We start from the raw sequence: 144,179 nt of genomic DNA, 5'->3' as shown, positions 1-144,179 counted from the left end.
TAATACGAAGGATGAAAAGCTGGATTCCTTCATCTCTGGGGGCCTCGCGTGGCGGCGACCGTTGCGGGAAGCAAGAGTTAGAGACTTGCAAAGTGGGCATAAGATTTAGAGTGGACAGGGCCATGGGTCACTTTATAAAACTTTTCATCTGAAAATAATTTTGAACGTACAGGCACGTTGCATGAATAGTTAAGAGCAACCTACCCAGATTCATCTCATCTTAACATGTTGTTCCATCTGTCTTCTCTCTGTATACACACATCACTACTCTTTTTCTTAAATGTTGGAAAGTAAATTGCGTGCATTATTGCCCTTTATCCCTAAATACTTCAGAGTAATTCCTGAGAAGGGGGATATTTTCTTCTATACCCACAGGGCAGTTCTCAGCTTTGGAACATTAATTCAGAACTTTTTATCTCATCTGCTGGCCGGATTTCTTGTCAATTTGCCCAACAGTGTCTTCCGTTGAATCGGTGTGTCCTCCGATCCAGGACCCAGTCTGGGATCACATATTATATTTAGCTGTCATGTTGGGAGTATTGGCAAAACTTCCCCGGCCTTTCTTCTACTTTTGTGACATTACTGTTTTTGAATAGTACATTGTTTGGGCCTTCCTGGGAAAAATAAGGGCATTTCCTCTAGGAGACGTGGTGAACAGAGGGGTAACAGGCCACCCTGCCCAGGACAAGAGATCAACATAGACCCTGTCACCTGAGTTTCTACCTCAGGAGAGACAGGCATCTCGAAAAAGTAAACACCTACACTTTTGTTAATGTAGGTTTGTCCAGGGAGGAAAGGAAAAAGTGAGCAAGTAGCCATAAAACCAAGTAGGTCATGGCCAGCCTCCCAGCAACTGGGTCTGAGGCATCCCTTCCATCCCTCCCAGCAAGCCTTTGTCTCCCAGAAGGACCCACCAGCCGGTGCCAAGGCTGTCAGGTCCCTTGAGTGGCCATCACCCACTGCCATCTGCTCTGTATTGTGGCATATGCTACCCCACGGAGCCCCAAGGTCTCCCTCCACCCACATAGAACCCCCTATAAAGAGGATGATCTGTACCCCATGAACCCCAATGTTCTTTTAAAAATGGTTTGTTCAAATAAGGGAGGAGCGTACTCTGTGTCTGCTGCATTTGGGGTTGAAGTTAGGGTATCCCAGTAGCTCTGCTTACATCATGGGCTAACACCAGCTCCCAGCAGTGTCTGCTTCTAAAAGAAGACCCTGTTCATGGAGGGAACATCATCCGATGTTCCTTCATGTCCATCTACTCCAATGGTCTGTCTTTAAAACGTTTTTTCTAAATTTTATCACTTAAAAATTGACCCCCAAAATTAGTAGAAAAATCCCTAGGAACCTGTGGAAGTAAGGAAATTCATTTGCATCTCCAGGCCAGGTCCTGCCTTCTCCCTCACTCTCCTCAGCTCTGCGTGGCTCTGCGGAACGTGGAGCTACACAGGCCTGATGGGCCCAGAAGTTCCCCGCGAAGCGTGAAAGACAAGTTGCCTCATGTCTGCGGAGGCTGGGCTCTGAGTTCAGAAGGGTGGAAGGATCTCTGTCCTTCATTGTCTTGGGGGGAAGAGCTGACACCTTCACCCAAGACCTCTTCCCCTTCCTGGTGAAGACGAGAGAGGTGGGCCTGCTGCCGCCTCTTAGCTTAGTGAAATGGAAGGCAGTTGGAGACTGCTTTCTGCCTTGCCCAGAACTCCCAAGGGTGTGAGTGTGAGTGTGTGGGAGTGTGCGCCCACGTGTGTGTGTGCGTGTTGGGGGGTGGGGGGAGAGGAGCTGTTGAGCAGGCTGCTGTGGGACTGTTCCCCTCTCTGCCACAAGCAAAAATGTTATTATTTACAGAACCTCCCTTCCTACCTCAAGGTCAGAGAAGGTGTATATAGCCGGGTGGGTGGGTGGAACATAACTTTGCACCCCTGCAGCGACCTTGGCTGTGAACTTTGGACACAATGGACCTGGGGGGTTCAGGTGAGAGAGGTGCATAAAGCAATTTCCTCTCTGTGTTTCTTTTTTCCTCCAAAGGAGGGAATACCGAAGGGAAGGTGGTGTAGGGCCCAGAGGGAAGTTCCTAGCAAAATGGAAGAAGCAGCAGGACATGGTATGCACAAACTTGGACAAGACATCTCTTTGCATAGTCAAGTACCTCTCAGTTCTGTCTCCAGCCATGGAATGGGAGCTGGATTCAAAAGTAGGAAGATAAGAATTGACCCCAGGTTTGGGTCTGGTCTCCCCACTTTCTCCACATGACATGCTGTTAAGTGGTTCAGAGATGGAAACATTTTCCTGAAAGTTCTGGCATTTGCAGTATAGAAATGCACAGAGACAGCACTGTGTGGGCTTTGTGCATGGGAGAGTGTGTGTTTTGGGGGTGTCGGTGTGATGGAGCCTGGGATGGCTGGGATAAAGCTGAGGATCTGAGTAGTTGTTAAGGATTTAATATCTGGGGTGCTGATCTGTCTGGAAACAAACTTTGAACTTGACAACAATGTTACCCTACTCGATGGGCTCCTTCTGGAAAGAAGACCCACCCAATGGAATCTCTGCCCAGTGCTTGGCTGGATGTCTTCTTTGCAGGCAAAAGAATCACCCAGCCATCAATGGTGGGATGTTCACAGTCCCCAGGGAAAAGTGACAGGGTGGAGAAGAATGTGGGTACAGTGAGTGGGAAATGAGGAAACTGAATGACAAAGGAAAGGATAGACCCTCTGGAAGGAGTGTAATGTCCCCAATCCCCTCAATCAAGACTTCTGCCTTGTGATCTTCATGACCTTGGTGGAGCCATGACATATTTCCTGCAGTGACACTCTCATGCACCACAAAGGGTCCTGCATGCTTCCCAGAAGGTACAGCATTCTGGGACTCAACTTGGACTCCAAGTCCACCCACTGAAATCAGCGTGGGCAGGGGTAGCAGATGGCCTTCATGTTCCTCCATGTACACTGGGTGCAGGCATCAAACGGTTTAGTGTAATGACAGCTGGTGAAGAAGTTTTCAAATAGGTGGGAGATACCTTAAAAGGGGGCAGAAGCGTTGGGGGACACCCCCATGAACAGTGTGGTAGCAAAAGCCCCAGGAGCCGCCCTGACATATCACTGCCAGTCTCCATAACTTGGCTAGTGGGCATGGCAGGGGCCACAGGGCTCATCCTGCCCCCACCCCAGACCTTCACCTGCCCTCCGTGTTGAATCGGGGGCCTGGAAAGAAAGGGTTCTAATATCTAAGCTTTTCTTATTTCTTATTCCCCAAATTCCCTCGCAGCGGAGTGTAAGAAACTGAGAGGCTTTGTCTCCCGAGTTCGAGAACTTCTGCTGCTCCTCTGTCTTGCGTTCCAGATCTTCCTGCCTATCTTGCCTGTTAGACAGTGAGCTCCACGGGGGCAAGGGTCTCACCTCTCTTACTCTCTGTTGTGTCACCAACACTATGAACAGGTAGGGAGTAAATGCACAGAGCTCAGGACCTTTGTCTGAGCTGGTCTGCTTCTTCCCGCCCTCCCAGCTGAGGGTGATAGGAGGACATCTGGGTCTGCAGACCTGACTGGCAGGCCAGCCTGTTTCAGTGACAATGCAAGTACTGGAGGAGAGCTTCCACGTTTCAGGTGCCTTTTTATTATATAAACATTGCTGCTCCTTGGGGAGCCAGGCGCTTGCGTCCTGAAGCAACACACGGATCTCTCTGGATTTAAATTTCATGACTGCATTGCAGAGAGTTCGTGCGTAGGAACAGTATCCCCAAGTTTGAGGAGTTAGGATGCGTCGCTTCTCCAGCTTTCTGAGGCTGAACATCCCCTGGCTCCCCCATCTCCCCCCAGAGCTGTAACCTCATTATGCAGCATTGACTGTCACTCCCGGGGAAGGATGAGGGCTCAGAACTCCCTCTCATTACACACATGGCCACTCAGAAGGATTCTTATTTGTGGCTTTCACTTTTCATTTGGCTTCTTCTGCTGCAAAGAGATTAAAATTAAGGACCCAAGAGAGGAATCCAAATATTAACAGCTTTTTGTTGGTTTTGCTTTTTCCCCCTGACCTCTTCTGATGACAGTTGAAGGTCACAGGAAAAAAAGTTGAGGCAGTGGGACCTTGTTTGTCACAACACCCTGGTTTGTCATCATGCTTTGTATCACATTTGGCAAGTTAATGTGTTGCAGCCACTATTTCTTCAGCCATAAAGTGGAACCATCCGCACACGTGGTTGGGTTATTTAACAGAGAGGGAAACCCCGGTATCGGCCGTCTTCTTGTCCTGGGGGTCCCTTGCCTCAGTGGGCTGTCTGCATGAGCACTCAGCACCCGCTCACATGCACAGCTCAGCACCCGCTCACACGCGCGCCTTCATGGGCAGTGTCTACTTTATTAAGGCTTTTGTAAGACTGAGGAGGAAGTTCCTATTACACATATATGACTTTTTTGGTAACATTTTTTTACTTGTTTTTAATCTCCTAAAGACCTTCAGATGAGCTGCCCTGGGTGTAAAGGGGGCAGGGGTGTCTTCCTCCATGGAGGGACCAGTCTTCCTGGCCCCTCATTCCCTTCCTGGAGACCTTGAGTTCCTTACCTTGCAATTATTATGCAGAATAGTTTTCCACCCTCTAACCCTTGGGACAGAGACCCTGAGGCTCTAAAACTCTCAGGGACTTATGGCAGCAAATTTTGAAAAAGAGGCAAGTATCTTTAATGAGAAAGTAGTGTTATTACTGTAAAGAAAAATAACTTTTTATAAAGAACATTTTTAAATCTCCCTGGGATCAGACTGCTCAGCTTGTATTCTGGTTCTGCAATTTATTTACTAGCTGGTGACATTGGGCAAGTAGTTGTGTTCCCTTATTAAACTTCAGTTTCCCTATTTGTAAAATAGAAATAAGAGAATTTACATTAAAATGTTATGATTAAACCCTCCAAAAGTGCTTAGCATAGGACCAGGCTTATAAACCCAACAGGTATTAAGAAACTGTCATATAAAATGTCTAGGACCCAGTGGGCTTTCAGCAAGGAGCAGTTGTTGGTATTTTGTAGGGTTTTATATGAGTCAGATGGTGTCAGGTTGTTATATACATTAAAAGAGAGGTTTGAGGCATCATTGGGAAAATACAAGTATTTTGAAAATACGTGGTCCAATGGGGAGCATTTCTGTACTCATCCAATTGGAACTGTCTATGAAAAAAAATAGATGGGTTTTGGAAATGTAAGTTTTCCTCTGTGTCCAACAACCTTTTAAATTTGCAGGGATGCATGATCTGCCCCATGTCACCCCCAGACCAAGGTGCCCTCCCTATGTTTTATTTGTTAGGTAGACTCTGGGTTCATAGGACGGTCTTTCAGCTTAACCAGAGGTCTGACCAATGGGGTTCAGTCCCACAGATATTTGTGAAACTTTAATTTCATGAGGCTTGTTGACATAAGAAACGTTTAAACCTATAGAGAATTTTTAGGAGTCTGTTTTAGCCAAACTGATGACAGTTGCCGGAAACCAAAATCTTGATGGATTGAGAAAATGCTCCAGAGAATGGCAGTTTTGCGGTTTATTTTATACGTTAGAACCAAAGGAAGAGGCGTGAGGAGGCTTATCTGAAATCCATTGGTGGTAGACTAGGGAGGCAGGAGAAAAGACTCATCGCCCCAGCTCTCAGCAGGCAGCTACAGCTGCCAGCCTCTCTAGGCATCGCTCCAGGGGCAGAAAGCCACCCAAGGGTGCATCCTTCTGTTCAAGGCAGGAGCTGGACACATAAACACCCTGCCATTTTGGTGCTTTGTGCAACAACTCTGTGGGGTTGCCTGAGGTTTTGTTGGATGCCTTCATCTGCCCAGTCCTTCTCCCAAATTCTTCCCACGTGTGTTGATCCCTAACAAATAGCCTGCAAGCCAAGTTTCATCTCAGTGTCTGCTTCTGGAGAACCCAGCACATGACATACTATCGCGGGACCCATATTCTTAACTCCTTAAGGAATGCCTGGGACCATGCTATACACTGTGCGGCACGTTCTTGTCTTCAAGGAGCTCCAAAGACAGTACCCCTAAAATAGCTAAATAACAAATAACAATGCACCATTATTTATGTGACAACATGTGACTTTGTATGATTATGTGATAAAATGAGAGGTAGAGAGAATGTTCAAAGAAACTTACAATCGTCCAGATTAGTATAGGGTGTTTTCAGAGAGGAGATAGACTTGTGTGGGCTCTGAAGTTCGGAAGAAATTGGGACAAGCACTCTAAGGTACAATTTTTAAAAGTTCTCCTTTTAGCCCTGATTGGGTGGCTCAGCTGGTTGAAGCATTGTTCCATGCACCAAAAAGATTGCAGGTTCGATCCCCGGTCAGGACACATACCTAGGTTACACGTTTGACCCCCAGTCAGGGTGCGTACAGGAGGCAACCAGTCAATGTTTCTCTCTCACATTGATGTTTCTCTCTCTTTCTCTTTCACTTCCTCTCTCTCTAAAATTAATGAACATATCCTCAGGTTAGGACTTTAAAAAATAAATGATTTCCCTTTTTGGCGGAAATAACCAGACTGGCCTTCTTAATTCATGATAAACAGATTATATTCAGCTACTGATCCCAAGAGTCCTTGCAGTTCTCAGGAAAATTGCAAAACCAGGGTTGAGAACTCACTGGGACTGCAGCAGGACCAGGGGCTGTGCTCATTTTAATCCAGCTGATCTGGCAGCTTAAGGGGTCATCACGATGTGTTGAATGTAGAATGTGTTGGGCAGCCTTAAGGAGATTCTGGAAGGTTACAGATAAGAAGGCTTGGCAAAGACCAAGTCTGAGCTCAGCGACCGTGCTCCAAAAGTGCCTCCCAGACAGCTGCCTGCTCAGTTGTAAGTGTCAGATGGCAGAGGCCATGTCAGATCAAACCCTGCTTCCCCTTCCCACGCACACGAGGCAGTGGAATGAGCAGGCGAATGAGCTGACCACAGGCAGAAGAGAACACTTTTCCACACTGCCTTGCTCATGCATTCATTCAAGGGTTCATTCAATATCATGTATTGCAAGTTGCTCTGCCAGAAACTACCCTAAGCACTGCCCTCTGAACTTAACAAGGTCTAGTGGGTGCTGGAGACCATAAAGAATGATGTCAATACACAGGGCAAAAGAGGGGACAGGCTGTTCAACCACAGGGTGGTGGGGAGGGCTTTTCAAACAAAGGGACACGTAAATGCAAACCTTAGAACCAGAAGCCGACCAGGTTGAAAGGCAGCAGGTGGGACTGGGGGGCAGGGGGATGGTCATTTTAAGCAGGGAGAAGCGTGCCTGGAAGGATACTGGGACAGGACCACAGCTCACTTGAAGAACTGGAAAGGGGCCAGGTGGCTGGGGCGGATAGAGGCAGGGAACAGGGAACCAAGGTGAAGGTGAAAAAGAGGCGAGGCCAGATCACACAGCAACATAGTCAGGAAATTTGGATTTTGACCCAAGAGCAAAAGGAAGTACTTAAATTTTAATAATGATCTAATTACATTTAAAAGCACGTTTCTTCTGTGTGGGGGACAGAGTGGGGGGAAGCTGATCCCAGTTGGCTTCACCAAAGCCCTTGGAAGGCCAGTGATGATGGAGATTTTCTTTGTCTCTTTGCCTGCCCTTCCTTTGTCTTTGTGGTGGCCTTCAGGACAGAGCTATGCTGTGGAGCTTGCCATAGTGTGTGTGCATGCTGGTGAAACCAATGAGTCTCAAAACTATGTTTCGGGGGATGTGTTTCAGAGGCAACGAGGTACATCAAGAAGGAACATGGGTGTTGGCGCCAGAGATGTGACAGTTGAATTTTTACCTTCCTGGGCCTCAATTTTGTTCATTTTTAAGACAATTAAGCTGCATCCTCCCTACTTTTCTTCCGTAAGAGGGGTGAGGAGGCATGAGATAACAGATGACTTAGAGGCATAGTATTTTTTAAACGATAGAGTCATTTTCTTTGTAAAGTATCAAATAAGCAGGAAGATAGGTTGACTGCATTGGTGGGAAATCAGAAAGGAGAGACACAATTTTTCCATAGCAAATAGAGAAAAATGTATTCTCGACAGTATGCTACAGAATTTCTCTTAAGGAGCAAACCGTAGTTCTTTGACGAATGCCATGAGAAGCTCTCTTGGGGCGGTTGAGAGGCTGTGGGAAAGGCATGTCAGCTTACCCGGAGCTGGTGACAGAAAGGGAAGTTAGTTCCTAAGAGGAAAAGCAAGAAAAGAGAGAGGTGAGGAGCACGGAGATGGCAGAAAACTTAGGAGGACACAATGACACCTCTCCTAATGACCTTTCAAATGTTCAGCAAGGTGATCTAACTCACAAAGCGGGAGTAGTGGCTTTCTTCTCCTGGAAATAAGAGAATGTGATAATGCCCCCGTGGCTGCAAGAGCTAGGGACAGAAGTCATCGGAGGAAGCAAGCCCCAGGGACCTCCTAAAAATCTGGGTGCCACTTCAGCCTTCCCAGAGCCATGAAACCAGTTTTTCAAATGAAGGCTGTTTGTTCTCCAAAAGGCAAGGAGGCCTCTACTCTCTCTCCCCTTGGTTATAGGGGACAGCAAATAGAGGTCATTACAGAGCATATTTCTATGGACAGTCTTCTTGGAAATGAGCTCATTTGGGGAAGCTAGCAACTTACTCCAGGCCAGTTTTCTTATGCAGACTACACTTAAGGTCATCTTATCAACATCATTATTTTCCCTGGCAAATTTTTTCTCCCCCGAGCATGGAAGGTTGCCTTCAGCCCAGTTTTGTCTCCAAATCATGTAATTCCATCATATGTGACATTAGAAATGTCTAAGAGCCCTGAGAATATGAGGCAGCATAGCCATATCTAGGGAGTGGCCAGCGTAGACTCACTGGGGGGGGGGGGGGGTTGGGGGAGTGGGAGGAATGGGGACTTCATGCTCCTCACCAGGCAAGAGGGGCATTCAAGGGAGGAAGGTGTATCTGACATCACATTTGCAGACTTGATTTTCAACGTGGCATTTTCTTGATATTGTAAAATGTTTAAGGACCTCGGCTCTAGAAACTAGCTTCATGGGTTCAAAATTTTATTCTCCCACTTGCTATAATGTGGTTTTTGGAAAGTCTCTGAGCCTCAGCTTGCTCATCCATAACGTGGTCACGCCTACCTCATAGAGCTATTGTGTAGGTGGAATGTATGTGAGTCCTCAGCACAGTGCCTGACACCCATGAACACTTCGTGAATGCTATCTATTTTTGTAACTGTCATTATCTTTAATAATTGGGCCCTTTGTCACTGCTACCCAGAGCTGGAATTAGATGGAAAAAAACTCTTAATAATATGATTTCTCATTCAACCAGCCTAAAAGTTATGTATTTGACAGTTTTCATTCTGACCCTTACTTTTATTGGCTCTTCCTGGTTGAAAGAGTGTCATCAGAACTCACCCGGCCTACTGTCACATTGCTCCACTCAGGCAATGGGAATGATCCCATTCAACTGAATTTGTTAATGGCTGATAATACCATACGTGCAGAATGACTTAGATGTAATCTTCATTCTTAATTCAAAGATATAGGCTAAAGTGGACAGATGACTTGATTGTAGGTAATTGCCCTGGCTGGGCATTGAGTAAATTCACCTCTTATCTCTAATTCTGCTTGAACATAGTCGTATGACCTTGAGGAGGTCACTCAGCCTCAGAGTTTTATGTGCTCATTAGCAAATTAACAATAAGCAACATCATCTAGATCCATTTTTTTTAATGTGTTTAATTTATGTTACATTTGGGAAAAAAGGTCTAGATTTGGGTCTGCAATTAAGATGGCTGGGAAATAAGAACAGACTCAAAGCCAGGAGATACCAGGTTCTGAGTCCAGTTCTGCCCCTACATTTTGTGACTAAATTCCTGGCTTTCTTCTTGACTAAACTCTGTTTCTCCATATCTGTAAAATAAAATAGTTAAATTAGAACTCTATCCCCCAAAGCATTCCATGAGTTTGCAAAAGAACAGATTACAGAAATCAGTTTCCTTACTGTAGAAATTCCTACCAAGTTAAAATGCAAACATGCACTGTGACTATTTGAGGGGAGTTTTCTTTGCAGCCTTTCTAAAATTCCGTTGATGAAAGAATCATTTCTTTTTCTCTCAGTGGCTCTATTCCTTGCAACAACCTTTGAAAAGCAGGGAGCCAGGCAACCAGAACAGTCCTTTCTGACTTCAGCAGCCCTAGGTTTTGTGAATTTGGGTTAAGAAGAGCAATGGGGGTGAAGAAGACATAGATTTCTTTCTTTTTTTCATTTGTGAAAGGTCATCTGTGCTTTATTGTATAGCAAAGACCCCTCCTGGAGCCTGGGTCTTAGCATTCCTAGGGAGTCTGGGGACCAGCCCCCGCCCCAACCCCAAGATGGAGAGCAGACCTCAGACCACAGACCCACTGTAGCCACCTTCAGTGTCTGCAGCAGAGCAGAGGTGTTCTCCAGGAGTTAAAACAGCCTTCCCCGGATTCATAGGCACAGAGGGGCTTGTGCTCTGAAGGCACCGTTCCTCCTGCTTTATTAAGCCTTCGAGATAGATGGGGAAAAGCGCCGTGGCATTGTAAAGTATCAGAAGCCTCTGTTCAGTGGAATCTTGTAGTTCAGGTAAAAGCAATCTGGGAAATGGAAACGTCAGAGAGGTTTCTTTTGCAGAACCGGAGGAGAGAGTTGAGTGCTCTTCACCCGTCTGCTGCTGATAATTAATTACCCGTGAAGACCTCTCTTGCTCTTCCAGATGAGTTTCTCTGGGTTTCAGAGAAACTCATTCCCCAGCCACTTGAAAGGGTAAAAATGAGGTTGTCAGCCACTGAAGTTGTTTGGCGTGAAATTCAAGATTCTGAACTCGGTATGAGGAAGACTGCTTCTAACAGGTCCTTCTCAATAATAAAAATTAGAATAGTCTAAAATCACAATAATGTTTCACATAAAGTATTTTATAAACAAACCAAATTGTGTTGCATTTGTTAAAAGTTGTCTTTATTACAAATGCAGTGATGAGGATATTAGAAATCTCAAAATTTAAATACATCAATGAATAAATAGAATAATGAGTATTGGAAGTCAAAAGACTTTAGAAGACTGTTTCTTTTGATTTCCTTTCTAATTTCAAAGAAGAAATTGGGCTAAACAGGGAAAGTGACTTGTACAAGGTCACATAATAAATTAGTATCAGAGCCCAAGTTATAAATCTTGCCTCAAATCTCCATTCTCTTCTTAGGTTAAGCTAGATTTGGCAGGCATCGATCTGGATATTTTATCTTTAAAAATATGGCAGGCTTTCCTTTTAGAATCCCCACGATAATCATCTGTGGAAGTATGAACATTTAAATGATCAGAAAGTTTCCCACTATCCCTTTAAGAATAATAGCCTGAGCAATTACCTCTAATGAGCTCAATAGCAATGCTCCTTTAATAAAATGCCACCTAGTGGAGCTTTGGAAGCTGAACACACTTCTTCCATGTAGTCCTCTCCAAGAGAATACCTTTCTTAGGCTCACATTTTAATCAAGATCATTATCTCCCCCGAGTGTTACATGATTAAAAATAACACCGAAAATTGTCCTACTTTCAGAGAATAGCAGGGAAAATGAAACTGCACAAAAATAAGTTAGTTCACAAGAAATAAGGTATATGGGGTCAAATTGAAAACCATGGCACTAAGGCCCCTTAAATCTTCACCTGCATTTGACTGTAATGAACAACAAGGGAAGAATTAGAAGACAGTCTGTTCCACTGCCAACGATCCATGCTCGGGGGCATTCACGTCTGTGTGGAAGTAGAGTTTGGAAAGGGGTAGCCATGTGCCATGAAGTCTGCCAGGGAGTGTCAAGACAAGGAAGCACTGAAAATGCTGTCTGTTCCAGCTCTCTGGCTGTGCTGAGCTCCTCGGGAATCCCGCTGAAAGACTCTACCCTAACAGTAATGTGTTCAGCCATCACGGAAGAATGAACGCATCAGTCTAGAAAACTCCAACGGAAAACTCCGAACTCTGGATGAATACCAGGCAGAACCATCTCCACTCAGTAGGAGGACGATCTCTCAAAATCGGGAGAATCCCGAATTAAAAGACTGTCCCTTGGGAGGCTGAAGAAGCTTAAGTCAGGACCATTCCACTGGTTGTTGATTTGAAAGAGGCTAAATATTCACCACTTGGGAGGCCTAATATTCAAAAGGAATTGGAGTGAGCTGGGCGTAATGGTGGAAGGTTTGGGAATCGGTCTTTGTCTTAGGTTGTTTCCCCTGAGAAACAGACTCAGGGAGATTTGGGCACAGGATGCTGATTCAAAAGTGGCCTTGGGGGAGTGAAGGACGCAGGACAGGTCCGAGGTGGGGACTGACCAGTAATGCACAGGCAAGGAAGGCCTCGGGTTCCAGGCAGGTCTGGGATTGGATGGCCTTTCAGAGCTGCCCTGCCCTGCGGCAAAGGCTTTTATAAACAGTCCTACCTCAGTACCTTTCAACTTCAGAACTTGTCAAACCTTGTACTCGTCGTGTTTTGACCAGAAAAAAAATGTTTCCACACTCGACACTTGCTCAGGACTCGTCACCCTTGCTAGAACGTATGTGAGTCACGATCCCGCCCCGGAAGAGACAATGCTTCATCGTGTGGTGCTCGTCAGTTTCAGCACTCGTCACAAGTTCCAGAACAAATTAACTACGAGTACCCAGTCCCGAGGTACCACTGTACCTCCTAGGAAGGAGCCCAGGGGAATGGTGTGACCTCTGATTAGCAGTTCTCTTTGAGATCAATTTCCAGAGAAGGACTCACTGCGAGCAGAGGTCCATGCATGGCACAATAGCACCCACTGCAGCCTGTTTCCCGGTCTCTCTAGAACCTGACCGGGGAGTTACTCTGTCATCCTCAAGGTCAACTAATCCTTAACCTTGTAACAGTTTGCATTAGAAACCTAATTGGTTTTCTGTCATAGAAATGGTGCCCCGCTTTGAGTTTTAACCTCTCTGTGCCTCATTTTTTAATCTGTAAAATGGGTATAATAGTATCTCTTCTCATGAGTTATTATGGGAGTTAAAGGAAATAATAACTGTGAACTAGCATAGTATCTCATTCACAGTAAACACAAGGAGCTGTCATTATTACTGAGAGAGAAACAGATTTATGTTTGTTACACAAACACAAAACACGCACATCCATCTCTAGTGTCCTTGCCTAGACTGTAGTTCTCAAAGATCCCCAAGACCCTTTCTGGAGGTCCATGAGGTTAAAATTATTTTTATAATAATTTACTAAGCCATCGATTGCCTTTTTCACTTTCCTTCTTTCTTTAGTTAAAAATGGAGTTTTCTAGAAGCTACAAGACGTGTATTGGTGTTGTTGCTCTGATGTTAAGAGCTTATTAATACTATTTTTAAACAAACTGACAAAAATTTAACTTTTTCTAGTATCTAATGGAGTAGCTATTGATTGATATAGTCACCGTGAAACAAATTCTTGTTAGGGTCCTCAGTAAATTTTACCACTGCAAAGGAGTCCAGGGACTACAATGTTTGAGAACCCCTGACCTAGACAAACTCTGTCTTCTTCTGAGTCTCTGTTCACCCCCACGCCTACCTCAAAGCCTGCCTCATGGCCTCCGCTGACTTCTATTTCAAAGCTGTTCTCTCTGTTTTTAATCCTAAAATCTACTCAGGATACAATCTTGGTGATGAGGACATAGGATGGGGTCAGTGTGCTTTGTCCCTGGAGAAAGTCAGAGGGAAGGTTCTAGAATATCAAATGAGGTACCAGCAAAGCAAACCAGATGCTGCAGTACAAACTTGCACGGAAGATGCTGATTGGCACCAAATGCATCACAGAGCGGCGGATGTCCTGGTACTCGGTTGCTGATTGTATTTTGGGAGGACAGCCACGTGCAGAGCAGTGTGGACGCCATCATTAAATAAATGGTCATGTGGGGCTTTCTCTAATAACACTGTAGAGATGACTCACTCAAGTCAGCTTGACAGTGGAGCAGAAAATTGCAGCAATGCAGTTTGGAACTGTCAGAATTTAGGGAACAAATAAGATGGAACTCTCACAAAGCCTGTACAGACCTTAGTTTTTGTCCTCCCTCCAGCCCTTGATTATGGTGAGCTGTCAATATGAGGAGACTGAGAACAGAAGGAACAAGGACTCCGTGTACCCAAAGCGAGAATTTTACATGAAAGGGAAACAAAAAGCGAACAGAAATATCATCATCAATTCTCTGTAACTCTGCCCTGCAGCAGCTCAGGGGCTTCTCCAAGTTTCCCTCCCAAAAGCCCTGTGAGGTGGGGGTGGCCACCCACATGTGACAGACAAGGAGCCTGAGGTTGCGAGAGATCTAAAGGCCACAGCTCAGTTAGGTGATAGAACCACATTACTCACCCATGGCTCCCTACTGCAAAACGTAACACTTTGCCTTTTGTGTGCCTGATAGATCCAAGCTTAATAATGTTTATTAATCACTAACGAGGCACTGAGTTAGAATCAGTGGGATGTTTAAAGATATAAAGCTGGATCCACGCGGGCCCTGTCCTCGAAGGAGCCACAGGACAGGCTGAGAGTGAAGGCGAGGAGGAATGGCAGGGTCCCGTGGACACCCAGAGGGCGACAGACAGGAGAAACAGTTCTGCAGCATGACCGCTGCTGGTCACATGGCATTTCACAAGCAGCCTCTCATTTTATCCCACAGCTCTTCAGAGCAGGTATCATTATTGTCCCTGTTTATAGATAAGGAAACAGGCCCAAACTGATGAAACAACTGACCAAAGTGCACGACTTGTGTGTTCTAGTGCTTGGATACAAACCCAAGTCTGTGTGATGGGCAATGCCCAAGGGTGCTCTCTGCCCCCTGCCTCCAGAGGGAACATGGCTAACCACCAGGAATCTGTAAAGACCTAGGATGATGCGCTTATACACCAGACTAGGACGTCTCTATCTATGGGTTAGAATTACCCCTTTTTGCTAGGCGGTGTGTGGCCATTGGACCGGATGTGGATTATGTGACTCAGACAAGAGACTCCCAAAACTAGTATTAACTGTGTGCTTGCACAGGGGCCCTCTGGATGGGGTACTTGGGGTGTGGAAGAGTATTATCATTTCCATGCTAGCACTGTTGTACTTTTGTTATTATACCATACCCAAGTGTCACTTCAGTGAAAAGAAAGGCCACTTACAAAGGGAGGGAATAAATGAAGGAAGGAAGGACAGGAGGGAGAAAGGGGCTTTTGAGATGGAATCAAAGGTCAAAGGATGCGTAGCATTTTGAAAGATAGAAAATAGGAAAAAGGACATTCTAGGAGACAAAAATTTGAGCAAATTCTGTGAGGTGATGTTACAGGCTGAATTGGATCCTCCATTCCCCTAAATTCCTATCCCGAAGCCCTACATCCCCGTACCTGAGAATATGACTGTATTTGGGCCTTTAAAGAGGTGGTGAATTTAAAATGAGGCCATTGGGGTGGCGACCTAATCCGATATGGGTGGTGTCCTTGTAAAAAGAGGGAGAAATACTGGGGATTTACATGCACAGAGAAAAGGCCATGTGAGAACACAGCAAGAAGCCAGAGATCTGCAAGCCGAGGAGAGAGACCTCAAGAGAAATCAAACTTCCATCACCTTCATCTTGGACTTCCAGCCTCCAAAACTGGGAAGCAAAAAAATAAAATGTCTATTATTGAAGCCACCCAGTCTTTGGTATTTTGTTATGGCAGCCTGAACTGACTAATACAGATAGTGACAGCCGAAGCCTTTGTGCGGAAGAGTCTGAAGTGGCCCCGTAATGAAAGCTCAGGAAGGATTTCAGAGAGATAATGTAGAAAAGACAGATGGGAAGATCGTGGAGGTACTTTGTTGTTATTAAAGAAGATCAGATTTTCAGATGAGCTATGAAGAGTAAGGAAGAAGGAAAAAAAGAGATTTCTCATCTATAGTCTTCAGATTTCAGAAATACTTGTAGAAAAGAGAGTCTGCCAAGAATTTCTAACAATACTTTTCTTCCCCTGGTCCCTTGTAAAGTCATTTCACCTCATCAAATTTATGATTTTCCATGCTCTAATTGTTGTGTTTTTCCCTCTATTTGTTTCTGTCTTAATGCCAACCTCAGTGTTATTTTTGTATCCTAATTTTATTCTAAACTTTAATTTTCTGAGGATTATGCAACAGCAAAAACATACTGACCCGTGACTCTACTGAATAGAATATCAGCGTGAGAAGAATTTCTGAGTATCTCATCTAGTTGCCTTTGATCATTAAAAAAAAAAAAAAAAAAGGATAAACTCTCACAAGGTCACACAGACACACTTAGTCCAGTGTCCTTCTCGCCAGTTCACTGTGCCTGGTCCGTCGCCTCTTTGCCTGCACAACTCATTCTATTAGCCCAGTTTTTGCTGATGTCAGAGCATATCCCAAACCAGGTCATCTTTTCTCTGCATACCAAGAATATCAGTCCCCTGCATGCAAGTGGCAGGAGAGGGTGCACACGGAGGTTAGCAGCTGAGCTGAGGTCACCCACCCAACCCTGGTCAGAACTGATACCTCACCTCTCCACACCCCCCTGACACCTCCATTCACGCCACAAGGCGAATGAAATTTCAGCATGAAATTCTCCGTGGGAAAACAATGACTGTCCCATTCCCATACCCATTTCTAAACTCAAACTGGCCAACTTTCATCAAGAGGCCATCTATGACAAAATAGGAAGGGTCCCTCTCTTCTACCCCCAGAAACTCTCTCTGACAGCCAACTAGAGCTATGCTCTGATGGGAGTTGGAACAGACTTCAGAACTAATCTATACTTTAGTCTCCAGCTACTCATCGTTAAGGTTCTGCTTAAATTTCAAATGATAAGCTCAAAGCTCTTTATCAGGCAGTTTTTCCCATTTTTCTATCAACTGTTTGAAAGTTGTATTTTTTTTAATGTGACCATTATAACCTAGGGACCCAGGTGGTTCAGTCTAAGAGGGACTTTATGTTGGAAAAGGATAGTCAATATCCAAAAATAATGAGAAAGGAATTCCATTCCCCACTCAACAGCGCTAATAGGTACCCGGAGCAACACACCCTAAAATCCTCTCCTTCTATCCTTCTCTCCGAGAGTGAGCTGTCCCGCCACTCTTCCCTTTTAAAAACCCCTCCTTTGCCCTGATTCAGGCAGTTTTCCTTTCCTTTCCCTTTCTTCCCCCCAGTGCTTTATTATCCAGGTCGACTTAGAATCTCTCCACAAGAAAGAATCATTCCTTTTACAAGAGGGAGAAATTGATCTGGTGACTTGGGGGTTCACTTTTGCAGTTGTGTGAGTCTGTCCGTGCCTCCTCATTCCTACCTCCTGGTCCTGTTGAAGTGACCTGACCCCAGAGCCCCTCTTCCACATGACAGTGCTTTAAACATTTGACAAAAGGTTCTTAAGGCTCTGTCCACTGTCTCTTCTGTTCTCCATGCCAGCCATGCCTGCTGTGAAGTCATTTCTTCCCTGGCACTCCTATGTGACATATGTGGAAGTACTATGTAAGAGGGGTTAACAAACAGACTTTGGCATTATTGTTAACAAATATTAATTAAACACTCAAATATTAATTAAGCCAGTCATTAGTTTAGGTGCTGGGAATAAAGTGCCAAATAACACCCTACCCACCCCAGGAGAATACCTTCTGGTTGAGAGAGACCAAAAATTAATTAGTAAGCAAATAAATATGTAAGATATTATGTAGTGATATAACTGAACAAATTAAAGTGAAACATGAGATAGAATGGGCGGACTTGTTTTAGCTACAGTGCTCAGGAATGGCCTGTGGAGGACACGAGACACTGGAGATGAGACAGAAATAATCTGAAAGGTGGCTGTGGTGACCAAATGGGCAACCAGTGCAGAGACCTTCAGATGGGAACAGCTTGGCATGTTGAAAAGGAAGTCACAGCATCTCGTGCGGTTGGGTGCAGAGAATGAGGGAGAGACTGATGGCGTGCCACATCATGGTGCAGAGGGTAAGGAGAGAACATTTTACTTAGTGAGGTGAAAGGCTGTGTGAAGATTCCAGCCAAGGAATGACAACTTAGCTTTGTCTTTAAAGGCTTGTTTGGCTGCCATGTGGAAAGCCAACTGGTAGGCAAGAGAAAAGGCCACAACAGCGTGCAGCAGCGGTCCAGGCAGGAAATGAGGGAGTGGAAGTAATGAGCATGCTTCGGTTCTGTGATATGTTTTAAGCCAATAGGATCTGGGTTTTCCAGGTGAGCTTGGCCTACAGTGGCCACCACACCCACACGACCTTCCTGAAGTGTCCTTTTGTACCCTCTGACATCCATGGGCCACTGTTCAGATAAAAATGTACTCATCACCCTGGAACAAGCTACCGATGTTAGTCACATTTCAATCTAAACGCAGACTTAGCAAGTTAAAGTCGTACCCCAAAGAAATGTAGCCTGAAAATATATTTCACTGCCTACCACACAGAAAATGTTTTAAATGTTTTAAGGAGCAGTTTAGCTCCTTACGTCTCCAGTATTTCCAACCTTGACCTCCTATTTGGTCTGACTAACTGCTCCCTTGCCAATGGCCAGGTTTAGAACCCCAGGGTTCCAAGACTGTTTGGCTGACCCTGGAGCTCGAGCAGTATGGGCCTTTATGGATGACTTCGCCATCTCGGTTCTCCTCCAGGTGATTGGTCTCAGCCAGGCCAGGTGATTCCACATCCCTTGCTCATGATTAACTCTGAAATGGGCCATGTGACTCATCTGGCTAATAAAATTCTAGAAGACAGTCTGCTGGGGATTTCTACTACAGGATTTATTATCCCTAGGAAAGCAATGTAGACAGGGACAGCCTGCCTTCTTCCTCTGGGTGTTATCGGGTCTGGAGGGGAAGCCTGCAAATCCTGCAGCCATCTTTGAATGGGACCACTCACAACGTGAAGCCAGTGCCAGTGGTGACAGCCTAAAAAAATGGAAAGAATTTGAGTCTTGGGAGATATCATTAAGGCACTGATCAAAAATGCCTAGAACCTGTCATAGTGCCAGACTTCCCAGTGCTGTGAGATAACAGACTTCCTTTTCGCTTAAGCCAGCTTGCATTGTGGTTTTCAATTGCATTCAGCCAAGTTTATTCTGTCATATATGTTGAGGTTTATTTTGTTTTTAATGCAATAGCTATTTATTGAGCATCCACTCTGTGCCATCTGCCATCCACTGTTCCAGGTGCTGGAATAAGGGGTGAACAAAACAACATGGCCTATACTTGTGACACATAATTTTCTGGTGTGGGGGACAGGAAGAATGCAGAAACCAGTGGGTTAGCTTAGATCCCACCAAATGCTATGAAGAAAATGAAGTAGGGTAAGGTGCTAAAAAATTACTAAGAACATGGAGGAAAAGAACAAAGTCTTTTAAAATTATTAGATGAATAAGGAAGTGCGCAAAGTACGGGGATGCACATACCTCAATATTGGTAATAAGAAAACTAATGACAATTACTAGAAATAACCCAGGTATCCACCTATATACCCTAATGAAATAAATTTTGGTACACGTATGTAATGAAATAGTATATTGATGTTAAAAAGCCTCAACCCCAGGAACAGGACAACCCTGGAACACACACGGGATTTTTATTGGGAATTTCAGTAAATTTGAGAGTCGTGTTATAGTTGATAGCTTTAAAGCCTAATTTGCGCATTCTGGTAAGGAGACACCTAAGGAAGTGGGACATGTATTCACATGACACCGTCTCTATCAGCGACGTCGTGGAAGGGATTGAGACTAAAGGGGCGAGGCTGATAGGAGGCAGGGAGAGACCAGGGGAAGGGCAGGTACGGATGGGCCCATGGGATTGGCTATGTGAAGGAGAAGTTCTGGAGTCTTGGAGGGCTGCAGACTGTGAGGAGTCAGGTGACTGGGGCCCTAAAAGGGGGTGGAGGGAGGAGAAACTGCACGCCTCAGCCCTCACTCCATGGCCTGGCCACGACGCGGACGGGGAGATCTGGCACTGGGGGCCGCAGAGGCAGGAGTGCAGGACCAGATGGAGAAGGAGCGGGAATGAAAGTGTTCAAATGTAAGAAGCAAGGAAAATGGTGGCTCGGTAGAAAATAATTAGCAGTAAAGGGCAAATGAATTAGAGGGTTTTGTTTTGTTTTGTTTTGTTTTTTGTTTTCTTTGAGCCAGAGTTAACAATAGTAGCATTAGAAAAGGGGCATTCCGTGGCTCAGCACAAACGCCTCTGAGAACTAAGGATATCCGAAATCTGAGGGGAGGACGCTCATTACTAAACCCTGGGAAATGGGAAAATGCAGCCAGGTAGGCCAGCAAACAAGACAGGGAAACTCCAAAGAACAGCTGGAGATAGACCTATAACTAGATTACCCTTAATTAATTTAGTTAATTGTGTTATATTATAACCCGGGAGTATTGAGCGTGGAAAAATGGAGAAGGAGAAGGAGGGAGAGGGAGGATGTGAGGGGGTGGTTTTACTTACCCGCGTTAGGGTAAGAACAGCCAGCTTCTTCTTCCGGTAAGCCTCTGGTTTTTGGATGCAGGTCTGTGAATAAACAGCTGCTTCGGTTACTGCTAAAATCCTGGGTCCTGGTGTTTCACTGGGAATGATTGTTTTATGCCAGGAAGAAGGAGAAGGAGTTAGAGGGGGTGCAGACGGTCGAGAGGAAGGTGGCTTTTTCTGGACAAGGAGAATCTGGTGGCTAGTGAGCTGTTTGCAGAGAGCATGTTTGGTCCGAAGAGTCCAGAAAGCCTGAGCACAGGGAAGTTGTGACCACTTGCCCGACTGCCGGAGAAAGTTATGGAGGTCTGTGAGAACTCTGAAGTTAAGTGTGCCGTGTTCTGGCTACCGACTTTGGCTACTTAGAGGATATTGGGACACGTGCCAGTGGACAGAAAGACAAGTCGACGGGCCTTGACTTCTCCTTTGAGTTGGAGAGATTTGAGATTATGGACTAAATACCTAAGACGGGTATTTTTGGGTGGGAGGGATTGTCCGATTCCCTTGGCGATGGTTAGGGTTAAATGTGAGCCCAAGAAGGAAAAGGAGGGCGAATCCAAGCCAACTTTCCGACTCCACACGCTGTCGAGATGAGTGTCCCCGATTCCGCTGGAGAATGGAGAGGCCAAGGGCCGAGAGGAGAGGCACTGATTTATCTCAGGCATCCCTGGGAGTTGTCAGGCCCCAGAGAGAAGGTCTGGATTGACCCCGAGAGTGGTTCTGACTGAGCGCTCAGATTTAGGGCCAGACTGCCCGGAATGGTCTCGGATAGACCAGGAAACAGAACCATCAGAGGAAATGAAGGCGGGAGACTCACCTATGAATCTGAGGGCCGGTGTTGATTAGGAATAAATGGCAGTCGGGGGAGGGGTTGGAGGAAAAAGGAGGCGGACGGAGTCAGCGAGCCAGAGGGGCTCATTGAAGTCTGAGCGACTCCGGGTCCAAGGACTGGGGCCAGCTCGGGCTCAAGTCCAACTCAGGAGTCCCGATTGAGCTGGTGTCCCAATCCCGGGTTTCGGCACCATATTGTAAGAATGGAGTCGCTCAGAAAACCATCAAGACGCAGTGAGCAGAAAAAGAAGTTTATTGAGAGAATTAGCAAGCAGGCAGGGAGCTGTGCCGTGAGAGAATGGCTCCGACTCCGGACTCCTGGGGAAGGAGGCAGCTGTTTTATAGGGGGGAGAAAAAGGCACTGTTCAGTTTATCTCGCAGCTATAAATCTGACGGGCTGATCGAGGCCAAACGGGGCTCGGCTTGATGCAACCTGCTATCACGGGAAACTCCCAGACAGCTGCAGGCGCGGGGGGTGGAGGGGCATGGGAACCGAGGCTGTCATCCCACATAGACATTTCTCTCCCTCTCTCTCTCAAAATAAATCAACAAAATCTGTTTCTTTTAAAGAAATTGTCCTCTTTTGTTGGTACTGTCTCCTAAGTAACCATTAATACCAGTTTTATAAATGGATATAATCAACTCGCAGACTGGCAGCTTTCTTTGAACTCCTTTATTCTCCTTTCTGAGCTTATTCTAATCTCTGTCACTTGTAAACATCTGTCTATAATTGATGAAATGATCGTCCTTGGAGTCCCAGTCAGCTCAGCAACAGAGATTGTCATGCTTAGGAACCAAGGAGCACAGATATAAAGTAACAAACTGAAGTGCTGGGGAGGGAAGAGCTCACAGGCAGATCCCTCCTAAGAGTCCCTTTACCACAAAGCTGAGACTTTTGCAGGGAAGTGTTGAAGGAAGATAAGTCCTAGAATAACTTATACATCTGATTAAAACACTCCATATACTGAAAGTAGGGAAATTCCTTCAGGATTATTCTGAATATAATGTGCCAGAGGCTCCCCTAAGTGTCCTCAAGCCTGCCTGCTCCCTCTGTGCCACCATAAAAGGGTAGAATTGGACCCAACATGCCACCTCACCCTCTGTCCCTCTGCAGAAGTCATTCCACCCAGAGGTTTCCAAGTGTGTTTACAAATGCAAATTAACCAGCCTCATCAGAGTTGGTTCCTTTAAGTAACACAGAAATTTACCTCAATGGCCTACTCAGAGCCACCTGAGATGTCCTTTGTGTAATCTGGAAATGGATGTTCAGCGTGTAAAGTGACATTGCAGCCTCACTGCAGATCCAAACCCCTCGCACCCCTGGCAAGTACCACAGGAGGGAGGGATGGATCATCTTCCTGAGTCTTTACAGCAAGGCTCCTTCCAGTTGGTCTTTCCTCAGGCTCCCCAAGCTCCCACATACCTGGAAACCCAGATTTCAGCTCTCCTCTTTGCTCTTATCTGTTCCAAAAGCTGAGTGAAGACAGAACATGAATTTTTAAAAGATTTTTTTAATGAATCACTTTGATTAAATAAGTAGTTGGCCGCATAGTCTTTGTTATCCCAAACTCTTCTGTTTATTAAACATTTATCTTGTTGCCACTCACCATGCTAGACACAGGGAAGACTATAGTCATGCTCCTGCCTTCACGGGAAGGGCGGACAGAGAACAAGAAACAGGTGGCCGTGGTCAGTGCCCAGTGCCGGGAAGATAAGAAACATGGTGGCCTGGGCGAGGGGGGTATGAGCAGGTGGGTCAGGGAAGTTCTTCTCTAAACAGGTGACATTTGAACTGTGACCTGGAGGATAAGACTAAGTAAAACCTTTTATTTCTTTTCTTTTTGCCACTTACAGATTTTTATTTCTAATAAAGTAAATATCAATCTTTACTATCCCACATAAACAAAAATCTCATTGGGTGGGAGGGGGTCCTTTTTCTTATTCCAGAGCAAAAGGGTAGTGAGACCAAAGTGTGAGAAAAGCCCTGTAGTTTATCCCCAGCCACACCTGGTCCACGCCCTGCTCTGACCTCATAGGCGCCAGTGTGACCCAACTGCAAGCCCATCCTGTATATACGGCCCTGGCGGGGCTGAGATTCAGTCCGTTAGAGCCCAGGAAGCTGACTGCAGTGACCTGTAGCACTCGGACTTGCAAGCTTCATTGTTACCCTTAAACACCATCGGGTGATCTTTTTCGTGGTTTTCTTTTTTTGTTCTGATTTGAAACCACCATGGCCGATGACACCACAGCCACTGCCGACAGCGAGGAGCGCGTAGTCGGAGATTACGAGCTCCTCCGTGTCATCGGCACTGGGTCTTTCGCCCAGGTGTGGTTGGCACTGCACTTGCCGATGGGCACTGAGGTGGTCGTCAAAGCCATCAGCAAGTGCAGGGCATCTAGGTATTTTCAAGAGGTCCTGTACCACAAGGCTTTACACCACCCAAATATCACGCAGATATTTGAGGTCATTTACACCGAGGACACGTGCTACATCTTTATGGAGCACATGCCTGGAAGCAGCCTGCGAGAACACCTGCAGAACTGCGGCCCCAGCACCGAGGAGGCAGCCAGGCCAATGTTTCAACAGCTAGTCTCGGCAGTGCAGTGCTGCCACCGGAAGAACATCATCCATGGGGACTCGAAGCCAGGCAACATCTTGCTCCATGGGGAGAGGAACATCAAACTAGCTCATTTTGGCTGCAGCAGGGAGTGTACCCACCACAAAATGAGGACCATTTATGGCACCGTACCATACATGGCCCCCGAGTACTTCAGGGGTACGATGTACAATAATCTGAATGTGGACATCTGGAGCCTGGGGGTAATTTTGTACCAGATGCTGGTGGGCCGTTTGGCATTTAGGGGGGGGCATCACTGGGCAAATGAAAGATAAGATCATACGTGGGCAGTTCATCATACCAGAGTTCCTCTCCAACGGGAGTAAAAATCTTATAAAAAAGCTACTAACGCTCAACCCCCAGGAAAGGCCGACCATCGATAACATCCTGCAGGACCCATGGGTCACCAAGGGCCGCGGGGAGGACTTGAGACCGTACAATGAGCCTCCCTGGGGGGACCTGGACCCCCAGGTGACAGACAGAATGAAGAAAATGGGGTTTACAGAGAGCAGAATTAAGGACTCTTTGGAACACCAGATGTACGATAGGGTCATGGGAACGGACCTCATACTGAAAACCTCAACATCGAAGGTGAAGGTACTTACCATCAGGGTCAGGCCCTGCCCCTCCCCTGTCCCCACCATCCGGGAGAGGACAAAAGACCCTGCCCTGCCCTCAAGCCACCTGGGGTTGAAGGCCACCCTTCCCCCACCGGAAGCCAGCCTGGCGCCCAGGACCAGCACGCCCCTACCCGGCCCCAGGTCAGGACCATCACCCCCAGCCCCGCCCTCCAGTGTGACCCTGGTGGCGCCCCCACCGGCCCCCGCCACGGCAGAACCCGCAGCCCTGCAGGAGCCCCGCAAGGACCCCCCGACGACGGCCGGGTCCGGGCTGCACGGCCGGACGCTGGGACCCCCGCTCTCCCTCTGCCCGTGGTCAGCGCTGGCGGCGCGCGGGTCGCAGAGCCTTCGGGGCCCTCCTGACGTGTGTGTGCTGCGGGCCGGCCGCCCACGGGCAGCATCGCCAGAGCTCGAGGGTCACACCCAAGTAGTTTTTGAAGTGGCGACGGCCCCCAGCAGGCGGAGGAGGGCACCGACAGCTGCCGGCGAGAGCGGGGCCAGAAGTACACCCTGCGTGGAGGCGGCAGGACGCGGCCGGTGCACGACGAGGGAGTGGGAGCTGCCGCAGCGCTGCCCACACGGGGTTCACCCCGGGGGGCGACCCCGCGTCTCCTCCGGACTGTTTGATCCTGGGCCCTTGTCCCCTCCCTGCTCTCCTTAATAAAACACTTAGCTTTCACGGATGTTCGATAAATGTGATGATTTGAGCCACAGAAATGTTCTGGATGCGTTATTGGTCCCTCTCTGCCCAGAACTGCGGCTGAGCACGTGTCTGAGCAGCGGGCAGTGATGGAGGCGTGCGTGGGCGCTACTGCGGATAGCGACGCGGGTTTCCGGGGAGAGGCCGGCGCCCCATGCCTGCGGGTTCCAGGCCCCGGGGCGCAGCAGGCGTGGAGCAGGCGGGGGTCTCTGCTGGCAGGCGGCTGACAGCCCGGGGGCTCTGTGACCTCGGGGGGGGGGGGGGACCACCTCCCCTGCCCTGTAGGCTCTGCCTGCTTCCCTCTGGGCTGGTGTCAGTGTCAGGGGGGCTGTCCCTTTATACAGTCAGAGTGTGAAGCGCGGGGATGGAAGAGCGCCCCAGGCTGAGGCCCCAGCCGAGCTCCAGGCGCCCGGGCTCGGTGAGCTGCAGTGGGAGCAGCGGGAGACGTGGCCGCAGGCGCAGGGCAGCCTCCGAGGGCCACGGGAAAGGGCGGGCTTTACTCTGAGAACAGCGACCAGCCGTGAAGGGCATTAAGCCAGGGAGTAATGTGATCCAATTCATGTTTTCAAGCTAGTAAATTGTTCCCCCTGCAAACATTTTTATCTATTTCTACATATTATGAGATTATTTCTACATATAATATGATTCACCAGGCAGGGCAGGTGTTCTTATAACCACAAAGAACTGTGAGTTGGAAGCTCTATGTGTCTTTCTCACTTTAATCCTTACCACCCCAGTGCCCTGAACACGTGGGAACGCAAAGTAATCGAATGTTTTCAGAGGGAAAGCCCTCCTGCCTCTGCAGAGCTAATTCATTCACTGTTCTTCCATCACTGATCAGCTGACCTTCTTGCCCTGGCACTGAGGAACCTGCCTCGGCCCTCTGATTCATCTGTGCCCCTTCCCTGAGGACCCAGCAGCATATGGCTGAGACCTGTGTGCGACTCTCGTCACTTTGTGTCGTCATTACGTGGTTCCCTTGCCCGCCTTGCCCTGATCTTCCATTCCTGAGGTCTTGGCTGGTAAGTATGTTGCTCACTTTTGTATTTCCCGTCATTATCAGAAAGCCAGGTCCAGAGAAGGTGCTGGGAGAATGATGGGCAGGTCCACCATGAACCCTGTGACCATACAGGGGACTGTCCCCAGTCAGGACACACTGGAGTGTAGAAGGGACTGTGGCGAACGATTGTGCTGCAATAACAGTGTAAAGCTGGGCTTGGCTTGACCTGGGATGTACGCACCTCGGTGAACCTTGGGAGGCATTATGAACAAAATGGTGACGTTTCTAATTCTGGGAACTTTTAGGAGGCCTCATACTCACTGCATTTGCTGGAGCCGGTTTGGCCCGATGGTCCTCACATCACGGGAGACGTCACAATATACACAATGTTCTAAGTAGCAAGGGCATCAAGGTGAGGTCATCCAGACTCACACTTTCACAGTGTGATTTCGTCTTCAACTCGACTTCAGTATTTTTAATTATTACAGATAGAAGCTCTCAGTTTGGTGCTAGATTAACTTTAACCTCCTCAAGTCCCCTCTAATGTTTATTTTTAAATGAAAAGTAAACAAACTTCAGGATAAGGACTTTTGAATAAGAAATTGTATTTTACTGGAATTTAACATTACTATGTTATATTTATTTTATGCTTTCCTTTTTTCATGGCAAATTATTATCATTTTTCAGGTAGCATTGGGATATGGAAATTCATTTTCAATTAATCTCTTCAGGTAAAAGAGAGAAGATTTGAAATATATATAATAAAATTCATACACATAATTTGGCAAGAAAAGCATGAAGTTGATGAACAAATGACTCAAGTTTGGGAAACTCAATGAGATGATTCCCATACTTATTTAGGAAAATAAGGATGTGATGTGTATACATTTTATTTATTTTTATAATTTTTTTCTCATGATAAAGATTTTGCATGCTTATTGTTGGAATATGATTCTGGAAAATTCATAGCAGCAAAAATATATTTAAAAAGTAAAAACATAACAGGATAGAATTACACAGTTCAGGGAAAAATTTAATGTTTTTCAGTTTACTTTTTTCAAAAATATGATAATTTTATTTTAAATATTAATACATGTGTAAACTTGAATTTACATAAAATAAATAAAAGGGATATGGTTTGGTTTATTAACAATTGACAATAAAATGACTTTAGGGGACTTCCGGCCAAGATGGAGGCTTAGACAGACACGCTCGGTCTCCCTCTACAACTAGAGAGGAATACAACTACTTCAAAACAAAAGATAACTAGAAATTCCAGAAAATAAAGCTACACGGAAGCCCAACGTATGAAGTTATAAACCAGCGGTGCCCTTTGGGCAGGTAGGACGAGAGAAAGGGGGCGGAGCTGTTTGCGGTCGCACCAGGGACAGCGGCAGGGAGGACAATCCCGGCTGCAGTCGAACTCTGGCGGCTCGCGGCCCCAACGCTGGGAAAAGCAGCCACCGCATCACTTTGAACGGTGAGGCCCAAAGGGCGGGAGGACGGATCCCGGTCTCCTAGCGGAATAACTGTGTGAATCCATCTTGGACCCCCGCCCCCAAAGAAAGCGCCACAGGGCTGCGGAATAGGTTGCAGACAGGCGCCTGTCGCTGGGTTGTGACGACAAAGCACCACGGCGCAGCGAGAAAGGTTGCGGATTGCCGCCGGTCGCTGGGTCGTGACGAGTACACAGGCACTGCCCCCGACAGCCGGCCCAAAAAAACAAAACACATCTGTCAAAATGAGGCAGACAACTATAGAAATCCCGGTGGCGCAGCTCACCAGGCAACAGATGAAGAACCTGACAGATGAACAAATAAGAAACCTGTCAGAGGCTCAGTTCAGGGCCATTGTTATCAGGTGCTTACAGAATTCACAAAAGATCTGGAAAAAGATGAGAAAGAAGCGAAAAACACTCATAACGAAAGGAACAAAACCACATACAAGACAGATTTTGAGGAAAAAAAATCCAGAGTTCATCTCAACAAACCAGAATATAGAGAAGGAACGGGAAGCAAAGATGAGAGGATCAGAAACCTCTGGGACAGCTATAAAAGGCCCAACATAAGAATCATTGGCTTGCCAGAGAGCGAAGAAGACGAACTAGAACTTGAAAAATTGAGTGAAAATATAATAAAGGAGAACTTCCCAAACTTGGGGAAGGAAATAGACTTACAGGTCCAGGAAGCACAGAGAGTTCCAAAAAAACTGGACCCAGGGAGAACCACTCCAAGACACATTATAATCAAAATGTCAAAAATTAAAGATAAAGAGAGAATCTTAAAAGCAGCAAGAGAGAAGAAAAGAATCATGTACAAAGGGGTCCCAATTAGACTATCAGCTGACTTCTCAAGGGAGACCCTGCAGGCAAGAAGGGACTGGCAAGAAATATTCAAAGTAATGAAAATCCAAAACCTACAACCACGAATACTCTATCCAGCGAAATTGTCATTCAGAATAGAGGGGCAGAGAAAGTGTTTCCAGGACAAAATAAAACTGAAAGAGTTCATTAGATCCAAACCACTGTTATATGAGATGTTAAAGGGACTGGTTTAGAAAAAGGAGGATCAAAACTATGAAATCTAAAATGAAAACTGCATCACAAGAAACAACAGAAGCTAGGGAATTGAAACAAAGGCGAACTAAACAGGCAACGAGAGTGGAAAAAGAACTATAGGTACGGGAAACATATTGGGGGGAGGTCAACAGGGAGGGGGAACGGGGAGAGGGAGGGAGATGATATAGGAATTAAGGATCATGGTAGGAGGGAATGGAATAGACAGAGGTTGAGAAGAACTATATGCACAACTAATGGACATGGTCTAAAAGGGGGGGACAACTGGAGGGAGGGGGACCACAAGGTGGAGGGGAGCAGAGGGAAGGGAAATTGGGACAAATGTAATATTATAAGCAATAAAACACATTTAAAAAAATGACTTTAAGTATCAGACCTTCCCTTGTGTACTGAAAACTCTAACTGACTAATGATTTATGTACATGTAATATTGAGTTCCATTCTTATCCGGTGATTTAAGACTCATCTTTACTGAATAAAATTTCATACAGTTTCAATCCGTTATAATGTAATGAATGAAGCTTCCTTTTGGAAGCTTTTATTTGCCAGAGACACACACTTTCCAGCTCTTTGCACACTTACCTTTCTACCGTGGAAGAATAAAAACATAGCAGATTGAGCTGTGTTTTAATTTTCAGTGAGAGGAAATGACTTTGACACTATTGCCCTACCAAGCCAACAGGTGTAGGGAGATAATTATCTACTTATAAAAATGGTCCAGGTGTTAAACATCTATTTACATGTTTTTCTGAAGCAGAACATCAGCACGTCATAGCATTATTATGTTAATCACAAACAGGCAAGAGGATTAGAAAACAAAAACAGCAACAATAAGACCCACTGGGCACCGAGAAAATAACCTGCTGCTCTGCTGACAGCTCTGAGTTCCTCTCCCAACCTAAGGGCTTCTCCAGTCAGGAGACTGACTATACCTTCACTTAGGGTTTTTTGTTTGTTTGTTTGTTTTGTTTTGTTTTTGTTTTGTGTGTTCTTTTGTAATTCGTCTTTTTCTTTTCTTTTTTTTTTTTTTCATTTTGTTGTTGTTGTTCTGTTACAGTTAAAGGAGAGACCTTTATCTTTTACTGCATCCTTTTCTGTACATTTTTAGAATTTATTTTGCATGTGCTCTTTTCTCTTATAAAATAGATACATCAACATTTTTTAATATCTAACTTTTCTTCCAAGGCAAATCTGAGTCCAGGAATAATTAATGGAAGTAAATATTATTGCTTAGAAAGAGTGGCTTTTGACATGCATGACATCAGAGGATAAGAATCTGACTAATTAGGAACGAGGCAAAAAACAAGGCCATCTGTTCTGTGTGGTGTCACCTGGCATACACTCTCCCCACCATCAGGGGTCAGAGCTGCAGGAAAAGATTCTACCACCGGAAGCTCTGCAACCCCCGTGAGCAGTCTTGTACGGGACCAGCTGCCAGGGTTATCCACAAGATAATTTCAGGGCAGACAGTTGATGGGAGAGGATGATTAAAAACAAATACTTGAGGCTCCCCAACATATTATGGGGCACCTGAGGAAGTGTCCCCTTGATGAGAGACCTCTGAGGACCTGGAGGTTGAGGCAGAGGTGCATTTACATGACCTTCCAGGGGATTTTACTCCCCAGGTACTTTGATCTGAGGCCAAGAACCTGTGTTGATTTCACTTAAGCTGTGACCCCCCTCTTCACTGAACATGTGTTTTGAAAAATCCTCATCTGCTATATGTCATCCCCATATTTGTAACACAATCAGCAAGTCTCCAAAGGAAGCTGACTCCAAGCCAACTTCAAGGGCAGAATGGATTGGACAAGCCACAACAAGAAGGAGGAAGATTAGTGGCCGGGTGTTTTGCTGGATGCCTGATTTTCTTTTCTTTTCAGTTTTATCTTCTTGTCTTATCTATAACCATCACTTCTTTGGTGACTAGCAAGCCAATCTTCTGATAAATAACCTATGTGGTAAGAAATGATGGATTGGGATGAGGAAAATAGGTTTTTGTTCATCCATGGAAGCTTCCACATACTCTATGTCCTCTTCCCTAAGTGGCGGTCTTTCAACGTATCACACGTGGTCGCTTAATGAGAACCACAGTTGCTGTAAACATTGAGACTTTTTGCTGTTCCACACATTAACTGTGTGGGTTCATCCAGATCCTTTCACCTCTTCCTGCCTTGGTTTCTTTGTGCCTAACATAGGACTTTGCGCAAGGGCAGCAATCCATGGAAGAGGGAGGGATGCACAGCGGTTGCCATTAAAGCTGGTTTTGCAAGCGCTGAGCTTTAAAATGGTTTCTCTAACACAAAGCAAGCAAGGTTGTGACAGGTGTGGCTTTCCTGTGCCCGTGGCCAGTGTCACTAACACAGCACAGCGGTGCCTTCTCCAAATGCTTCTACATGATGTCATAGCGGTACTTTCTCCAAATGCTTCAAGCAATGACTGTACTTGAGAGCTGACAGGTGATCTCAGCTGTCTGCTATTCCTACAGTTGCTCTGGCCAGGCTTTTTCTTGGGTCCTTCCCGTGGTTTGGGTCCCAAAGGTGCCAATCGCCCTTATATTTGTGCAGTATGGTGCATGTGAGTAGTGTGGCGTTCATGCCATTGCTCATGGATGACTGCTAAGGAGCTTTTAATTTGCAGAGAACACATTCTTATGCTGAATAGGAAGCTAAACTTGCTCATCTATTATCATCTGCCATTGAGAGAATGTCTGGAAATCTATGGGTTCCTCATTAAATTATTTCCTTGAGACTTTCTGAAGAGTTTTAAAATAACCCAATATAGCGGAAAGGAATTTTAACTGCCTTTTCTATCCACTCCTTCCGAGGGAAACGGAGAGAATGACCAACATAATTAGTCAGAGATCAAGAATTAATTGTGCCATGAATATTAGTGGGTGAGGCCCCTGCATGAAAGGGCCTTACCCCATGTTCTGCTCCTTTCTCATTGCCTTTCTACCACTACGAACAGCTTAGTTCGTAAGTCAAATCAGGTCTTGTCCTTGGCAGGGCTTGTCGGCTGCCTCTCATCTTCTTAAACTTCAGGAAGCCCTCACTCAGCTGAGTCAGGGTTCTCCCTGGAGTCCTTCCACTGCTCTCTGTGTGCATGCTAGGTCAGGCTTCACATTGACCTAAGTTAGCACCATGTCATTCACTTCAATTCTTTCCAGGTAACAATAATTTTTCCAGCACCTGCTGTGTGCAAGCATCATGGTAGGTAGTGGGCGAATAGCAGTGTACAAAGCAAAGAAAACTAGATCTTACATTCTAGTCAATGAGTAAAACCTAGATTTCGCCAGATGGTAATAAGTACTTTGGAAAAATAAGGCGGGAAAGTGGGAAGGGGCAAAGAAGATGTGCTTTCATTTCAAGTGGAATGGTCACTGAGAAGGTGACCATGGAGCAACACCCAAGGAAGTGAAGATCAAGTTATGAGACTGTTTTGGGAGAAAAGTCCTCTAGGTATGGAAAGGTCAAAGGTTAAGTGCAGGGAGCTTTTCTGAGGAGCAGCAAGGAGGCCAAGGGACTGGAACAGAGTGAGCAAAGGCAAGAGTGACAGGAGGTAAGAGTTATAAGGTGGATGGAGGGGAGCAGGTTGTGTGAGGCCTTGAAGGTCATTGTGATGACCTTGGATTTTACTCGGAATGAGAGGGAATAAAAAGGAGCTGTCTCATTTTCTTGGTGCTGCTGTTAAAAAATGACCACAAACTTAACAGCTTAAAACAACACAAATTTATTCTCTTACAGTTCTGGAAGTCAGAGGTCCAAGATCAGTCTCACTGGGCTGAGGTCAAGGTGTTGCCAGGGATGGTTCCTTTTGGAAGCTGTGAGGAAAGAATCTATTCCCTTATCTTCTTCAGGATCTGGTGGCCGCCTATGTTCCTTGGCCTGTGACCCCCTTCTCCCATCTTCAAACAAAGCACATGGCTTCAATCCCTGCTTCCATGAGCACAGCACTTCCTCCTCTGGCTCTGACTCTCCCAGCATCCTCTTAGAAAGATCATTGTCATTCCATCGGACCCACCAGGTGATCTCCCCTGGTCCTTAACCTAACCATACCTGCAGCATCTCTTTTGCCATATAAAGTAACATGCATAGGCTCTGAGGATGAGAGGCTGCATGTATTTAGGAGGCCACTCTTCAGCCTGTCATGGAAACCCTGCTTTGATTCAGGTTTCTAAAGGCGTCCCTGGCTGCTGTATGGAGAAAAGACTTCTGGAAGCGCGAAGGCAGAAACCAGGAAACCTGTTGGATGGCTCTTACAATACCTCAGGCAAAAGGTGATGGGGATTCAGTTCAGGGTGGTGGTAGCAGAGTTGTTGAGAAGTCACACCTTGGAACATTTTGAAGATAAAACCAACATGAACAAAAAAAGCAACATGATTTGCTTACATGGATCATGAGAAAAAGAGAAGAGAAACTGATCCCTCTGAGTCTGTAGTCTGAGCAGTCAGAGGGATGGATATGCTTTTTCCCAAAATGGGGAAAGTCATTGAAAAAGCAGCTTTAGAGGGAAAATGATGAGTTTGGCTTTGTGCCTATTAAATTTGAAATGTGTATGGAAGATTTGAAGGAAGATATCAACATTTGAATTCAATGTTAAGGCTTGAACCTAAACAGGGGAATCAAAATAGCCTTTACCAGAATTGTGCACTGAGAGTTATTACCCACTGTACTTAAAATACCTTTCAGCTATTATGCTTTGGGTATAATTTACATAGGAACACTGAGAGTGGGAGAACAGGGAAGATGGGCAGTAGCAGGGCAGGACTCGCGTACTACCAAAACTCGGACTGTATTACCATCAAAATAGCACGGAAAAGACCCTAAATTCCATTTAACCCTGAACACTGTATTTTTGCAAGTATAGTTTCAATTTCCAAGACTAACACTGAGATCTACTACCATCCTCATATTTTGGTTTATGGCCTGTTCCAGTGGTCTTAAACTCCGGTTTGCATCAGAAACAGTAGAGTGTGTTTAAGTGCGACTTTCTGAACTCCATCGGAAGAGTCTGACTCAGAAGGTCTAGACGGTAGTGGGAGGGGTGGGTCAGCAACCCAGATAACCATGGGAAAGGGATGAGGAGGACAGATGGGCGTGGTGGTAAGTATATGTGGTGGGGGCTTGTTCTGGTTTCGTTTGTTGTCAAGAATTCACTGAGTACTTACTATGGGCAGGTGTGACATTACTTTATTCTCATAACGTGCTAAGAATTGGGAGGAAAGTACCATTATTCGTCTCATTTCGCAGGTGAGAAAACCAAAGCCCTAAGACATCAGATGACTCCCAGACCATATAATCCGTCAAGGCAGAGCTGAGATCTTTAAGGTGGGTTGTTTGTGTGACTCCCATATCCATGCTGGACCCCGATGTTCTGTGTTGGGGCAGGAACATGGGTTGATTGATGAGAGCTTAGATGTATGAAAGGAGACGAGGTTCTGTTGAAAATGTCTGGATTATGTCGATTGAGTTCTGGAAGCCAGGTTGCCTGGGTTCAAATATGGATTCTGTCACTTGCTAGTGACATGCCCCTCACTGTGCTACTTCATCTCTCTCAAGTCCCACTGCTCTCCTCTACAAATGGGGACCAAATAGCATTTACACCAAAGGGTGACTATGTTGGTTAAAGAAGACAATGTGTTGATGTCTTCTCCACCATGGCCCACAACATCTCTGCAGGGTCCTCCACCTGCTTCCCTCTCTGACCTCCTGTCTCTACCACTCTCTCCCACTGTGAACCCTGCTCCAGAGATGCTGGTTTCTTTTTGCTCCCCAGATAAGTCTGGTTCATTTCGGACATTTACCTTGGAATGCTTGTCTGCTTAGGAAACCTCCCCCGTGGACGGTTAAGGGGCAGGTTCTTTTTCTACTCGTTGAAAAAATGCCAGTTTCAGCGTCACTCCCATAGAGAAGTTTTCCCTGTCTGTGTAAAGGGAAGTAGTTCATTATCTCTGAGTCATCATCATATCCCTGTTTTACTTATCTTTTCATAGTGAGTATTACTATCTGCAGTTGTATTATGTATTTGTTTACTTAGTTATTAGTAATCATTTCATTCCTTCAAATGGAATTTAAGGTGCATAAGGCCCCTTGTTCACTACTATAGCCTGAACTCTTAGAAGAGTACCTGATATGTACAAGGAATTCAATGAATATGTGTGGGAAGAAAGTAATTAAAAAAGGGAGGGAAGGGAGAGAGAGAAAGGAAAGAAATAAAAGTGCTTAGCATGTCCCCTGTCACATAGAAATACTAAAAACATTCGACTATTATTATTAAACTAATAGTTATTAAATACCTACTCTAAGCCAGGCATTGTGCTGAACTAGATTTATCTGCCTTATAGCAGAGCGTATCTCCATATTGCTCTAACCTCCTGTTGTGTATGAACTAAAAATGTTGCAGAGGAGGTGGTAGGGTAGGGGGCAAAATGGGAATCTCAACCTCCTGGGCTCATTGAATTCAAGACTCACAACCACATTGTCAATATATTTAGGAAATTCAAACTTAACAGGAACCTGTCCCAAGCCCACAACTCTTTCTCCAAGTCCACACCAGACAGCATGACTGAACAGATGGACTCTGCATTGCACCTGGGAGTGCAGCCAACTCTGGCAGGGCTGGCCACATTGGGGAATCTCACAGGAAAAGGGGAGAATTTGCAAATTTCCAAAGAGGGGTAAGATCCTAAGTCCTGCTTCCAATTTTGAATCGCGCAGGTTGTGGGTTTTAAATGGACCTTTTCATTTAGCTTCTCTTGATGTTTGCTCCTTTTACATTTGGGATGATGAGACATCATTGGGCCCCTCTGCCAACCTCAGCATCATAATTATTTGCCTGGCAGAGGATGGATAGTTTGGGGGACAGACACAGCTTCTCTAGGGAGTCGAACATGACCATCCCTCTTATGCAGGCTTGTGGGCATTGGTGAGGGAGCAGCAGGAAAGGTTCTGTGTATCCAGAGAACTTTTAGGATTTCTTATTCCTTCGCCAGTTTGAATCAGCACCTGAGCAGAAATGTCCTTCAGCAGAGAATGTAACAGAGGAATTCCCAAGTGGAACCACGGTGTGTCTTAGGAAGAATTTCTGAGTCCTCTATGGAGCATCTGCAATGAGATTTTCAAGAAAGCAGTACCAGTAACTTGCTCTTTCTTAAAAAACACCCATTCTAAACAGATTTGGAGCCTGCCAATCTATAAGTCAGGCCCCTTATTGTCCTCCCGGTTTTGGCAAAATAAGTTTCCGAATTCAGTTCACCTGGCAAAGGCTTACAGAATGTTTACTGTGCTCCAGGGCTCATGTATTGATGTTACCATGGTAAACAAGTCCCTTCTCTCATGGAGCTCAGAGTCCAGTGGAAAATAAAATCAAGGACATAATTTATTAAAATCAACATGATGAGAGCTAGGCTTCAGTGAATATGGACTTAGGGAGAAAAAGGAAGAGGTATCTTCATCTGAATCCTGAATAATAAAATGTATTTGAAAGAATCATGGACCAAAAGTCAATGGATCTGGGATTCGGGTCCCACTCTTTGAGTTATTAGCCTTGTAAACACTGGCAAGTTATTTAAAGCCAAAGAACATTAGTTTCTTAATCTCGGAAATGAGGACAATAATCTCTCTCACAGAATCAGGTAGCAAAACACGCGTGCTAGTGATTGGTAAATTCTAGCACATGCTACCAAGTGTAAGGCAAGGTATCACACGAGGCCCCGTTGCTGTCAGTTCTCCAGGATCCCAGCCTGTGTGCGCCTGGATGGGGCCAGAAAGTTGGCTTCACCTTTTCCCAGCGTCATTCATCATTGGAAGGTGCTTGAGTCCTTCTGCACCCAAACTCCACAAATGGAAACCCACCCTCACCCACAGCTGCTGATATTCAATCTTATCTTTCAACGCACCCCAAGCTCTGACCCCACAAGGTTTTCTCCTACTTTCACACTTCCCTAGGAAGCCAAAGAGTATGAACCATGACTATTTACCAGCGTGATTGGTGATTTGTAAGTAGATTTGAGGATAAAATGCTAACCTTTCAAGCATCAGGTTGACTACCTTTCAAACTAAAAAAGAACTCTAGTCCAAAGCAAATATGAGGTCGGAGTCCTCCCGTGGCATTACAGCAAGACTTCTCTTTACATCTTATCTTTTGAAAGGCATGACAGCATTCTCAGCTCACAGGGCAGCCCCTTCCCCTGCCATCATCGTTGGAGGCACCAGAGTTAAAGGTATCTCTGCCTAAACTGAAATACATTTCTCCGGTCGTGCACATAACAGTGACCAATGTGTTCACCTTGGTCGCTGGAATATCTGGAATCACATTTGAGACAGAAAACCAAACTTTAGAAATCCTAGGCCCAATGCCCAGAAAACCAATGGCGAATTCCCAGATATATTCAGACAAAAGAAAACCCTCTCATCTACGGTTTTGCTTTCCACGGCTGCACTTATTCGTAGTTAACTGTGGTCCAAAAGTATTAAATGGACAATGCTAGCAATAATTCATATATTTTAAATTGTCCGCCCTCCTGAGGAGTGCAATAAAAGCTTGCACCATCCTGCTCTGTCCCTTCCGGGACAGGAATCATCCCTTTGCCCAGGTGTTAGCCCCCGTCTAGGTAATTAGATCAACTGTTGTGCTACCTCAGAGTTGTGTTCATGTAATCCTTATTCTCCTCCATGATGTCACGTTCACATCATTTCTCTTACAGTATATTGTTACAATGGTTTCAGTGGTGTTGTGACTCTCTTCCCGTGCCTGATGTATAAATCAAACTTTATCATAGGTATGTTCGTACAGAAAACAGCAGTTTATGGAGGACTCAGCACTATCGGCAGTTTCAGGCATCTGCCTGAGGTCTTTGAACGAGTCCCCTGCAGATAACGGGGGGCAGCTATACTTTCAGATTTTTAAGGTAAAATCTGTTTTTCTGGTAAACTAACCCATGATTCAGTAGCTGATGACTCCTAGTACCCTAGGGGTCCTAGTTCTAACTGTGTTTTTTAGGAGGTTCCTAGAGACAAATGCTTTCATGTAAAGAACTGCATGTCTGACTCTAGATTAATAGGCCAATGAAATATAATCTGGAGTGGAGAAGCATTCTAGTCTTCAAATCCCTCGGCTTGCAGCACAGGTGTAGTTAGGAATAAGCATTCCAAGGATGAATATGAAAAGTTGAGATGAAAGAGAGCATAAATCACTCTGTTTCCGAACACTCGAGTCGTGGTGGCCAGGGCCAGAAGCCTCACAAGTGAGCAGCTGCGTGAGATGAGCACTGGACTTTTATGTATTTAAACGCATTCATCTTAGAAAAATTAACAAGAAGTCAGGGATGCCGGCTGTTTTCTTATCTTTAGAAGGCCAGATCTTCAGAGTGCCCTCCCCCACTTTTTTTTTCCTGCACCTGGTATTAGGCTGCTAGGACACCAGGACGTAAGTGATCATTACAAGTGAAATAGGCCATTTGGGCTAAAAAGAAAATGCAAAAGGAAGATGACAGTGGTTATATACGATAGGCTGTCAATGAAAAGAGGCGGCTGTGAAGGGCACAGTTCTGGGGGGAAGGGGGAGAATTGAAGAAAGAGAGCTTAATGTTTTAGCCCATCTTCAGTTTTAAGAGGAAGATGAACACTTAGCTTGACCCAGATGGAGAAGAAAGAATTGCAGGAAAGTAGCAGTTCATGGTGGGAAAAGCACCAGGGAGGAAAGACACCTGCTCTGCCACTATTTACGATGTTTTAATGGGAAAAAGACACTTTACTTTTGGGACGCAAGTTGACCCAAACAAGAATGGACGATGTTGGACGACATGATCCCCCAAATGCCTTCAGAGAAAGCTCCGAGGCTCAAGGAGTTCAGAAAACTGCTTGGGTGGTGCTTTGAACCTCTCAGATCCATGATTAAAATCCTCTTGGGCAATCTCAGGACACTTAGCAGTTGATTAGGTAGATGGGTCCATTCCCAGGCCTTTGGATCTGAAAAATGAGGTGTCACTTTCTCATCTTTGATTCCAATGACATATTTGGGCTTATGATGTATAAAAGATTGTGAAAAGTAAACTCTCCAAGCCACGCTACAGAACCTTAAGCAATGCATCTCGTCTGCAGGTTATGTTTCTTAAAGGGTTTGTCTTACAGACACACCATGGAAACCAACCATAACGATGTGATGTGCTTTGAACATTTCAACAGGGCCATATTTCTAGCTGAGAGGGAGTACAGCTAGGCTCTGGACTTTGGAAATGGTGGGGATAATGCAGAGCCTGGAAGAGCCCTGTGGTTGGCATGGGATTGCCTCTATCTCAGACATGCATCTAGTCAACAAATATCTGTGGAGCGCCTTTTGTGTGCCAGGCACTGTGCTGGGCACTGGGGAAGGAGCAGTAAGTCAAACTTGGTCCTTACCCCCAGCAAAACTTGGTCCAGAGGATGCTGCTAGTTTCATGGGAGATAACCTGGAGTTGGATGTCAGAGAAGCCTTCCCTCAGTGGTAGCAATTGAGAATTGCAGATAGCTCTCCTGCCTTTCCTAAGCCTTTCCAGTTGTTTTAGATATACCTCAGATGAAAAATTTCCCACTTCCTACCTCTGAACATACTATAGTTTATGAGGGTCTCCTTTAAGTGGAGCCATCAGAAATTAGGGCAGTAGGTTGCTACCCTTAAGAGGCAAACAGCTTTTCTAAAATGATTCTTATGCATGAGGCTTGCCTGCAGTTCTCGTTAAAATAAAAACGGATGGACCTGAGCGCCAAGTTTCTGATCCAGGAGGTAGAGAGTGGCCAGGACCAGCACTGGGCCCTGGGGACATGGAATGAACTCACTGGTCCCTGTCTTCACAGACCTAACAATTTAATGGACGAGGCCGCCATTAAACAATGTTCTGACATGTGAGCTTTAAGAAGACACTACCACATTCATCCGCCTCCCCGGAATATGGTTAAACCCTATGCTGGTTCTCCATCTTTGGTGTACAGAGAAATTATCTGGGGTGGTGGGTGTTAAGTTGCAAATCCCAGGCTCCACCCTCAGAGAGGTCAGTAGGTCCTAGGTGGAGCCAAGAACCTGAATTTTCCAGCCATGCCCCAAGGCTCCCTCATGCAGGGGGTCTTGATCCCACACTCTGGAAACCCTGCTTTATTAAAGCGCAGCCTTCTCTGCTGATGGGTTTTTAATGCAATCTCTTAAATCAGGGTAGGCCAGATTGTATTCCCGCCCATTTTCATAAAGGAGTTACTCAAAATTACATTTCTGTACTTCAGTCTCCTCTGCTATTTCAACAGCCTTCAGGGAGCTGTTTTAATTAAGTAATTCACAGAGAGAGAGCACCTGTTCAGGTGGGCCTTGGTTTTATTTGATTAAAAACCAAAATCTCACTACTTCTGGTACAAGACAAGCATCTATTTGTCTGAAGGCAGAGATAATATTTGTAAAATGGGAGAGAGCAGTGAGAACGCATGTTAGACTATATTCTAGATTTCAAGCACCTTCTAACAATATGGATGCGTGTAGGCAGGGCAAATAGGTCTCATCTCATGTAAGCATCCTAGTCGCTGAAGCGGGGGCCGGGGACCCACGTGGGAGAGCATTCCTAAATTACTTCTGGGTGCAGCAGCACAAAGGCTTCACAGGCTTTAGTCTCAGCACCCTCAAGACCCTGGTGCACGTGAACAAGAGGCCACAGCAAAAGCAGAGTGGTTTTAGAAGGATGCCACAAACAGCCGTGACTGATCCGAAACCCAACTGGCCTGAGGCCTCTGAGAGACTTTGGAGCACTAACGCACAAGCCCAGGAAGCAAGACCATGTCGAGGAGGGCTGTTCCGTTCCCCGCATGCCCTGCTGACACCGCAGAATGCTCTATTAATGGTCTTTTCATGTTGTGAGGCTCTGGGCCCTCCCAGGAGCGTGAGAAGGGAGCGGGAGGAGACCATTTACACTGTCAGACGAGCATGACAAGACATCAGCACAACCTGTAACAGGAGGAAAAGAACCTTCAGATTTTTAATAAAAATTAACTGGAAAACCACACCACATATCAAACGGGGAGACATTCTTTGACTCTGGCCAGGAGGAAAAAATATATATATCAGAGGGAGATAAAGTAATTGGGCTTCTGTCAAATCACAGTGCCCTGTGTTGCTAACCTATATTATGAAAGTAGAGAAATTGGTGTTAGATTACAATCCCAGAGGAGATCCCGAGTGGCATTCACAATGAATTGTAGCCCAGAGCCTTATATTAATATAGTCATGTGCAAGTCCCCACAACTGGGTCATTCTTCAAGTCAAAAATTACCCACCCGACTGTGCCATTACGCCTTTTCTTAGCACTCATAAATATCCAGGGACCGTAACACAGGCAGAGCACGGAGTGAGACACCGTGGGAGCGCAAAACGTTCATTCATAGGAAGGCACCCTCTCCATGTGGAGAGACAAGGTTCACGTGAACTGCATGGTCCCACCGTATCATAGAATCATCTCCCTGGCAGCTCCCACAGGAAGGCGATGATCAGGATGGGGGGCAATCAGAAAAGACTTCTTGTTGGAAGCAGAACCAACTCTTGTAATGAGTTATAAGGAACAAGGTAATTACAATTTGCTGTGGAGGAAACAAGACAGGCCAGACTTTTAATCAGCTAAGTCTTTCCCTGGTGAAAGCACCCTTTCATATAGAAATACTTACCAAATAATTGCTAAATAAAAAAAAATAAGGCAATATTTTTCACTGATGAAATTGGCCATATAAAATAATTATCAACAGAGTTGGAAAATTCTTCTCTGGGGTTGTGTGTTATTTTCTTCAACTTTTCTTGAGGGAAAACTGTCACTGCCCTTTAAATTTGTCATACCCTTTAGGATAAAAATGCCACGTCAGTGAAATGATATCACATTGCTAAATATAAGAAACTTCACTGCAGAATTTTTATAAAATGGAAAAATTACAAAAACCTATATGTTTAATTGTTTGGAACTAGGGAAACTATGGTGCATCCATATGATTCTGACAATGGGGGGAATATTTAGTAAATCAGAAAGTTTTCATGACAACTGAAAATGAATATGATCCAATTTTGGTTTTAAAAATACTTTATATACATTTAAAAGCATCTAAAATTCTAGAAATATATTCACAAAAATGTCAATCGGGGATGATTGTCTCTGAGTGGTAAGAGGTGAATTTAATTGTATTTTTTCTTTTTATGTCATTTTCACATTTTCGTTAATAGCCATGTGTTGCTTCAGAAACCAGAAAAACATAAAAATGATCCTGTAATAACTAAGGAAACAGGATGAATGAATGGGTGAAGGTCAGTCTCTTCCCATTGCTCACAGTATTAAGGTCAGATTCCCATACACGGCATGGCCCTTCCACAGCTCTAGTCCCGTCTCTCAGTATGTTCCCACCAACTCTGGCAGCAATAGCCGCACAGGCCTCCAGGCCTTTTGCCATCTGCCTTTTATACTGAGCCTTAACATAACAGATTATATTCTCTTTGCAATTATTCATCCCCACTCCCTTCCCTGTAAAAGGATTAAGTTACTGCCATGTACCTTATTACATCCCAAGTGTTGAGGACCAGACACCCCTGTCCCATCGGCTTTCGGTTTTGGCCTTGGCCTCTACTTCTCAGGCCTCAGTAGCCCTTCTTTTAGACTTGGAGACTGTTAAGAGCTTGATGTCATCAAAAGGAATGTCAGCAGACACAAGGCTACATCCAAGCAGACTTTCAGAGTCATGGCAAGTTTCCGCCAATGCTCTTGACCTTTCTTTCTGCCACCAGAATAGCATGTCCCACATAGGGACTCAGGGTGAGTCCCTGAATGAGAAGCACAGTCATAGCCCAAGCAGAGCCGTGATCAACCTACGTCCTACCTGTGGCATAAGTGATTAATGAGCCTTTATGCTGTAAGCCACTGAGATTCGGAGGTCGTTCGTTACTGCAACAAAACTGACCGACACACGTGGTGTTTCTTTATCGGGAATATTCTGACCGGCCACAGAGTTAACTGTGTCTCCTCATTCACAACCCACCTCTTCACCATCCCAGGTCAAGGCCCTCTCCACACACTTTCTCAGCACCAGGCACTGCCTCTTCTTAACACTTATCATGACTTCACAGCTTTTGCATGATTCTGTCAATCACTGCTTGGTATTCCGTGGACTGTAGATTCCTTCAGAGCACAGATAGTTGCTGTTCGTTCACTCACGCTTCCCAACACCTAGCACAGCTGTTGGCACATAGGAAACCCTAAGAAAAAATAGTTAAATGAATACCTGAAGGAAAGCATGGATAAAGTAATAAGGACCCTTGAACATAGAGTTGAGAAGCATCCAACAAATGGAGCAAATATTTGGAAGAGATTTTTGATCATCAGGTGAGAAAACATTGTGAGTCTTTTATAGTGCAAATAAATACAGGGTAACATGTTCAGGATCTATCACTGTTTAAAGCACTTTACAGATAATAGTGCTGGCATCACATCGGCTTGGTAACAGCCCTGGGGGGTAAATAAGTATTGGGTTGGTCAGAAAAGTCCATTACGTTTTTTCTGTAAGATAAAGGACACATTTTTTATTTTCACCAATAACTTTGGTGATCTGGGTATTTTGAGTATGTCGGCTATCTTCCGCTATTGGCTTCTAGTAGGTAGAGGCCAGAGGTGCTGCTAAGCATCTTCCAAAGCATAAGACAGCCCCACATCAATGAATTATTTCGCCAAAACATCAATAGTACCAAGAAACTTCACAAGCCACTTTTGACACATCTGATCAGTCACAGCACCTCCTCCACACACTGCACAAATCTCTTTTGCATTTCAGTTGTGTTTTTACCCTTCTTGAAATAATAAAACATAATATGCCAAAAATGTTGTGTATCTTCTTCTGTCTTCAGTATTAAAATGGCTGCACAAAAACTCACCAATTTTGACAAGTTATTTTTAAATGCTACAGCTGTCTCGTCTACCTCCATACTATTCCCAGTGCTCACCAGACTTCTGTGAGAGGAGGCCAGCGGTAACTGGGTGAGCAGCCATGAATGTTGATGTTTGTAGTATATAGAGGGAGTTATGGTGGGGTCACTATTCTAGTAGTAGAGCCCTGGCTGGTTTAGCTCAGTGGATTGAGCGTCGGCCTGCGAGCTAAGTGTCGCTGGTTCGATCTTCCAGTCAGGGCACATCAGAGAAGGAAAACTCTGATTCCAAAAAACCTCCACTGCCTTGCGGCATACCTCTTCAGGGGAAAGGCTAAGGGAGTAAACCCCGACAGAAAATCCGGAGCCGGAGTCCCTAAGGCGGTTCGACGTTGTAGTCAACACCGGCAACTCCTGCGGCGCACCTGAACCCAAGCTGTATTGACTCCGTCTTTCCCTTGGATCCTTCAGCTGCGAAGAGAGGGGGGGTCTGCTGCATGGGCAACAGCTGGCCCTCCATATCACCCTGCCCAGGCTCTGTAGCTTCAGCGTCATCGCAAGATGTCGATTCAACACGGGAGGAGACAGATACCATGTCACTCCCGAGTCGGACTGCACACCATTCTCGGCGGTGCAGATAGACTCTTGAGAAGCTACACCATCGTCTCTCGAGACGGACGGCTGCCGACGATTTTTAAATGCACGCTGATATGAGAGCTGTCACAAAATTGTTTTCAATGAAGTTAAAGACAACTAAGCGCTACTAGAGCCATTGTATGGAAAAACTAGATGAACTTTTTGGCCAACCCAAAAAGGGAAGGTCAGCCCTTTGCCCCAAACCACATGGCTGTGAGCTGATGGAGACAGCACTTACATCCAAAGAGTTGGTGCCAAAGTCTGTGTCGCAACCACTGGACTGTGCTGCCGTTCATTTGATCTGAACGTTAGGAGTACTGGGAAAGTTGTGGAACTGCATTGGCAAGACAAGAATACATTTATGTTTAGTTTCCCTATCAGATCACATGGGTTCACGTGAGGTACTGATAAGGGTGTGGGTGGGCAGCTCCAGGAGAGCGTTTCCCTTTGGGCAAACCAAGCACCGATTGTCCCTCATCACTCTCATCATTGGATGATTCCTATTCAGTGCCCTCTGTCTAATTCACTGGGTAGAACAATGCCAATAACATCCCCATCAATACATTTTGGTCCTCTTCACACTCTTGCTGTGCCTGTCACAAGACCCTGCATCTATTTGGTGCTTAGTGAACATGTTTTAAATCAAATGGGTCCTGTAGTTCTTGCCTTATGATTAAGTCATTGACATGAACAGTTATGAAATCTAGTTGACTTTATAATAACTCCATTTGGGGGAGCAGGCGGGACCTGAGAATCTCCTTCTAAACTAAACCTGACTCAGGAAATAAGGACCCTGAACTCAGGTTGCCTCAGCCATGGGGCAGGGAGAGGAGCTAATGGTGGGGCCATGTTCCTGGGTTTGCCTCCGGTCACAGCTGTGTGAAGAGAGTAAGCCTGGGGAGGGGCTGGCCTAGGGAGGGTGCACTTCAGACAGAGAGTAGGGGTGACAGCAGTGTGAGGTCTGGGCCTCGGGTGGGAGGAAGGTGGGACTCTAGAGCTCACTGTCTTTGCTGATGGAATAGGAAAGGGTTCAGTGACATCACTTCAAGGCCCCTTAGAGCTGGACTATCTGTGAGGCTAACACTCTGTCCTCTTACAAAGCTCATCTGGGGGTTAAAGGGAAGAGGGAAGTACTGGAGTCAGCTGGAAAATTCCTGACGCCTGTTAGAAGAGTCAGCTGGGAACAATGGAGAAGAGAACAATGGTCTTCAGCTGAGTTTTTAAGGCACCAAGAAATGATAGCTGAGAATAGAGACTATGGTTCTCTTCTAGGGCCATATTCCTTAAAGCGGGGGTCCCAACCTCAGGGCCGCAGACTGGGACGGGTCAGGTCCAGTTAGGAACTGGGCCTCACAGCAGGAGGTGAACTTGAATGTAATGCACTTGAATCACCCCAGAACCATCCGCCCACCCTGGTCTGTGGAAAAATTGTCTTCCACGAAACCAGTCCCTGGTCCCAAAAAGGCTGGGGACTGCCGCCTTAAAGCACAGGTGCCAGGCCACCCACGTCAGAACCACCGGGGAGATCTTAAAATACAGATTCCCGAGCCCTTCTGGAATCTGAGAGTTTCATGCAGAAATCTACATTTTTAATACTCCACATAATTCCTTAAAATCCTGAAATCTGGACATCTCTGAGCTGGGGAAGGATAATGCTAACTTGCTAGGGTAGGGAAATAAAATCCCAGTGCTTTGATTTGGGACCTAAGCCATTGTCCTTTTTCAAGGATAACTGAGCTCCTTAAACCCACTAGTGGGTTCAGTGGCACAGCCATTAGCTGGGATGACACAGTGCCTTGTAATAACAGAAGGGGGTGCGTGGCTGAACTTCCCTTACCGATCTCCCAACACCTTCCAGAGGAAGAAATGGACGCCCCTTTTAGCCTGGTCGGCAGATTGCAACCTGTCTCTCCAGTTTTCTCCCTCACCTTCCTCCTGAGAATGAAGGTGGCTGCTCCATCTGTTGTAAGAAGAGCCAGCGCCCCTGCAGGAAGGGGGCAATATAGCCAAGTCTCGGGCAGAGATGTAGCTCCTTGGCCTGGACTGAGGTCACCCTGTGAAGCAGCTCGGTGGCATCCCCATCTCCTGACACTCGGCCTTCAAAATCCGACAGTTTTCAAGTAAATCACCATTTCCCCACAGCTGGGCGAAAGTCCCAAGTTCTGGCTCTAATTAACCCCAGGGCTCTCGCTCTGAAAATAAATTGGGGCGGGGAGGGCAGGCAGAGGCGGGCTGGTGGAGACCAGGCCAACCACCCACCAGCTAACAGCGCAGCAGCCTCCCTCGGCAGAGCTGGGGCTCCAGAGCCCCAGAGCCGGTTAGGCAGCCCTGCCACGGAGCCTCAGGAGGAAGAGGAGGAGGAGCCCAAAGTCTTGGGCGGGGCAGGGCTAAGCAGGCCAGGAGAGGAGGAAATGGGGCGGAGGCGTTTTGAGCAGGTGTGTCCCATTGAAGGCTGGGCTCTAGAAGCGTCTGGGGCTGGTGGCTCAGGCCACGGAGGAGAGGGAAACTCTGGCACTGGCTGTCCCTCCCCTTTGATGGGGTAACTGGAGGTGGTGGCAGCCCAGCCTCCCTCCCTAGTGTCCCCACCAGAATGAAGACGCCCAAGGAGTGTTGACTCCTCCGGCAGATCTTCGGAGTCTGCACCAAGGAGGAGGTAAGCGTCCTGCTTGATGCTGAGGCTAGAGGGTGGTCTTTTTTTCCTGAGCTCTTGTCATTGCTTGCTGGCCAGGAGCCGGGGTGCAACTTCGATGGGAGCCTCTGGCGCTGCCCCTGGTCTCGTCCTCAGGATCCTGGGTCCACCACCAGCCACCAGCAGCAACAGGCTTCCGGGGAACCTCATTCCTCTGTTTATTTGGGGAGCTCTCGCCTCACGCTGGGGGGCCCTGTGTGCAGTTGACTGAGTTACAAGGGCAGCTGTGCGTGGCGATGGTGATCCCTCTACGTGGCCTTGGCGTCTTCCCGTCACTAAGGAGCGGGCAGCCTCGGCCTCCGCTGCCTATTGCGTGGAATGAATTACCTGCGTGCAGAGCCCGTAATATCCAAGCATTTCATCACCTGTGCTATTTCGGGGCCTGTTTCCAAAAGCTCACAAAACTTTATGCGGGATATTGAAAGAAGCGGTGTGTGTGAGGAAGAGAGAGGGTGAATGCAGAGTTGGGCTTTTGACGATGTTGGCTCGTGAAAATCGTAATGGTGAGAGGTTATTGAAAGCTTATGATTTGCAAAGCGTGAGGGTGAAAGACTGTATATCTTGTGAGCGCATGAGGCAGGTGCTGGTCATGTGTGTGTAATTACGGATGAGGATGCCCAGGCTCCGGGAGGTCAGCTTAGCCAATGGCTCCTGTTGCCATGTTCAGGCACCGATTTAGACCTTGGTGTCTACTTCTCAGGCTTCCGTGACTCCTTCTTGTGGATTTGGAGGCTGTCGAAAGCCCGCTGTCAGCAATATGTTATCCGCGTGGTCTGTGCCATTAAGAATACACACCGTCATGGGAGGGGAAAGGGAATGTTGTTTGAGAGCCAGATTCTGGGCCAGGGCACTGTGGCCATGGTGAATTAAACCGAACCCCCAAAATGGCCTCCCAGGCCTCTCCCCAACCTCGCCTCAGGCCTCTCCCCAACCTCGCCTCAGTTCAGGCTGAGCCAGCAGCACGGCTGCCTCTGTTCTTTTCGTCCTTGGGACCTGTGTGCCTGGTCTTCCCTCTGCTTGGAACACCGTCCCCTGGGCTCTTCCTGTATTTAGCTACCTGACTTCAGTCAGGTTGCAGCTCAAATGTTGCTTGTTCAAGAGGGGTTCCAAACCACAGAATCTAACGTGGACCCCACCACCACCACTACCACCCCCATTACATTCCCTCACAGCGTTATTTTCATAATGCTGTTGACAATCGGTTGTTCTGTCTTCTTGTTGATAAGTTCCATGAGGGTAGGGACCTTCCATGTCCTCTGCCTGCTGGACACCCCTGGGTCCCCAGGTTTTAGCAGATTTCCCAGTAATAGCTGGGGCTCAGTTAGTGTTTGGTGAGTGATAAAAGGGATCAGGAGAGATCATGACCACCAGTTTTCCTCCTCTCATCCAACACCACCACTCAATCTCCCTTAGGAAGGCAAACATCTTGTTCTAGAAACTGAAGAGCACCTGGGTTTTCAGGTGCTCAAAGGGCAAGTGACTTCATTCTTGGAGTAATGCAGGGAAAAGGGCTAAATGGCATCAGATGGACTTAGTTTCCTAGGAAGTAGCAGGGTGTGTGAGCTAAGGCTGTCTCTGCTGCCTGGGACTCACCCTGGCCTGTTCTTCAGGGCAGCAAACCTGGTCTGGATCTTAGCTGTGCCTGGGGTACTTGCCATGCCAATACGACCTCAGGAAGCTCAGAGTGCGCCCTTTCAGCCCTACTTTAGCAAGCCTCCGTTCAAATTCCCAGCAGGCTTTGCTCACATCTTTTGTTGCTGGTTTGGGTGTCATTCATTTTAGAATAAGAGTCCAAAATGTTTCTGTGGGCTCTCCCATACTTTCCCACTAGAGTCAGGTCCCTTTGTTCTCCCACAGCTCACCTTTATTCTCAGTCAAATGGATTGGCAACAGCTGCCCTCTAAAGCCTTCGAGGCAGCGAGGCACGTGAGATACCGGCCCTTTGCGGAACACAGGCATACGTCGTTTTATTGCGCTTCACAGATGTTGTGTTTTTTACCAAGTGAAGGCAAGACCCTCCACCAACAAAAAGATTATAACTCACTTGATTGTGATACTTGCTTTATTGTGTTGGTCTGGACCTGAATCCACAGTAGCTTTGAGGCATGTCTGTACTCGGTGTGACAGTGACGTGGAAACCAGAGCAATTTATCTCTGGCTCCCAAGCAGCAGGACCTGCAAGCTATGGGGAGCAGAGAATACACAGAGAGGTGTGTTTGTTTTGAGAATTTCCCTTGGAGAAAACCCACCAATTCAAAAGAAATCTATGAGAAGAAGAGACTTCTCTGCAGGAGTCCTTTTCCCAGGGAGCTGCCTACCTCAAGTATCAACTTAAGACACTTTAATCAACTCTCAGCTCATTCGCTTTGCAGCAAGGAGCGTTGAAATCCAGCCTGGCGATGGTTCTTCCCCGGCCAGCACGCAGCATTTGGCAGTATTTTACAAGCTGGTGGTTTTATGGGTCCCTTCTTGCACGTCTGTGTTCTTTACTGTAATGTGTGTGGAGCCCTCCTGGCATCAGCCTGGCCCTGTTTGATTTAAGAGACATCTGATTTTTATATCTTATCCTCAGGTTATTCTGTGATTCTTTTTTTTTTTTTTTTTTTCCCTTTAAGGCACTCCTTATCTGTTCCAGTCCCCTGTGCTAGTCTAGATATTTTTTTTTAATGGCGCTTTTGAAAGAAATATATTTTGAATCAGGAGCCAAGCCACAGAGTCCTGAGGATGTTCTGGGGGAGGAGGGGACTCATAGACGAAGTTGTATTATGGAAATAGAATTACATTAAGTAATTGTGGGCTTGAATTCTGGCCGTGCTTCTCAGAAACCCTCTTGAAAATTCCTTGGGCCATGCCAAGGATAATGTCTATCAATATTGACCGTGGACTTTTATTGAGAACTTACTAAGTGCTAAGAGGACTTCTTGGATAATCTTGTTTAATGTTCATGCTATCTCTGCTTTTGGAAATAAGGAAGGTCCAAGGTGTTCAGGCAGTGAGGGAGGAAACCCAGTTGTAATGCATGCTGATTGACTTCTTTTCTCCAAGTGCTTTTTGAAGAAAATGACAAATATATTCATAAAGCAAGCAAAATTGTGCATCTGGCCAAAAAGGAATATGAATAGCCCAGAGCATACATTGGATACTTGCCTGAACCTGAAGTGTTTTAAAGTCTTAAAATGTGTAGATCTTGCAGATACTATATGCTATGCTAAGAACTAATGGTATAACAATGGTAGTCAACACTTACTAACTACTTCTTCACACTCAGCACTGGTAGAAGCATTTTCCTCGTTATCTCACCTGCAAGAGGCAGTTCATCACAATGGTGAAGGGCATGGGCTCATGGTTCAGAAGACCTGGCTCTGTCAGTTGCTAGCTGTGTGACCTTGGACAAGTTTCTTAACCACTCTGTTTAATATTCCCATCTGTAAATAGGACTATCTTAAACTTTTCTCCTCGTGCTGTTGTGAGCATTATGTGAGTGACTATATAAAGTGCTGACACAGTGCTTGGTGTGTTACGTTCTCTCAAGTGTTTGCTGCCCCTGCTCCAGTTCCCTCAGCCCTTCTGTGAGTGAGGGCTTCTCGCTGCCATCCTATCAATGCAGAAATGAAAGAAAAGTCAGATCACACAGTTAGACTCGAGATTTGAACTTGAACTTCCAGTTTTGTTCATCCAGAGCCTTCTTTCTTCTATGTCTTACATCCTCAATAACTTCTCAAGTAAACACAAACTGATGGGAGCTGATACTCCAAGACCCAAGTTACTTTCTCTCCATGCATGTTCCCAAATGTCCTTAGTGGCCTCCTGACATCTTTAGGCTGCAGAGTAAAGTGTCTTGTTGACAATGATTTGTATCTCTAGGATAGCACCAAATCAGCCAGAACTTTCTCCTCTATTCAGGATTCTGTCTGTGGACAGGCAAGCACACTGCCCCGAAGGTGTGAAGTTTGCTGATTAAAAGTAATCAATGGTGCTACTGTTCCCCCAGCCAGAGCCCTGCCCTGACTGGTCCTGGGACTTCCACCAGCTCTGTGATAGCATTGTCCTATGCTGGCTTTGATCTGCTGATAATAAAGTCTGAAGTGAGCATCAATGTTGGGATAAAAGACCAGAAGGAATTGTCCAGAGGTCTGTCCTGAGCTGCTCAAAGTCAGAGCCCAGCTCTTGCAGTCTTGAGACTGTAGTACCTAGTGGGATATTGGAGTTATTTTTCTGGGCTCATTCCCCCCACCCAAGTGGGCACTTGATTCTGCCAAGATTCCAGCCCGTGATGAAAGACCATCATGTCCCTGAAAAGCAGTCATCCCACTGCCACCTGCTCTGAGTCTGCACGACTCTGATATGCCTGTCAAATAATGACAGTAATTAATAATTAACAACTTCCTTTTATTGAGTACTGGCTACGTGCGAGTTTATTTAATGAGTTCATGTAATCCTAATATAACAACACACGCCAGGAAGTTCCAGGATTGTCCTTCCTGTTTTCGGGACGAGGAAAATGGCATTTGGGAGGCCGCAGACTTGGCCTGGTCACGCCGCTGAAAAGTGGCACAGCGTGGTCTTCACCTCTGTGGGCAACTGCCCCAGACTCCTCCTGCCTGAATCACACTGTTTGAGATGGTTTGATAACACATTACTGATTAGCTGTGGAAAAACCCGTCCAGCTGGGCCAGCCCACCAGGGGTTGTGGACAAACCTGCCTCACCCAGTTTCCCTGCCGTGGGCGGGGGAGCCTGTTTGTTTTCCGTCCACCCCATTTTATCCAGACACGGTTGAGTTCCTTAACTCCTCAGCTTGGCTTCCCCCCACCCCCACCCCTTGTAGCCCTTCAGTTTCACAGTAACACGGTAGGTAAGCAAGAGGATGGAGTTTTGTCTCTCCAAGGCGTCCTCAGTCCAATCTTTACCCTTTGCAACAGGAAACCTTTTGCGATTTTCCAATTTTCCTTTCCTTCCTTGTTCTCTTTCCAGCCTGGTCTCAGAGCAGGCCGATTTGATCACAGATCATAAAGCACATTTTCAGCACTGTGAGATAATTCAGTAATTGACATATTAGCCTGAGGGCTGGCCTGTGAGTTCTGTCACTAACAAAAGCAGACAAAATCTCGGTCTGCATGGTGGCTGTGTATCAAGAAAGGTCCGTCCCTCACAGGGGGCATGTATGTAGTGTGTTCCCAGCAAGGAAGGCAGAAAAGTCAGAAATCTAGTTAAATTGTGAATGCCACACCCTTTAATGCCTGTGATCTTGCACAAATAATTTCTTTTTCACAGTAGCATTCATTTTGTTAAGCTCTGCTTGTATTTATTGATAACACTTCTGCATTGACCCTTATGTGCAGCATTTTACTTAATTCTCCCACCAATCTGATGACATAGGGACTCTGATCATCACTTGACAGATTGAGACTAAGGTCAGTAAGGTTAAGCACCCATTAAGTAGGTTATGGGATTGGGATTTGAATCCAGTTCTTTCCACATCAAAAGTCCCTTCCCTGCAACAGCACAGTGAACTGGCCAATGGCTTGATGTTAAATCCTTCCTTTGCTACAGCAAGATCACGCATTCTGTCTCTTGTGCATAGTCTGCTTTCGCAGCTCGTGGGGAGGGCATTTCTCCAGGCCCCGTCTGACTGCCCTGCTCCGCGTGTGCCAGCCTTCCAATCGATGGCCAGAGCAGCTCCGGCCAATGCCTCTGCCATTGCCCAGCATTCCCTTCTGCTCGCTCTGCTCTCCCCATCACAGGAGGACACCGATAAGTGTAAATCTTGTTTGTTGCATAACAATTCAGACATCTTCCAAACAAATACCAGTGTTTACCTGTGAGAATAAAACCACCTACTTCCTCTTCCTCTGCATGGCAGAAGAATCGCCAGGTGCTCTGCCTTGCCTAGACACTCAGAGAAAATCAGGGGTTGTATGTGGGCAAGTTGAGTGGGCCATGGAGTCAGGGGCTTGGAGGGGACCTTGAGGATGTGTGCCCGTGAGTGCAAGTGTCTTCTCTCTCTTGGTGTCACTGTTCCCCAGTACGTAGGAGAGGCTCAGATGGCATTCACTGGGTCAGTGTTAGCTTCTAAGAGAAGTATGTCTATTGCAGATTCACTTTCTGGATAATTTCGTTTGCTTTTTTTTTTCCTTAAGAACAAACGAGAAAGCAGAGGGGTAAGTGTCATTGGGTCATTGGAATTCTTACATTTGGGGACATATTTTCTTTCATCAGCTTCTCAGTAGAGCATTTCTCTGCCTAGCTATGATTTGAGTTCGTCTGGACTCTGTTTCAAAGCAGAGCATGTCATTTCCCTTCCATCTAATAATGCCGTTTCTCCTGTCCTGGCTCACACTGGAAGGCCTGTCACACACTCTTTAAGTCACAGGTGGAAGCTTGCTGGGCAGTGGCCATCTGAGTGTCCCTGGACCCCACTTTTTGCTCACGTCCATCTCCTCTCTCATTCTCGGTCCGTGAAGAGTCCAGGACTATGATTTCCATGTATGGAGCACTAACAATAGGCCAGGCACAGCGCTGAGTACCTCCCCATACTACTCCGTTCAGTCTTCGCCAGATGGTGACCTCCGCATTTTCGCAGATGACAAAATCCCTGATCCTTGGAAAGGTGAATGACGTGCTACAGGGCACAGAGCCGGTTGGTGGTGAGCCCAGGGTCTGTGGGCTCCCAGTCCCAAGCTCTCTGCATCCTGGGCTGCACAGCACATGCACCCCGTGCTTTCAGCCAAGGTCCGTTCTGCATCCTCTCCTATGAGAGGAATGCTGGTCCTTCTGACTGTTCTCAAGCCAGACCCCCACCACATGGAAGGTACATTTTCTTGAAGGATGATCTCTAATATCATCCCCTAGAAAGTGCCTGGGGTTGGGTTCCCTGTCTCTATCAGGGACACAAAATCCCATGAGGGACTGGGGCCTTCATTCTTGGTTGTCATTGTGCTCGTGATGACAGCGGTGGGGACGCTGCGTGGTCTGACTTAGAGAAAAGGCTGCCTTTGGTTACAAGTCATGAAGCCCCAAGGAAAGGCCATTTTCACCACCCAGGGTGTAGCAATGAAGGTCAGCTGGGCTCAGAAAGGGGACAGGCAGAGTGTCCTACCTTTAGTCCTTTATGGTATGTAACTTTCAGATCTTGTGGCGCAGCCAGAAACAGTCTTCACTAATACCTACCTTGCATCGGTGTTTCAGTAGAAATTGGATTTGTTTAAAAAGGAAACTACTTTTAAGTGGGAAATGAGTATGTATCATAAAGAATAACTGAAATTAAATACAGTGATCACAGAGCACCAGGTGTAAACTCTAGCCAGACCTCCTGCTGTCTGCCGGCAGCTGGGGTCCTTGCTTTGTCTGTAAGGAGACTCGGTGTTAACTGCTCCATTTCGTGGGTGGGCAGTCTCTCAGCTTGGGACGTTCTGGAGCTGAACGGCAGCCACGGATGTGCGACGTGACTGTGCCTAACAATGCCACTGAACTCTACACTTAATGATTAAAGTAGTAAATGTTATATATACTCTACTATAATTTAAAAATGAGGCAATGGTGTGAACAGTTATGAAACAATCCCCAGGATATGTTAGGTGAAAAAAGCAAAGTTCTGTGTGGTGTGATTAGAATGCTATCATTTGTGGGTTTTTTAAGGATCTGCACATCTGTACGTCCATGCCTGTTTGTGAATGGCCCCCTCTGAGAGGCTGATAGTATTTGATTCTATAGATGAGAAGGGCTCTGGCATTTGGGAATTAAAAAGGAAGGCGGGTCATGGTTTGCTGTTTGATTTGTGTTGCGTGTGCAGATATGACTCATTCTAATTGATCATTTTTTCAGTCCTACAAACAGATTAGTAAACACCAAACTGAAACTGTCTCCCTAAAGCAGTGGTTTCCAACCTTGGCTGCACCCTCCACTGCAGGGGCTCAAAGTGAGGTCCCCCAGCTGGCAGCGTAGCATCACCTGATGAATCACAGGACACCAAACCCCACCCAGACCTGTGAAATTGGAATCTGCACTTGACCAAGGTCACCCAGTCCTTTGCAGGAAGCAATGGAATGAGGTTGATTCAATCTAAATTGGAGTCTCTGAGGCGGGGCTTTAGCCTGGTAGTTTCTTAAAGCTCCTCAGACGATCCCATGGGGCAGTTCATTCTGAGAACCATCGACAATGTAATTGGGAGAATTAAAGAGGTTGGAGTAGGACCAACTTTATTAATAATGATTCTATTTTATTCAGTGTGGGTTCCGTGTGCCTCTTAAAAATCATTGCGTGTCCCAAACTTGGGATGACTGGCCAGTGACTGTCTCAGATTTCACGAATGTCATACAGAAATCTACAATAGTGAGATTCACCTGAGTTTGGTAGGAAAGATATTTTTCCCTACTAGCTGTGAACCTATTTCCCCCTTATATAAAATAGACATCACAATCCTACACCAAAATACATACCGATTCAGGACTTTTTATCCAGGGATGGAGGAAAATGTCAGGTCGTCATAAACTCAGACTTCAGAGTTAGAAAGATACAGAGTAGAGGTCATCTCTCTGAGCCCAGTGACAAATGAGGTTAATGCCTGCCTCATAGAACTATCATATTAAGTGAGATGGTGCAGATAATGCTTGATCCATTAAGTGCTTCATCCCTATTAGATGATAATTATGATGTTTATGTCCACGACAAGCCCCAACAGCTTGTCCTGGACTCCTCTCACTGCTCCTTTCACATTTGCTTATTCTGCCTGAGCATGTCACACATAGATGTCATGTGTCACATCACAGCTGAAGCCATGAAACTTGAGTTCCACCTACCCCATCTCCTGACAAACAGGAAAAAAAAAAAAACTCTGCCGTCTCTTACCAGACTATCTGATACATTTCTAAAATACAACAGAGACTTCATTACATGGATGAACAGCTTCCCATCAGCTCGTTTCTAGCTCAGATATTAATATAATTGTCGCCGGGACATCGCAGTTGGCCTCAGACGCAGTCAGAGGAGTCGGTTGTGGCTGGCCACCTGGGGCGTCCCAAGTGCAAAGTGAGCAAGTACAAGCTGCTAGGATTTCCACGTGCATAGAGGACGCTGTAGAGTGGGCTTCACGGTTCCCTTCCATTGCCGCGACAGGTCACAGCTGCAGAGGGATAGGGTGTCCGCGTCAGAGAACAGATGGCCTCCCCTCGCAGCACCAGAATCATCTCTTCAGAATGCACATCTGAGCACGTGGGAACCCTGCTTAAAACCCTGGAGAGCTTCTCACCACTTTGAGAATGAAGACCAGCAGTTCTAACGCCTTCCAGCTGCTCGTCCCGGGCAGCTTCCCGCCTCCCTTTTGTCTGATTATTGGGTTGGCTTCCTCACTTGACTGAGTCCTTGCTTTGTGTGAATTTTTAACTTCCAGGCATAGACCAGGTCTGATTTTGTGCGGTATCCTAGCCCCAGGGCCTGGTTTATAGCTAATGCCCGGTAAGTAAGTGTTCATGGAAAAAACGAAGGTGTGGAAGGATGTCACACACGGGGTTCTGGCCTAATCTGCCACCCTCTGCTCTGCGTGTCTCCCGGTATCACCAAAATGCTGGTAGCTGCCTGTGTAGGTAACTAGGCTATTTCCCACATCTCAGCTTTTGCTTAAGCTTTACCCTCTGCCTAATCATCTTGTTCTTCACTTTCTTTGTCTAGAAAATCTTACTCCTAGACAAGGGTTACCTCCTCCAATAAAGTTCCCTGACTCGCCCTCCTTCTAGGCTATTCCAGCTGTGTCCACATTGTGCTCCATCTCTTCTCGCTTAACTCTGTTCCATCTTTGGCTATACTTCTCCATCTTTGGCTATACTTCTCCATCTTTGGCTATACTTCTCCATCTTTGGGTCTACTTCTCCAACACTTTGAGAAAGAGAAATGAGAACATGGGTGCTATGCGTGGTATGGTAGGTGATCAGTAAATAGGATGTTGCGTGTGTGTGAATGTACCATTGACATTGTGTGGCAAATAAAGAAGTGTGCCTTGGAGCCTCAGTGCCTTTGCATTTGCTATTCCCTCCATCTGGATGCTGTCCCCTCCTCTTCTCCTGCCATTTTGCCTGTTCCTTGGACCTCAGCTCAGTTTTATCACTGCCACACAGAAGTTTCCCTTGCCCCAATCCCCAGGCTCCATCAAACTCCCAGCAATATGTTTTGACCTCTTATGTTTTCTTTGTGAAGCTTATTACCAATTCTAATTATAAACTGTTTTTTTCTTGGACTTGAGTTTGTTTCCTCCTTGACACTGGCAGCTTCGTGAAAATTTGCTTTCCATTTCCCCTGGCACCTCGCGTAGTGCCTGGCACCCTATGGGTGCTCCCGGAATGAGTAGTTGACTCTCTGCAGCCCTTATGAGAGCCCTGAGTGTGAAGAGAGACAGTAGGCAGATGGAGATGCCCAGCTTCCCTACTCACTGTGGTCGTAGGAGCGTCTTTCTCAGTCACTGTGCTTAGAAACTGCGCCGTCATTCCAGCATCCAGGGGACTTGCCAGGAAGCTTTGTGGCTACTGGTCCCCACCCTGCCCCGCAGTGCTCCTCTCCCTGCTTAAATCAGGCCACGGCCCCGCTGAGCCCTTGTTCCTTGGGGCACTCAGCCAGGTCCAGCTGCCAGCTGCTGAGGCAGCAAAGGGGCATGATGGCAAACCCCGAAGGGAAGGCAGGTGTCAGAGAGGGCGGCAAAGCTGTGTCTGTTAAGTAGGTCTGACATCCCAGACACACTGTGTCCAGAAGAATGAGCCTCACCATCTTCTTTTCTCCCATCTTCTTTGTCTGCCCCGCTCGCAGCAGACAAATGGTGTGGTTTGACCTGAGGAGCACGAGGATGTTCTAGATGACTCCCCCCACCCCGATTACATCACTTCTAGCCGAACGTTCCTCTGTCATTGACATCCTGACATCGCCAAACTACCCCAAAACTTTTCTTCCATTGGTTCTGCCCTGAAAAGCCTTGTAATGACTGTCCCCAGCCAGCAAAAAGGTTAGAAGCACTCAAACATCCAGGCAGCCCAGGAAGAGGCTTAGAAGACATGCGTGTCAGTGCGTCTGACTGGTAGCAGCCCCAGGGCCATGGGAAGCAAGACCATGGTTACAGCAAGGAGATGAGGCAGAAAGAGAGAAATGCACTGGTATCAGGAGCCTGGGGCCCACACCCAGCTACCTGTTCTCTGTGCCTCATTTTACCCCCATAAAGCAAAAGACAGGACAGTCTGGGTGACTTCCACATTGCAATCTCCAGAGCTGCAAGGTTCGAAAGGGCTGGGGGGGAGCCGCTGCAGATGGCACCCATCCCCCTCATTCACCCCTGTGCCTCACACGCATGCACACCCACGCGCATACACGTACACTCCTCGCCATGGCAGATGCTCTGCCCTTTTCTCAGAGAAGCGCCCATCTGTTTTACGTACCGGCGTACTGTAAAGGACACGTGGCACTGTAGGTGATAAGGAAATAGGGTCCAGTGGAGAAGGCAAAGGCTTGGCAGCCACTGCACCAGAGGACCTCTGAACTGCAGCAGCCCCTTGAACCTTCAGGTGTAATGTTGGGAACCACAGTCCCCTTTCAGATGTCTGTTAGAAAGTAACAAGAGAGCTGAAGAAAATGGGCGCTGGAGCCAGACTGCCTGGGTTTGAATCGGGCTTCTGCCGATTACTGTTTGTCCTTGGGAAAGCTACTTAACCTTTCTGTGATTTCATTTCCTCATCTCTAAAATGGATATAAAGAAGCACCTGCCTTACATAGTCACTGTGAGGATTAAATAAGTTATTAGGTAAAATACTTAGAGGAATGCTGCACCTGAGGTAAATATAAGTATTGGCAGTTATGATTTTATTGCTTAGCATCATTAAATTAGTGGTTCTTAACATTTTCTGGGGATCGTGAATCCCTCTGTAAATCTGGGAAAGCTATGGACCCTCTCCTTGGGAAACAAGATACCGAAACATCTTGCACACTCAATTCAGAGAGCAGAGGGTGCATGTCTTCATTGGAAAACTGAGGTCCCCAAACAGAAGAGTTTTGCCAGGATCATGTAATACAGTAGCAAAGAAGCAGGGACGAGCACACAAGGTTCCCATCTGGCAGCCTGGTGTTCTTTTCAGCGCATGCACACCACTCCTCGCCAGGTGCAGGTGGGTAAGACGGCCACAAAGACTTGGATCCCACCGCTGCTCTCCCGCCTGCTAGCTGTATGACTTTGGCACGTTTCTAAATATCGGAGCCTCAGTTTGCTTACTGGTAGAAGAGAGACATACTGTCCCTCAAGGGTGTAATCATATCCCCTCTCAGTAGGAGCACAGAGGAGGTGAGCTACCCAGCTAACCCCTGTTTCTATGGTAACAGAAGGGATGCTCTGAAAAGTGAAAACTTGCCTCCCCAGATGGGAGGCTAAGGGAATGAGGAGGGTCTCTTCTCCCAAATGCGGGATGGAACTGGAAAGTAAGTTGGTGCACTTCAGGGCTGGGCCCGGGCCAAAGCAGGGGAGGATAAATGTCTCGTTCTGTCCTTTTGTGATGTCCCCTTGCCTACGTACCCAGGGCAATGGCTCTCTCTAGAGCACAACCTCCAAACAAGCTTCCCTCCCCCTTTCAAATGCTATTTCATCGTATTTTTAAAAACTACCAAAGGTCTAACTGAATGTGGCTCATTCAAGGGGAAACTTCCTTGTGAGGCTGGTATGAGCACCCTGGCCTCTTGGTTCTGAATTCAGGACCCTTCCTTTCTTATTGCATATGCACCGTGGTCTTTACAGACGGGCGCCTCTGGGCCCTTCAGTTGGTTGCCAGCTTGTGCAGGGGCACCAGCCTCAGCAGGCTCCCCATCTTTATGGACAGCCCTCACTAGACTGGCCGGGATCATAGCCATCACACTGCTTCTCAAGAGAGGCAGGCTGTTTCCTAGGTCTAAACCCTGGAAGGAATCTCCCCCATTGTCCTTTAAAAGGGGGCATTGGGCAACTTCCAGCATTTTATAAAAATCGCAGAAAGTCTGCCTCCTTCGTTCCCCGTTGGTGACTTCTTCCCTCGAACAGCTGTATGATTAGTGCCTGGGCTGTATGCCATCATGGCTACATAGACCCCTGTATTTCCCCTCTAGTTTATGTCTTCACGCCCCAGTTTGATTTGTAAAGAGTCTGGAGAGCAGGGTGGTGTTTTATCACCTCTTTGCCATTGGGTCTCGCTCAGTTTTGAATGTACAAGAAAGCATAGTTCAACAATTGGTTTTAACCTAACCAAGCAAAACACAAAGCTGCTTAATTTTCTTTCATAAATAAATGTCTGCATAGGTAAATAAACCTGCACACATGGACATACATCTGTATTTAAGTGGCTCGTAGCTGGCATATCTTTGGAGAGGTATTATGATGATTCAAACTAATCTGTCAAATAATGAACATTAACGGGTTCTGATAAATGATGGCTAATTAAATTTTATGAAAAATAGAGCCAAGCCCATCTACATTTATATTAGAAAGCCCCTAGTATATTTCTTGAATGGCCACAAATCTCTCATACAAGATATACATTTATTTAAGCACCTTCCAGAGGGACCTTGTTTCAAAGATTGCAATTTACTAAGAGATTGCAATTTACTGAGAGATTGGACTGGGTATTTTCATGGCAAATAATTCCATTTACCGTACACCCAGGCCCCGAAATACTGCATGCCCCGAATAACTCATTACTAGTAGAGCCACCTGGCCCCATGAGAGGTGCAAGAGCATAAAAAATACATAGAAGAGGCAGAGCATACGGGTCTTCCCATTTCTTCAGCTTCTTCGCCAGCCCTCTCTTCTTCGGGGCCTTCCGCAAGGGAGATACCAAGGAAGTGTGTTCCATTACCAAGTGAGGATGAGAGACTTGGCCCACGTGTATTGAGGGGAAGGAGATAATGGATGAACTGGGATCATGAGCTCAGAGAGACCGGCTTGCGAATACTGAAACAAGGTATGTGCAGCTCTCGTTTTCCCAAAGCTAGGCCGACCCTTCCTCCATGGTCCAATAAAGTTCTCAGGGGCGGGGGGGAGAAGGACATAAAAGGAGCCAAAAGGGAATCCACATGCGTCCCATTGTCCCCATCAATCTTAGGGCACCAGAAGCAGCAGCGCCATTGAGTTTTGTGGGGTGGTTAAGAGACCTGCTCCAGGTTCAAGGAGCACAGTCCTGGGGCTGGAACTCAGATCTCCGAGTTCTCATTCTGGTGCCAGTTCCACAGAAAGATGAGGAGGAGACTTCGTACCTGTTTGTCTACCTGGAGACGCAGTCACAGTTCTTGTTGTCTTGTTTAATGGAGCTAAACATTTCAATCACGTGGAAAAATTTGTCACTATCTGCGGATCAGCTGTTGTAGGAAGGGGATCGGGATGCCTTGGAATTGAGGCATGGGTCATCTTGACAACTTGTCCTCTTGTCCCCGATGAGCCAGTGGCCTGAACAGCCATTCTCCCTCTCCGGAAGTCCTGCCCTTTTTTAAGGACCCGTTTCTCAAAGATATAGGGGATATACCTCTTCTGAATTGTGCAAACCCTGCTCTTTAGGGTCACATGTGGCATGCCACGTTACATGGCCCCACCAAACCATCCTGGTAGCCTCAGGATCTAACAAGACAGTGGAAGCACAATTATTTAATATCATCTAGAAACGAAAAAAAAAATTACCAAGGCTTGTTCTTACCCTGCAAAACCTCATATTTCTTTGGGTAACTTATTCTTTATTTTATCTCAATCCTTAAATCTATTTTTTATCCAGGTCTACCTTGTAAGAACCCTCATGTGATTGTTAGGCCAAGGACCGAGGCTCTGTCTAACTTGTTGCCATCTCTGACCATTGCTCACATAATCCTTTGCATCACCTGCTGGGGTGCAAGCTCATTGGCAGTGGTTACTTTTTCTTTGTCTTTCTTGTGGATCTTTATGCATAATGTAATGTCTGTTTAAATATTTGTTAACAAGATAGATTTATAACCGTAATGCCAACTAAAACATTTTCACACTTACTCTCTGCCAGACGCTGAGCTGAAATTTTTATGCACACGCCCCAAAATTATTGGATAGATTGTCTTACCATAGGAAAAAAAGTTATCTTGGTATCAAAATACGTTAATTCTTGTTGAATTTACAAGATCGTGAAGCCTGAATAAGACTAAACTTGGTAGAGTATTTTGAAAACTATAGAGACGCATACAAGCACTGGTCATTGTCATTGCTGTCATTGTTTTATTCAGTTGGCTACTCGGTATTTAGTGAGCATGTACTATGTGGCAGACTTTGTTCTCAGGATAGGGGCTGGAGCATGGAAGAAAAAAACTGACCAAGTCCCTGCTCTCATGGAGCCTGCCTTCTGTTGGGAAGAGATTCAGAATGTGTATACAGACAAAGGAGATTTTAGAAAGTGATAACTACTGTGAATAAAACAGGAAAAGCCTGTCTGAGCTGAAACCTGAATGTCAAAAAGGAACCAGTCTTATCTTGAAGGGAAGAGGGTGGGAAAGCATTTCAGACAGAAGAGCAAACACAAAAACCATGGTATGAGCCTATCAAGCAAGGGTCAAAGGAGGAGTGTGGCCGGGGCCCAGTGGATAAGAACACAGGAGGGGCACAGAGAGAAATGGCAAAGGCCATGTCATATAGGGCCTCCTAGGCTATAATGAGTTTGGATTTTAATGTACCCAGTCCCTGCTTTTAACAAATTTAGGAACTAAAGCCCAAAGGAGAAGTGACTTGTTCAGGATCCCTGAAACACTCTATGGTTTGGAAATGAGATCTCTTCGCTTCCTGACCACTGTTCTGCTTAACTGGGCAGACAGCAGCTTCTGCTGGTCCGCAGAGGCTTCTGACAAGGAACCTGACACTCCTCTGTGATGGTTTTTTCCCAGTTTTTTTCTGCTATATTATTTTCCTCCTAATTAGAGACGAATACATTCGCACCACTCAGCTGTTTTATAAACAAAGCAAAAGAGAAGTGATTGTAAGCCATGTAAGTTAACATCAGGTACCAAAATATTGAAACAGTCAGTAAACCTGATGGGTGGCTCTGCGGAGCAGCCCGCGTGCGCTGTGTCATTGTCATTCCATCAGAAACAGTGCAGTCACACTCCGATTCTAACAGGATCCTGCTTCTGGACACAGGACCCGGACTAGCTCAAGAGAAGGGTCTGAGAAGCCACTCACAGCCCCCCAATAGGCCCCCTGTAGAACACTGACCTGGGACTGGGGCCCCCGGGAACCACCCCTTCACATGTCCAGTGGAGAAGCCAGTGCAGGACGTGATGAGACCAAGGCTCCGGTATCCCAGTAGAATTTGAATCATTCTTCCATGTCATGTTATGTTTCTTCATCTATTAAATCAAGATCATAGTGGATAACTCAGTGGGTAGTTATCATATTTAACCAGGAGAACGTATGCAAAAAAGTATTTTGCATGCAAAAATAGACAAAGTACCTACCGAAGTATCTGGCACCAGAATGGCCATTTCCTTCCCACGTCTGTTCGAATCAAGGGCAATTTGTGTCCCAGATCAGTCCGCCTCTTTTTGCTCTATACATAATATACTGGTCCAAAAACTAGTTGACAAGCACCAATTGAATGCCTTGAACATATACCCAACCAGTTAATATTTAGGGAATGTCTCCTAAGTGACCCTCATTGTACCAAGCATTATGAAGTTTACAGATAGTTTCTGCCCTCAAGAGCTTAACACTCATGGGGACAATTTTCAATTAGAATGTTCTTTAGGATTTTATATTTTGCAAATGCCAGCATGTATGTCTGTAGGAGGAAGAGAGACAGAAAGAGAGGAGAGAAGGATGCAAACTGGAGCAACCAGAAGGCGTCACGGAAGAGGGTGGGGGAGAGGAGAGGCTAGAACTGGGCAGGATCAGGGTAAACCTAGAAGGGACGTGGTGGTGACCTCCAGGCTAAGGGACTAACAGCAGTGTAGGCACAGGCTGGGCATAGGGCAGGTGTAGAAGGGGAGAGGTTGGTGAGGAGGTAGTGACCCCTGACTCTACCTGGATTAGATGCCCTGTGAGAAAAGGGCATTTTGAGGAGCTGGTGGTAGAGAAGATTTGGTGGACAGCTGGGTACCAGCTCTGCATTGTCCCCATGATGAGACTGTGGTCTCGTTGCTACCAGTGTGAAGAGCCGGAAAGACTGAAACTTTAGTCTCATAGTTCCTAGTTCTTCCAGAAGGTTGATAAAAACGCCAGACATAAAGGGCAGGGCTGTGGCAGAATCCTCTCTCGCCACACCATCTCTGCACAGGAGCCCCAGCAGGAATTCAAAAAGAACAACCAATACGTGTTGCATTCTGTCCTACTCACCTCTCCAAGCAATTGGGTTTTTTGAGTTCTTTGCCAGATAAATTGGCTCTTTAGAATGCTGAGAAAGGCTTCCTACTGGTCTGGCCCCAGTGCCTCTGCTGTGGTCTCCAGAGCTCCCTCCTCCTCCCCCACCAGACTGTATTGCGACTGCCAGTCTGTGTCTGACCCCCATGAGACCATGGGCCATTTGAGGTGAGCAGGTATCATACTTGTTTTGTGTCCACCATTCCATCCCCAGAGCCTTGCATAGTACCAGGCCCATAGCAGATATTCAACGAGTATTTAACAGAGTACATTGAGACCAGCTTTCCTGAAGCAAAGGGTGGTGGGTGGGCTAGAATGAAGCTGCGGTCAGCACTTGGGGCCCATCAGGCCTGACCGAGGGTTGAATGTGATGAGAGTTCATGGCCAGACGAATAAGGGAATAAATAATAAGCATCAGCCTGCCCTGCTCTCAGCAGAGCCTTTGATGGGGATGAATGGGATAAAATGAGGCAAATCATTAGCATGATGATAACAAGAGTCCCCTCACGCAGGGAGCTGGGAGGTAAGCAGGGTATTCTCTGTTCCCAGCCTCCATGCCTTTCAGATCCCTGCTGCTTTGCTGCTGAGACAGAGTAAGTGATGCTCAAACCAGGCTGGCCCGCGGCTCTGCTCTGTGATGAGGGAGGGAGGGAAAACATACGCTTGGTCAGCTGACTCCAGTCCTCTGGAGGCCTGTGAGCTGCCTCACTCTGGGGTCCCTGAGATGTGGAGCCTGAGTGTGGGCTTTCAAATCAAATTCTCCATGCTTTGAATCCATGATCTTCCACTGACTGTTGCAGTTGCCAGAGCAAGTGAACATTCAATAAAGGGTAGAGGTAGTCATCCCCTTCTATGGTGGCCGTCATTACTGCAGTAGAGGGAATCGCTTTGTCAAGAAAACAGAAGGTGGTGTCTTCCAGAGGGACCCAGGCTAGGTCCGGAGAGCTCAGAAAGGGTCATTTGTTAGCAGGTATCCTTTTGATCTCCTCTTTTAGTTCTGTTTTGTTTTGTTAAAAGGTAAAACCTGGAGAAGTGAACCAGAAATGATTTTAATTCACTCTATCAATGCTTTGGGCAGGATAATTAACTGTAAGTGCACAACAGACAAGCCTTGAATTTTCAGTGGCTTAACGGCTAATAATTTACTTCTCCCTCATCACAGTCCAGTGTGGGCTGACAGGCTTGACAAGGTATCACATTCGCTAAAATATATATTGCAGCTACTGTGAATGATACACACACACACATGCATATCGTCGGCAGCTGTCCGTCTCGAGAGACGATGGTGTAGCTTCTTAAGAGTCTATCTGCACCGCCAAGAATGGTTGTGCAGTCCGACTCGGGAGTGACACGGTATCTGTCTCCTCCCGTGTTGAATCGACATCTTGCGATGACGCTGGAGTGTCCTCTCCAGTGAAGCTGAAGCTACAGAGCCTGGGCACGGTGATATGGAGGGTCTGCTGTTGCCCATGCAGCAGACCCCCCCTCTCTTCGCAGCTGAAGGGTCCAAGGGAAAGACGGAGTCGATACAGCTTGGGTTCAGGTGCGCCGCAGGAGTTGCCGGTGTTGACTACAACGTCAAACCGCCTTAGGGACTCCGGCTCCGGATTTTCTGTCGGGGTTTACTCCCTTAGCCTTTCCCCTGAAGAGGTATGCCGCAAGGCAGCGGAGGTTTTTTGGAGTCAGAGTTTTCCTTCTCTGATGTGCCCTGACTGGAAGATCGAACCAGCGACACTTAGCTCGCAGGCCGACGCTCAATCCACTGAGCCAAACCAGCCAGGGCTACACATGCATATACATACAAGCAAATGTACACATGTACATACAGGGTGGGGCAAAGGTAGGTTTACAATTGTCCATATGGAATACAATAATTAAATGCAAAGCTGGGGTATCCCACAAGGCTTTTTCGCAATGGCTGAGCCGGTCTACTGCATTAATTCTCTATCCATAACTTCATTCGCAACACTTACGTCCAGTGTAGTGTTGTAGTCAAGAACACACACTTGGGCAGTTGTCTTGTCCTCTCGAAGCCTCGCCTTACTTATCTGTAAAACGGAACTAATAGTCGTTCCTAATTTATAGTTTGTTATAAGCACTTGGTATAATACCCCGTCCCAAGTTCAATAACTGCTAGTGTTGTTTTCCTTCTAGCTTGTTGGAATTTCATCCATTTATCAACACTTTGTATGGCTTTGTATAGCCTTAAGGAATCTCCTCCTCTCTCTAGGCCTCAGTTTCCCCACTGGAGAAAGAGAAGGATGTTGTCTCAAAATCCTCTGAGTCCCCTTCTAGTGGTCATTCTGCACCTCCCACGTTTCACCGTCAGGGGCTACGTGAACCGCCGCTGTCTTGCGTGGCACCTAAGGGAAGCATAAGGTCTCCACGAAAATAAACACATGGTTAATGTTGGCAACAGAAGTGCCAACAGCCCCCATGTTCTTAAGATGATAATAGCTATCATTTGCAAGCGCTTGCTACGTGCCAACCGCTCCTCAGAACATTGTAGACACATTATCGTATGCAATTCAAGAATCTGCTCATCCCTTTCCCTCTCTCTTGCTGATGTTGGCAAAGTATATATTGCAATTTGGGCTGACAGGCTTGACGAGGTATCCCATTGGCTACAATATATATTGCAGCTACCGTGAGTGATACACACACACACACACATCTGTGTGCATATATATATACAAGCAAATGTATACATGTACATACAGGGTGGGGCGAAAGGTCTACAATTGTCCATATGGAATACAAAAATTAATAAATAATAATACAGATACAAACTCTGTGTTTTGCACACTCACCACTTTAAACCTACATTTGCCCCGCCCTCTGTGTGTGTATATGTGTGTGTGTGTGTGTGTGTGTGTGTGTGTGTGTGTAGAGAGAGAGATTCAGACGGAGAGAAGCTGCTGTGATTACCTTTCTGGGCTGTCTACCCACCCTTCTTTCATGTCTAGATTGTGAGGACCCAGGGAAGGAAAAGCCATGTGTATGGGAGAACAGCTAGGTGCCAGGAGTTGCTATAAGCGTTCCCCATAGGCTGCTCGTCTCCTCCTCAACAGTAGCCCAACGGTGTGAATAGTACTAACACATTTATCTGTAGAGAAATATGAGGCTCAAAGAGCTTGAACAGCTTGCTCCGCTAGGAAGCTGGAACCCCGCCTCGCACTCCAGCCCCAGAGCCTTTATACCTATTAAGTTTCTGAACTTAAGCCCCCTTTAAAAAGCAGGCAACCATGTCTAGTGTCCTGAATAGTAAACAAACAAACAAACAAAAAAATTGGGATCTTTCCTGGTCCCCAGGAAAAAACGCAATAGTGTCTGAGGCCCTCGGTCCTCACGCCTTGGGTGATGAGAGTAGCCAAGTGAGGCCACTCCGTGGCTATCGACTTCCATGGGTCACCACGTAGGCACGAAGCATGTCACTAGTCAGGATGTCCTCGTGGTCTGCAGAGACGGACCCCCCAGTACATGAGCCCTCACTGCCCTGGGACACCCATAGCGCTATGGCTCCCAACACCCCCACACTCCCCCCCCAAACAAGGAAAATGGCAGGCTGGGCGGACAGGTGGAGCCGCGATCTACTCTTATTCTTCCGTTGCTGGGAATAGAATTCCTGCAGAGAGCAACCAGGCAGCAACCTTGTCCCCATGTGACAAGACTCCTTAATGGTGCCTGGGGTTGGCCTCCACTGAGCTGAGTGGGAGAACCAAAGGGGTATTAAAATTTCATCTCGGCTTCTGTGATAGTTCATATGCAGCGGACCGTCCAATGGTTGGGTGCTTAGCATTTTTGTGCAACAGGAAAGAGCAGACTCGTGTTATTACAAGTTTTCTGCTTACCAAGAAGAGGCTGTATCGTTCTGGTCCCTTGATGGCTCTTGCGGAGCCCATTCGCAGTGCAGACAAAAAAAAAAAAAAGATGTTTAAGTTGGAGCCTGTGGGAACCAGTACAGCAAGGCTCACTGCAAGGAGGTCTCTCCATGTGCTCGGGATGGTGAGCTGAGGACCCGTGTGAGACGCCATCAAGGCCCGGCGCCTGCCGCCACCTCGGTCTCAACACATTAAGAACAGGGACAGGCTTCTCTGAGACCCAGTCTAGTCGCTTAGAAACTTGGAGTCAGCAGACCAGGTTCTGGACTTGGGTGGATAGAAACAAGCCACACAGCCCTGAGCAAGTCGGTGAGCCTTGGCCTTCCCATCCAGGAGATAACGGATACAGTGTTTAGACTTGACCTCTTGAGACACCTTCCTCTTTAGAACGTCACATGGCGAATTAAGGCCTCTCAGCCATTTGCTGCTGCTGTTAATATAGTTTCTCATATTAGTTTTGGAGGGGCAAAGCAGTTGATCTCATAGGTTCTCAGCTCCAAGAGGGCAGATTTGTTTTGTTTGAGATCCTCTCTCCTGTGTCCCACAGGGCAGAGTGGGTGCTTAATGGATGCCTGATGGATGGTGGTGGGATGGGTCCAGTTTCTCTTCTGAACTAAATATTGCCTCCGATGGACAATCACAGCCTGTACGCACATGCACCCATCACAGGTAGACTGGCGCTCGGTGTACAACCTGCACATGAAGGGTGTCCGGGCTAAGTGCTAGTGACAAACTCCTGAAGCTTACACAGAGGGTCTCTTTAATCATCCAGGTCTGTGTGCTTTTATTTACTTATTTATTTGTTTATTTATTTTTAGAGAGAGGGGAAAGGAGAAAGAGAGGGAGAGAAACATCACTGTGTGGTTGCCTCTCACTCACGCCCTCAACTGGGGACCTGATGTGCAACCTAGTCATGGGCTCTGACTGGGAATCGAACCAGCGATACTTGGCTCGCAGGCTAACGCTCAATCCACTGAGCCACAGCAGTCAGGGCTCTGTGTGCTACTTTAATCCAACACTTATCATTCGCCGTGTCCTTGCAGTAACAATGTCCTTTCCCATCTCTCACAATGTTCCAAACCATTCACCAGTCAGTTATCTAGTTGCCTAATATATGCTAGGGGCCTCTGACAGGCCCTACAGGGACAAGACAAATCAGGGGAAAACCTGGGCAATGACACGAACAAGTCTATGGCCATGTGGGAAAAGCAAAGACACCCCCATTTTTCTCTCCGTCACCTTCAGTTTTTGCCCTGGTACTCTTCTCTTTTTCTTCATCATGAGCTCCATTCCTTCCCCCAGGGCAGACTTCAGCACTGTGTCCCCCCCTGTCGTTCTTCATCTCTATAAATGCTCAGTGTCTCCATTTTCAGGGACCTTGGACCCCAAGGTTCTCACCCACACATTTGTCACAGTTCCCCTCGTTAGGAGTGTTCGATGGTGAGGACATCGTTAGGGTGCCTGAGGTCAGGCACGGTGCGTTTGTTTCTCTAAGGTCACGTAGCACATCAGTCACAAGGCCAGCCTAGGAAATAATGTGCCAGGCTCACTCAGTCATCGCTCTTGAACTCTGCTGACCACAGGAACATTTTCCGACTTCGTCACCTGTATCTGAGGTATTACTGAAGCAATATACCTCTTTTTTTTTCTTATAAAAATTCTTTCTTTTTCTTTGTAGAATTTCACCTCACACATAAAAGAGAAAAAATTGATTTCTATAGAACATTAGATTATGACTCAAGCAGTAATATGCTTATTTTCAGTTCTCTCATTAAACCATTTTGTACACAATCTCATACCTTCACTCCTTCAAGAATTAGTGGAAGCAAGTGCATTTTGGAGCTTGTCCAACATATGTAGGCATTAGTCTTGGTTCTTGACCTTGGGCAAGTTCACCGAACCTTTGGTTCATTAGCAGAATGTGGGCCTTTTATTTAAAGGACTATGGCATGTGGTTGTTGGGAAGACTGAGTGAGGTGGAGTCTATAAAATTCTCCTTTGCAGATGACAGGAGCTCAGTAACTTACTGTCTGAATCAAGTTCAACAATACACTGGTCTCCCTCAATGCACAAGACCCATTGAGGGATGCAGACAAGCCTGAGCCAGCTGACTCATTTCCCAAAGCAAATATCTGATACACATGCTTCCTACCCAGTCCCCATACTTCTAAGTCTCAGCTCAGATATCGTTTCTATGGCAAGGCCTTACCTTCTACCATATCTAAAATCAGCCCTTAATTATTCATCATAGCATCACCCTGTGTATTTCCTTCATGGTATAACAGGGTTTTGTTGAATGCTTATTGGCTGCTTCTTCAATAAGCCAGAAGAAGCAAGACTTTGTCTGCCTTTTCATGAGTAAATCCCCCAGCACGCAGCCTGGGGATTAGAACCAAATAGACACTATTTTTAATCAAATGAATGAATTATGATGTGGATGCCCTGAGAAACAAAACAGTCGTGCCTTGATCTGATTCACAGCTAAGTGAGAAGCCTAAGGACCTCTTAATTAAACTATGAAAACCGCTGTCCTCCTCTGGAGACTATCCGTTTTCTACCTCAAGCAAACAAGAACAGATTTTAGGTAGCAGGTACACATGAAGGTGCCAGGCCCAGAAGAGGGAGGGAGGATGCAGCTGGGGGGAGGGACACATAGGGAAGCTTGAGCAGAAGGTGGCACATTTAAGTCCATAACATTTGCAAGGCATTTCTGGCATGGAGCGCCCCTCAGTTTAGCTGTGGCCCCGCGGAGAAAGCCCTGTTCTGAGCCCTTGGGTTGTGCTGGACGCTGTGATTTTCCATGTAATTTTATTATTGCTTTTAACAGCTTTGTGGAGGTGTCAATTGCCAGACAATAAGCTGTACATATTTAAAATCCGCAGTTCGGGCGGTGCTGTACACACCTGTGAAGCCCTCACGGCCCACCTGACAATCATGCGCCTTCGTAGCCCCGTCCCCGCCGCCCTGCCCCCAAAGCGTTCTGCATGGCTGCATTCTCATTCCCTTTCCCACCTTCTTATTTCCGATCATTAGACACGCCGATGTCACATCCCTGGGGGACCTTGCTTCTGGGAGTGGGTGCTCACGGTATTTTTCCCCGTAGCCCACTTCTGAAGACGCAGCTGCAGCCCTTGATATTCCTTATTGTAAATGCAAATGCTTCCTTGTCAGCTCGCACTTGGAGTTTTCTGTGAAGTTGGAAATAAGGCCCTTGGAGATGATTTTGGCAAGTGACGGAAGAGAGATCCAGCCACTGGAGGTTCTGGGCGTGTGGCTTTGTGCGCAGGGGAGGGCTGAGCAGACCAGGTTCCGAGCCTCGCGAAGCTCACAGTTTAGAGAGGGGGACTGACTATATCCAGGTTTAAAATACTTATGAAGGAAGACAACAGCATGCAGTGAAAAAATCCTGTTTTTGTTTTCCCTGTGACTGTAAAGCACACAGAATGACCTTGAATGGAAGCAGACAACTAAGTTGATAGCAGGTTCTTTCCCAGCCCCCAGCCTGGGGAAGCCTGGGGAACAAGGTTCTAGGCTGGATCCTCTGCCGATGCCAGAGGAAGGAAAGAAACTGGGGCCTCAGGAGCCAGCAGGCCTGCGTGGCTGGAACAGGGGAGACTTGGGAAGAAGCCTGAGGATGCAGCTGGAGGGCTGGGCAGGGGCCAGATCACAGCACAGGCAGCACTTGGAAGGCCTTTGAGTTTTATTCTAAATGCAATGAGAAGCCTTAGGAAGGTCTGACTCAGAGAAGTGGCCCAATTTGATTCGTTAGAGATCACGGCTTCTCATTCATGGACACATAAATTAATTTTTTTTCTGATTGAAATAAACAATTATGAATAGTTATAAAAATAATTATTATAATAAAATGCCCTCTATATTATGGTACCTTAGCTAGAGAAAAAAATGCCTGACTATTTTATATTGAAGCACATTATCAGGCACAGCTCCAAGCATCTTTCCCATATGTCTCACCTGCCTCTACAAAACATGTATTATTCCTGTTTTACAGTTCCGATCATTTCCCCGAGTTTACAAATCTGTGAGACCAGCTTACCGAAGCAAATCAGTAGGACTAAGGGAAACATCTCTTTCTGTCCAAACTCATCTGCAACTTCTAGCCTCAAGGGCACATTTGAACCTGTGTCCCAGCCTCCTCCCTAGAAGCTAATGGCTTTTACAGAGGACACAGGCCGCACACAGGAAGGAAGAAGCGGTGGAGGAATTCACTGGGGTGAAGAAAATGTGCTGGTGGGACTCCGGGGCCAGGGACGGAGAGCCCACAAGGGTCACCCGCAGTGTGTGGAGGTTACACTCCTCCTGGCAAAGGAGCATGCAGGGCAAGTCCTGGACCCAGATAGTTTGGGCAACATGGAACTTTTGGCAAAACGCATCTCAGCACCGCACAAACATGGGTGTCTGTTCTTCTTACATGAAAGGCCTCGAAAAGTGAAAGAAACTTAAAAAGAATGGTCACAGCAGCACTTCTCAAAAGATTATAAAAACTGAATGCCCCTCAAATGATGGCGGGATAGATATAACGTGGCAAATTTATGCAAGGGACTGTTATTTTGTCATAAAATGAAACGAGTTTCTGATGTAAGCTACATTGCAAATGGATCTCAACATTTAAGTGAAAGAAGCCAGACACAAAAGGTCACACAGTGCGTGATTCTATTATATTAAATATCCAGTGTAATCCTCAGAGACAGGAAACAGATTTGTGATTGCCAGGGGCTGGGAGGGAGGCGAGAAGCAGAGGGACTGCTTAGTAGAGATGGGGTTTCCCTTTCAAGTGAGGAAAATGCTGGAAATAAAGGTGTCATTGCACAGCCTTATGAATGTATTAGATGTCACTGTACACTATAAAATGGTCACATTGATGTTATCTAAATCTTACCTCTGTCTAAAAAAATTCAGTAGTCATAATGAGCCACTTTTAATAGGATTCATATTTCATTCTTCCCAGGAACACCTACATCGCAAAAATAGTATAGATGTGTGCACAAACTCTGATATTTAATCTAGAGATAATGTTTAATCTAGAGATAATGTTTAGTGCTCTCGGAATTGCAGACCCCTGACACCCATTCCATGGCCACATGAATGAGGAACCACTGAAATGAAAAATATAAAGATAATTCTAGAAGCAAAGGAAAACACAGCCAATTGTAAAAGGGACGGGAAATGGCTCTCTAACCCGCATGGGCATCAGGCTGCTGACTTTTGCCTCTTCCCCTCCGCTTCCTGAGTCCAGACAGGAGACGGTACCTAACGCCCCACCCCGCTGAGAGAAAAGTCCTTCCAGATTCCAGAAGCTGGTTGCTTTATCCCTGGCCAGATGAAACATGCTTTCACCAGCGTGCAGACCCTCGGCTTGTTTCTAGAATGTCTCATACAATGAGGACAGTTCAAACAAGCTGCGTGACATGGAAAGAATTCTGTTTGCTGCTTAATGAAATTTCCCAGAAGCAAAACTTCTGGATCTTCGAAGCAGAGACTCAAGTCTGACAGCTGGTGTGGCCTCTCTCTTGGCCTCTGCTGTTTGTTTTTCTAACAGAGTCCTTCATCAGAGGTACTGATTTTCTTTTCCCCAATCTCATTAATTTCTCAGCGTTAATACATTTCCGTTATCTGCCAGTTAGGCTCAGGCTTCTTGTAGCAAACGCCCTTCGGCCACGTTTGCCCCTTGACATTCAGGCCGCACCACACCTGTGATATGCCCTGGGCGATGCATAGACAGAGGGAGCCACTTATCAAGGGTGAGTCACACAAGACTCCTCTCCCTTAGCCTTTTAGTCAACGTAGTAAACAAATATTTGAGTAATGACTGCATTCCAGGTGCTATTCTAGATGCCAGAGATTTTTGCAGAGAACAAGACAAATATCTGCTTGGTGAGGATGAAAAAGCAAAGAGTCGGGGAGGAGAGGCAGGCAAAGTAGTGGGGTATGTTTGTGTTGAGAAGTTGACTCTTAACAGGGACTTGTATCAGGAAAGATTTCCCATGCAGCTATCTGGGGAAGAACAATACAGACCTTGGGGACAATGAGTAAAAGACCCTAAGGAGGATACATGACCAGTTTGTCCAAAGAACAGTAACGAGGTTGGTGTGGCTGAAGTTAGAGGGGTGCAGAGGTCAAGGCGAGGTTGAGACTAGAGTAGTAATGGAGCATCTGGCGTGAGAATTTGGAGACCTCATTAAGGACTGGGGCTCTTATCAGTAGAGCGGCGGCCAGTGCTGAGTTTTGAGCAGAGGAGCAATGAGATCTCCCTTGTGTTTTATTCATTATTTGTTTATATTTCTATTCACCTAAAAGTTCTAACACCAATTGGAAACTCCTGCCTGAATCAATTGCATTGGGGCTTGCACAGGGCTTTTTCTAATCCTGTCGCTCATTCCACCCTTATTGGCCAACATTCCTCAGTGACATGGAACTCCCTCTTGTCAACTCTGGGATTTGCTTGTCCAGGAAAACATTTCCTGCTGAGAGGTAAAAAATAAATGCTTAGGTCATGCTCTTGAATGGCAGACTTTCAAGGACAGCTTTTTAAAAATAAATAAATAAATAGCCACCTGAAATAGAGGCAAATGTGCCTTGTGCTTTAGAAGGACTTTCCCTTTTACAATGTTATTTCTTTTTACCGGGGATGACATCTCAGCTGGGAACCACTCCTTCAGTGAGCGGTCATCCTCTGGAGCCCCCGTCTGGGTGGTGCACCCATGATACCTGGAAGAAAAAGGAAGACCCTTTTGTCAGTCAGATTAGCTGATTGTTGCATCCAGATCCTAAAAAGAAGCTTAGATGGGGCCCTGTCTCTTAACAACTTTATTATTCTTTTAGGTTCAAATAGCTTCTCGCCAGTTTTTAAGGCTCTATGAAATCTGTGTGCAGATGCACTTTAACTCCTTGATTCTTTTCCAGTCTACACACACACACACCCCCACCTACCTGCATTCTGGAAATTATTGTAGCCCCTCTACGCTACCCAGTACCCCAAAACACACTCTTTTCTGTCCCATCTCCAGATTTCATCTCTGGTATAGTTTTCCCCTGGGGTATCTTTCCCCAGAGTTATCTGTTCTTGTTGAATATCATCCTTCAGAGCCCCCATCATACACTGCTTTCCTGGTCCCCATCTCAGTGACCCCTGAAGCTGAAATCCATTTCCTCTTATCTGTGCACCCACTCATTTTCGTGTTCTCAGTTATATGAAGGTTACTTGTGTTTATGGTGTCTCAGCCATGGGTTTACAAATGTCTTCAGAAGTAAGGCTAATACATACGGTTTTTTTTTTGTTTTTTTTTTTAATTTCTGCAGCAGCTAAAAGTAGTGTCTGGTTCATAGCACGTACTCACGCATTCATGGAAAGAATTTATGCAGCAGCTGTAGCAATCTTCAAATGTCTGCTTTCATCCGTGCATTTAACCAATGCATACTGAATGCCTGTTGTCCCTCAAATAATGAGCGCCGTGGACAATACAAAAGTGAAGCAGGAAATAGGTCCTTCCTTCTGGGAGGCTCCAATTTAGGAGAGAGAGGACATGTAAGTCGTCGTCGGCAGCCGTCCGTCTCGAGAGACGATGGTGTAGCTTCTTAAGAGTCTATCTGCACCGCCGAGAATGGCTGTGCAGTCCGACTCGGGAGTGACACGGTATCTGTCTCCTCCCGTGTTGAATCGACATCTTGCGAAGACGCTGGAGTGTCCTCTCCAGTGAAGCTGAAGCTACAGAGCCTGGGCAGGGTGATATGGAGGGTCTGCTGTTGCCCGTGCAGCAGACCCCCCCTCTCTTCGCAGCTGAAGGGTCCAAGGGAAAGACGGAGTCGATACAGCTTGGCTTCAGGTGCGCCGCAGGAGTTGCCGGTGTTGACTACAACGTCAAACCGCCTTAGGGACTCCGGCTCCGGATTTTCTGTCGGGGTTTACTCCCTTAGCCTTTCCCCTGAAGAGGTATGCCACAAGGCAGCGGAGGTTTTTTGGAGTCAGAGTTTTCCTTCTCTGATGTGCCCTGACTGGAAGATCGAACCAGCGACACTTAGCTCGCAGGCTGACGCTCAATCCACTGAGCCAAACCAGCCAGGGTAAGGACATGTAAGTACATTGCTGATTACAAACTAAGAAGTGCTAACAGCCAGAGAGTCCAGAGCAATGGTCAAATTCACTGGGGTGTTTCTCTTTGCTACTGATATTTTCTCCAACGGCCTCTGACTCATCCCATCAACTAGGATGAAAACAACTTTCAGTGGGCCACTGGGGATTTTCTCCTGTCCCTAGAGGAGCTGCAGTGTCAATGGGATGTCCTCCCTGAGCCGAGAACAAAGACGTCCTGTTTTTTCTCCCTCATTAATTCAGGTTGGGTTGCCACTCAAAAATGCAATTTTATCACTTTCTGCCAGCAACCAAGACTTATTTTCCATGATTCCTATAAGTTAGGAAATAATACAGTTAATCCCAAGGTTTAGCCAAGGTGACCATAAACTCAGGCTTCCTGTAACTGGCCTGAACGTTTTCTGGGTCCATTGTTTATGCAGGTTTATCAGCCAGCCCTGCAAACACATCAGGGGAGAAGACAGACACTCACCAAACAACTGCTTTTCCTCTCATTTCCTGCTGGTTCAGACTTGCCGGTCCCCATCTGGGCCACGCAGGGTGCCACCTTCCTTGTTAGAATCGCTTATTAAACAGGAGCGTTGAGAACAATCAGAGCTTTGCAATTCTCAGTTCATCTCTTTTCTCTGTTTACTTATGCATTCACTTACATATTCATTTATTCAATAAATACTGATTAATCACCTCCCTTTTTATATACTCTGCCTATTCCCAAAAGGAAGCCCTGGCTGGTTTGGCTCAGTGGATTGAGCGTCAGCCTGCGAGCTAAGTGTCGCTGGTTCGATCTTCCAGTCAGGGCACATCAGAGAAGGAAAACTCTGATTCCAAAAAACCTCCGCTGCCTTGCGGCATACCTCTTCAGGGGAAAGGCTAAGGGAGTAAACCCCGACAGAAAATCCGGAGCCGGAGTCCCTAAGGCGGTTTGACGTTGTAGTCAACACCGGCAACTCCTGCGGCGCACCTGAAGCCAAGCTGTATCGACTCCGTCTTTCCCTTGGACCCTTCAGCTGCGAAGAGAGGGGGGGTCTGCTGCATGGGCAACAGCAGACCCTCCATATCACCCTGCCCAGGCTCTGTAGCTTCAGCTTCACTGGAGAGGACACTCCAGCGTCATCGCAAGATGTCGATTCAACACGGGAGGAGACAGATACCGTGTCACTCCCGAGTCGGGCTGCACAGCCATTCTCGGCGGTGCAGATAGACTCTTAAGAAGCTACACCATCGTCTCTCGAGACGGACGGCTGCCGACCTATTCCCAAAAGGATCAGTGGTGGCTTATGGGATCAAATATAATGCCAAACAGGGTAGCCAGGAACAAAAACAGAAAGGAAGGAAGAAGCGTAGCCACCACCTCCAAAGGTGGTTGGAGTTTGGCCGTCTGTAGATCTTTTCCAGCAAAAGAGAGATCCGTCGGATTTCTGGGATTTTGCTTTCTGGCCAATGAAAACATGCAAATGTGTGTACAGAGTATAACTTTTCCTCCTAACTGAATACATTTATTGAGCATCTAGTGGAGTGCTTTGTTCTTGTATGCAAATGCCTTCATAATGAATAAAAGAATGAGGTCACTGGTTCCCAAATTCTAGTCATTTGCATGCCACCTTTCAATGTTTTTGCTTAACTACCTGACTGTAATTTATTTTGTAGTCTTTTAAAAATTAACTTTTAAATATGTTCTTTAAAAAAATCTGTGCCTTTCATAAATGGAATATTTACATCAGTTGCCATAACTAGAAAGTAAATGGTAAAATAAATGTAATTTAAAATAATATCCCACTCCAAGTAGACAATGTCCCTAAAACTCTGTGCTGTGGCACCTTCCTTTGTGCTACAACGGAAGTTTGAAGGTGTTAAGGACTAAAATCACACTAACACAAACTGAAATGGCCAATTCTGTTGATTATATAAGAATGTAAAGGAAGCTAAAAAAGAAAAATCTCATTGTCGGCATCAGTGGTATATTACGTTACCCCACACTGCCCAAGACCCTTTTACATATCATCCCTCTACCTTGGGAAACATTGATCAATTAACTAAAGCTGAAATTTGTGGGGAAGGGTTTCTTTTCTACATGGAAGATATAAAAGATTTTTGCTGTTACACACATCGGGTTCATTTCAACAAGTGCAACATCGAGCCACCGTCACCTACACATTTTGTCACCAGCAAAGAATCGTTGCGATATTGTTGGCCCCAGAACAGAGCACATGTGTCTCCTGAGGAGTGAACAGTCCAGCTAAGACGTGAGAAGATTGTCTAGGGTCCAGCCAGCAGCAGTGACTTATGTTGGACAGCAAAACGAACTATTAGTAAATTTGGAAAGACTGAAAAGTTCCAGTATGTTTCCATCACTCGTTAGTTGTCCTAGTTTCAAGGTGCTTCGATTAAGATCCTGAGTTCTTCTCATACTCTGATATACTCATCTGCCTTCTTTCATATCAATGATACGTAGCAATAAGCAGAATTATCTGCTTAGTGGGTGGAGATCCTTCAAGGTGTGCCAGGGATATTCAACACATATACCAGCAGTGGCACCTGATTTTAATATAATTTCAATTGGCATTCAGTTTGGTTTTGTCCATCTGCTTTGACAGGTTGAATGGTCTGCTTTACTAGTTCAGAAACAATACCTTCTCTCTTGCTACGGGTTGAATCATGTCCCTGCAAAATTCCTGTGTAAAGACTTAGCCCCCACTGCCTCAGAATGCGACCTCATTTGGAAATAGCCATGCAGATGTAATTAGTTCAAATGAGATCATACTGAAATAGGTGTGCTCCTCGTCTATTATGACTAGCGTCCTTACGAAAAGGAGGCCTGTGTGCACGGAGACACACACAGAAGAAGAATGCAGTGTGAATGTGAAGGAAGAGACCAAGATGTGTCTACGAGTGCAGGCACATCGAAGGCTGCCAACATAACCCCAGAAGCTCGGAGAGAGGCATGGACCAGGCTCTCTCTCATGGCCCTCTGAAAGAACCAACCCTACCGACACCTTGGCCTGTGACCTATAGCCTCCAGAACTGCAAGACTACAAATTTCTATTCTTGAAGTCACCCAGTTTGCGGTGCCTTGTTGCAGTGGCCCTAGGAAACCAAGACATCTTGCTTCACCAATCCCACGGCAAGAGGGGAGGGTTGGAAACTCGGCATCGCTCTGCCTACTAAAAACTGCCCTCTCTTGCTTGAATAACAAACCTCGTCAGTATCATTCAATAATAACTCATGTGAAAATGTATACTTGACCCAGAATAATAGTTTTCTGGCGTGTTCAAGGAAAACAAGTGACCTTTTATTAAAGAATTTGCCATTGATTTGGGTGTATTTAACTGATTGGTTAATGAAAAACTTTATCTAATTTCAGGGAACAAGAAAAAGCTTTATTTGTCATTTTCAATATGTTGAAATTTTCAGATAAAGCCTCAAGGGAAAAGTGGCACTAATTACTTAAGTGAGATTTAGTTACCTGATTGTGGAAATATATAAACACTACTGATCTAATGTAAGACGGTAGCCATATGTATTGTAATTTATAATCTGCTTAATTTAAGTGGCATGGGGTTTTTGTTAATATTTTTTAAAATTCTTTAATGATGGGCTCTTGTTACAGTTTTTGTGTGCATTTTAATAATTTAGAAAGCTTGTACTTAAGTTCTAGTAATTATTTTAGCTATAACATTAGTAATAACTATTAATCCTTTTTTTCTTTAAGTAGTATTGACCAAGTTCTCTTACAATCAATGATAAAACTAGTTATTTTCTCTTTTCCCTTTTGTCTACCAACCAATTTCAGTTTATATCTTTGCTAGAGTTTACTTTTGTTTTGTTTCACTTCTGGTCAATTCATCATTCTCACCCATACAATGCAAGAAAAAAATCACTGTAGTTATACCTCCTCTTCTCCTTTATCCCTTTAATTACCCCCAAGTTTTGTGAAGATTAATAAAATGTGTATTCCACTCTGAAACAATTATCCCTGCATGACATTTCCTCTCAGTCTTATTCAGTCCTCAAAGCAATTGTTTTTGCCGGGATTTTTACAATCACATGTGGATGGGCTAAAGTTTTCCCTCCAGTGGCTTTTTCAATAAAGACAATTAGGGAATAACATTCCCTATGTTCTTGCATGTTCAAAGCTGCAACCGGCATTTTTGGCTGGGAATAAAGTTCTTAAATCATAATTTTAAGTCATATTTTCTATCCCTGAGGATTTTGTAGGCAATGCTGCCTATCTTTCTGCCTTTGTTGAAGCTCTTTCCCCACTTTTTATCCAGAATGTGAATTGTTTTCTCTTGGCTGCCCAAAGAAGCGCCCCTTTATGTTTGACATCCAGTAAATTTACAAGCGTATGTCACCATATTGGCCATTCGGTACCCCTTTCATCGGGGCTCCAATTATACACGTCTGGGATCCCCATCTGACTTTAACATCAGTGATTTTTCTCACTAATCCCTTTGAACTTGCTTTTCCCATTCCTGTATTCTGTGGTTTACCACGTTGAGAGCAGGTTTTGTTCTTCATTGTGTGGCTTCCCGTTTCAAATTCATTTTTGTGTGGGCTTCAGTTTTATCTCCCATTTCTTTCCTTTGACCAAGAGCTCTATTATTTTTTCCTTCTGTATTCTTATAATACTTCTCTAGGCTTTTGGACTTCTGACTTAATCTCTGGCTTTTTAGTGATGACTGCTTCAATGAAGTGATTTTGTGGTGCTGTGTTCACGGTGAAAACTTGGTCACAATTTTATCTTCTCCACAGCAATATTTATTTTGTTGAGTGTTCATTATTTTTCACTGTTGTCTCTGTTCAATGCCCCCTTTGCTTTTCATAGTATCTATCCACAACAGTGACTACTTGTTTGAGGTTTCCTTTGTGATTACTCATCTTAGAATAAGATTCCTTGTTTCTAAACCAGTTATTTTCAGGTTTTTATGAAGGAGGTGCTAGGGCAAAATTTTTAATGAAGGGTTTTGTGAATAAGTATTTTTAGACTTTTCTTTCCCCAACTGAAAGAAATAGGCAATTATAAGACTACTTTCTGGCCCACAGGTACTGTTATCTTGAAAATAGGCTTGTGTATGGTTTTTATGTTTACAGTAGTCCCTCTCTATATCGCAGTTCACTTGTCGCAGCCTCACTGTATCGTGGGATTTTTTTAAATATTTAATTATTTACCACAGGTTTTTCGCTATATCGCGGGATTTTGCGGTACTGTACAGTAAATACTAAAATAAATGTAAGGTTCCTACTTCGTGGATTTTCACCTGTCACGAGAGGTCTAGGACATAATACCCGTGATAAGTGAGGAATCACGGTAGTCCTATTTTCTCAGCCTCTCTTACCTAAACAGGGACTGATGGTGAGATGATGAATGACAGCAGCCTAGGAGATGCATTGTATTGTCTAATTCTCATACTGGTGGGGAAACATTAGAGCTGGGCGAAATGCTGACTGCTTCTTACCTGTGACCTTAAGCCAGTTACGTCACCTCTTCAAGCCTTAATGACCTTACTTATAATGTGGGGCCAGTACCATCACTGTTGGACATAGAAGCCCTAGCTCTGAACCATCACACTATTGCTTTGGCCTCCTCTGAAATTAGACAGCTGACATTTTAATTAAGAATTTGGGCTGCATGTAAGTCTTTGATTTTCCTCAAAAGTGATACTGTAGAGACCTAATTTTGCCAGACTCCACAGTGTCTCCAGCTATGTGATTCAATTCTCAGAAAATCAGGGTAGCTCAGGCCCTCCAGCACAGTGTTGGGAGGGTCGGGAATGTGTGCTACGAAATACCAAAGAGTCATGATAGGTCGTGGTGGCAACTGTGCCATTCAAATTCTCGAACAGTGAAAAAAAAAAAATGAAACAGTTTACAGTGATTTTTTTTTTTAAATTGAGACTTTAGGCTGTAAATGGCACTGATAGTCCATGCTGATAAAAGGTGAAGACAGTGATTTGGCTCAAATGAAACTAAACCATTGTATGTGGACTCTCTATGTACAAAGGAAGGGAATGAGCATTCATGAAATGCCAGACACTATTCTAAGAATATAAAATATTTTGTATGTTAAGAGTATGTATGATGAAAACCATTATCCTGATGTAAACCATAGTGACTCAATCTTTTCTTCCATTCCAAGAAATAAGATTTTTCTATATATTTGTCATGACAGATGCTGATACCAATTATTTAGAAGAAGAACAACACCATTTCCAGGGTTGGTGGCATTCCTGTGTTTGGTGAGTTTCTGTTCTTAGTTATTTCCTTCCATGAAAATGCATTTTAACATATATAATCATAATATGTATTTGTTGTTTAGTGTGTATTTGGGTTAGATTAGCCCTTTTCTTGGGAATAATAGATTCCATAAGGTTCAAAGAGATGATCTCACTACAGAGTATATACATGATCTGGTGAATCAGTGTCCCTCCCTGTGAAAAGCGATTGGTACAGAGATGAGCACTCAGTCCAAAGTGAACCAATCAGAGGCTTTCCTGTGACTTTGGCAAAATGTGTCAGAAAAAGACTTTCCATTGAGGCTTTCCAGCTGATCTGGTATGTGTGTCTGGAGTTTCCAGAGGCCATCTGGTCCACCAGGTGGAGAAAGTCCATCTGAAACATGCAAGGAATGAGCCGGTAACAGTATTGGAGCATGTGGCTCTCTGGATGTTTCAGCTCTGTGAGCCAACAGAGTTCTCTTTTTGCTTAAGTAGTTTGAGTTGGGCAGACAAAAAGGTAGGTAGAAATACAGTGATTTTTGGTGACCTCACTAAGACAATGTGGACTCGCAGAATTACACAGTGACATGGACTGGTGACCTCAAGCAAACAAATTAATGTTAGTCTCAGTTTCCATTGTGAGAGATATGGTAATATAGGATCACATAAAATCTGAGGCCCTACTTCATCTTCTGTTTTTATTCCAAGTTCCATTGCTTTAACTTCATTAATTCATAGTTGCCTCTTACCTGGAAGTCATAGCATTCTCTACATACTGATGATTATCATAGCTAGCTAGGGCAAGTCTTATTTTTAGGTGACAATCCTAGCTCTCTGTTTCTGAGTCTCACTCCACCTCCATCCCAAGCAGCTACACTGCAGATACGTGTTGTTAGACAGCCATGGGGCTTGCACAGCAATGCACATTTGGCTCTGAGAAAATCCATCCCTTCCACCCAGAGAGCCAACTTGACTACTTGCATTCAATGAACAGAAAATCATGTACAAAGGCCATTATGCGATGTCTCTTACTTAATGCCTTTATTTTTTCCCTTATATTCCTCTTACTCCTATTCAGAAATCATTCTGATGAATAATTTCTGCACAAATTCACAGTGAAAACTTCTAATTCTTTTGAAAAGGGGATTCGCATCTATTGCACATAAACACAAACACATGTGTGTCAGTAGACACTAAGACTAGAAATTCCACTTTAAACTGGCAACAGTAGCGTGGTTCTGAATATCCTGCACTATTTGTCATTGACCTCCTAAGTCAGTCAAGAGTATTACATATGGACATCAGCATGTGTTTTGAATATAATTCTGTATAGATTATTAAAATTGCATAATTTTAGAAAAACCTTATATTAATCCTATTGACATTCTCCTGTGTGACAAGCTGCTCAGGAAGAATCCCAGTTCTGTGTGTGCTCTAAAGTAAAGAGTACGCCTCACATGAAGGCCAAGAGCTTGCTTAACTTTAAAGTATGTCACTACTATTTATTGGATACAAACATAAACAAGACCAGTGTTATAGTTAGGTGAGTCCTTCTAGTTGGCCCCTGTTCCACCTACCTGTTATTAATTGAATTTACCTCCAATGTACCCAGATATTAACAGATGGGTTTCATGTACTATGAATAGCCCATATGTAAGTTCAAGAGATAATTTTATATCCAGGTTTATATAACTCTTACAAGATCCTAGACATACACAGAGATATTTATGCAACATATACAGTTTGTTTTTTCTCCTAAACTGGTGCCTCCTTAGTGATTAGTTTTCTGGGAACCTCTGTTTAATTTGCCCTATACACAGAATTTAGAAGCCTAAGCTATGTCAGAGGCCTTGACATTCTCTAAAAGTTGTAACTCTCAGCTTCTAAAACCCTTCTTTAAATCTGATCAATGACATACTTTAAATATGCTTATGAAAATTTATAATTTCCCTTTTATTCATTATACTTAAGGAAAAACCTTTTGATCCTATTTAGAATAAACTACCAATGTCAAATATACAGTGTGTGTGGTAATCTAGTGAAAGGAGCCACAGGTAGGGTGTCCCTTCCTCTGCCACCTCTTTGCGCTCAGACTGTTAGGGGAGCCTTCTAACTGATTGCTCTGGCCTCAGTGTTTTCCCTTCATGATTTATTCTCACTAACATCAAGTGTATTTTCTAAACTAACATCTGACCCCAAATCATCATCCCAAACAAAAACCTCCCATTGGCTGATTATTGCCTATAGGATTGATAATGACAGTAGTAATAACATTGATAATTATGGGAGCCAGAAGTTATTGGATTTACTCTGTGCTAGCTAGACACTATGTGATATACTTTACATACATTTTCTCATTTCATGTTTATTGGAACTCTCCAAAAGATTATGGTTGTAGAAACTGAGGCTCAAAGAGGTTAGGTAATTTATCCAGGATTACATAGCTAGTCTGTGACGGAACCAGAATTCAAACTCAGATCTGTCTACTAAAGCTTGTAGTCTTTGCCATGATACTATGTGGACTCTTCTTCCTAATGAACCAGGATCCTTGGCTAGTCTTTCATAAAACAGAAACCCTTCATTAGTTCTTAAAAACCTCGTAACACTTTTTAACCCACATCTTCTTCTCCAACTCTGTTTTCTTGGTATTGTCTTTAAAAATCATATCCCATCTTTTAATTTTTTAGGTGTTTTTTTTTTTAATTTTTCCCAACTTTTCTACCTTTGCTCTTCCTTTTCACCTTTAGGCATTGTACCCATTCTCTGCATCCTCAGTCATTCAATAAACAGGTCATTACTATTAAGCACCTACTGATGGGTTATTATCCCTGTCTTCCATAAACTCACTGACTAATTGTGGCATCAGGTATGGAAGAGGATCTATTCCATAATAGAAATAGCTGAAAATGTGCCCAGGGCTCAAAAAGGTATTGGGAAAGAATCAAAATTCTAATCTCTTTATTAAATCCCATCTCCTATTTTCATTGGTAAATATTGATTCCTTTCAGATAAATTACAAACTCCCTGACCAAAAAACAAAGTCCTACATTTCTTTTGTACACTTTCTCTCATAGCTTAGACATAGGTACGTAGTAAATATTTGGTACATAGTAAATATTTCTACTAACAAGGATGTATGCATAAGATAGCTTTTATGTCCTACCTAGTTTTTTCAAAAAAATTTCTTGGTGGAATGTGTGTATTTAGTAACATGAATGTCTATATCTGAAAGTATATTTTCAAATATGTAGAAAGTTATTGTGCTGAAATTTAAGAATCAAAACTAAGAGCTGCTGACAGATGTATTCTATTTGATAAATATCCTCGCTGAGCACAGAAGTGTTGAGTTCTGCCTTATTGGCACCATGGCATTATTATGTTAAGCCAATTGGGTGAGGGATCTGAAAGGCTTTATAAAGTATATTCTTTACCAGTGATTCCCAAAGTGTGATGCGAGGACCCCTGGAGGGTCCCCATATCAGAGTTCAACCAGAGAAACAGACCCAGTAGGAGATGTATATTAAGAGATTTGTTGCAAGGAATTGGCTTTCATGATAGTGGGGCCAGTGAGTCAAGTGTGACATCCATGGGCGCGGCCATCGGCAGACCAGGCTGGAATTACAAGCACAAACTGAAGCCGCTCTCCGCAGATGGCATTTCTTCTACTTCAGGGAAGGCACAGCTCTGCTTCTAAGGTCTTTCAGCTGATTGTATCAGGCCCATCCAGTTTATCTGGGATAGTATCTCCTATTTAAAGCCCATTGATCAACCCCTCCACCCACCACCCCACCCTCCCCCCGGACTGTCATCCTGCTTTCTATCTGAGTCTGTCTCTATTTTGCTTGTTAGTTCAGGAGTTCATTAGATTCCAACATACGACTGAAATTGCATGGTATTTGTTCTTCTTTTACTGGCTTATTTCACTTAGCAGAGAGAAAAAGGACTCATGGACAGGGACCACAGTGTGGTGGGGGTGAAGGTGAAAGAGGGTCTGGGGGGAAATGGTAATGGAAAAAACTACAGTAAAAAATGAACTATTTTTTAAAAGTAAAGCCCATTGAGTATGGACTTTAATCACACCTACAAAATACCTTCACAGCAACACCTAGACTGGTGCTGGGTTGAGGAACTGGGGGCTGTAGTTTAGCCAAGTAGATGCATAAAACTACCCATCACAACCCACAAAACTCAGGGATCCATGAATCCTCCCTTTTCCAACTATGTATATATGAAGCTGGATCTTTCCTCATATACTTAAAGCAAAACAACCTATTATGGTAGAGTGAATGCGTTAACAGGTATGAAAACCCAGCTGGCTTCTAATCCAAATACTAAAGAGCTTTAGAAAAATTCTCACTGATATTTTTGTTTTAAAAAAATTGTTATTTTCATTAAAATATTAACACATGATTTCTGGTCATGATGGGGGCATAGGTAGATGCTTTGCCTCCTCATGCAACCATAGATACAATTACAACCAGGTGTCCAAAACAAATAACAACCAGGACCACCAAAAAATAGCTATATGGAAGTCTGACAACCAAGGATTTAAAGAAGCCACATTCATCCAGATGAGTAGAAGGGGCAGAGTTGAGGGAACAGGGCAGAGAGGCAGTGAGTTGTGGAGAAGTGGCAGCAGCCGAACGATGGTCACACATTCATGTGTGGTGGGTAAAAATGAGGAGGAATACCCTGGGAGCAAGCAATCCCAGCCCCAGTCCAGACCACACAGCACAGGGCTCCTGCACCAGGAAGATAAACCCTCCTTACCTCTGGGTGTAAAAGCCAGTGGGAGTTGCAGCTGTGGAAGAAACTGCCAGATTTTTACCCCTTAAAGGGCCCACATGGTCTTAGAGTGTAAGCAAACCCCAGGGCAACAGCCTGAAGGGTGCCAATCACATAGGGAAGTGGTGAAGTGACAGCAAATGGGGCGAGTGTTGGGCAAATCATCACAAGCCAGGTAGCTGCATCGTCCCCTCTCTAAGCGCCCTACTACACACAAAGCCACAAAGCAGTGAAGTGGTCTGCCCCACTCTGGCAATTACTTAAGGCTCCGCCCCACACAATTTACAGGTGCCTTTACTACATGGGCCATGCTACTGATACAGGGAGTAAAAACAGCTCTGCCTAATACACAGAAACAAATACAGGGAGGCTACCAAATTGAGGAGACAAAGAAATATGGCCCAAATGAAAAAAAAGAACAAAGCCCCAGAAAAAGAACTAAACGAAATGGAAATACCAACCTATCAAATGAAGAGTTCAAAACACTGGTAATAAAGATGCTCAGAGAACTCATAGAATATGGCAAAAAAAATAAAGGAAGAAACGAAGGTTACACGAAGTGAAATAAAGAAAAATATACAGGGAACCAACAGTGAAGGGAAGGGAGCTGTGATTCAAATCAATGATTTGAAACACAAGGAAGGAAACAGTCACCCAGAACAGAAAGAAGGAACAAGAATACAAAAAAACGAGGAGAGGCTTAGGAACCTCTGGGACAACTTTAAATGTGTCAACATCCGAAACACAGGAGTGCCAGAAGGAGAAGAGGAAGAGCAAGAAATTGAAAACCTATATTAAAATATAATGAAGGAAAACCTCCCAAATTTGGCAAAGAAAATAGACATACAAGCCAGGAAGTACAGAGAGTCCCAAACAAGTTGGACCCAAAGAAAACCACAACAAGACATCATAATTAAAATGCTAAAAATTAAAAAATAAAGAGAATCTTAAGCAGCAAGAGAAAAGCAAAGCATTACCTACAAAGAAGTTCCCATAAGACTATCAGCTGATTTCTCAAAAGAAACTTTGCAGGCAAGAAGCGGCTGGCAAGAGGTATTCAAAGTGATGAAAAACAAGGACCTACAACCAAGATTACTCTGTCCAGCAAAGCTGTCATTCAGAATTAAAGGACAGGCAGATAAAGTGCTTCCCAAACAAGGTAAAGCTAAAGAAGTTCATCATCGCCAAGCCATTATTACATGAAATGTTAAAGGGACTTTTTTAACAAAAAGAAAATCAAAACTATGAACATTAAAATGACAACAAACTCACAACTATCAACAGCTGAATCTAAACACAAAAACTGAAACTAAGCAAACAATCAGAATAGGAACAGAATTATAGGTATGGGAATCAGTTGGAGGGTTATCAGCCAGGAGGAGGCAGGGAGAGAATGAGAGAAATGGTACAGGGATTAGGAAGCATAATTGGTAGGAAAAAAAATAGGGGGATGTTAAGAACAGTATAAGAAAAGGAGAAGCCAAAGAGCTTATATGCATGACCCATGGACATGAACTAAGTGGGGCGGGGGGTAGGGGGGCATTGCTACAGGGAAAGGGGTTACTGGGCAGAGAGGAACAAAGGGGGGAAAATTGGGACAACTGTAACAGCATAATCAATAAAATATATTAAAATAAAAAATTAACATGTAATATATTCTTTTTAAAGAAAAAATTATTTTAAGTTTTTCTAATTTTAAGTTTCTAATACAATAAATATAGGTGGATTTAGCACATATAAACAAAAAAAAGGCATTAGGATTCATTTGGTCTTTAAGGGTGTAAAGTAACCATGATTCCAAAAAGACTGAGAACCACTGTCCTATGCAAATATAACAATTATCAAACCTTACCCTTATCAATATAATGAACCTACCTCAGTAGGTATCCTTATATTTGGCATAGATCATTGCAAATGTCTTCTGTTGCAGAGCATGAAGTAGACAGCATAAAAATTTGGCCTTCCTTCGTGACTGTCAGAACCACCTCATCTGTTCCTCCTCGTGAGAAAATTATTATTCAAAAAATGACAAGCTCTTTTTGTGACCTCCTAATGACTTGACCTGATACTATAAAGTGCATATTTGAATTTTGGCTATAAATACTTTCAACATCAGTATTCAGTATTTTATTCTGAAACTTACTTTCTGCAGATCCCAGTAAGTTATCCCTGCCAAGTTTCCTACGTGATGGTCAAAAATACTTATGTTGGGGATATTTTTACTCATGTTTCATATGCTAAAAATGAGTAAGCTAAAAAAGTGGGTAGAAAGGGAATTGCAATGGCTTTCTATCCCAGTTAGTAAACATTGAGTTATTCTTCACTACTTAGTCACATTTTGATTACCCGGAAAAATCAGGGGAAAGGAAATCATGGAAAAGTCAAGTTATGATAAAAACAAAAGTGGTCAAAAGATGGTGCCAAGTTAATTTGATGAAAATTAACCTAGACAAAAATGCACATCATACTCTAAAACATATTACCATTATTTAGTGTTACCCTAAAGAGTTAAGTCAAAGGAGCATAAATACAATCTTTTAAGACAGAGGTTGCAAACTAAGATTGCTAAAGGGACCAGGCAGGTAAGGTAACCTCCTGAAGCGGTCCAGATGGGAAATGGTGAGACTTGTGCCCAGCCCCAACTGAGTGGTCGCTAGTCAGCAATAGCCAACTCTTGATTTGGAAGGTGTACTCACAGTTGTTGGTTTTTTGACTTGTTTTACAGAAAAGGAATCTGCTTTCTTATGAGAAATAATTCAATGTTTAAATGCTGCCAACTGATCTAAAATTTAAGTCTGTGCAGGCCAAGCAGAATATTTCTGCTGCTCCTCTCACCGCTCTGTAACACCTGGTTTAGGAACACTGAATATCACATAAAGTACTTGATGACAAAGGACCAAGAATACCACTAGGGTGTTCTTGACTTGCTGTTGTTGTTCAGCTGAGCCTGTCCCTACCCTTTCAATACCATTTAGTAGAAAGTTTCATCATCGTTATTTTATATCTAAAATTACTTCAGAAATCAAATTAATTGGTGGAGGCCCAGTCCGAGACTTCCCACTCCTTCAAATTGCTTGCCTTTAAAAGTTTGCTCAACATCTACCTGAAGAAAGAGCAAAGCTTAGCGTGGACAAGGGTAGATAAGTCTCCCTGAACTCACCTTGTTTACTCAGTGAATCAGTCCTGCAGTTATCCCAACCCATCACCTTGGAAGTTCAGAAAACGTGTAAGGCAGGATTACTCAGCCTCAGCACTATAGACGTTCTGGGCTAGGTAATCTTTAGTGGTAAGAGGGTGTCCTGTGCAATGTAGGATGTTTAGCAGTGATTCTGGGTTTTACCCACTAGATGAAGTAGCACCCCCAGCCCAGTCTGACTATCAAAGATGTCTCCAGAGATTGACAAAGGCAGCAGGGTCGGGGCGGAGGGTGGGAGGCAGGTGATCCCTTGCTGAGAACCTCTAACCTAGGGGTATTCAAGCATGCCCCCCCCCCCATGTCCCTCACCTCCTCTCAGGCTGCTTACACTCTATTCTTCCTAAGAAGAGCTGTGGTACATGAAACATGTTCCATGGCATCACATTTGCTGAGGTGGTCGATGCCCTGGGCAACTTCCCTGCTGTCTGTCCCCTTGTCTTCGTCCTGAAGGAACTCGTTTTATGGCTCTTCTCACCTTGTAACTCCTCATGATTTTATTTACTCAACCCTTGCTCTTTCATCCTATACCAGTGCTTGCCTCTGATTAACCAGCGAAAAGGCTTTAAGTTGTTTTCCATTCCAAGTACTTAAACATCATTTGGCTCTTTAGTGAAGATTCATCTAGACCCTTCACTTTATCATGACTAAAATTAAGATTATTAAGCATTGACATTTCAAAGTCATCATAAGACAGTTTTTTTCTCTATAACCTTTTCTGTTATATTTCAGTTTGTTTGAAGAATTTTATGACCCTGTGTTGTTTTGTTTAACTTTTTTGGAATGGGGAGAACTCCATGAATTTTTAAAATCTAAGTATAGTCAGCATACAATATTAAGTTAGTTATATTTGTCCCAGGTGTACAATATAGTGATTTGAGATTTTTATACCTCATAATGTGACCACCCAACTAATTCTAACTTTTTTAATGGGAATAATTATGGTCATTTACTGAGTCAAATTATGTAGAGTGTACTTAACATGGTGTTTGGCACAAAATAAGAGCTCAGTCATATTTATAGCAAACAGCACCAGTAAAATTAGCACAGCTCATGAGTATGAAGGCCATCCTGGTAATATACTCCTGGAGGTGGGTTATGGGGACCAAAGCTATTGTCAACAATTGCTTCTTTAACAGGCAAGTTTGGGCAGCAAGAATATTAAAGGTTAAACATCACAAGCTGTATAAAAACATGCATATGAAAATCATAGAAGGTCAATTAAAACTGCAGATGCATACAAAATGTTCACTTTACGTCAGTGTGAAAAAGTTGACTGCAGGGAAGGGGAACTTCTCTGAAGCTCTGTGATGTGTGATCTTTCAACACGACTAATTAAGGCGTCCCGGCAGCCAGACAAAAGAAACATGGCCTCTCTAACAAAAACTGAACATAGTATTGCTTACCTATTATTTGATATTAGGGTTCTAATTAGCCAGACAGTGGCGTTTAATTCCAACTTCATGATATAAATAACTTGCCACATGCCTGTTATTATTTACAATTACTAGGCAGCTTGAAAATAGGCCTATGCTCTGAGTACTCCATAATCATGGGGCTTGTCCCGAAATTATGTGCACTTCTCTCTGTTAGGGAGATGGCGAGGGAAGGAGCACTGGCCTCAAGAGTGAGGGACGGTGGCTTGTGTTCCCAGCTCTGCCACCCACCTCCTATATGGCCTTGAGCAGACATTAACCTCTGTAGGGGTCAGAGGCCTCACCCACAGCACAAGGAAGCAGCGCTAAATGACCTCTAATGACCTTCTGGCGCTAGCTTTCTGTGATTAACCAAATCTGTGAGTCTAGGTCACGCTGGTGCCAAGAAGCCATAGGACTCTGAGAAAAGGGAGGAAGAAGAACAAGGATTTGAAAAGCACTCTTCTCATTAGCAGATGGAGAAATATGAAATGCCAAGTGCCTCTTTAAAAAAATCCAGGCTGTTGAAAGCATTAGGCAAATTCATATTCTTAAAAATTCATAGCTTGTGTCTTACAGTTACAGCTATTCACATTTTACATGTTGTGGGTGCTTCATCTTTTCTAAAATGTTTTCTATATCCATGTTTCTTCTCAGTAGTCTGATAGGATCCAAGAGTACTCACAAATTCAGTTACCCTAGCAACCAACCAAGATCATATGGAAAGATATTCATGAAGTTAGATATTATATTAATTTGTTCCCACCTCCTTTAATTCCTAGGCTTGGTAATATCCCCCTTTTACTACCCTCAAAATAGGCTTGCTGTTTGTTCTACCTTCTCTTTTATTTATGGACCCAACAATAATTATCCATCGATATGGCAACTGGTTCATGACATTTACCCCAACTAGCAGAGTTTCAGGAAACTCAGTAAAAAGATTATACATGAAAATTTCCTTTTAGGGTGTGAATCAAAGCTCTCAATAAGCCCATTAATAATTCTGATTTCCCTTATGTTTGAAGCATTCCTATAATCTGTAATAAGAATACATTGGTACCACTTTTCTTATTCTGTATAATCAAGTAATAATCAATAAGCACCATGACTACCGCAAAATGGGACTTCTGAAGCCTTGAGGGCAAATTCATCACAGGCACACATACAAAAGTCACTGCGTGGAGTCTTTTCTTTCTTTCTTAAGGGCCCTTGAAACCCAGCAACTGAATTATATGCCAGGCCCCCAAGGAGCGCCACAAGGTTATAATTGTCTCACTTATTTACATGCATTGCCAAAGGTGAACGGACAAAGTCGTTTTTGTAGCATTTGTAGGGAAGAAGATTGCTTATGAATTTTGATATCGCTGGCTCATTGGTTCACAGAAAGTAGGAATTTATGCAAGCACCATGTCTAACAGCGATGGTGCTGTGTAAACACGCAGCCGAGCCGGGAACAAGTGTCCTCACTGTTCCGGGCCTGGGGCCCACCCTCACAGACGTGCTATTCTTCTCTTTCTCTCCTGGCCCCAGTGAGACAGCTTCTTTTTCCTTTGTCCTTGACCGGCCACGGTGGTTTCTTTCCGGGCCATCTTCTTCTCTGAGTTTCCAAGCGAGTGTCAGCTCAGTGCCTGACCTTGACCCCTTCAGATATAATCTGAGAAATGAAGAACGCCGTAGGAAAGAGAAATGATGTTTTAGCCAAGCTGTACAAGAGAAATGATGCCACGCTCAAGCCCTGTTTTCCGTAGCTTCTAATGGAGCCCGCTTGGGAGGGACATCAGCTTTGCTGGGGTGAGTAAAAGGCCCCTGGCCCTTCCTATGCAATGGGGAAGTGACCCCTGATTCTGAGGTTTCAAGCAGGCCCAGGCTAGAACCACTTTTCTTTATACCACGTTTGAAATGTCATGTGGCTTGCTGGGTGTGAGATCCACATTCCACTTAGAATAAAATGTTGTGTTTTTCTTTGCTTGATTTCATTAGAATAAACTGATGGGAAATGCTACTTCCTTATGCAGTAGAGCTTAGAGTTTGCAGCTTGAATGTACCTGAATAGGTTTTATGTCAAATAATACATCCCACAGTCTTCCAGTGTGGCCCGAGGAAGCAGATGGAGCTACTGCCTTGTTCTCAAAGCAGAAAGAAACTACAGCTTTGAGGCAGAGACTGAGGTCATTTCATGGCTTCCCCATTGCACCTGGGTAAACTGAAGCTGCCACATTGCCGCAGTTTTCAGCTGTAGGTGGCAACTTTGGTTCTCCTTTGAGATCAAGGAGAAAACTGATGCTTAAAGAAAATATATTTACTCCTGGAATGTTAAATGCTCACCCCAGAAAAAGCCCCATGTGTGCAGGGAGGTCTGTGATGAGCACTTTTAGGACAATCCTACTTTGTCACACTGTTAAGGCTGGGGCAAAACATCTCCAAACACAGGTGAAAAGTGACTTTTTTAAAAAAAACCCTTAAGCAGGTGGTTGTTTAGTCTGCAGAAGTTCACGTACACAGTAGAACTCATTTGTCTTCCAAACTTGCTGCACAATTCTGGTCCGGGTAGCCAGAGGGGGCTTCAGAGTTCTGGAGAGGAACTTGGCCTCTAAGAGTCAATCTAGAGCCCTGCTCCTTTCTTCTTCAACAGTCCTTTCCCTGCTTCCAGATCTTGCAAACATACACTCAAGAGTGCTGGGAGCATTATTCCATTAACAGATGCACTTACATGAGGCCATTAATCAGGGAAATCACAGATGTTGTTTTCTTTAGAGATATTGCTATAATTACTCCTAATAGCACCTACTGAATGTGTCATTTCCTTGCCATTGATGACTTTTTAAAAATGTATCAGATGATTTATTTCTTTGAGTCTATCTGTATGGATTTAAGTTGTATTTGTGCCTCGGAGGGTTCAGGATCTGTCATCCAGTTTTCACCACGTGTTTCCCAAAGAATGTAGCAGGGAAATCTCCCATATGGGTATAGTCAAAGGCTCTTGAGAGACTGGAGGTTGAAACCCACCTGCTGAGTTTGCAATCAAACCATATTCTCCTTATGCTAAAAAGATGGGTGTTATCGTCTTAAGGCATGTGGTGTTAATAAATCCAGCTGAAGGCATCTGCGTCCTCAAAGGAAGAGCTAGGAAGGAGACTCAGTCCAGCTGCCAGGTTTACAGAGGGTGAAACTGAGCCCCAGAGAAATGAAGTCGGAGTTACTGAGACAAAACTGCAACCTGAATCCAAGGCTCATGTGGCCCTCCTGCCACACTCAGGATGGCCCTTGCCACATCAGAAGGGATTAGAAGTCTCCTTGACTTGAGAGCAAACTAAAATAGGTTGGATTTCTGAAATTACTTACGCTCTTAAAAGCAAAAATTCAGATGGACCTTTTTAAATCCTGGTTTAAACCTAGGGAGCTGTCTGCATTGCATTTTAAATATCACTGATTTGTCCTTGGTGAGTGGCATTGTTTTAAATTTTTATTCTAAACAATTCAAGCACCTGGAGCCCTTTCTCCTTCTCATCTTTTAGTTCTCTATGGAATACACTTTTATTGAAAGATTGAGTAAATAGGTAGTAAGTGACAATAGCAGTGATGTGGCTTAGTAGGAAAAATACTCATTGGGATCGAACTTGGATTTGAATCCCTGTTTTACTTCTTGGTATTTGTGTGACCTTAGACAAGTTACTCAGCTTCTCAAATCCTCACTCAGAGTGAGAGAGGGAGAGAAAACACCATGAGATCACCTAGTGCAAGGCAATGACTGCCTTACAGAAGGCTTAATAATTATTAGTTATTACTATTAATAGGAACCAGAAGAGAAAGAATGGTAACTGTCATTTTTTAATGCCTTAATGTCTAGAGGGGGAAAAAAATCTCATTTTCTGGTTTTGGCATTAATGATCAGTGGCTGCTGCCAGAAATTCAGGAAGCCTTGAGATAACAGCCTGAAAACCGTATTTTGGGGGACAAGGTGCTTGTATCTCTTGATGGAGGCTGTTGCATCAGCATTGGTGTAGTGTTATAATTGAACTCACTAGGTTGAAGAACAACACAGGAACACAAAAGAATGTATTGAGTGTTTCTTTGCCTCATCTGCTTGATTAAATAAAAATTTCAGATCCCTATCAGATCCCTACAATGACCAGCAACCTGGATGTTGAAGTTTTCACACACCTGCCACCATATGTTTTCTACCATCTCCCCGGGTACAGCCTGGAGCTGTGGCTCTCGACGTGGTTCCTGGGCATCAGCATTACTCAGAAACTTGTTAGAAATGCACATTCTTGGGCCCTACTCCAGACCTGCTGAGGCAGAAACTCAAGACGACAAAAGAATGTGCTTTTCATAAGCCTCCAGGAGATGCTGATCCTCACTGTGGTCAGAGAACATGAGCTGGTGCTTAATGTACCACAGTGTCTCTCAAAGTGAATCAGGAGCAGGAAAGTCCCCAAAATGATCTGATAGGATGAAGAAGGCTTCAGGGGACATCACATAGCTGAACCACTAGTGAAAGTTTTCCCTCTCTGGTCTCTTTGAATCCTTATGTCTCCATTCATATTAATGGTTTTTAATACCTCTCTAATCATTGCTAATCTCCTTTTCCAAAAAAGAGAGCAGGGTGAAAATTCAGTCTTTAAGGAGTAGCAGAGTCTAACTAAAACTTAGTGATACTTTGCATTCACCTTCAAGAATGCCTTTGCTTTAGATACATATTATTAAAATTAGTGTTTACTTCCAGTCAAGGCATAGTTAAATACACTTCGCCTCCACATACAACTATAGCAAAAAATACAACTAGACTACAAAACAAATTTAACCCAGAATTGTCAGAAAATCAAGCTGTGTGGAAGTCTTGACAACAAAGGATTTAAAAAAGCCACATTCATCCAGACAGGTAGAAGGGGCAGAGATGTGGAGAGGCGTAGAGACATGGAGTGGCACAGAGAGGTGCAGAGATGGTAACAAGGCAGTCCCACACCCAGGTATGGTGAGTAAAAAATGGGAGGGATACATCAGCAGCAATGGATCCCGGCCCCAGTCCAGACCACCCATCCCAGGGTGACCCAGCAGAGGAGCAGATGAACCCAAGAATCAAATCAATGATTCTGAACACAAGGAAGGAAAAAGTATTAATCAGAATAGCAGGAAGAAAAAAAATTCAAAAACAAAAAGGATAAGCTTAGGAACCTCTGGGACATCTTTAAATGTACCAACATCAAATCATAGGGGTGTCAGAAGGAGAGGGGAAAGAGCAAGAAATTGAAAACTTATTTGAGAAAATAATGAAGGAAAACTTCCCTAATGTGGCTAAGGAAATAGACGTACAAGCCCAGGAAGCACAAAGAGTCCCAAACAAGCTAGACCCAAAGAAGACCATACTGAGACACGTCATAATTAAAATTTCAAAGGTTAAAAATAAAGAGAGAATCTTAAAAGCAGCAAGAGAAGTTAATTACCTACAAAAACATTCGCATTAAGAGTATCAGCTTATTTCTCAAAAGAAACTGCAGGCTAGAAGGGACTGGCAAGAGGTATTCAATGTGATAAGAAAGCAAGGACCTACAACCTACATTACTCTGTCCAGCAAAACTATCATTTACAATGGAAGGGCAGGTAAAGCACTTCCCTGACAAGATAAAACTAAAGGAATTCATCATCACCGAGCCATTATTATATGAAATGCTAAAGGGAATTCTATAAGAAAAAGAAGATCAAAACTAACATTAAAATGGCAATAAATTCACAAGTATCAATAACTGAATCCAAATAACACACTAAGCAAACAAGCAGAACAGGAACAGAAGCATAGAAACGGAGATCATTTGGAAGGTTATCAGTTGGGAGGGGGAAGGGAGAAAATGGGGGAAAAGGTACAGAGGTCAAGAAGCATAACTGGTAGGTACAAAATAGACACGGGGGTGATAAGAACAATATAGGTGATGGATTAGCCAAAGAACATCTATGCATGACCCATGGTCATGAACTAACAGGGGAATTACCGGAGGGAATGGGGGTACCAAGTGAAGGGAGGCAAAGGGGAATAAATTGGAACAACTATAATAGCATAATCAATAAAATATATTTTTAAAAAAGAATACCTTTGATTTAGAACACAGGATAATTGTTTTAGATTAAGTGGCACTAAAAGGTTTCCTTTGCAAAAGTTGACCTCAGGCCAATTGAAAACAGTAATACGGTCAGTATGGGGCTATGGCCAAAACCATTGATGAGGGGCGACTTCCTTCCGATAAACGGTGACGCACTAGAGAAAACCTGGTGACACCGGCACTTTATCCCACTGGAAGCATTTACGGGCCGTATTGCTTTCCTTAGACTTGGCTTTCTCATCTCTCAAACAAGAGTGGTAATACCAACACCACAGAAATGGTCTGAGGACTTAGGTATAAAAAGTGCTCGCTGCAGTCCTCAGAAGACAATAGCTACTTGGTGCCTTCTGATTTCTGAGGCTTCACTTGGAAGCCCCGTTGCCATGTGGCCTTCTGAATACCATTTTTGCCTGAGTTTCAGAGTTCTTGTTTGCAAGACAAAAATTAAAACTTAATGATCTCCAAGGGCCCTTCCAGCTCTTTTTAAATAATATGTATTTATACACACACATACAGTGTTTGTATAATGTACATAGACTGCGTGTATAATAAATTCTGTATTCCTTGCCTTTATGTAAGCACGCCGTATTTCCTAGACGTAAATCTTGTGTGCTTGGGAATAATGCTGAAAGTGGATGAGCTGTATTGGAAAAATGTGTGAGCTGATGTACATGTCAGAGCTCAAAGGTAATTTCATTGTATTTTATTGTCATCTGTCCAACTCAAAGCAAGGGAGAGACTAGAAAATAGATTGTCATGGAGATTTTTGATGACAGTCATTTCCATGAGTTGGTGTAAATATATTCAGGGAGACTTGTTCCTACTTAATAGTGCGTCCTTTTCCTTCTGAGTTGCTGATGCGTTCACTTATCGCCTTTGAAAGGCAGCTTGTTCTTTGCTGTCAAGTGAACTTGATAGAATAATAGAAGGTTTTGAAAAATTCAATCAGATGTTGTTGCTTCTCCAGGAAACTTCTTGGCTACTTATTCTATTTCAGGAGAAAAAGAAAAGATGGTGTTTCCTTGGTCTTGTCCAAAACGCTGACCAGGTTCAACAGCACAGGTTCTAGTCCACAGGGGCCACATTGGTCTTCCTTCTCAGCATTCCATGGTGGCACTGCTGGAGTTGGGGGGCCCTTTAGAAGAGGAAAGCAGTGCCTTCAGGGTTACTACAAGATGGCACCGTGAGGAAATCAGGAGTGGAAACCATCAACTCATTTACTGCTCACAGCATTCTTATCAGTTGGGAGACTTGAAATTTTTCTAAATGGTGAAATCAGTTTCTCTTAATCAGAATATAGAATAGCTTGCTCTGCCTTTTTTTTTACATTACTGACTATCAAAGCATCCCAGAAACTAGGTCCTCTCAAGGATTCTGATGAAACACCCCAGTGGGGCTATGCAGCTCAATTTAACTGTCGCTTAATTGAAAACTACTATACACGGCAAAGGGAATGTGCTTGAATTTGGGCAGACAAGGATTCAAGTTACTGTCTAACTGTCTCTTTAAGTTCCAGTCTCTTCATCTATAACCTGAGGATAAAATGTTCCTGCTTCACAAAATTGTTCTGAAACTTAATTAAGGAGATGATGTGGGCAGTAACCAGAAGAGCTAATATTCACTGAGCACTTACTATCTACCAGATCTTTTAAATTCTATCTATAGTACATTATTCTTAAAATTTCACTGACTTTCTTCCATTTAACATTCTTTGATATGCTATACAGGAGTCCCTCTCTATATCGCGGTTCACTTATCGCGGCCTCACTGTATTGCGGGATTTTTAAAAATATTATATTTAATTATTTATCGCGGATTTTTTGCTATATCGCGGGACTTTGCGGTACTGTACAGTAAATACTAAAATAAATGTAAGGGTCCTACTTCGCGCATTTTCACCTATCGCGGGGGGTTCTAGAACGTAACACCCGCGGTAAGTGAGGGATCACTGTATTCATTATCATTCAGTTTAAAATATTTTTTCTTTTTTTTTTTTTAATTTTAGTTTTTGGTTATTCAATTACAGTTGTCCCATTTTTCCCCCATTGCTCCCCCCTCCCAGCCCATCCCTTCTCCCACAATTATATCCCTCCCTGTTGTCCCTGTCCATGAGTCATTCATACACGTTCCTTGACTAGACCCTTCCCTTACTTATCCCCCTTCCTCCCTCCCCCTCCCCCCTATTGACTATACCATATGATACCACCTAATACAGGAAACTAAAGAGCAACACAAACAAACGAACTAAATAGGCAAAGACTAAAATATTTTCTAAACTTCCATATGATTTCTTCTTTGAACCGTAGGTTGTTAGTAATGTGTTGCTTAGTTTTCAGAATGGAAGAAATGTTTTCTAGTTACCTTTCAGTTATTTACAATATTTCTGGTTTATATCCACTGTTGTCTGAGAATATACTATGATTTAAGGCTTTTTTGTTTTTTTGGTTTTTGTTTAATTTGTTGAGACTTGCTTTCTGGCCAGCATAGAGTCTTATTTTGACAAAATGTCCCATACGCACTTGAAATCCTATATAATCTCCTATGCTTAGGCATTTGGCTAGTTTCCTAAAAATAATACTGCAATAAGTAGCTTCGTGCATGTGTATTTGGGGGCTTCTGGAGTTGTATCTTCAGGATAAATGCCTAGAAGTGGGATTGCTGGGTTGAGGATAGACGTATGTATATGTAATTTATTAGCTTGTGCCGAATTCTCCTCTAAGGATTTTGCATTCCTGTCAGCTCGCGTGCCGGTCAGCCAGCAATGCCGGAGAGTGCCTGTTTCTCTACAGTCCCAGGAACAAAGTGCATTGTCAAGCTTTTGGATTTTTGCCAGTCTGACGAGGGAGATATAGAATCTCACATTTATCTTAAAATGAGTGAAATTGAGTAAATATTCATGTTCAAGGCTCATGTTTATATATTTTTGCCACTTCATGTCTTTTATTGATTTTTCTAATGGATTTTTTTTTTCTCCAAGTGTTAAAGTTCTTTTTGTATATTAAGAGCGTTGGCCCTTTTTCTGTAATGTATGCTGCAAACATTTTTCTCTTTGTCATTTGTATATTTTACTTGCTTATGATGATTTTGTCATATAAATATATAGTCAGTTTATCAATCCTTTATCACATCTGGAGTTTTTAGTCACAGTTAAAAACATTTCCCTAAACCCAGATTATAGAGGAAATCACTCATATATTCTTCTAGTACTGCTAAAGTTTTATTTTTTACATCTATATTTCTGGCCAATTTAGAATTGTTTTACATGACATGAAGAATGGATCTGTTTTTTCTCATTTATTAAAAAAAATGGTTATCTAGTCCCAACATCATTTATTAAAAAGATTATCCTTTCCCCAGTGATTTGAGATACCACCTTTACACTGTACTATATTTTTATAAATGTTTATTCTATTTGATTGGTCATTCTGTCTCATCATAATCCTGTACTATACTGTTTTATAGAGGCTTTATAATATTAATATCCAGAGAACTAGATCCTATAGTCCACCTATAGTTCTTCCTATTTATTCTTTTCCTATCTTTACTTGTGTATTTTTTTCTTTTATTTATTAGATCGTATGAGGTGTAACTGACAAAATTATAATATATTTAAAGCATAATGATGATAACATATTGACGTTATACATATGTATTTTATATGAATTTCAATCTCAATATATCTAGCTTAATAATAAAGCTTGTCAGTATTTTCATTGGGTACTATTAAATTTATGTTAACATGCTGTAACGTGAGTTCTTGATTATGTTGAAGCATCCTAAACAGGAAAAAGGGTGATCTTTCAACTTCCTCAAATCTACTTTTATGTCTCTCAAGAGTATTTATACTTTCCTTCATGTAGATTTTTTACTTCCTATGTTCATTCCTAGATATTCATTGCTACTATAAAATTTTATCATCTATTATATCTTCTAACTGGCTGTTATTTGTATATATAACTGCTCCTGAGTTTTGCTATACATAGTTTCATATGGCTTCTAGCATTATAAAATGCCTGGGACTCATTTAATGCTTTTGGCTTCAATTTGACTTTGGTATGAGGATTCCAGTTCTTGTTTTCTTATTGTTTTCATCTGCCTGGTAAATCTGTGCATTTCTTTATTTTTAGCCTTTTTAAATCACTCTCTTTTAGATATAGAGTTTGGATTAATGGATCTATTTGAGAATCATTTTATTGTGATGAGTTAAGCTCATTTATATTTATTGATATGACAGGTTTGCTGAAGTCTGATCTCATGTTGTGATTTCTGTGAGCACCGTATTTACTGTGTTTCTTTCTCTATTTCACATCTTTTTTTTTTTTTCTTCTAGTTTTCCCCCTTTGGCTATTTATAAAGTTTCCTATTTCTGCCGTAGTGTTTAGCTTTGTATTAATAGTATTTTTTATTCTCTTTTGTCTTACTCAAACTTTTCCTATCTCAAAGCTTTCTATGGTTCCCCTATCTGAGAATAAAATCCAGTATCCTTCCTACAGCCCACAAGGCTTACCACAACCTGTTTTCTACTATTTCTCTTATTTTTTTTCCAATGACTTTCCACTCACTCCCTGGACTCCGGCAATATGACTTTCTTAGTCTGTCTCAAACATTTTACTGTCTCAAGATTTTTGCATTTGGGTTTTCTCTAGCTGAATACCTGTCTGCCAAACTTACAGTATTCACATCCTTTACTTCATTCATGTCTGGGCTCAAATTTTCGCTCATCTTCCAAAGAGTCCTGACCCCCATATTTAAAAGATCACCACTACATCCTTCCCTAGCTGCGTATCCTAGCTGATTTTTTTTTCAAGCATGTGCCACCACTTGCCATTATTAATTTAAGTCACAGATAGATTATGAAGGCCAAAAAAAAAATTGAATGGTCCCTTCAACTAAAGAACATTTTCTACGAGGTTTTTTTTTGGCATCATTAAAATGCCATGCAGCTAAAACTCTACCACATAAACATCTGGGTTGAGTATGTGGAGGCTCTCAGACAGAGGGCAGAACTGGAAAGACATTTGGAGATTCTGCCTGACAAGCAGACAACAGCCCTGCCTGTTGAAGTTATTCTCTAGGCTGTTACCACATCACAATTTGAAAGTTCCATCCACATTTTACTATGATGATATATGTGGGCCTATTTTCTATATTCCCTGAACCATTTTAATAGGAATTCAGAGTAAGGGTCTATTCTGAACCCGTACGCAAAACTGCGCCATGTGAAAACCCCTAGAATGGAAGTCTAGCACCAGCTGTCCAGTGTGGTTTTCCAACTTCATGCCACATAAAGCAGAGATGAGGGGCGTCATGAGTTGATGAGGTACAGCATAGTAACCTGGGGCTTCGAGATCTGTGCCAGATGAGAAGGCAGTTGGAATAGGCTTCTAAGTACCAGCATAATCTTGTAATTCTGGCAAAAGTTCTGAGTGAGAGATAGTCCAGTCCCAAATGGTGCCTGCAATCTGTGGCTACATTATAGAATCCTGGTATAGAAAAATTTGGTTCTGATAACTTTGCTCAAACTTCTGTGAGGCAATAAATACCTTATAAACAGTAGTGGTTATTGCATCCTAATGAGTTAATGATAAGTACAGAATATCTCTAGGGTAACAATGGGATGGAGAATGGATCCTGAGGAGAGAATTCTAACAGTGGTTCTCCAGGGCTAAGGGATAAGCCAGATGGTACTCTATTTGAAAAATGGGAGAAAACACATTATAGCTATTTACATTTCTGCTCTGAAGGTAATGCCTATATTTTCTGTAAAATGACTTTTTTGTTAAGGACTATTAACTTGAGTGGGGAGAGCTACCACCAAATGATATTTTAATGGCCAGCATAAAAAATGTGTTACTTCTGCTGTGATTTCACTGAAAGAACATATCTTGGTAGAGAAACCTTGATCATATTTTAGAAGCTCGGTTGGGTCTTTCTCATGAAATAAAATAGTAACAACACTCAAGGAAGAGACACACGAACATGGACTTAACCTCTCAGAAATGATTCAATTCAACAAGAGTTTAATAAGCTCTTGGTATGTTATGGCACCATACTGAGTACCAAGGAGATATAAAGAGGAACACAGCATATCCATTGTCTGCATTTATGATTTTGTGAAAACTGTTTCAACAGCTGAATCTTCTATTATGATAAGAGGTAGTAACAATATATAAATGACCCACCTCGCTTACATTTATATAAGCAACGGATTTTTTTATTCCTGTTTTCTAGTTGAAAAAAGGAAACCCCTTAAAACTCTTTCTTAGGCCAACCCAACGACTGGCAACGTTAGAGCAATGTAATCAGTAGTGAGGAGAAACCGTGACAGGCTGACTGATGAGGCAGAAAGGTTTTTGATTGCCAGGGGATGTGATAAGACTGTGAATCCAGAAGCCTTAGAAGCCAAATGATAATTTTTTCCAAAGTGTTATTATCCTGAAAAACTTTTTAGGAACAGAAAAGGGAAACATTAAAGAAAGACATTTCTAGCTTGAACAAGGGTATATTTGATCACTCCAGGAAGAGAATCTATTGCATCACCGATGCATAGTTCTGGCAAAAACTGCAAGGAATAATGGAAGTATGAAATTCTTTTTAAAAAAGTAAGAAATGATGGACAGAGATGGGGTATGAAGGAAGGATCCTTGGAGGCGGTGGCATTGAATCTCAGGCTTGAAGGATGTGGGAGGGATGAGTCCATGGGAAACAATGATTGTGTCTGAGGAACCAGAGTGAGCAAGCATATGAAGCCCTGAACTTGCTAGAAATCATGTGAGGGAAAATAATTTGTCTTCTGGGTTGGCAAGCACTAAGGAAGCAAAGATAGTTTGCAACTAGTTCACAGAGGATGTTCTTTTGAACTTTATTTGGTCAGCAAGAAAGAAAATGTGGGGTGTGAAGAATAATGCAATGAGGTCAGGCTTTAGAAAGGTAACTCTGGAGGCGCAAAGAACAAGTAGAGCACCCATGACAGTTCAGACCAGAGACCACTCCATCTCATTTTATCCTCTACAAATAAGTGGCATATTACTGAGCATATGGCTGGCATTCCACGAATATTTTATTCACTCAGCACGTGATTATGGCATGCCTACCACATAGAAGCAACTGTGGAGGCTAGAGAAATGGAGAAATGTTCCATTGTTCCCAAGAAATTTAAATTTTTTTAATTGATTATTCATGAATGTACAAGGTTTTCAGGGTCATCCAAGGTTCAGTTGCCCAGCTGTTTTGAGATGGTTTGCATTCCATCCTCAAGGGTGTTTTAGTATTGGATAGTTAGGACCCACCTTCAAAAATAAGCTATGCAAAAGATTACAAATTGCATGAAACAATCAAACCAACTTGACTCTCTGTTACGTCTCCACGTTACTCTTACTGATTTATTTCCACTGAAACTGAAATGTTATCTGAGGAACTAGAATGAAAAATACCAGATCTGACTACAGGGCAGCAATCAGAAACCCTAGGGAGGATTTGTTGTTTTTGTGTATTTCCAGGGCACAAAGAACAATCCCTAACTAGAAGCCAAACGCCCTAAGTCCAACGTGCTTTTTCGACATTATTCAACCATGTGTAAGTGTAGGCAATAGCTGCTTGGCACACAGAGATTTGGAGTCAGGAAGTGGAAAAGACACGGTAATGTTTATCTTCACAATGCTGTGTACGCCCCGAGTTTGACTTTACCCTTAATCCCCAAGAAGAGAAATAAACTGGATTCAAGCCAGTGGGTCAGGATCCAAATGTAGCGCATAAGCTTATTCCCGATGCAGGTAGGAGGCCCCAGAGAACAGCATGTCCTATAAAACCTTGGGCAGCAGGGGGAGAGGACCATATGCTCCTCTCGCCATTTTGACTTGTCATTTTCCACTCCCCTTCCCCCTGCAGGTGACTGATAAGTCAAAGCTTAACTTTCCTTCCAGCAACAACAACAAATAAAACCTCCACAAACTATACCTCCAGCTTGTTCTTCAACAAGCACAGTCTGTTTCTGAGCCAATGTTTGGAATTGGAACTGACAACGCAGTAATTTTACATCCCTCTTTCTCAATCTCGTTACCTTTTTGCCATACCTTCATCGAAGGTGTAAGAAACAGGGTTCCCAAGGAATAAATTAAAATTCTTTTAAAAAGCCTTGCTGAGGAATGACCTCTCCTTCAGCTCTACAACATCTCTTTTGGATATTCTCCCACTGAGCATGTGTTCAGAGGGCTTTCTCACCTCATGTTACCTAATACGAACTCAGTAACTTGTATCTCGGCTGTTACCTTTTCTTTCTTTCTTTCTTTCTTTTTTTTTTTTTGGAACACCTTGACTTTCAGTTTCTAGAGAACACACAAAATATAGTCTTCCAAGAGACCTGGAAGTGGCAGTGTTGAATGAGGCAGCCACCAATTTCTGGTTAACTAATTTCATAGTAACTGATCATGCTTAGGCTACCAAACTTTTGTAAAAATATTCTAAAACATACCACAATCATCATGACCAGAGTTTCTCTGCTGGATGAGAACTTATGTTCAAGTGTTCAAAAGGATGTTGTAAACTGAGAAAATCAGTCCCTTGAGCCCCCTGATTAAGATTTTATTTCATTAAATTTTAAGCATGGTTCATAGCACTAATAGCACCTCTCTACTTGTTTCCATTTTATCCATGTTTATCCCCCCATCAGTAGTAACTTATAAAGAATAAGTACCCTGAAAAGACAACTTCCTTTTGTAAAGATTCATCATATATATTAAAAACTAATATTAATTGTTTTCTGCCACATCCTGCCAAGGCTGAACTTGACCCACCTGAACAGCATGCCCATTATACTGTAACAGCATTATGCCTAGAATAACATATAAGAATCTGCTGTTGCCCCTTGAAAAGATGGAAGTAAAGAATTCTCTCCCAGAGAAAAAAATGCTTCTCCCTCCCTCCTAGGCATGGTTTGTTTTACCTGAAATCATATTGCTGGGGTTGGAACACCTACCTCTCACACGTAGGCTTTTAGAAGCACTGTTGTGTGTTGTCACCATTTTAATGTCCCCATCTGATGACCTTGGTTGCATGACTACTTCCAAACAAAGTAGGACCAAAACTGCCAGTAAACCTTAGGGTGTGCATAGATCTACATTAAACTGTGTCCATAGGTTTGAGGTTTCCTCTGAAGTATTTGAATTATGCTTTAAGTATTTCACATGAAAACATTTGGGAATTTGCTTTTCAAGTCACTTTTTAAAGTTTCAAACACATCTTCTCACTGCCAAAATGTAAATGGTACCAAGTCACACAAAGTAAATCTGTGGTTCCTTTTTTCAGTTTTCATTTCTTGGTTAAAAGTCTTCATCTCTTTGTAAATCATTCACTTTCCTTCAGCAGATTCTTTAACACATTTACCACCGTGATTTTAAAGCCTTTGTTTTCCAGTTCCAACATCTGAGCTGCTTCTGTTGACTCCTTTTCCTCTTGATTATGAATGACCTTTTCCTTCTTCTTTGCCTGTCATAACTTTTGGTAGCTTGCTGGAAATTGTGTATGAAAAGAGCTGTAGAATGAAATAAGAATAGTAAGTCCTTGAAAAAAACTCTTCAGACTGCTGATGCGGGAAGTTGGGTCGATCTGATCATCCAGTCTGTAACTGAGCTGGATCTGCGATGTGTTGGAGCTTTGGCTAGGTTCAGTTCTCCACTGACTTCAACAGCTTTGAGGCCAGGATCAGAGGTTTGCCTATGTCAGGGCTTGAAATCTCATTACCAGTGAGAGTCTTGCATCCAGACATACTCTACAATCAAGGGGCCAGCTCTCCAGAGTGTGGGAGATGGCTCTCTTTCTGAGATAGCCATGAGCTTTTTGTTCTCAAGCGCCTTGTGACATCTCCCCACTGTACTACCTTGCCAGCAGCCTTCAGGAGACCAGTGCCTTAAAAAGAGACAGGTGTGCGTTACATTCAGTGGAGGCCCACAGTTCTGAGAGGAAATCTCTATCCGGTCCCCTGGCCCCGCACAGATTTTGGCACTCCTAGCCCTGTGCACTTGGGAAGGTGCTGTGGGAAAGAGTGGGCAGGTGAGCGCATTTTTGCTATGGTTTGGATTTACTCTGGGTTCTAATTTGTCGTGCCAGCCCAAACCTGGCCATGAGAAGATGATTGCATATTAGGCTTGTTTCTCCTTACCCCCATCTATGGCAGTTTTGCTGCTGCTTCTGCCATGCCTTCGGGGATGAAAGAAGTTGTGGCATTCTTCACCCCTGCAGTAATTCATTCCTTTCTGCTTATTTTATTCCTTCTTGACCCAGCAATGTGTTGAGTGTATATTTCTCTGTCCGTACAAGTACAGTTACTATATTCTTTTGAACACTTGTATAGTATTTCATCGTATTGGCTGAGCCATCATTTTGTCCAAGAAGTTTCTTACCGATGGTCATTTAATTATTGTTTTAATATTAAATAACTTATCTCTGAACAAATCTTAAACAGGTACTAAGAGTTTTATGGGTATTTGTAAGGTTGAATTTCTAAAAGTGAAGTAGCTACTTAGAAGGTATTTAATTTCTTTTAAAAGATGACATTAAGCACAATGTAATCTTTTCCTGTCACTCCTTATGACTATTATCACTATACTATTGTTCTTGGATCCCCTGGCCACTTGTGGACAAGTGTTGGGCTGTCTGACTCCTTGCATCCCAGGTAGGGCCGTGATGTCTTATAAAAAGGGTTTCTGTGGTCAGGTTAGGTCAGAAAGCCCTATATACCATACACACACTCCCTCCATTCTTAAATACTCAGAATGTACTTCAGCGTATTAGACTTTGTGAAGCCATATAGAAGAGTAACCTAGTGAACTTTAACCCAGTGTTTTCCATACCTGTTGATCAAGGAACTCATTCATTATCTATTACATGTTGACATCCTGTGGACAGGACGTATTTTGGGAAATGTCACTGTAAATAATTGTGTTTCTTTAACAATAACTCCAATTGTTCCTGTTTCTTCTATCTCTTCCCTTGTGAGTATGCTTCCGGCACTCTTCACAGGGAGTTGCTCTTTTCCCTTAATCTTTGAATCTCCTAGTCCAGAAAGGCTACTCCCCCTTAGAGACAAGAGAACCTCTATGCCGGTTAGAATTGTCTCTAAACTAAAAATAAGCAGCAGACTTTGAGAGCCTGAGGAGCTCCCCCATGAGTCAACAGTGAAAACTTCAAACCCTGAGCTCTTGGACTCGTTTGGCCTTCCCATAACTCTTCTTTTTTCCTTTCGGGATTCTCATCTGTTTTCCCATTAGTGAAGTATGACATCATAGTCTGTCTTTTGTGACCCTAATTTAAGAAAGACTCTTCCCCATATAAGGCTTAGTCAGGAGGAGTGTGTCCTACCAGAAGAGGAAAAGTAGAAAATTTCAGTAATCTCATTTATTCTAAGGTATCAGAAGAGAGATGTGTAGTTAAACAAGAGAGCCCATATGCTAAATAGTCACAATTCGTTGTGAACTTATTATATGTCAGCCATGGTGCTAAAAGTTTACCTGAATCGTCTCTTTTACTTCACTCAAAAACCGACCAATAAAATACGGTCATTATCTTCATAGAACAGATAAACAACCTTGGTCTCCCAATAAAATGTTTAAAGTAACTCATTCAAAGTCACAAAGCAAATGAAAAATAAGTGGCAGGGCGCAGATTTCAAGTAAGTCTGCCGGATTTCAAAGTCTGTCTTTAACGGCTACACTATTCTGTCCACTGTGAGTGTGTGTATGTGTGTGTGTGTGTGTGTGTGTGTGTGTGTGTGTGTGTGTGAGAAAGAGACCGAGACAGAAGGAAACTAACCAAAGCTATTGTTCTGATTTGTCAGCCTGCCTCTAGCGTGAGAGTCAGGGATTGAAGGCCAGGCCAAGCCAGGGGAAATTTCCACTTGTCAGTTATCTGTCTGGATCCCATTCTATATGCTGTCCTCATTTCTCCTCTGCAGCATCCGTTGACATCAGTTGTAGAATATGCAATACAATTCTGCACTGCAGATAAGAGGACTAGCGTGTATCTCTGATCTGAGGGGGAAAACAAAACAAAACAGTCCAGGGAGTTTCATATATAGAAATTTTGGTTCAATTCCTAATGAATTTGCATTACATGAAGTCAACACTGTTTTCTCTGTGGCTAACCAATCAATACACGTACAAAAGAAGGCTCAGATTAATCTGCATCAGGAAGCACATTGGGGAAAATAAAGCACAGGTTTTCAAAGCTCAAAAAATTTTAGGCCCATTTGATCTAGTGTCATGATTATAATTTGTCACATGAAGAAAACATATTTATTCAGCAACCCTATACTGAGCATTTGACTTACAAGTACCACGTCAATTGCCACAATGCCTACACTAACACACAGTGATTGGAAAAAATTAAGGAGTGACTTGCTTGAGTACATCTGGGAATATTATTCTAAAAAGAAGTGTAAAAGTGGATAAAAATGTGTACTACTAACTTCTGACATACAAATAAACACTAGCAGGAAATACTCTAAATGGCATTAGTGAAATAAATTTTATATTAGCAATCTCATATTCATTCAACAAATATTTGCTGAGGAACTCTTACCTACTAGATATGTGCTGTGTCCTGTGGGAACATGAGGGGCACATGGGACAGTTTTTTTTTACCTCAAGCATCTCAATGCTAAGTGCGAAAGAGAAATACAACTTAGTAAGGTATATAACAGTGGCATGAACCGAAAAGTTTCAAAGAATTAGTGATCCAAAATGAAAACGCATAAAGCTACTTGACATGTTATATTTAGCCTTCTGAAACGTTAGAAAGATTTAGGTGATCCTAAGCTAATGACCTCTTTTACCAAAGAGGAAGCCAGTCACAGAGAAAGGGGGCCGGCCCAAAGCTAGCCATTTCCATAATGGGACTAGCAAAATCACTGGCAGCCATGCCAGTGCCCTCTGACATGGATGCGAGAATACGTGTGACCTTTTCTGGCACCCTTCCCATCTGCCAAGCAGTTGTGTCTACTGATATTTTTCTTCTGAGCTTCACAGGTGAGAAGGAACATTTGTGCACATGCCCAACCAAAGCGAAATGCACACAGTGTGAAATAAACATTTTCCCTGGACAATGTGACAGGGACTAGCTTTTAGAGAACCGTCTTACATTAGAATTAAGTGGGAAGTGCTGGCGTTTCCTGGAAAAAGCCCCTTCTTGGCATGACAGCGATGCAAATAAACAGCTGCTGTATTTCTGCAATGTCGCTGCCTGCCAGGAGGCTGGTGAAAGTACTTCTTGTTTGTCTTGGATGTATCTCCAGGCCACTAAAAGTGACTTTTCCAGGAATTAGTTTAATACCCTTTATTATTCATAAAATAATGAAAACCGGGAAACCCATATGTGGTTGCAGTTGTGTCTAAATCCCCTTTAGTTTTATTCATTAGACTGTGTGATACAGAGGTAGGGGAGTTTTGTAGAGACTGGTTGGGAATCTTAAGCAGGTTTGTGTATTTCAGCCCCAAAATTCTACCTTAGAGTTTATTTAAGAGAGGTTACTCAAAAGAGAAAAAAAAAAGATTCATTGTATTAAACACACTTTTAATACAACTGTTTATAATAGTCAAAATGATGCTGGCACCATACATGTCAAATAGTGGAGACAAGCTAGGTGTATTAAATCTATTGGGAGAACTTTAAACACCATTGGAAACACTAATTAAAGCTGTACAGCCTCATGGAAAAAATGTTGACCATAATGTTTGTTTCCATTTCTGACATTATGGCTAAATAGATAAATTAAAAATCTTATTATGACAATTTGACTACATACTCTGAAAGTCACCAAGAAAATATGATTATGTATATGGAAAGTCCTCAAAGAAGCTACTAGAATTATAAGTAAACTTAGGGAGGTCACAAGGTAAATATATAAAAATTATTTGTATTTTCATAAACTGAAAAAATGATTTAATATAAATTTTAAAACACTTTAAGAGCATTTTTTAAAAACAATTACACCAAATATGTTACCTAAACACTCTGCTGAGAGAAATTTTTTAAATCTAAATAAATAAACATGCTTAATTCATGGTTTGGGAGACTCAATGTTGTTGAGATGTAAATTCTGTTGAAATTTGTCTGTGGCTTTCACACATTCTCAACAAAAAAAGGCAATTAAGCAGGTTTTATTGTAGAAATTAAAGAGCTGTTTCTAAAATTTATTTGAAAATGCACAGAGCTAATATAGCCAAAGAAATTGTAAAAAGGAAGATAAAGTTGGAGAACCTGTGCTCCCTGACTTTAAGTATCGCTATAAAGTTGCTGTAGTCGGGATAGTGTAGTGTTGACATACTTACAGACACAGATCAATAGAACAGAGTAGACACACCAGAAATAAACACACATCTATGTGATCAGTTGTTTTTTTGTTTGTTTGTTTTTTGATAAAGCATCCAAGGTAATTAATTCAACAAGGAAAAGATAGTTTTTCAACAAATGATGCTAGAACAAGTGGCTATCCATAAGGGAAAAACAATGAATCTTGAAAAATGAACTTGAAAATAATGAACTCAGAATAGACCTTAATGTTAAAGCTAAAACTGTAAAATTACTTAAAGAAAACATTATTTTGTATTCAGGATGTTAAAACTAAAAACTACATATCAAACTTAAAATTTTATAAGAAATTCTCATCTTATGGAAAAAAAGACAAAATTAATAAAGAAGCTAGCCCAATAAGAGGGAGATAAAAACAAGCTGATGATCTAGAGGAAAAAAAAAAAAGTCAATAGTTGGTTCTTTAAAAAGACTTATTAAATGATATGTACTCTTGGCAAACTTGATCAAGGAAAGAAAGAAAAAATACTGTCTAGGTTAAAGAGAAACAGAATATTGAGTACAACTCTAAATCAGTACTTGCAAAAGCTGTAGATCAGATGTTCATGTCTTAAAATGTAATTTAACAAAACTGATTCAAGGAGAAAAATAGAAAAACCTGAGTGATAATTAAAAAGCCTAATATCTAATAAAAGAGCTTAACCACTAGATAGATTTGAAAATCTCTTTCTCCTTTTTCCATCTCCAATGCAGCATTTCAGGTGGGTTTGATTTTATGTCCCAAGAATAATTAAGTTCATCATTAAACTATTCTAGAACCAGAAAGAACACTTTCAGTCTATATTTAAAGCTAACAAAGTTTGAAGTCAATACCAGACAGTCAGAGCAAGTGAGAAAGAAAAGCTGTTGGCAATCTCAAGAATGAGCATAGATGAAAAAATCAAATAAAATAATACATTCTCATGTAAAACAGTGACAAGTTAAAATAAAGCCAGTGGATTTCAAAAAAAAAAAAGATATCTTAAAGATTAACAAAGCAAGTTACAGACTTGGAAAAGCATTGAAATTATATAACTGACTAAGCATTATTTTTTCTGGAGTCAGTTAAGAAAGCTTACACATCGGCAACAGTAAAAGACAAGCTAATTGAAATGAGGGCAAAGGTGTACTCTGTGCAAGATCTGTAGTGAGCACTCAGTTTACAGGAAGGAAAGAAACAGATATAATCCCTGCTCAGGATGCTCCCAGCACAGCAAGAAGGGGCAAGAAAATAAACAGAGGATCGTGTAGAGGTGAAGACAGGTAATGAACGTGAAGCTTCTACAAGCCAGGGGACAGCCAAGATTGCCAGCAAAACCCCAGCTAGAAGAGAGTCCTGAAACAGATGCTCAGAAGGAACCAACACTGCCAGCCTTTAGATGTGGGGCCTTCTCGCCTCCGGAATTGTGAAAAAATACACATCTGCTATTTAAGCCAGTTTGTAGTACTATGTTACAGCCGCTGTTGCAAACTAACACACAGTTCTTTAAAGATAGATGGTGAGGCATCGTGGCAGAGAACAATGGAGGTCCTGCCTAGATAAAATGATCAAGAAAAATCTTTGGGAGTGTCTTATTTAAGCTGACGCTGGAAGGATCAGAAGAATGCAGGAGTTTGGGGCAGAACATCCCTCCCAGAGAGAGAGAATGATGTGGCCAACCCAGCTAAGGCAGGGGAACATGATTGGGGGAGGGGTGGGGCAGTGACCAGAATTGGCAAAATATAGGTTCTTGGGCCTTTCAAAGGATAAATCATGAAAAACAGTACTCAGAGTCAAGGTTGTCCTCAAATGTCACCAAGATCTCGCTCCCTTTACAAGAATCTCCTGACGACCCTCAGAGACAATTTGCCATCCTTAAGGTATTATTTCCATAAGGAATATGGTGACCTCGTCATTTCCAGGGATGTCAGAATAGTGAACTCACAGGTTTATTAGACAGTCTGCCCTTCAAAGTATCTTTACACCATCTCTGATGTCCCTGCTATCTCATTTCAATGTTCCCTGTCTGCTCCCCACCTCAAAGCACAGCACATTCTGCTTCTCAGCTCTGACAAGAACGTACATTTCTCATAGCTGGTCCAAGCACATGGCACAAATTTTAAAAGATTAAAAAAAAAGTTTACAGTGAAAAATTAAGTTCCTCTCCTTCCCTGCTCCCTTCCAAATAGTTTCCCGTACAGAGGCAATCACTACTAGCAGCAAAGTCTATGCATTTATAAACCTACTTAAATATTTTATTTTTGCAAACCAATCAGGGCAATTATACACACACACTTCTGCCTTTTTTTGTTGCTGTTTTTGCTTGGAGTTTCTACATTGGTTCTAGAGAACTCATTCTTTTTTAAAAGCTATATGCATACTTTTCTCTGTGGTTCTAATTTGTTGCTAGACTTACTCTTTTACTGGACTGAACTCTGGCCGGACCTCAGTAATTTTTCCTCATCACTCTTTCCTCTGGAGCCCTTGAAAACAAAGCTAATCCCATTTGCACTCTACTGAGCTCCTGCATGAAGCAAAGAACATTTCCCTCCACGTCCTGGTGGCTGGCAGAGGACTCTGCTGCCACAAGCATCTGCAAAAGTCAAGGTGACTTCTGGAAGGCAGCATAGCATATTGGTTAAGAAGGCAGATTGCCCATTTCCAAATCTGAACTCTGCCACCTACAGCTACGTGATCTTGGATAAGTTACTCAAATTTTCCTTCTCTCTTCAATTTCCTCAACTGTAAAATGGAAAGAATACACCCCATGCAAATAGGGTTGTTGAGTGGATTAAATAACATTTGCCCAGTGCTTCGCACATGGGAAGAGTTCAATCAATGCTGATCATGGTGGTTAACTTCCTTAGAATATAGACATCTACCTCCCAAGACCTCTTGGACCACAGTGAAAGGAAACCTCCACTCTGAGCTTGCATTTCTGTCTCCTGAATTTGATCCCCTCTGCTCAGAGAAATAGTTTTATGTGTGTGTGTGCACTCTTAAGAAAAGATGGCAGTGCCCCATTGCCCTCCAAAACTCTGCCTGGCAGCTCATTTTCAGATCCTATCCTTACTGGCTGCAAGGGCAGTTGACCTTGCTCTGTGTCTGGGAAGTGTCGTTTGACTCACGGCTGTCTTCCTGAGAATCTCCCATCTCAAACCTGGAGCCACCGTTCACACACAGCGGCCAAACTCAGCAAGAGCCTCTGGGGCCCCCGGGGCCTTGGCAATCACTGTGTAAATGCTCTTAAGTGCCTTATATTTCACTGTACCTGGGGCCTTGGCAGATCGTGAGACAGGTTTCTGGCTCTGGAGAAGGAAGGTTAGTCCCAGGTGGGTGTGACCCAGTCAGGGTGGTGATGCAGAAGTGCCTGGGTAGGCTCGCCAGGCCTCCAGCCAACAGCGCTGCAGGCAGCTGTGGTTCGCCTTCTACATGAGCAGACAGCCTAAAACCTCGGTGATGAGCTAAGTGGTTTCTTCAGGATACACTTAACAGACAGTTCAATTTAATAGATACTGTTAAATACCGGTAGCTGTTTAATATGAATCATCTGAGGAGCTGTCGTGTAGGAGACATACATGAGTATTAATTACTGCTAAATGCTTTTGATCATTTAAATTTCAATATTTTTATCAAATTGGGATATTTATGTATAGAATCCTAAATGATAGATATCTTTAAGCCCCCTTTTCTCTCAAAAGGAGAATAAGAGCTAATATGTGTGGTATGTGCACACATACAATAGGCCAAGTACTATTCTAAGCACTTTACAGCTAAGAGTTAACCCTCACGATAACACCATGTGGTATCTCTATTGTATATATAAAGAAATGAGGCATAGGCTGACATAGAGCCCAAGGTCATATAGATGGTGATGGGGCCCATGTTTAAACCCAAACAGATGGAATCTGGGGCCCACATGCTTCATCTGTGATTATAATGTCTCCCAAATGACTGCAGATTTGCAAGTATCTAGTTTCCAAACTCTAGCCAGGTCTAGCACTGAAGGGACGTGGGACTTCATATCCAGATGAACCTGAGTTAGACTCCACTCTTCCTGGCGGTGTGACTGTGAACTCCTGAGCCTGCTTTTCACGTGGGAAGTGTCAGCACGAATGTGTGCTCCCATGGCAAGGCAGTGCATGTAGAGAGCCTCACATGGGGACTGGCACATAGCAGGACCCCAGGTTCACTCGTTGGACTTACTGAAAGGGCCCTCTGAGTGCCACCTCTGTGATAGACACAGGGCAAAAACGAGGAGCCAGAGCTGTCCGGTGTACTCACAGCACACACAGATGAGCATGTCACTGAGACGGGACAGGTGTTGAGGGGGACGGGGCAGCGTGCTACTGTGAACTGTATAAAGGGGACTTTGATATTAGTTCGTCCAAACTATGTGCCCAGCCCTTACCGAGTTTCTAAAACCTCCTGCCCATTCTCTAAAGCTGTCATCTTAGCAATTGTAGGGAAATGTACTATTTTGGAAAATCAGTACAAAATTAAGGACTTAAGTGAAATTATAACTGAAAAATCATTGGGTCTAATACATGGCTTTGAATTATGCAATAAATATGTTAGATTTGGGAAAGGGGGGGCTTTGACTAAGATAAAATGGCCTCCCTGATGAGGCAATGAACACCTGGAACCCCCTGCCATCATAGAAGTAGCTACATGGCCAGAGAGGGCTACTTGTCTCTGTGCATGGGCACAGGTGGGGGACATTTGATGTTTTGAGGGTTTTTTGCTGTGAATTTAAGCATCTGAACTCAGGAGGCCATCAAAGAACAGGAGACTGGGTCAGGGACTGGTGTCGGAAATTTGCTCTCTGGCTCCCTGTGAGTCCTGCAGGGTCGGTTTGAAGAAACCTCGGTGTCGCCCTCTTGTAGCCCACAAGAGGTGCTCAGTAAATATTAGTTCTTAGAAGAATAAAGGACACATACACAGCTTAGGGGGGAAAGTCTGAGGTTTACATAGTACCTCACAGCATCCAGACCTCTTTTGCTCTGTATCATTAGGGCTGAGTGGTTGGACTACCAGGTTTAAATGATCCCATCACCCACAAGCTGTGTGATCTTGAGTAAGTGATGTCTTCTTATGCCTCAGGTTACTCCTCTGAAAAAAGGGGATGGTGGGGAGGGTGAAATCAGGGAATGTGTAGAGAACTGGGCACAGTTCCTGGCATGGGGTGATCCTCATGGCTGTGTTAATCGAGGTAGCGGTCCGTGGCAGGTGATGGTGTGGCGGTTGAATCCAGGTAGCCCAACCAGAATGATCGGTCATAGCATTCTCCTTTTACAGAAAAGAAAAAACTGAGGTTCCAAGGTCTAAGGTTACACAGCTAGTCAAACCCAGGTGAGCAGGAGCCAAACCCACCGGCGCAAGGGAACGAACAGGAGCCTTCGGGGCAGGGACAAGCTATGGGGGACTCGGGGAAGAAAAGGCTGCTCAGGGACCATGTGCAAGAGTGGGGTCAGCTGGAATTCACTCCTTCCTTCTGAGCGAGCGGTGAGTGAGCCTTATCTTGGCCACCAACTGCTTCCTTCCTTCCTTTTTCTGGAATGGGGTGAAGGATGCGGAACTGAGGAACTGGAAGAAACTTGAGTCCTTCCTTCATGAGAGGCTAGGCAACGCATGTCCCTCGCCACTGGGGCCGCTGGGTGCTGCCACCGCATTGGCCGTGAGTCTGAAATCACGCTGCCCTTCACGTGTGCTTCCCACAGCTGGGGAGGCAGCGATACTGGAGCCACCTGCAACCAGCAGGAAGCAGAAAGAAAGGAGACAGGACTCCAGGGCCTTGAGCAGTCGTCACCGGGCTCTGTGTGACTTCAGCAGTGTCCTTCGCCCTGTGTTTTGGGCTGATCCACAACAGGGTCTCTTAACCTCAGTACTGGTGACATTGGAGGCTGAATAATTCTCTGTCGCCAGGAGTTGTTCTTACATTCATCGTGGATGTTTAGCAACATCCCTTGCCTTTTCCATTTAAATATCCATGGAACTCCCCAGTTGTGACCATCAGAAATGTCTCCAGACTTTGCCTAATGTCCTCTGGGGACAAGATTGTCCCCAGTGAAGAGCGGTGACTTGAAAACAGTTCGTGGCTTTGGGTTCAGCCTGTTCTCAGCTTTCATTTGGGGGCAGAACCAAGAGACTGTGGCCGGACATTATCTGAGTGAGGAAAAATCCCTATACCATTAGGGTAGATATTTTTTTCTGTCTTTGCAAATTGAGGCAAATCAGGAGGCACGTGGCTCACCCCCTTGTCTAGTGTGCAAGAAGACCATCACAAAGTGCCCATCTTCCTCAGTTTGTGTTAGGCTTCCTAAGGCCTACCTATATCTTTAGGAAATAGCTTCTCAGCACCGATATGAGGTGATATGAACCATGTCCAGAGAGGTGAGCTGGAGGCAAAAGTTGTTGCCAAAATTCCTTCCATGCCTCCACTTGCACCTCTAGCCATGGCTGGAAGACAGCAGCCAGGTGGATGGGGACTGTGACAAGCTGGCAGACATTCATCTTGACCATCAGGCTCGACTATATCCAACCAATATCACATGGGCATGTCTTCTGTGCTAGGCATTGAGCTAGATGATGGGGAAGCCGCTAAGATAAAGAAGGCACCTTCAAAGCTGCCATCTATTTGGAAGGACTATGTTAGCTCTATATCTTCTACTTTAAGACTGGACATTGGAATCCAGATTTGGACCCTGATTTACCAGTGAACTTGGAGTATGTACTGCCAGGGGCCGGGGTGGACGGCTGGGCTCTTCCTCAGCACTGATTTGCATCAGAACTTCTGTCTTCCTTGCCTGGCTCCCAGTTCGGGGTGTGTGGGCTCAGGAGAACAGAATAGTCATTCATTTATGCACCCCATATGTACTTACTGAGCACCGCTCTGTTCAGCACTGTGCTGCTCTGAATGTGAGATGGGGCACAGAGCACATCCAGTTCTTGCTCTGATGGGAAAGACAGACATTAGGCAGAAATGTCACCGAATAATGTGTTGTTGCTATTAGTCTTAAGAGCTCCAAAGGAAAAGATCACGTGGCCCCATCTCTCAGCTGGCACAGGAGAGGCTGATGGGAGGGGCGCCCCAAGCAGGGGCCAGAGGCACTGCTAACGGGAAGGGCTGGGTGAGCCGTGAGCATAAGCACAGCAGCTGCAGGATCCATGAGACAGAGTGACAGTGAGTTGCAGCCCCTACATTTCTGGAGGGGAATCAGCATCGTTTTACTTCCTGCTGCGGTTTGTGGCTTTGGAAGCTCCCTGGGCAGGGAATCGGTGTTCACAGAGGGCCCTGGGGGAGCGGAGTGATGGTTCAATACATCATCAGTGGGTTCCCAGGCCACAGAAATGGAGGAGGCCAGAGTTGTACAAGTTCACGTGAAATTCCCCCAAGAAGTCCTGGAAGCATCGCGAGCTAGGACATCCTGGTTTTTACAGCATGAAAGTAAGACCAACAGTCAGCAAATTCTGTGTTACAAACATATTGAGTTAAGAGGCAAAAGAGAGGCCTGGCCGTAAGGCCCCTGCAGGGCCCCAGATGACAGGGAAGGTGGAAGCCACCTGGAAGAGGTAGGCCTTCACCTGAGCCTTGGACTGCGGGTGTTTTAAATTGGCTTCCTAAGCTGATGTCTAGGAAGCACTTTCTCCTTAGACCAAGCCAATACGGAGATTCAAAGGGGAATGGCTTACCTCTGTGGAATCTGTGGAAGAAGGAAAGAAACCCATTGTATTAAGAGCCAAATCAAGGATAAATAGAGACTATTAATCAAGATCCAAAATTGTTCTCTGGAAGGGGAATGTACTGCCTATAATGTATCAAACCACAAATGTTTACCCAGCATGTACTTTGTGAACCGCTATAATAAGAATTCTAGATCACAATGCTACCATTGGCTAACATTAAATGGATCAAATCCCAGCTCTACCACACTTTAGCTCTGTGATAAAGGGCAAGTTTCTTAACCTCTCTGTGCTTTTAAAATTTCTCGTCTATAAAATAGTAATAATAATAATATGTGTGTATAGAAGCATGCCTGGCATGTAGTAAATGCTATACAATTGTTACTATTATTACCGGTTTTCTCATCACCATTATAGGCCATATTGTATTACAGAATTTCATTTAATTCTTATAAGATAGACACTTGTATTATTTCACTTTAAAGATAAGGAAACTGAAGCCTAAAAGCATCAAGCAATTAGTCACTTAGCTATTAAGTTGCAGAGCCAGGATTTAAACCCAGGGTGTTAAGATTTGAAGTTCATACTTTTAATCACCACCAGCCTACAATGATAGGATTTTAAGAAATAATGTATGATATACCAGCCAAGATTTTTGACACTTAATAAATGACATCTATTATCATATATTGATGAAATTGGCATGTTCATCATTACCAATGGCACACAGTTTCCTTCTGAATGAGATAATGAATGTACAACATTTGGTTTGATACCCTGCATGTTGTTAGTGCCCCAAAGCAAAAGACCTTATTACTTCTGGCAAAGAGTGAGGTCCGAACTCCTCATCAGAAAACTTTGCATCTTGAACAGATGAGAATTATGGGTGAAACTATCAGCTGTGAGGAAAGAAGGAAAATCATTTTCTGCTAGATGCTGAGGAGCTACGAACTCCAGGCTGCATAAAGCTGTACACTCCAGAACTTTCTGGCATCTGCCCCACCCCTCATTTGGCCATCTCTGCCCCCCACGCCCCCACCTCAGGTTCTGTATTTTTCCACAAGCATCAGACAGCTATAGCACTCATGAATGGCTTCATTCAAGCTCTGACTGGGCACCTGAATCCAGTCATCCATTGATTTTTAGACACCTGCTTCAAGTTGTGTTCAGAATTAGAAGGACCCCTGGTTCCTTAAATAAGCACTTTTCCCAGCAATGTCAGCAAAGCAAACATCAGCATTAATTAACAGTGACTTCGGAACGTGTAATGTTTTCTGCTAGATCTGAAGAGGGCTAGAGAGAGAGGACCAAGGACAACGTGGGGGTGGGGAGAAGCTTGAAATTCAGAATGCAGAAGTACACTCCTGTTCGCTTAAAAATAGAAGGGAAAGGGTTAGGAACCTCTAGCGGCTAGTGCAGAGACTGTTAAACCAGACGGCTGGTCTCCCCATCTTAGCCATGAGTTCAGACGTAGGAAAGTGTTCTGAGCATGAAGACTTTTTTCATTCACCCAATATATCTTTTTAAAACAAAAATCTGAAAAAAAGTTTGTTCTGTCACTCTCTAACACCCTTTGATGGGTCTCCGTTTCACTAGTAATAAAAGACTGTCTCCTCCTTGCCCTCGTGTTATTTCCTGGGGCTCCAGTGACAAATTATATTTGATGGCGTCACACAACAGAAATGTATCCTCACAGTTTGGCCAGTAGTAGTCCTCAATCAGGGTGTCGGGAGGACCACTTTCTCTCTGAAGGCTCTAGAGATTGGGGGAATTCTTTCTTGCTTCCTCCCTCGCTTCTGGTGACGGCCGGCAGTTCTTGCATCTCTTTCGTGTAGACACATCACTCCAGTCTCTGCCTCTGCCTTCACATGGCCTCCCTCCCTGCGTGTCTCTGAGCATTGGTTTTCCTTTCTGACAAGGACGCCAGCCGTTGGATTAGACTCACTCTCCTCCAGTATGACCTCATTGTAACTGGTTGTACTGACAAAGATCCTGTTTCCAGATGACGTCACATTCTGACGTCCTGGGTGGACTTGAACTTTAGGGAGACACTACTCGGCCCGGTACACGCCAGCTCCCTCCACGGAGCTCTGGCCATAGTGGTCTCAGGTCAGTTCTCCAACGGTGTCCCGGTCCTTCCCACCGTAGCCCCTTTGCATTTCCCAGCCCTCTCTGACCAGAAGGCGCCTGGCTGCCATCTCTCAGCCTGGCTGGCTGGCTGCCGCTCACCCTTCAAGTCTTGGTTTAAATGTCACCCCCTCAAAGAAGCCTCCTTTTGCCAACTCTGTCTAAGCTCCTCGACTCCGTTATATCTTCGCAGTCTCCATGCTTGTTTCTGTTCTAGTATTTAGCACCATGCCTGCGCTGTGTGTGTGTGTGTGTGTGTGCATGTTCTTAGATCTCTCACTAAGTTCCACAGCTAATGTGTTCCCTCCGACTTTGTCCACCCAGCACCAGCGAGGTCCCCGTCACATATCGCGTACTAAACATATAGTTGTTTATCAAAGAAAACACTGGAATGTCTATTCTGTGCATAGAGTATGTGAAATATAAGCGCTGCCTTCAAAGAATTGCAGCTGGGGGTGAGGTCAGAGGTGGGCCCAAATAATTCTGAGATTTGCTGCGTTAAGTTCAAGCGGAGAGAGGCTGAAAACGTGTTGCAGGAGCAACTCCGAGCCAACAGCTTAGCGAAGCTGGCGGTCTCGTGGGAGTGGAGGGACACAGATGGAGACACTCTCGGAAAGTTGCTTTCAGAGCAAAAGGGAGCTGGTATAGATGCAAAAGAGTGAGGGTAACTCAGGGTGCGTGCCCGATGGGTGATGTCCAGGGCACGGGGCGCATTGGTGGGCCAGCCTCGGTGGAGCCGCGTGCAGTGGGGTCCGAGCCCAGCTGCAGCACAGACAGAGAGGATGCTTTCCCCGCCGTGGGGTCTGGGGCCCTCGTTCCTGGGCCCCCAGAGATCTGGAAGCCATACATGTCTAATGGGTTCTGACAACATTGGGGTCTCAGGGGAAGCTCCCTCTGCCCACCCTTGGGTGCCCCTGGCAGCTGACGCAGGCCTGCAGGGCAGTTTTTTCTTTTGGTTTCCACCTCTCTTCCTCCCCTCCAACCCCAGCCTCAGGAGATTGTTCATTTCATCTGCAGGTGAAACTAAATCCTGCTGCTCCTGGAGCAAACAGCACTTGACCTTTTACTTCAGCAGACAGCTGGTGTAGAAAAGCCGCCTTTTCCCTCCTCCTTCGGTACTCACTGCCGGTCCTGCCGGTGCAGGGGCGGCACCTCCGTGAAGAGTTCCTTCTTAAGATGCCCACTTCCAGTACAAGTCTGCACTAGACAGTGTGTCAGAGGGGAAGGGACGCCCTCGCCATGCAGAGATGTCAGACGTAAGGTTGTCTCTGCAATCTGCTGCTCAGTCAGATGTCCTGGAGGAAGATCTTTGGGAAGGGCACCTGCAAACGGGAAGCAACGCAGCGCGACTTAACGATTCCTGAGGGTGTGACGGTGAGCCTTGTACCCTGAATATGTTTGCAAAGGGACTCATTTAAGAGGTACCACTTTAGGGGCTGAAAAGGAAAATACCAGAAGCATGCTTAGCACCATGGTTGCCACATGAAAAACAACCACAATAGTAACCATTGGCTACTATAATTACTGTTACTATTGTTTGCACCTCGCCTGTGGAATTGGGGACCTTCATAGCACCTAGGGTGACACAGAGCCCCCCTTAACCACTCGCTAATGTGCTAACTGAGGGGACGCGGAGGGGAGTGAGGACGAGGAAGAGAGATGTCACGTGGCTGGAGGTAGCTGGAGGACAGAGGTCACAGAGAAAAGGAGGAGAAATAGCAGCTGCCATGGATGTGGAATCTGAACACTGACTGTGTAGGAAGACTCTGCAGCATGATGTGGATACGACTTCTTTTCTTAGGCTTTGCATTGATTGTTAAAGTTTCTAGTGTAGGCCTGGTGGGGTCACTCCTGTGGTGACATTAGAGAAGTAAACTGTTCTGGGCTGAGGCCCCCCCAGTCACAGCATCTCTACAGATGAATGCTGTGTTAGTTTCTTAGCGCTGTCATAACAAATTACCACACATTTGGTAGCTTAAAATGACAGAAACTGATTCCTTCACAGTTTCAGAGGCCAGAAGTTCAAAATCACACAGGTCCATGCTTCCTCCAGGGGCTCGAGGAGAGAATCCATTCCACTTCCAGCTTCTGGTGGCCCTTGGCGTTCCTTGGCTTGTGGCTACATCACTCCCCCCACTGTCTCTGTGGTCACAGTGCCTTGTCCTCTCTCTCCAATCTCCCTCTGGCTTTCTCCTATAAGGACACTTGCCATTGGATTCAGGGACCATCTACATAATCCAGGGTGATCTCATCTCAGCTCCCTTTAATTTATAATTGTATCTGCGAAGACCTTCTTCTAAATAAGGAAACATTCACAGGTTTCAGGAATGGGAATGTGAGCATATTGTCTGGTAGGCCACTATGGAGCCCACTACAAGCACCTTGCAGCTGAGAAGGGTTAGGTGACTTGCTGAAGGTCTTGACACAAGTAAACAAAGGTGCCCAGTGCAGAAAGCTGAGGAACAGAGATGAGAAATGAGTTGCTCAAGACAGTATGGTAGATACCAGAGTCAAGTCTCCTCTCTGTGCCAGTCTTCAATGGTTTTACCCAAAGATATGAGTAATATGGGTATTTCCTGTAAAGGTTAGAAGATGTTTTTGTCCTGGTAAGTGGAGCCGTTAAGCAAGAATTTTTTTTTTTTTTTTTTGTATTGAAATATCCAATCTGAGAGTCAACAGAGTTTTTTTTATGACAATTTTAAAAGATGGCTTGTAAGAAGATGAATGGAATGGCCAATGCACCGTGCCAAGGCTGAAATGAAAAGAGGAGTGATTTCTGTATAACATGGAGAAACGTTCACCTGTTCATGCATCCCTTTGCTTATTGATTCAGCAATTACTAAGGCTCTTCCCTGTAGCGGGCTGTGTGCTCAGGGCTAAGGAGACAATAATGAACAAGGGGAGAGTGCTGCCTGAATTTATAGAACATAACACAATATGGGAGAGACAGATTACGACAAAAACAAGACAACAAAAAGTGCTGTTTTAAAATTTGAAAATTGCTATGAATGAAATAAACAGTGTTGTGAGAGAGTCCATTGCTGATGATGCTACTTTGGTGGAGGAATTAGAAAAGGTCTCTGTGAACTTTAGGTGAGATTTGGAGAAGCCCTCTGTGCAAAGAGGCTACAGAAGGCATTGCATCCCAGACATGACACCCTAAGGGGCCAGTGAGCTTGGCATGGTCTTGTAACGGTCAGAAGGCAACTGTGGCCACAGCTCAGAGCTGGGTCAGGAAGGGGAGTGGGATGAGATTGCAGAGGTGGGCAGGTGCCACTTTTCACTTGGTAGTCCAGGAAAAAAAGTATGAATAAAATTCAAAGTACAGTGAATTAAAGTCATGTGCGCTGGGGGGGGATGGTGAATATGCATTTTTTTTAAGATCCATCTGGAGAACAGATTATTGCAGGGCAAGAGTGAAGCAAGAACTTATTAGGAGTCTGTCGCCTCACCTAGGCAACCAACAGTGAAGATTCAGACTTGGGTAGTGACTATGCATGCAGAAACGAGAGGATGGGTTTGAGATACTGTTTGGAGGTGGGTCCTACAAGACTTGACTAACGTACTAAATGTTGGGTATGAGGATAAAAAAATAAATCGGGAGCAAAGGGTCGAATGCTGGTGCCATTAAGAGAGATGGTATAGAAGAAGAAAATAACAGAACGCTGGGGAGGGCAAGTGGAACCAGATTCTGAAGGGTTATTGTAGAATCACATTAAGTTGGAGAAGCCTCTGAAGCATCCAAATGGAGATGTCAAACCAGACATTGAATACATGAGTTTAGGGCTCAAGGGCATGGTCTAAGCTAGGGAGATAATTTTAAGAATCCTCAGCCTATAGATGGTATTAAAGCAATGGGATTAGACAAGGTTGCCCAGGGAGAGAAGGATCAGGTAATCTCGCAGAAAATGGATTGACATCTCACGCTGCCCCAATTTAAGTCTGAGTTCTGATCAGCTGTGTATTCTACCCTTTTCTAGCTTATAGATAGATTTTTCTCTGCTGCTCTGAGCCCTCTGAACCCTTAAAGTTCGCATGAATAAAACATAACAATACCCACAGATGACTTTACATAGAGAAATCAGAAAATGTTTAAGGACAGCCGATGTGTACAGTGCTTGGGCATGACTTAGAGTGCACTCGTTCACGAGAATGTGTTTAACTCTGCACTTGGGGTTCTCACGAGCGTTACCTTCCCTTCCTCTCCTCCCAAATATTGCCTAGGTTGGCAAAGATGGGGTTTGTACTTGATGAGGTGTAATGACCTGTAACGCACTAATTTCTCTCCTGTGGACAAGCTCATGTTTGCTATTTAACTGCCTCCTGCTTGCTCAGTGGAAAAAGCCTGGCATAGAATCCTCCCCCACCCCTAACCCAGATAGCATGAGAATAGTCAAGATGTGCTATACAAAACTCAGCTCTCCTGAAGCCTTCCTTGACAAAATTTGGTGACATTAGACTGAAAACTTCTTGAGATAGGTTTTTTTTTTTCATGATTGTATTCCTGGTTCCTAACATAATACCTGCTCCAGAGCACAAGTCAGTCTGACTGGCTGGGGGAATGAGCCAACCTCTCTGACCCCACCACCACCACCACCAACCATGCCTGCTATCACTCCGTATATCTGGCTACATGACTTTGAATTTCTCAAATGCACCAAGCTCATCCCAACCTCAGGGCCTTGGCACTTTCAGTTTGCTCTGCTTGACGCACTGTTTCCCTTTGTCTCATGTGGTTGGCTTCTTTTGGGATTCAGATCTCAGCTCAAATGTCCTCTTCCCTTAGCGGCCTTCTCTGACCACACAGTCTAGAGGAGGCTCTGTTTATGTCTACTCCTACCTTATTATCCATGGCCTGTATTACTTCTTTGAATTATTTACTTGTTTTTCCTTTGTTACCATCTCCCTCCATTCAAACAGAAGCTCCTGAGGATAAGGCCCTTATCTGTCTCATCCTTCTGTAACTCCAGGAGTAAGACAATATCTAGCCCATAGAAGACACTCAGTTAATAAAAATTGGTTTACTGAATATAGATAACATTAGAACTTTTGATAATGTGTCAACTGCTCTGCTTAAAATTTTATAGTTACCTCATTATATTCTCATCAAAAGCCCTTATGAATGGGTAGTTATTATTTTCTCGATATCACACAGCTGGTTGCTGCTGAAGCCAAAAATCAGAGCCAGGCCTGCCTGATATCTAAGCCCTTTTTCTTTAATACCACTCTGCTTTGCAGTACTTTGGGAAATGGGTGAAAATTATGATCAAATAAGATGGTGGGATTTTTTTCCCCCAATCTTAAACTCCTTTCCACTTGGCTGAAGGCATATAGTCAATATGGTGTAATTCATTCATTCATTCATTCATTCATTCAAGAAATATGTCCTGAACATCTTTTCTGTTCACATATATTGGGTGATACGGACTCCCAGGAAAAAGGGCTCAAAAGTAGTGTTCACCTCCCTTTTTTCATTTATCATTTCAACAAGTAAGTAAGGGGCACCTACTATACATCAGTCATTGATTTTTTTATCTGGTCCAGCTAGTCTGTGTCCTTCCAAATGGTGTGACTGCCTGTCCCTTAATGCCTGGCTCTTCATCTCCCTACCACCTATCTTTGTTCCTCTTTCTTCTCTATTGCAAAAGATACTACCACGGTTGGCTCCAAGATTACATTGCCTCACCCCAGTGATGAAAAACCAAAAAGAGTCTCTACCTCTTCCTGTTTCCTAAATCGAAAATCCCAGAATAGACTCTGATTGGCTTAGGTTTGGGTCATGTGACTTCCCTTGAACCAATCACTTTGACCAGAGGTACACAGTACTCAGAAAAATCAGGCCTGGATCACCTGTCTCCCTCTGTGGTCAGCAACTCCATCAGGATCACATGATTGTAGCAGCAGGGAAGCAGTTTCCCAGAGAAAGGGGATGATACAGGACAGACAAGATGGAAGTCCACCATCCTGTTCAAAGTGCAGTCATGCATTAAGCGTCCATCAGATCCTTAAGAACAGGGGTCTTGTCTATCTTATTCACTACTGTTTTCCCCATGCTGAAGACTGTTCCTAGAGCATGTTAGCTCCTCAAAATTAGTCTATTGTAGTCACAGGAAAAATTAAAAGAATGACATTTTATTACCTGAAAAAAAAAATGATTTGCAGTATAACATACTTCACAATGAATAACTAATTAAACACCACTGTTATGCCACACTCTTGTTGGGGACTGAAGAGCTAGGGACTGGGAATACTAATACTTGTGCTATGTGACTTACCAGGCTTCCATGATGATTAAATGCTAATCGATTGTGAAAGGACTCTGAAAAGTACTAAACAACATACAAACACAAGGCATGTGTTGTTAATAGTCATCTAGAAAATGAATTCCCAGCAGAATTGTCAAAATAGGCTCTTAAAGGAGAATGGCAAAAAAACTGACATTTGTAAAGAAATTTTCACATGGCAAGACATATTTAAACAGCAAAAAACAATTCTCTAAAATGATGGGTTTGAGAAGAATGAATCAGCAATGAATTTCAGTGCAAAACATTATTTAGGAAGTCTGGACATACTCCTGATTAAAGATATTTTCAATGGCTCCAGCAGAAATAATAAAATGCTAGGGATGAGTCTATTCACTTAATTTTCCTACCTAACCAGGATGAGAGACTCTGAGCTCACGCCTCCCATCAAGTGCCTTTGGCTGCTTTTAAGACATGGTTTATACATGTTCAGTTGTATATCCAATGCACTAGGTCTAATCATCCTAGGCTAGGTGTCATCCTCCATGGAAAGAAAGCCAGGCTTCTGTTCATAAGCCAACAGACCAATTCCATTACACATTGCGTACGGGTGGCGAGAATTCTCGTCATTTCTAAAAGGCATTTAAATTCCTCGGTATGCCACGTGTTAAGCATGTGAATGAGTTAAGGCATGGATAACTGCCGTCATGGAGACCAAACTTAGGAGAGCAAGATTGTGTGTCTGTCACAGTTCAAAGGTAGGAGAGCGGTCTAGGGCAGGTAGGCAGCTTCACAAGGTCATTCTGAGTCACAGGCTGGCCAGATGGCTCTGCCATCCTCAACATGTGGCTTCCATCTCTGCTTCCAAGGATACTGCTGTACTGTTTTCCAGCCAATAGAAAGAGAGGAGGAGGAAGAGTCCTGGCAAGTAGATTTATTTTTATGGCGATAACCTAAAATTTGCATGCATTACTCTCATTCATATTTCATTGGCCCTGAGTCACATGGCCGCACATAACCCCAAGGGAGACTGGACTCTGAAATATCTAGTTGGAAAACCATGTGCACAGACGGCACTTCGGGCAAGCAAGGCGGGTGAGTTCTAACAGGAAGAGAGGGCTGGGGATGCTGAGGGACAGACTAGCAGTGTCTGCTCTGTCATACATAAATGGAAGTCATGCCATGTTTGGGGCTTTCACCTGTGAGCAAGATAGTGGCCTGCATCCCAGAAGGCAAGAGACACTATCACAGCAACGGCTCTCACACAGGGTGGAGTGTGACAAGGGATATAAACCCAGAGTTATGGAAGTTGAAGGAAGTGGGGATTATTTCCCTCTGAGTGGAATTTAGGGAAAATCTTTGGAGGAGATAAGATTTGAATTGGGCAGGACTGGAACAGATTGGAAATGAGAGATAAGAAAAAGGACTGGGACAGGGAGAGAAGGGGCCTTTGGTCAGTGTGGAGGGAAAGCTTGTCTCCCACCCAGAGCCATACACAGAGCTGTGGCCTCTAGAGAGCTACCCAACATCCCCTCCAGCCCCCCACCCTGCCAGATGACTACAAGAAGACAGGTACTGTTGGTTATCTCTCCAAATCCGTTCTCTCCTGTTGCCTTAGTGGTGACAGCCCTAATTTTTAGTTGAGCATCTTGTCCTCCTTAGCCTTCTTTAGCGTTACATGTGATCAGGTGACCAAGCTTTGACCAATGAGGTAAAAGTGAAAACATTATATGTCACTACTGAGATTTTTTTTTTTTTAACTACCCTTCCTTCTTACCTCATCCTGCTGCTTGAAATGCAGATGTGATGGCTGGTACTCTGGTATCCACGCTGGATCAGAAGAGTGAGGGCCAACCCTGGAAGCGGCAGAACGGAAAGTGGGAATCGGCCTTCTTTCCTGATGACTCTAGAACCACCTAGGCCAAAGGCCCTAGACTGCCTACCTCCCGACCTCTTTAAAGCAAAAATAACAGTAACATTCATAATAATTAATAATAATGAAAACTTTGGGTGCTTAAGCCACGGTCGTTTGGGGTTTATGTCATATTTAGGCACACTCGAGTCCTAAGCAGCGCAGCCCTTTGTCCTGTTTTCTTTACCCACAGCTCTCAGAAGACTGTTTTGTAAAGACATATATTTGGTACTCATCAAATATATATTTCCATGGATGAATGCATTATTGATTCATTGAGTGACTGAGCGAGTGATGGGCACCCAAGTCCTTCCTTAGCCACTTTCCCACTGGGCAGTACAGCCTCATGGTTAAAAGCTTATTCTCTGAAGTCACTCATGAGCCCAGGTCCCATCTCTGCCCCTTATCCCATCCATGTGTTTTCTGGAAACTTCCCTGAGTCTGTTTCCTGTCTATAACACATAACCAATAATTACTGCTTGGCGTTGTGAGGTTTCATTGACATAATAGGTAAAAAGTACTTAGCACAGTTCCAAGGAGTCCATTAGTGTTTGCTGTAAATGTTAGTCTAGACTCTCTGCTCATGCCGAAGGGGTCTCCCCTTGGTGGTCAGACTTAATTTCTAGTCTACATGCCCTTGTTTGCCTCAGTTATCCTGTCCCTCCGGCATTGCATGCACGTGCATACACAAATATTACCGTAGTCAAAACCAATTGAAATAATATTTCCCCATGAAACCAACTAGCATGGCCCTCATCAAGAATCTATATCTTCAGCTTTAGAATTCTTGGATGATGATGAAGTCTTTTTCTTTTCTTTTTTTTCCATTTATTACATGCAAATACCTAGTACAGCGTCTGGCATATAATATAGCAATCTAACTTTTTTTTTTTTTTTTGGATGGATGGATGGAAAAGTAACTTACATTCTCTGACAGTTCCACAGGAATTTGTTTATCTTTATACCCTCCCTGGTCAGCTCAGTGCCTTGCCCACAGTAAGGACTCACTAAGTGTTGTTTAGATGGGAACGAAGAGGGAGAAAAATCAGGAAAAGAGAAAATCAAGGCCAGTGCCCACCTGGACCCATTCTTCTTTCTGTCAAAAGGCTTTACTGAGAAGAGAAGCAGCGAGTTGACAGTCGCTCTCCGGACTCTCTCCCAGGGCCTTTTTAGAACAGGAAAGTTAATTATGGAACCAGATTAACAGTTTCTTTTTTGATCCAGTCGAAGTAAAACCAGCAGGATGCAATTTAGCTCTTCCCCACTTTCCAAATAGCAGCAAATTTTCATACAAAACAAAGAGACACTTGAATTGCAAATTAGTTGGAGAATCAGCTAGCAACCCCAATGGAAGAATATTTCTGCCACTTTCAAAACCTGGCTGTTGCGTTTTCAGATTTAACCATGTAGTGGGACAGTCACCAAGGCTAGGACGACTTGCTGTTTCAGCTCCAGGCCGGGTGGGAAGGACTGGAACGCTACAGAACATTTTTCTCTTCTCCAAATTGTTTCTCACTCTCAGCTCACCCATCTCCAGCCACAGACTTAGGGCTGATGGGTTCCTAGAGGTCATCTCTTTCATGGTGGCAGGAGAAAATGATTATGAGGGCAAGCAAGGATGTAAGTGACTAAAGCAGGTGATTGGAATACCTGTTGACATCCACTAGGAAGTGGGTGAGGACTGGGGTAAACTCCCAACCCCCACCTAGTCCCCTTTGTCATGGGGGAATGCTGAGCCATGGCCAGTTGTTGCTAGGTAGTTCTGACAGGACTGGAATCTGAGTTCTTGCCTGAAATAGCCTTCATTTTAGCTACTGGCGTATAATTAATAAATTCTTTTAAAGTGCCATCCATTGACTGGATACGGCTCATGACCAACAGTTTATGACTTCTGATCTAGCTCAGCTTCCTCCCTTGATAGACAGGGAAACTGAGGAAGAGGGTGGGAAATCATTTATAAAAGGTCACAACGTCACGGACCCTTCTGACTTCTCATCCAGTGCCCAGCTGGTCACGCCACACAGCTTCTCTCCAGCCCCTGTCCCCTGCAGCACACAGGGAAGCTTTGTTTTCACAAGAGCATTTATAAGGCATTTTTTTTTCTGATTCAAATAAATAAATCCTATTTTTTAGAGAATCTAGAAGACAGAGCAAGAATAAGGAGACCTAAAATAAGATCATACAGTAGTACCACTGTGATTTTATTCCTGGAGAGAGGGGAGGCTGGGGTGGGAACCTGGCTGGAGACGAGATGCTTCCAGACACAGCCACTGGAGGGCAAGGTGGCATCCCCCCTGGTTCAGCCCGGAATGAGTCATAGGAAAGGTATGGTAATGGGTCTGCTCACAGGGGCCAGGCAGGTGGCAGAAATGAGTCAAGGAGACCGGTAGGGATTATGGTAAAGGAAGCAAATGTGTCTAAAGGATTCAGACGCCATTCAGGTTCGACCCGTATCGCCCTGTGGGAGTGCACACAGTGTTGACAGGCCTTTTGATTTACTTCTAAGCAAAGCTTGAAATCTCAGTTTTTATGTAACACTTTTCAGCATAGCTCAGCTTTTTTAAAAAATGCCAGTCAAACAAAACACACAAAGGAGCAGCAGGATTTGGGTCGCGGGCTTCCTCTTTGTGACCTCTGCTTAGTGACTCACTTCAGGTGGACCAGGGACTGGGCAGATCAGGCGGCTGGGTGGAGAGATGTTAGTGATTAGTTCAGTCACCGACCAGCAGACAGGGCTGGCCCAGAGAGGACAGGGCCAGGAAGACAGACTGCAGAAACAGAGGTCAGCCATGACTTCGAGCGGAGTCCCGTGGGGAGAGATAGCTTCAACCCGAGCCCATGGGCAGCCTGGACAGATCCTCCAGTGAGACGATCTTCTGTGCAAAGGGAAAGCACCTGCTCTGGCCTTTGAGGGTGGGGGGCATGCATGCATGAGTGCACACATGTGTAAGCATCTTTACTTTGCTAAAATAATAGAGATGATCTGTTCTCTCCCTTGGTAACCCTGGGGGAGACCTCTCCATTTTCTCCAAAGCAGAAGGTTCAAGTCCGTATGCACACTGTTTCTATTTTACTGTGATGAATGACTGAATGAGTAGGCTAGAAACTGCAGTGGAAAGAGCCCTTGAATGGAAGTCTTGACCTCCCTCCCCTTCCTTACCTTTCTCTGAGTCTCCATTTCGTACCCTGTAGAATGAGAATGATGGCGCTTGCCCCACCTCCCTGTATCAGTGAGGATTTTTTATGAGAAGGGACAGAAAACCCAACTGGCTTAAGCAAAAAATATGCGTTGGTTCACACAACTGGAAAGTTCAAGCATTTTCAGCGTCACTGGCCCCAGGTGCCCAGACAACATCAGGGCTGGGGACCTCTCACTCAAAACTGCAGTTGTGACTTCTCATGTTGGCTGCCAGCCAACCCAGGGGTGCATCCCTACCATCGTAAGTGTGGTTGAAAGAGATCTTCTCATCTCCCACATTTAAGATTTTATTCATTTTTAGAGAAGGGAGGAAGGAGGGAGAAAGAGGGGGAGAGAAACATCAATGTGTGGTTGCCTCTCACACACCCCCAGCTGGGGACCTGGCCCACAACCCAGGCATGTGCCCTGACTGGGAATCGAACCAGCAACCCTTTGGTTCACAGGCCGGCGCTCAGTTCACTGAGCCACACCAGCCAGGGCTCATCCCCTACATTTTCTACATAAGTCTCAGGACTGACTTTCATTGGCTCCAGTCAGGTCTTAGGCCCAGTCCTGGACCAGATAAAGTAGCCAAGGAGATGAAATGCACCAACTGGCTGGGCCAGTACACACTCCGTAGCGCAGTCGGGCGCTCAGCTAGAGTCCATGGGAACGTGATGTTCATTTTGGAGGGGAGCAGGTGGAGCAGTGGACCTGATTCTCTGGGGGGAATAAATCATCCTGTTCAGACAACTTCCTGGACAAATGTTCCACCTGAGCTCTAGAGTTTGTTTAAAGCTGGAACTGTCCAGCTGAAGAGGAAAGAGCAAAATACTTGCTCGCTGCCTGATGCCAAAATGAGATGGTGCGTTTTGTCTTTATTTTCTCTCTTGTGTCTTGCAGGCAGGCTTTGCCGGGAGGATTGGAACTGGTGACACGTGTTTCGATGCAAGCAGCAGAGTGAACAGTGAGTAGCTTTTCCTGTTATTCATTGGTTATGAGATGGACTCTTCTCTGGTGCATCAAGAGGAGCTTTACTAAGCTACCGTTGCTTCCTCTCTACCCATTTAAACAAATATCAGCCGGCATTGTGGGTAAAGCAGACTCCCGAGTACATGGCTTAACCCTTCTCTGTGTGGGTTACATGCAGATAGAGAGGTAGAGAAGTAGATGTAGACATAGATATAAATATACATAAAGATATAGATATATTCATCCCCCAGAGCAACACAGGCACTGTCAAGGTATAGATCACAAGACGTGTCCTTGGCTGCGAGTAACAGCACAGGCCCAAGATGGCTAAATAATAATTTAAAAAGTTATTAGTTCTCATAACAATAAGTTCAGAATTAGGAAAAGTCCATAGTCGGTTAATTGAATAGCTCGGAAACATCCCCAAAATCTGGGTTCTGACCCCTTCAGGGGCTGTCTCTCTGGCCCAAGCTCTGTCACATACCCTTGCTTAAGTCAGTCCCTGGCGCAGCAGATGGGAACCACCATGATTGGTCTCAGCCAGTCATTAGTCCTTTCCTGGACGGATGGGACCCACATCCCCTGAGGCACATGGTCACACCCAGGAGAGTGAATATCTGAGCAAAATGGAAGTCTTGTTCAAAAGGAGACAGGATGGATGAATAGTCATTGCAAAGCACTCATATCCTCAGTCACTGAAGAAGAAGCAGGCCCCTCACCTTGGCTCCCCTCCCCACCAGGTCATGAATAAAAATGGAGAAATGTTTAGAAATACTTTTGACTCTGGATATAAAACCCAAGGCATTATCATAAACCTTATGCAGACTGTTTCTCCAGTTTGCATAATTATAAACTCCCCCTCAAAGAGTAAACATTACTGCCAACTTAAAAAAAAAAACAAAACTACAAAGCAGTATTAAATATGCATTACTAATTTGACTTTTTAATTTGCCTGGGCTCTTCACAAAGATGTGCACGACTCTGTAGATACTGAGTGCTTAATAAAACCTTCCACCTGTCTGAAAAGGAATCAGAAGAATAGAAGAGCTAAAACCCAGGGTTTTTTAAGCTAAAGCATTTGGGTTGATGCCTGAAAATTACCCGTGGGAGCTCATTGTATAGAAATGACTCAGATCCATTTTTCATTGTGCGCTGACTACCCTCACTCAGGTATTGGCAGTTGCTTTGTGCAGCAGGAGGGCGGTGATATTTTCTGAGATGTCTCCATTCAGTTTTGAGAGTCGCCTGTGAGCTCTGTATGGTCTTATATTTGAATATTTATAGGAAGTGATCGAAGAGGTGTAGAAAGACTCTCTTGCCCCAGACTTCTCTCTTATTGATCTGCTGAAAATATCCACGCCAATCCCTGTCTTGGGCCTTTAAGGTCTCAGCTACAGCACAACATGCTACCTGGCTAAGGTGGGCTGTTTTCATACACCTAAATTTGAGTTTATTGTTAGCCCCAATGATGACTGAGACACAGGATATTGATGTGTGAATGCATAGAGAGAAATCCTTTTAGAGACATATTATTTATATTTACATATATATATGGTATAATAGAGATAAAGATTGTGTAAACACAACACACATTTATACAATGTTACATTAAGTGAATTTCTTTTAATACAAGGTATTCTATAACCTACTTTTTAAACCCAGCAACACATTATAAATGTTCCTTTGCCGTGTGCATGTGTTTGTACATACATCATTTTTTTTTTACCATTGATTAATATTACATATTGGGAATGAATGGTAACTTATTTACTCAATTCCCTATTGAAAAAGATGTCATTGCTCGTTTATATTTTTACTGTTTTAAATTATACTAAACATCCGTGTCCACAGAGATTTTTCTCCACGCGTAAGGTTCTCCCTTTAGTCAAGTCCTTCAAAAGGCGATCACTGGGTCAATGAGAGGTCAGCTGGCTGTGTCAGGAGGAGGCCCACAAAGAACTAGAATCCTGACACTGCCCTCGGGCTACCAGAGCACCTCTGGGGCCTCTGGATCTGCCTGTGATGCCTTGAGCTTCTGCAGAAGGGAAAGGGTAAGGGATGAGAGGAAGAAAATGGGGACAAAGTGCACCCACTGTGAACTTTGCTATTGCCACAGTGTAGCCTGCACTATCCCGGAACAAAAAGAGAATTACTATTATAGCAGGCAGTCATTTACCTTTGGGTTCACCGGGGCAATGTCTGTCTGTCCTTTGCTAGACTGTCACACCCTCTGGGTAGGAGCCAGGTCTGGATTTCCATTCACTAATGTATAGCAGATGCCCTGCATATTTACAGTCTGTGTGAATGTGGTGTTGGGGTGAGTGAAGGAATTATCATAGAAAATACTGCCTGATGGAAAGGGGTCTGGAAGGAGGGTCCTAAAGAGCAAAATGTGTAGAGGATCTATTTTCTTCCGAATCCTCTCACCCAGCACCACTTCTGTCTATTCTACTCTCTTGCCTGCAACAGTGGAAATAGCGAGCCTGACAGTCCCAGATGTGTCCACTATTTTAGGGCAATAGAAGATTCTTCTGCCTCAGGAAGTACTCTTATTAGTAGGGTGCTGTGAACAGCCATCCCTGTCCGGTAGGAGTTTATCTTCAACATAATTCACTCAACCCCTGATGTTAGGGTCAGACTATTTTTATGACCAGTATTTGATTGATTTTTACCTCTAACTTCTTTTTTCTAAACAAGATAAGGTTCTTTGAGATTATGAAAAATCACAGAAAGGATGCACTTTGAGATGTGACTTTGTACTAAATTCTATCTGTTGCACAATGAATGGGTTTCTGTAATGTTGTGCTGGTTTGATTTGCTCCAAAACACACTGGAAAGATGAAACTGTTTTTCCATAGAACGTTTATTTGCCTTTTCTATTTCCAAAAATGTTTTCTGTTCTGTCATTCAGGGTTATATCTAAGTTTCTCATATCCTGTCATCCTTCCCAGAGCAGTGAGGGTGGTTTGCATGCTCCCTACCTCACTTTGTCTGCCTGCATTTCAGGGGTCAGCAGAAGAGCTAGCTGAAAGAGAATCCCTACACCCATCACCACTGACCATCCCATTGGCTCCTGGGCTTAGAGTAGTATTGACCATAGACATCCATCAACTCTCCCTAAGGAGGAAAGAGAGATTGCTATTTGACTAATCAAAGTGAAGTTTGGAGACCAGCAGCATTCACATCACCTGGTTGTTCCTTAGGAATGCAGAATCCCAGACCTAGTGAGTCATAATATACATTTTCTCAAGACCCTTGGGTATGTGGTACACAAATGTACCTACAGGACAATTCCTTGGAGTCATTCTCTCTATCTTCTTGTTTCCAAAATATCTCCCTGCTATAACTGACAAAATGAAGCTCATGTAAAGAAGAAAATAACTAAACACACATTATTTCAATAGCTTATGCTATTGATATGTTGTGCAAGGAAACTCTTCCATGCTAACTTGAAGGACATTTCTGTATTGAAAAACAACCATTTAGTCCTTAGATTCATTTTCAAAGTAATTCTCCGTCTATTCCTTCATTTGTTCAAAATGGCAGCCCTACAATGGGCCAAACCATGGTAAACATGAAGGCTAGGATAAGGTGATCTTTGGTGCTCCCAGCCCCTCCTTTGGGGCTTACCTCCTCTGTTCCCTTAAGGTTTCCAGTACTCTTAGACTCTTTGTCTTACCTCAAGCGAAGTCTACATCGGAATAATATGATGCCAGCTGTTTATATACTTTTACAGATTTGTCCTAATAATTTGTCGTCATACCCCTCATGATGAAAGAAAGTCTTGGTCTCCTGTTAAAGGAATATTACATGTGAGAAAGAGTGAAGCGATAGAAGTATTGACTAGATCAGAATTGGCAAATAAGTTTTATCTGTGCAATTGATAGCTTCCTGGAGTTCTATGTTAGGAAGGATTCTGAGCCTGCATCTGGGTTCACCCAGAAAAAAAAAAATTGTGATTAATCAGTGAAGTCTGCTACTGGCATGGCATAGGATGGAGGTATATATCAGGTACAAAATGTTTCAGACCAGCATTCACTGAATCTTTACATGTCATACAATGTCAGGTCACTTTGCATGCTGGCTTAATTATCTATTGCCAAATAACAAACTACCCCAAAATTTAGTTTAAAATATTTTTTATCTCATTGTATCTGTAAATCAGAAACCCTGGGGCAGCTCTTCTAGTTCTGTGTCTCAGAGTTTCCCACAAAGACAAAATTGAGGTATCAGCCAGGCCTGCAGCCTTTCTCAAAGGCTCGATTGGGCAAGGGTCCACTTCCGAGCTCACTCAGGTGGTTATTGGTAGCACTGAGTTTCTCGAGGGCTGTAGCGCTGAGGGTCTCAGTTCCTCGCTGGCCATAATCCAGAGACTGCCTTCAGTTCCTTGCCAGATTTCCCTCTTGGGAGGGCAGGTCGGCAAGAAGAGGGAGGGAGAACGTTAGCCAAGAGGGGAGTCACGATCTTTTATAACCTAGTTATAGAAGTGTTATCCAATCACCTTTACTATTGCATTCATTAGGGGTAACTCACTGTGTCCACCCAAGGGAAAGGAATTATACATGAGTGTAACTACTAGTAGGTGGGAATCACTGGGAACAATCTTACAAGCAACATGCCATACAGGTCTTATACAATTTAATCTTCACCATGACCTCCTAAGGTACATACTGGTATTAGCCCACTTTTACAGGTGAGGAAGCAGGCATAAAGAGGTAGTCATTTATTCGGGATGACACAAGTAATAAGGGACAGAGCGGGGATTTTGACTGACATCCATCTGACTTTAAGGCTAATATTATTGTCACTTTCCTTTTGCCATCTCTAGAGTTATTCTGTTGCCCTGGCCAGGTAGCTCAGTTAGTTAGAGTGTCGTCCTATGCACCAAAAGTTTGTGGGTTCGATCCCCACTTGGGGTGTGTATGGGAGGTAACCCATCAATCTCTCTCTCCCTCTCTCCCTCCCTCTCCACCCCCTTTCTCCCCCCTTCTTCTCTCTACTCTCTCTAAAATCAATAAATATATCCTTGGGTGAGGTTAAAAAAAAGGTAGAGCACTGGCAGTTGAGGATCAGTTGGTTGGAGCACTGTTCCATAAACCGAAAGATCGCAGATTCAATTCCCAATAGGGGCAAATACCTAGGGTGCAGGTTCAGTCCCTGGTTGGGGCATATGCAAGGGACAACTGATCGATGTTTCTCTCTCACATTATGTTTCTCTCCCCGTCTCTCTCTCTCCTTCCCATCCCTTCTCTTTCTAAAATCAATAAGTATGTCCTCAGGGGAGGATAAAAAATATATAGAATTATCCTGTTGAATGGTCTTCAAAATGTTGTCCCCGTGAACTTCTATTAGCAAAGTCTTTCAGAATACACTCTTACTACATGCATATGCATTTATAAAGTGCAACTTAATCTGTAATTAAATATGAGTAAAGCTTTTAAAAATAATGACGACTAGAAATTCTTTTATTCACACCATAATGGATCGTCTAGCCCTCCCCTGGGATAAGTCCCGCGTTGGAGACTTCCGAGCTAACACCCTTCCAGCTGTGACTGCTCTGATCCACGACTCCCTAATGGGCAGTCAAGTGGGCTGATTAGAGAGAGAGCTGGAAACTTCTGCTGCCCCACCACTTAAAACAGGGAGACACTGTCAGCCTCCTCCTCATCCCATGATGGGTGTTAGGAGCAATAATGAATGAGTAGGTGTTTGGACAGCTCCTTCTTCTCACTTGGTGTCATCCAGTCACTTACGGCAAGATGAGAGCAGCCTTCTTCCAGCCTCAGAACCGTGGAGCTTCATTATGGGAGGGAAAATAGAATGTCTTTCAATCCGGCTCCTGATCAGGCTTCAGAGATAGAGAACAGTCCAAATGCGGTTTCCAAGTGAGGCGCTGTACTTTATAAAGACCTATTTATTATCGTCTAAAAATTACTTGCGTGTTTATTTTAAATAGGTAATTTGTATGTGTGGCAAAAACATGTGTGATGCACTGTGGGTATTCGGTGACCGTTCAGCTTTCCACGGAGGTGATATCCAACCTTTCTGCACTACCCTAAAACAACCACTTTGTCAGCTTCCAGGTCAGTGTAGTTGAACTGTGTGGGTGGTTCCCCAAGTTGAGAAACTGTCACCAGAAAATGGGAGGCCGGATGCTGGCCAGGCACCAACCCAAAGTACCCACTCTCAGAGATGTTCAAGCAATCCCCTTATCAGCACCCCTTTGTCTGAATCTCCCTGCCCCTCCCCTCGGGTCCTCTTTCCTCAGCGAGACTAGGCATCTTCTGAGACGCCCTCCGTCTCAAGCTTTCCCCAGCTTTGTGATGTGCCATCATACATGGGGGGCGGGGTTGTCAGGCTCAGGCACCTGCCTTTGTCTGGTGCCCATGGTGCCCGACCACTCAGAACTCACCAGATGTGGAAACCCGCCCCTTCCTCTTGCTTTCCTGGACAGCTGCAAATGGGAACTATTCACAATTGCCCTGCTGAAATGCCTTCTGAATGCACGTGTTTGTTGGCTTTGCCTTTCAAATCAGTATTCTGGCCAGGGTGACAGACATACTCTGAAATCACAGTCCCGGAATTCCAACTGGGCAGCATTTTTTTTTCATGGGGACAAATTGTTATAAGCACACAGATGACTAGGCTGACTCTGTGGTTTCCTTCTACCAAGTGTCATGGGGAATGTGGGGGTGAGTGCAGTTAACCCTGAATAATAACAGCAGCAGAAGCTACATTTGAGTTCCTATTTTATTCGGACATTGTGATGAAGACGTCAGTCTTAACTGGGTGGGAACCCCATTTCCATCCCTCAGAAGCTATGTCACCCAGACACGTCCTTTACCTCTCTGGAGATTAGTTACATGATCTACAAAAAAAATGTTTTATAAACCAGTAACCACACCAACCACATAAGGGCTGTTGTGAAGATAAAACCAGGCAGCCCACGGAGAACACTTAGCCCAGTGCCGGCACATAGTAAGCTTGCAATACCAGTTGGCTGTTCTTGGAGCTGTCTCTGCGAGATTGTTTCTTCCAACTTCATGAATGTGCAAACTCAGAAGCGAAGACAGTTAACCACTTGCCCAAGACCACAAGTAGTGGAACTGGGCTTTGAAGTGGGATTTCAATGTAGATCCTTCTGCCTCCATTCTTCAGCTGTTTGGGGGGTGCTGCCTGGAAATAGAGCAGCAAGTGAGCAAGGCACAGTATTGGTCCTCACAGAGCTGACAGTCTAATGAGATGGATGGAGCTCCTTGACATACCCCCTACCCACTGCCTTTGTGAAAGTACCCCAGCACTTCATTAAAATGCCCCCTGGGTATTCTTGCCGATAACTGCAATAGCAAATGTTTATTGGGGGCTATTGGGGGCTCACTTAACCTGTCCTGCAGCTCTGTGAGGGAGCCACTATTATTATCATCATTTTTACAGATTAGACATCTGAGGCTGGCAGAAGGCAGAATGACTTGTCAAGGTCATGTAGCTAGAAGATGGTGTAGCTGGGATTTGAGCTCAGCACACTTTATTACATTATCTCCAAGAAGTCAAGATGGCTCAGGACTGGGATAGGAGCTGGACAAAAAGCTACGTCACTGCTACAGTCCCCATGTAATCACATATAAGGTGTGTCCCAACTTTGGTGCCCTAAGTTCCTGCAGTTACCTGCAAGGGTAAAAAAAAATAAAATACTATAAGAGACATTTAGCCTTGAAAACAAAGAAACTGGGCACTATCTAAAATCAGGCAGCAGGACTGAAACTGATTAACTCTGCTTGCCTCAGCTCTCTTTAGTTGCGTTTTCAAGAACCCCTGCGCCCAGGGGCAAGCACCCTCAGGTCAGCCACGGGACAGGTCGCAGCCCCCTTCTGCCTGTGAAAATGGAGCTTGACTTGTCTGGGTGCAGACAGGCATTGGCCTGAATAGATATGGGCTGAAGCAGAGCCCAGAGTCAGGCTGATAAACACGGCCACAGCCTGGGGACTTCTGCAGACCCATAGATCACAGAGAGAATTGTGTTCAAAGGAGTCGAACAAACTTAGTTCTGCCGCCCGGATTCTGAAGATTCATCTGCATCTCTTCAGGTGCCAGGGGGGATCCAAGGAGCCAGTGATGCTGGCAGTGAGTAAAATGAGGCCAGCGTGAATTCCATCCACCCCGAACCCCTCCATTTGCTGGCTTTGTTCATGGTTCACAGTTGCCAGCCAGCAAAGGGTCTGCACCACCCTCAGGCACTGTGAGATTGTTGACAAGCAGTTAAAAACAAGGCAGAGAAGAGAGATTTCCTACAGGAAGCAAAACAGCCTTGCCCTTTGCAAGCAAAGCCAAACACAGCTGGAGCCTCCGTTCAGGTTTGTGTTACTTACAGAAGAGAACGCACAGCCAAAACAGAGGCTATGTTTGTTTTCTTGTTTGCAATCTGGAATTCAAAAATGTAAGGCGACAAGTCTTTCACGGATTGACTCCCCAGCTGCCCCCCAAGGTGGACAGTCGCCCCTGGAAAACAAAGAATGGCCCGGGACTGCACTGAACAGGCCAAGCATGGTTGATAGAACCAGATAGACAGGACGTCATCTTTTTTAAGGACCTGCTGGTCAAACATCTCATTTGAACCTCACAACGCCAAGGGAATGGACAGACACTGGGTATTTTTATTGAATCTTCACTTGAGGATATATTTTTATTGATTTTTTAGAGAGAGAAGAAATGGGGGTAGTGGGGAAGGAGAGAGAGAGAAACATCAGTATGAGAGAAACATTGATCAGTTGCCTTCTGCATGCACCTCGCCCGGAGATCAAACTCACAACCTAGGTACATGCCCTGACCGGGGATCAAACCTGCAGCCTTTTGATGTACAGGACAATGCTCTACCCAACTGAGTGTTTTTAACTCACTTTACAACAAGTACAAACTCTGAATGTCCACACAGGTTAGAAGATCTGCGTAGAGTCACGCAGCGATTTCATGGAAGAAAGGGAGCCAGAACTCCAGCCTCTCTGCCCTGAGAGTGCACTTGGACTTCAGCGTGTCTCCAGGGAAAGTGTGAGATGCACACGGGCGCCGTGCACCGCCAGTACAACGGGGAAGCCCTCTGTCCTAATTAGCTGGCATTAAGTTGCTGTGACTGCTAATGGCTCTTCCCACGGGGCCAAAATGAAGACCAGCGTCATTTACTTTGAATGTCCACCTCCTGGAGGTATTCCAGCGAAGCTTCTAATGAACCACAGTGGAGAGAAAGCATCATCCTCAATTAGATCCCTTAGGAAAGTCTGGCATGCGGCCTCCCACCTATGGAGGAAAATGCTGACTCAAGAGGCTGTGTGTGAATACACAGGGGAGAAAAGGTGATAGCTGTGATCCTTCTACAAAAGCTTGCATGGTCTTTACAGTGGCCAATGGCCCAACAGCCCTCAGACGCACCGTGTGGGGTTTCTGAAAAGTAGCTTTTGTCCTTGTTCATGGAAACACCATGTTTTCACCCAGACAGATTTGGCAATTACACATCAAAGGAGCTGGGAGGTCAGGCAGCGTGGGAGGGGACTGTCTGGGACCGAGACAGATGTCTCTGGCACCCTGAAATGCTGTCACCCAGAACATGTCACCACGCTGCTGAAGAGGAAACTGGCAGGGTGCTCAAGAGTCAGGTAGTCTCCAGTGCAAGACCTGGATCTGTCACTTCCGAGCTGTGTGACTCTGGGAAAATATGAGCTGCTCTAA

General features: G+C 44.3%; 1 long non-coding RNA gene across 1 annotated transcript; it reads left to right on the top strand.

The window, feature by feature from the left end:
* The first annotated feature begins 46,796 nt into the window (after positions 1-46,796).
* LOC150000961 (uncharacterized) lies at positions 46,797-134,454 on the top strand. The gene is made up of 3 exons (XR_016513378.1): positions 46,797-46,955; positions 82,495-82,561; positions 134,394-134,454. It is a non-coding gene; the product is annotated as an uncharacterized LOC150000961 (long non-coding RNA).
* Positions 134,455-144,179: the final 9,725 nt, after the last annotated feature.

Source organism: Furipterus horrens, unplaced genomic scaffold, assembly GCF_987537825.1.
Source record: "Furipterus horrens unplaced genomic scaffold, mFurHor1.1.pri manual_scaffold_10, whole genome shotgun sequence".
Taxonomy (NCBI): Eukaryota; Metazoa; Chordata; class Mammalia; order Chiroptera; family Furipteridae; genus Furipterus; species Furipterus horrens.
Note: the sequence above shows the minus strand (reverse complement) of the source record. Positions and strands in the feature narration are given on the sequence as shown.